Source organism: Pyrus communis, chromosome 3, assembly GCF_963583255.1.
Source record: "Pyrus communis chromosome 3, drPyrComm1.1, whole genome shotgun sequence".
Classification (NCBI taxonomy): Eukaryota; Viridiplantae; Streptophyta; class Magnoliopsida; order Rosales; family Rosaceae; genus Pyrus; species Pyrus communis.
Window position 1 is genome coordinate 26,326,618 of NC_084805.1, and position 112,791 is coordinate 26,439,408.

The 112,791-nt window shown below is 37.0% G+C and overlaps 11 protein-coding genes and 1 pseudogene across 11 annotated transcripts; 3 read left to right on the top strand and 9 right to left on the bottom strand.

Annotated features, from left to right (window-relative positions):
• Positions 1–9,549: 9,549 nt before the first annotated feature.
• LOC137728033 (serine/threonine-protein kinase 12-like) lies at positions 9,550–13,826 on the bottom strand. Its single transcript, XM_068466908.1, has 12 exons — positions 13,247–13,826; positions 13,039–13,113; positions 12,789–12,884; positions 12,471–12,556; positions 12,257–12,377; positions 11,723–11,802; positions 11,456–11,518; positions 11,091–11,200; positions 10,823–10,908; positions 10,493–10,614; positions 10,092–10,203; positions 9,550–9,973 (listed from the first exon to the last, which is right to left on the bottom strand). The coding sequence occupies exons 1-12, from the start codon at positions 13,571–13,573 to the stop codon at positions 9,869–9,871; spliced, it is 1,383 nt and encodes a 460-aa protein (XP_068323009.1). The 5' UTR covers positions 13,574–13,826; the 3' UTR covers positions 9,550–9,868.
• Positions 13,827–14,379: 553 nt separating this feature from the next.
• LOC137729350 (cyclic phosphodiesterase-like) lies at positions 14,380–15,963 on the bottom strand. Its single transcript, XM_068468276.1, has 3 exons — positions 15,566–15,963; positions 15,414–15,468; positions 14,380–14,808 (listed from the first exon to the last, which is right to left on the bottom strand). Exons 1-3 carry the CDS (start codon positions 15,875–15,877, stop codon positions 14,603–14,605), a joined length of 573 nt encoding a protein of 190 aa, XP_068324377.1. The 5' UTR covers positions 15,878–15,963; the 3' UTR covers positions 14,380–14,602.
• Positions 15,964–17,151: 1,188 nt separating this feature from the next.
• On the bottom strand, positions 17,152–18,536 carry LOC137727634 (cyclic phosphodiesterase-like; annotated as a pseudogene).
• Positions 18,537–21,874: 3,338 nt separating this feature from the next.
• Positions 21,875–23,028, bottom strand: LOC137727520 (oil body-associated protein 2B-like). Its single transcript, XM_068466369.1, has 3 exons — positions 22,689–23,028; positions 22,362–22,559; positions 21,875–22,169 (listed from the first exon to the last, which is right to left on the bottom strand). Exons 1-3 carry the CDS (start codon positions 22,978–22,980, stop codon positions 21,913–21,915), a joined length of 747 nt encoding a protein of 248 aa, XP_068322470.1. The 5' UTR covers positions 22,981–23,028; the 3' UTR covers positions 21,875–21,912.
• A 2,529-nt stretch (positions 23,029–25,557) lies between these two features.
• Positions 25,558–29,637, bottom strand: LOC137728521 (protein NRT1/ PTR FAMILY 4.6-like). The gene is made up of 6 exons (XM_068467286.1): positions 29,512–29,637; positions 28,305–28,401; positions 27,861–28,078; positions 27,151–27,594; positions 26,738–26,865; positions 25,558–26,446 (listed from the first exon to the last, which is right to left on the bottom strand). The coding sequence occupies exons 1-6, from the start codon at positions 29,635–29,637 to the stop codon at positions 25,558–25,560; spliced, it is 1,902 nt and encodes a 633-aa protein (XP_068323387.1).
• A 3,189-nt stretch (positions 29,638–32,826) lies between these two features.
• Positions 32,827–37,378, bottom strand: LOC137728795 (MACPF domain-containing protein CAD1-like). Its single transcript, XM_068467561.1, has 6 exons — positions 36,824–37,378; positions 35,412–35,650; positions 34,594–34,789; positions 34,235–34,418; positions 33,874–34,028; positions 32,827–33,729 (listed from the first exon to the last, which is right to left on the bottom strand). Exons 1-6 carry the CDS (start codon positions 37,115–37,117, stop codon positions 33,103–33,105), a joined length of 1,695 nt encoding a protein of 564 aa, XP_068323662.1. The 5' UTR covers positions 37,118–37,378; the 3' UTR covers positions 32,827–33,102.
• Positions 37,379–38,825: 1,447 nt separating this feature from the next.
• Positions 38,826–41,468, top strand: LOC137729722 (pollen-specific leucine-rich repeat extensin-like protein 3). The gene has a single exon (XM_068468732.1). It carries the CDS (start codon positions 38,859–38,861, stop codon positions 41,295–41,297), a length of 2,439 nt encoding a protein of 812 aa, XP_068324833.1. The 5' UTR covers positions 38,826–38,858; the 3' UTR covers positions 41,298–41,468.
• A 10,796-nt stretch (positions 41,469–52,264) lies between these two features.
• Positions 52,265–54,328, top strand: LOC137728522 (pollen-specific leucine-rich repeat extensin-like protein 3). The gene has a single exon (XM_068467287.1). It carries the CDS (start codon positions 52,721–52,723, stop codon positions 54,326–54,328), a length of 1,608 nt encoding a protein of 535 aa, XP_068323388.1. The 5' UTR covers positions 52,265–52,720.
• A 14,046-nt stretch (positions 54,329–68,374) lies between these two features.
• On the bottom strand, positions 68,375–81,157 carry LOC137727424 (probable LRR receptor-like serine/threonine-protein kinase At1g07650). The gene is made up of 23 exons (XM_068466287.1): positions 80,992–81,157; positions 80,494–80,659; positions 80,248–80,319; positions 80,087–80,155; positions 79,934–80,005; positions 79,755–79,826; positions 79,555–79,626; positions 79,384–79,455; positions 79,225–79,296; positions 79,020–79,091; positions 78,856–78,927; positions 78,350–78,418; positions 77,938–77,966; positions 72,532–72,568; positions 72,251–72,316; positions 71,462–71,834; positions 71,051–71,246; positions 70,825–70,962; positions 70,204–70,322; positions 69,858–70,068; positions 69,536–69,773; positions 69,142–69,292; positions 68,375–68,931 (listed from the first exon to the last, which is right to left on the bottom strand). Exons 1-23 carry the CDS (start codon positions 81,110–81,112, stop codon positions 68,599–68,601), a joined length of 2,892 nt encoding a protein of 963 aa, XP_068322388.1. The 5' UTR covers positions 81,113–81,157; the 3' UTR covers positions 68,375–68,598.
• On the top strand, positions 73,321–74,685 carry LOC137727423 (uncharacterized). Its single transcript, XM_068466286.1, has 2 exons — positions 73,321–74,264; positions 74,567–74,685. Exons 1-2 carry the CDS (start codon positions 73,361–73,363, stop codon positions 74,599–74,601), a joined length of 939 nt encoding a protein of 312 aa, XP_068322387.1. The 5' UTR covers positions 73,321–73,360; the 3' UTR covers positions 74,602–74,685.
• Positions 81,158–84,458: 3,301 nt separating the features above from the next.
• Positions 84,459–91,219, bottom strand: LOC137727421 (probable leucine-rich repeat receptor-like serine/threonine-protein kinase At3g14840). The gene is made up of 24 exons (XM_068466284.1): positions 91,042–91,219; positions 90,308–90,485; positions 89,989–90,060; positions 89,821–89,889; positions 89,667–89,738; positions 89,481–89,552; positions 89,298–89,369; positions 89,122–89,193; positions 88,958–89,029; positions 88,780–88,851; positions 88,613–88,684; positions 88,418–88,489; positions 88,095–88,160; positions 87,914–87,979; positions 87,776–87,811; positions 87,630–87,670; positions 87,111–87,487; positions 86,836–87,034; positions 86,418–86,564; positions 86,185–86,303; positions 85,874–86,084; positions 85,551–85,788; positions 85,143–85,293; positions 84,459–84,950 (listed from the first exon to the last, which is right to left on the bottom strand). Exons 1-24 carry the CDS (start codon positions 91,205–91,207, stop codon positions 84,573–84,575), a joined length of 3,090 nt encoding a protein of 1,029 aa, XP_068322385.1. The 5' UTR covers positions 91,208–91,219; the 3' UTR covers positions 84,459–84,572.
• An 8,307-nt stretch (positions 91,220–99,526) lies between these two features.
• On the bottom strand, positions 99,527–108,879 carry LOC137727422 (probable leucine-rich repeat receptor-like serine/threonine-protein kinase At3g14840). The gene is made up of 24 exons (XM_068466285.1): positions 108,568–108,879; positions 105,863–106,040; positions 105,160–105,231; positions 104,976–105,044; positions 104,819–104,890; positions 104,652–104,723; positions 104,501–104,572; positions 104,345–104,416; positions 104,079–104,150; positions 103,867–103,938; positions 103,709–103,780; positions 103,484–103,552; positions 103,295–103,357; positions 103,052–103,117; positions 102,901–102,936; positions 102,753–102,793; positions 102,222–102,598; positions 101,946–102,144; positions 101,555–101,704; positions 101,276–101,394; positions 100,983–101,193; positions 100,663–100,900; positions 100,410–100,560; positions 99,527–100,324 (listed from the first exon to the last, which is right to left on the bottom strand). The coding sequence occupies exons 1-24, from the start codon at positions 108,662–108,664 to the stop codon at positions 99,938–99,940; spliced, it is 3,027 nt and encodes a 1,008-aa protein (XP_068322386.1). The 5' UTR covers positions 108,665–108,879; the 3' UTR covers positions 99,527–99,937.
• Between the last annotated feature and the right edge of the window lie 3,912 nt (positions 108,880–112,791).

The window sequence follows — 112,791 nt, forward strand, 5'->3', positions numbered from 1 at the left end:
AAGGCCTCATGCTAGGTAAAGATGAGAATATACATATAAGGCTTACAGGATCCACTCCCCTGGGCGATGTAGGATGTTACAAACATAATATTTCTAATATATATTAAATCGAAGCTCAGTAACTAAAACATTATATCGTAAAACCAAGTTCATAAGTAGGTATATAGTCATCAATCATACATACCACAAAGAATGTAAAGTCGAATAAGCATGATAATTCATAAAGCGTGAAACCAAATTACTCATAACCATTTCATAAAATGTAGACATAAAATCATGCTTTTCATGTATACATTTCTAATAATAAAAATATGCATTTTTGAAGGGGTCCACTCACAGATACTTCGCCGCCGAAAAGTCGTGCAAACAAGAAAGGACGGAAACGCCATAAATAACTACACCTAAGCACATAAAGGGTCCAATTAATAAAACTCTATCATAATGATTGAATTTCAAGAAACGGATGACATAAACGGATTTAGGACGTCGAAAAACATAACAGGAGACCTCGGGTACCCTCACGCGCCGCCACGGATGGCCAATCGCCAAGTTAGGTTACTAATGTCATCGTGGTCACCACCGTGGATGGCGGTGGAGCATAGTACCTCCGGTGGAGGCGTGTGTGCTCCACGTGCCGGCCCAAGGGGCTGGGTTTTGGGTAACTAGATTGGGCCAATGGGTTTTAGGCTTGGGTTAGGTTTAGGTGGGTTGAGCCTGGGCTAAGCGAATTGGGCTTGGTTACATAGGCCCAAGGTTTGGGCCGGACTAGGGGATTGGGCTGGGTTATGCCTGTCGGGTTTGACCCATCTCCAAGCCGGGTTGGCCGGTTTTGACGAAAAGGAAAATTGGAGCTATCCTAGCTCCGTTCAACCCCAAAACCTAACTAAAACCTATCATGCAAAATACCAAAATGAAGCCCAAGGAACAAGGAAGAGATTCGTACCAATTTCAAGGTGAGTGGTGGCTGGAGTTAGCCGGAAAAAGGTCTGAAACCCACGGGTTCTCGCCGGAATTTGGGAAAAGCCTTTCGAGGTGGTTTCATTACAGTTTCGATGTCCAACACATACCAACACGGTTAGAAATGTACTACAAGGATGAAAAAAGAAACATTTGGAGTGTTTTGAGGCTTACCCAAGTTGGAAAAATTACAAAACCTGTTGAAATTACGTCGGGGAAGTTTGTTCTCGTCGAAGCTTCGAGTTAGAGCCTCTAGGCTCAGTTTTCCTACATAACAGAGCTTGGGTTTAAGCTCGTGAGGTCTAGAGGATGGATGTGGTGGTGGTTGGAGTGTTGATTCGTCAAGGTTTGGTGACTTTCTCTGTGTTACAGAGAAAAAAAGGATGGAAAATTGAGAGAGAGAGGTCCAAGAGGGAGAAAGACGGAAATGGAACAGAGAGAAAGGAAAAGAGGTTGGGTCGGGGGAAGACAAACCAAAACCAATGGGCCCCACCATGCACACAAATTAAGACCAAAAGCAACAATTTAAAATATCTAGCCTAATCCCAATGAAATTACCAAAATATCCATCCGTTCTAAAATCTGTAAAATTATTCGGGACGGGTTGTTACATCGTACACCCAGTTTTGAGCTGAATTCACCTTGTTTGGGCCATAATTGATACGGATCCATCTAGATTCAGCGGTGGAGTGATTTGTGAACCCATGTCTCAACCAAAGCTTGATCTATGGCCAATAAGCCTTCCGTGGCCGAACTTGCAGTGGGTTTCCTTGCCTTGGTTGTTGTATTGCGGATCATTCGAGGTACAATGACGTTGTTGATGGCCTGAAAGAGCTGCCCTGTTTTACGCCATGGAAATGAGTGGTTTCCTTCGTGACTTAGTTGTAACTTGTGTTTGCTTGTGCCACCTAGCGGTTGTATCCTCTCACTTTTGTGATGGATCTATGTGTTTTTTGATCTCAGATCTGTCACCACTGATCTATTATTGTAGCAGATGTGCACCGTTGATTCTTGTGTGGTGTGTTGTCTGTGGCTGTCATGTAGGGGATTTCAATGCTTGCTTATATCGCTTAAGTAAAAAAAAAGGCTAGAGGAGCATGTCGAAAGTATGATAAAGAATGTATCTAACATTCATCTTATAATAAGATAGACTACATTATTGGTATGCACATGAATAAAAATCCCCCTTAAGTTCATGTTGACATGTTTACTTACTTTGAAATCATGAATCAGGAAAAAGAAAGAATGAACGGGTAGTGCCATCAACTAGCCCCCAGTTGACTTGACTTCTGATTTTTGCCTTCTTTCAGGAATTCGATTACGAGTTTTAATGTATCCACATTTTTCTTCTAAATTTCAAATGTGTACTAACACATAAAAAGTTAAAAAAACAGAATAATTTAAATATACATATTTTAATAAACGCAAGAAAGTCAAGGATACTACTCATTCAATGAAAGCAAACATGACAATGTGTGGAAAATGTGTAAAACATGAATTTTAGCCAACTAATCTCCAAGATCAACATAAATTAGGGTTTACTTGATCCCATACAACGACTCCTGGCTTTGTCTTGATTGTTGGTTTCCTCATCTCTCGTTCATTGTTGTTTATGTGATCATTTCACCTTAATCTCGAAACTTCCACTGCCCAAAAATTTCTTTTACCACGAGTCCATACATGAATAACACATCACTGACGCTAGATCGATCCTAGATGCCACATAACAAATTAACACTATATTATATATATATATATATGTATGTATGTATGTATGTATGTATGTATGTGTATGTATAGGTATTGTTCAATGCATATATATGTTCTTGTTGTCCCTTGTACGTATGTTACTGTGCTGACGCCATAAATATTATATGATCAATCTTTAGTGAAACATCACCCTCAATCATTTGCCGTGATTCGATTATTATCTTCTTCTTTCTTTTTCTTTCCTCTGTCAATATATATGTGCATAAGCTTTCTCAAAACGTTCCAATCCACCTTCTTATCTCATTGCTTCATGTTTGAGTTTTCTTAGTTCTAAAACAGAAAGGCCATGGTAATTCTCCATGTTCTCACAGGTCAAAACTCTGTTCACAACAAGAAAATCTCCCCATATCTACAATGAGGACCACATTGAGGGCAACCTATACCATAAAACCCTACTCATACATATCCATCCACGCATGGTAAATCTTGGGTGTGATTTCGGCTTTCTTTATCGGTACGTTGGATGCGATCCTAGTGTGAACAGTACAGTCGAAAACAAATGGAAAAACTAAACCCTAAGAGACTTTGGTAAAAAAACTGGTACGATATATAGCCCTTTGTTGACATTGCGAAAAGGAACACTAGCTGAACATCTTGTAATTCAATTCCCCAATTCAGTTGATAGGACTCCAGGGAATTTTCTAACGGTTCACACATTTTCTTACTATTTGTTGTGTATATACTAGTAATATTTCACGAAAACATGATCAACCCTTTGTAAATCCAGAAACGAGGCAGCTTTGAACTGTTTAGCTAAGAAGGCAAAAGCAAGTAGTTTAGTTCATAGATGATAATTAACCTCTGTACAATACCACTTAACATATATATGTTTATTAACGTACTAATTAAGTTAATTTGCCGTATACATATCTAAACACATTCGAAATATTGATAAGTAAATCCAATTCCAAGTCTAATGAAACTAATTATATTCTCTTCAAAGGCAAGGGGACCACAAAAGCAACAATACATTTGTTTCAAATGATGTTGAGAGGTTCATGTCTTCAATGCAAGACCTAATACCATAAATGCATCATAGATTATTCATAGTCAATTGCAGTTCACCATCGTTTTCATTGCTTTGAAGGGTTCTATTTTTTCGTAGTTATTATTATTATTTTTCAGTAGTTTTTATTAATTTGTGAACTAATTATCATGATTCTAAAAGGTACCAGCCATTAGAGGGGCGGCGGACAGGGCTCTAGCGTCTGGGTGATTTTTTTTTTTTTTTAATTTTAGTTAAATTTATCATATAACATATGAATAAATGTTTACTTATACTTAAAAAAAAAATACATAAGTAATTGTATTGTGATATAAATTGCAAAATTGAGTGAAGTATTAGAACATATTAAAAACATAGGGAACAAGCATATAATAAGTGTTTATCAAGGTATTCAACAAGTCTCTTACGATTTAATGAAAAATAAATAAATGCAAAATGAAATTAAGTTATCTATTCTCTATTTATGTGAGAGTTGCGACCTAGGCAAGTGCTAGACGAGTGAATAGGCAGATCTAGGCACTCTTTCTTAATGTCAACGTTTAGGTATTAATTATCGGGAGAAAAACTAACAAAAAGTCCTAAAAAACTCTAGTTTTAATGAAAATGACAAAATAAAGGTACAAGTGAATAGTACTAGGAGTGACTTTTCAGAGTAAAAATATCCCCTTCGTTAAAAGTGCACAATACCGGAACATTGCTAAGATTCCCTTTGGGATAGCGGCGCTAGAATGAGATTTTTAGAACATTGCTAAGGGTCTTGTACAAGATGGTTATATTTAACTTAGGTGATTCCTCCCCCCACCCCCCACACACCCCCCCCCCCCCCCCCCAAAAAAAAAAAAAAAAAACCAAAAATACATAGTTTTGAATTTTGTTGTTATTTTTTTTTAAATGTTAGTAGTATTCTTCTTTACTTGCAAGTAAAATGTCTTAATTCAAATCTCTTTAACGGTCAGTTCAAAACAAATTGTATGTATTAAAAAAATAAATAAATAAATAAACATAAACATAAAAAAAAGATAATTAATATTTGTCCAATGAATGTCCACCTAATACAGTTGCCTTGGCCCAACTTTAAGTAATGCATTCAGTAACCAATGGGTGACTCTTTCAATAGCTTACCAAGTTTAGTTAAAGGATGTGCCGACGTTTAAGCCTTGCTACAAGGCAGCTAGCAATGATACATGTACAATGTATTATGAACTATAGACTTATCATTGATCTTTTTATGCTTTTTTTCTTAGTTTAGTGTCGCAAGGCTTGTAGAATAATTTTGAAATTATTATCCACCATATTCTTGATAAATTCTATATACACTTGCCTTTATTCACATCGTTGTGAGTCGTGACACATTAAGTTATTAAATTTAATTATTGATGTTCTACAAAACTACCTTATTAGAGGTTAGCTCTCATGTTAGGGATTTGATTTTAGCTTGGCTGCTATGTGATCGTGGTGCCCTGCTTGCGGTGGTGATCTCTGCCTCCATGGCCGGTGGTGTTTACCCAGTAATCGACAACGGTAGCATGCAGCTCCTCATGACAGCGAGTGAGTTCTTGATCTTATGCCCAGGGATTTTGTTTCAGCGAGATTAGTAGGTTGTAAATGGGTCTTTAAGATCAAGAAGAATGTTGATGGTTCAATTGAGAGGTATAAGGCAAGACTGGTGGCTAAAGGGTTTAATTAAGAAGAAGGTATTGACTATGGAGAGACATTTAGCCCAGTTGTTAAACCTACAACAGTGAGATTAGTTCTAGCTTTATCTGCACATTTTAGTTGGGTACTAAGACAATTGGATGTGAAAAATGTCTTTCTACATGGCATCTTGCAAGAAGATGTGTACATGGCACAACCACCTAGATTTGTTGATACCAAACATGGAGACTATTTTTGCCGATTACATAAATCCTTATATGGATTGAAACAGGCACCAAGGGCATGAAATGAGAGATTCACTAGTTTTCTGCCATCTTTGAGGTTCAAATCCACATATGCAAATTCATCTGTTGGCGGTTCTATGGTGATCTTGCTATTATATGTTGATGACATACATGCATGCCCAAGTAGAAATTGCCATGCAGAAGATGAAGCTTTCACATTTAAAAATTTCCAGATTGGGTAGTTTAATTTAATTTTAAAAACCTTGGCCAGCAGGATTATATTGTAATCCTTCTCAGTGAGATTGCAAACATGACAGTAGCCCTGTTCTAACGAAGGTGACATGTAATCAGTATTGATATTTTTGCTTTATGAATCCAGAGTCCAAAGGACAATCATGATTGCATTTTCTTTTGGGTGGTTTGGTATTCTTTCAATTTCCAACTGTGGAAATTTCTAGTACCCACGATGCACACTAAAGAAGGTAAAAAATTACAAACAAGTTTTTCCTTGTCAAATTTTAGGACGTTCCGTTTGATGTTGCGACGTTGTTTAATGTCTTCTAAAATAAAATCCAATTTTACCTTAAAAGAAAATTTGCAGCTAGAATTGTTAGCTTGATATAAATCATTGTTATATTTTTGAAAAGAAACTTAAGTTTTTAGGGTCAAGTACTGTCTAATTGTATGATAATGTTCAACGTGTGTGTGTAAGGTATATAAGGTAATTTAACCAAAAGTCAATAAAAACTTTACTATTAAGCCATATATCAATGACATATTTTTGGTTTGGACTTAATCAATGATATATTTTTATTAATTAGGCATATGTTCAATGATGAATGCCACATAGGCTTTAAGTCATTATAACTAGTTAGAATTTGACTATTCTATCATTCTCTTTCTTTCTCTCTCTATAACTATCATATAAGCTTAAGTTATTATAAATACGGATTTAGATTCTCTCCGGATCAATATTGTGGAGATCCTCCGGGCCGATGGGTCTCATCCATTGATACAAATCCAATAGCCAAAATCTCTTATCTTTCCTATTTTCCCCTCAACTCTTCTCTTTCTTCCTCACTAATTGAAGCTCTCAACCTAGAACCACCAACTCCCAAAATTCCAAATTAAATTCAACCTCACCTTAGAATCAGCCGCAACATCGCCACAACCCACAACCACCAATTGCTCCCTCACCTTAACCTCTCAAAAATCAGCCCCAACACCACCACATCCCTCAATTGCAAATCCCTTAACCTTACAATCTCAGCCGATGTTAACGAAACAACAAAGATAGGGGTTGTGCAAACCAATGTCTTTTCGTTGCAAATATCTTTTTCATAACTATGGAAGAATTATAGAGAGAGAAATCTAAAAGATGAAGAAGAAGAAAGAGAGATGACAAATAAAAAGCTAAAAAATAGTAAGGGATAGCAAAAAAAAAAAATCAGACTTAGAACAGATGAATTGCAATTGAATTTGGGGTTTGTTAACAACGGTGGGGTGTGGGGGCCGTGTCGGGGAGAAAGAGGAGTTGAGGGGGAAGAGAGGCGGAGGAAGAGGCTTTGGCTGTTGGATTTCTATTCTTATGGAACTAATCTTGAAGGGATCTTAATCCTATAAATAGTTACAACATGTATATTTTATCATTCTCTTTCTCTCTCGGCCTTCGTTTACATGAAGGAGTCTACTCAACTAAAAAAAAAAAAAAAGGAACTAGGAAACGGACACATCATTGTTGTGTCCGAATCCAAGTATAAAAAAACAAAACCAAGAAACAGACACTACGTTATAATGTCTGATTCTAAATGTAAAAGATAGAGTTAGGAAACGGACACTACATTATAGTGTCTGAATCTAAATGTAAAAATCAAGAATCTCATGAGGTGTGAAGTGTAGGAGAAGTGTGAGTGATGGAAAAAATAGAACCAGAAAACGGATACTGCAACACAACGTCTGCATCTAAAAGTGAAAAACAAAACAAGAAACGAACACTGCATTGCAGTGTCTGAATCCAAATGTACAAAGGAACATGTAGGAGGCGTGTGAGTGATGGAAAAAACGAAACCAATAAATAGACACTGCAACGCAATGTCTGAATCCAAATGTAAAAACAAAATCAGGATACAGACACTGCATTACCGTGTTTGATCCGTATTGACTTATTCCAAATATAAAACTATGAGAAAGGTGTGTTAGTTAAAGTGGATGCCAGCTGTAGTTGTAGATTTTATAATTTTTGTTTATTTTTTATGCGTTTAAGTATCACAATACATGATTGACCTATTTATAATTAACATAAATATTATTGATCTATTGTTAATATTGTAACTTTTTATTAATTTTTCAGAAAATCACCCATATATATATTTGTGTGTGTGTGTGTGTGTATTTGTAGACTAACACGTTTGTTGCTTTTTTAAACCATTTCCGTGTTGAAAAATTTTATTTGAACTCATCATTTGTTTCTTTAGGCTCATCATAAAAAATCAAATATGAATTATTTTCTTACCCTGTTACGCGATGCATTTAACATAAACAAGTAAAAACTTCTCAGTAGACCCAACGTCTGCAGTAACTATTAAAATAACTAAACACCAACTATATTCAGACGTTTTCATAGCGGAAACCAAGTTCATGTTGATGAATGGATGGCGTTCGAGTTCAAAAGTTGGAGCCTCAAAAGGGGGTATGAATTGATTTTAATTGAGTTTTCCATGATTTACCACTTGTTTGGTTGCATCGTGGTCGCGGATGAATTCGGCCGGCCAGCACCAAAACTATCGGGAGGATTCAGCAGAGGTCTGCACAACTCAACAGGCAGACATCGAAAAATAAGCGGAATTAGTTGGTCTGCTACCGAAGTAGCCTTCACTTTTGTTTTTAGAATTTAAAGGTTTCCAACAAGAACATGGTGTTAGGAATCTAGGTTGCTTGAAAACTAGGTCAAATAAGAAAAGAAAAAAAGCAATTGGACAATTTAGGGCCTCAATTTTTCTTCCAATTTTAACCTTCCAAAAGAGCATGTGGTTCAATATCTTAGTGTTGAGTTTTTACCCTCGCGTCCCGGGTTTGAAGCTTCCTCTCTCCTAAATTATCATTAAAAAAAAAAAAAAAAAAAAAAAAAAAAAACCTTCCAAAAGATCTTGTATGAGTAATTTGGTTGGTCCAACTAGTGAGTTATTTGGAAATACAAATAGGAAATATTTTTGCTCACCACTCTCAAGTGATCGTTGAATGAGTTTAAATTTTGAAATTTGTCTATCCACTACATATATCTCAAAATTTAAACTCATTCAATGATAATAAATGGAGTGGTGAGCATCACAATCACTTGAGAGTAGTGAGCAAAAATACCCCCTATACAAAATATGAGCTCATTTCATTACGTTGGTCAATTGGTCCAACTATCTCTTCTTGCCTAATTGAGCCATAAAATAATTAGGTGCAACGGCTAGTTTGACCCATGATATGAGAATAAGCTCTTCTCAATGGATTTCGCTTACACAAAGTTACATTACCAAAACACAAAATTAAGAGATTTTGTTGTATAAGCTAACCAATTTGTGACCACAATACATGCAATGCCAAAAGAGGCACCAAACTTATGTTGGGGTATCCGGGGAACAAAGCTCCAATCTGCATGTGGCTCGTCCCTCAAACGTCTCTCTTTCACACCATGCAAAATTAGTTATTTAGTCTAGATATTTTCAGTAAGATGAGTTGACCAGGATAATATGCCCACTTCGTCGCATCAAAATTTGATTCTCTCTCTTTATAGATTAGAATAATTTAGAATCTGACGTTGCAAGAATATAAAAACATTCTAGAAAAAATTCCCATCGGTGTAAAGAAATAAGGATGGTAACAACCATTAGTTGATTCGTTGATTCATGTTCACAATGTCTTGAACATAAACAAAGTAAAACTTGGACAAAATCAAATTCAAAACAATATCATTCACCATCCAAAGTTTACTTACAAAGTTACAAGCAACCTTTATCTATCTTACAAATTCAAAAGCTCGGCATGAGCACAAAGTTGACCGTATTACCGGTGTCACGACTCACGAACAAACTGTAGTTTCATGCGAAACATGTTTCAGTCTCAGCCCAGAATATATATCAGGATATCAAGGGGAGAGTGAAAAAAAAATTAGGAAGCAATGTTACAAAAAAATAAATTTTGTCACCAAGCAGGGAATGAGTAACTTCGGTTGGTTGGCTGTCAAGACAAATGAAGAAACAATTCCCATTTATATGCTGCTGGTAGAACGTGATGAACGACTTCTGCCGCTTCGACCAGAATTATCCTTCCTTATCATGGCTTCAAGGTTTTGAAAGCATTTCAACGGTCTAACCTGTACATGTTATATGGAGGGGGGTGAGGGAGACGAAGAGAGAAGGAAATATTCAGCTATGCAAGTAACTAGTCATGCAGGGATGTGTAAGTTAACAAAGCAATAGCAAAGAGGTCACCTTCCAACGCCTTTTATGACCAAGAACGTTATACATAGATTCCAGCCTCAATATTATTTGCCTAAATGCTGGTCTTCTAGCTGGATTCTCGTTCCAGCACTCCTCAATCAACCTGTGAGCAGGCATCACATTAACAAAATTAGCTGAGGTTTTATGACCCCAATACACACAGGTTAAAATATAAGTTCTTCTGAAGAAAAGTGAATTCTGATTTGCATCCCAAAATCACTGGCTAAGAATTTGACAAATAAACGGCAGTTGGTTGCACTCCCAAGAGAAAACACCAAAAGTCGTGACAAAATCCCACAAGCATTCAAGGATTCCCAGGAAAGAAACTCAGAAATTGAAATCACTATAGGATAAGTTGAACAAGGTTGTTCTTAGAACCATATAGCACTTACTCTCTCAGACCATGTCTATAAAGCTTTTCTGGAGCTCTAAAAGGTGGGCGCTCTTTTGCAACATATGCTTTCGGAACTTCATTATCTTGCTTGGCAGCAAATGGTGGGCAGCCTTCTATCATCTACAATACAGCTCTTACAAAGTCACTAATAAACCAAATCAGGTAGTAATAACTTAGGATATCCATGATGCATTTGATATTATGCTCTTCCACAAGAACTTACTACTAAAGACAAACGTTTACTTAGACGAGGGTGTATGCCCTATGATGGCATACAAACAACTTTATAAACACTGTTGGTCCAGATTTAAAAATGAATCATATTTACCTCTTGTAGAATTAGCGCAAAAGAGAATACATCCACTTTGGTATCATATTCTTCATTCTTGAAAACCTCAGGAGCTATGTATCGACCTGTCAATGACAATTAACACGTTCCACTCAAAAACTATATAAGCAAAGGAAAACTATGTACGAACTCAAAAATATAAAATCTTTTTTCAAGGAAACTACATGAACTATGAACATTTTTTTGGCTAGGATCTATGCAACATATTAACCACAATGGTGTGTATTCCCAGAAAAACAATACTCACATGAAGTATCTTGACAAATCAAAGGCCTATCCTCTTTAACTGTCGTCAGCAACTTGCTAACTCCAAAATCCGCAACTTTCAGGTGCCTGGAATCATCCCGCAATATATTCCTGTAATCTTACTCGTGAGCAACATAAAGTTAAAACGCCAAATTTTCCATGCTATTATGGGTAACAATGATTCATCTCTTTGGAATTTCAATGATAATATGAGCATATGCTTCAAGCAAAATGAGGACATGGGGGAGAGGGAGAGCACTTGGCATTTAAATCACTTAAGTGCTCAGCAGAATGGGATTAGATTGTCACGGGTTTAATTCTTGCAAAGTAAAAGAGAAGGCCATTGAAGAAGAACAAGAAACTTACGAAGGCTCAAGATCGCGATGAATTATTGGTTCTGGCTTATTCTCATGCAAATAACTCATTCCTCTGCAAGATATCAAAAGATAAGTAGTGAGGAAATGTCGAAGTACAATACATGATTTTGCTTTCACAACACGAATCAAGCAACCAACTTTTCAACATTGTAGCTTCTAATAATCGAGCATTCATTTAGTATATAGTCTCTCTTCATTTGTTAGTGAAGGAAATACAGAACAAGATAATCAAAACCAATTCAAACTAGTACCACACCTTGCAATATCAAGTGCAAATTTTACAGCTATGGTTGGTTTTAGCGCTCCTCTTCTTTTCAAAAATGCACGAAGGTCTCCCTGCAATAAAAAGACAGAAATAAAGATCTAAAGAAAACTCTAAATTTGCATTTGTTTTAATCTCTAATTTGACTGTTCTCCTCTCCAATTTTTCTCTCCGCGCACCTCGGAGGAGGAATGCGAACTGAACAGAGTAAAAAGTTCTATGAGTACTATTATTCGCACAACTATGCCACTAACACTGTCATGCCTAATTGATTCTGCAATTTTCAATGGAAGCCTAAAACCAAATTTGAGGACTAACATACGCAAAAGAGGATGGCATTCTAACAGTAACAAATTCAACTTCACACTTTAAGATTGGAACCTTAACTTTTACTAGTAAAGATTATGAAATATACTCTTGGTACTATTTCGAAATACAGAACAATAAGAACTCAGGAAATAACCGAAACTTATATAAACCATGGCATTAATATTCCATGTTAAGAAGACCAATGGAATGGGAAATTACCTTAGGCAAATATTCTATTACAATCATCATTGGACTGCTTTGTGTCACTGCACCCAGAAACTGGACTACATTTGGATGTCGTATCCTTTGAAGCAACGCAAGCTCATCCCTGAATGCCTTCCTGAAGAAAGACCAAATTGATTTATAATTCAAAAGACCATAAAGCTAGAAATAATGAAGTGGAAAAACCATGAATAGTTTACGATCAACCCACACTTTATCCTCGTCAACAAGCACTTCCTCCGCAAGCATTTTCACAGCAACCTGTATTCCCCGCCAGGATGCGATACAGTATGTTCCCTGTGAAGCAACGTACGGTTGAACAGAACCAAATAAGGCGAGTAACAATACTGAGTAACAATACTAAAAGAGGCACAACATCCAATTAAACAACTAATCGAAAAATGCTTATGAAACACCCAAATTCATACAAAGATAAGATGGTTCCAACTCCAAGATGGGTAATGGATAACAGGGGAAACAAGAAATGGCAAATCCGTATACCCAAGTTATCGAAAAACAAAAATTTTACCTTAGTAATGTCAACACTGTTGGTAAAGTCCAGTTCTTTGGGATCAATTTCGTACTCTGGGACTTCCCTGGCATGGTTAACGTGCATGGGAGCCATCTGAATGTTACATTCATAAAAATTAGAATATAAAACAAGCATAATATACAAAATTAAAACAAAACCCAAATCATAAAACACATTGAGCTGAATTGGGTTTGTTTAATTTTCCAATATTAAAAGTTCAAATCAGCTAAATTAATCAAAATGGTACCAGAGACTTTGCCCCACGCTTATCCAGAAGCTTGATCACATCGTGGTTCTTATAGTAAATAGCATCTGCAAGAGGCTGTTTAATCAACGTTAGATTATTACAAATCACTAATTAACACACACTAATTCTCCAATTTTCAATTTCACATTGGTAATCGGGGGTTTTTTTTTTTTTTTTTTTTTTTTAATTATATAAAATTTTCACTTACGGTGCTCCCCCATCGGTCTTTGGGGTTAACGTCAGCTCCGCGGTCAAGCAGCAGCGAAACGACGTCGGTGAGCCCCTGACACGCGGCGACATGGAGAGCCGTCCGATCGTCGATGTCCCTGAAATTCACATCCACTCCCGAATCCAGAAGCTCCTTAATCCCATCCAAGTCAGCTTCATTGGCCAAATACATGAGCTTCACTCCGGGATCGATCCCCTCCGGATCATCCTCCAGCCCCTCCCCCACGCGCTCCTCCAGCTCATGCTCCGGCGCCAGCGACGACTGCCTCCCCAGTGGGAATCTCAACGGCGTCGCCTTCAAGTCCATTGCCAGCTTCTCAGACAAGCTGGAATTTTGCTTTGCTGTAGTAGCAGCAGAAGTGCTTTTCTGTGGTGGCAGCAGAAGTGCTTTCTGTACAGCAATTTGCTATACACGCGACGGATTTGTAGGAAAAGTGCTTTTAGTTCTAACGCTTTTCTTTCATCTTTATATTTTCTGGTGGTGGGTTTCACGTGGGGCGAGCGCGTGGAGGGAAACTTCGACGTTACGGCGAAGACGGTGCATGTTAAGAAGGGTTATTTAAAGTGAGCTGGGGTGTTAGATGCGCCTCACCAACGAACTTGTCCATGGGACCATTGGGGTTGGGGTTGGCGGTGCAGTGTGAACTGTCGAGTGTGCCGCTAGGGAATACCAGGGTTTTTTCCCTTTTTCCGGGGGAGATCGTGAGGGAATATTAGGTTATTATATTTGATGTATTTAAATTTTTAACATATTTTATTATTATATTTGATGTACCAAATCGTTTTCCTAGCATATTGAAAAAAATTTCGTTATTACTTATCCACCAGTAACACAGGTTTGAAGATTCGTTTAATAAATATAAAATTACTATTTTACCCTTAATGTTTTGGTAGTTCATTTTTCTTCTACATTAAAACATGATCGTTGTAAAAATATTGAAAGTTTTACTCTTTTTCCTTCTCCCTTCATATATGTAAAATAAAAATAAAACACTCCGTCAACCCCCCTCCCCCCACCCCAACCACCCAAACCCGTCTTGTGACCCCGACTAGTATAAATTTGTCTTGTGACCTGTTGTATAACGCAACCATTCAATTTGAGAGGGATCTAAGTTGAAAGTCTCATAAAAATGGAACATATTAAAACCATAGTGGATTAGTGATCACCAAACCAAGCGTTTACTTAAAAAGCCCCATCCTCTGTGACAGCTTTGAGCCCTTGACAATTGACATTACAACAAAACCTCCAACTTGTTAATGTTCTTGATCAAGAGATGACAGGGACACTGAAACAGAACCTGATTACAAGCTTAATCATAAGCACGCAGTAAGAGAACTAATTCGATTCGAGGGTGCACTCAGCAATCTTCTCCCAGGACTTGAGAGTTATATCTTCGGTGTCGGTTTTGTACAATGCAAGGCGAGTAACGGGGAAGCTCAGGCCGGCAATGCTCTCGTCAAGAGTGTTAGCTTTTTCTTGCGCCTTCTTCTTCTCTTCGTCGGTCAGATCTCCGTAAAGGATGCTCAAATGTGGCATATATGCTGCAGGCCAAATAGAATACCATCCAGGAATCATCAATCCTAAACCAAGAACAATACTTCTGGTTTGATAAAAATAAGGCTTTTTAGCCTGGTTCCCAAGATTGACTCGTCACTTTGGTCCTGAGATTTAAAATCGATAGAACTAGCTTTTGAGTTTGTCCATCGTCAATCATTTTGATCATTTTATGAAAAATCTCTGTTAAATAAGGAGTTATGACAACTTCAACGATCAAAGTGAAGAATTATACCAATATTAGAGACCATTTTGGACTAATACAATATCAGAGACCATTTTGGGCTAATACTTACAAAAATGTAGCTTGCGAAAGATGCCAACTATCTTCTTCTAACAAGTGAAAATTTGATAACTATTTCGTTTTTAGTTTTCACAGAGCCACATTTATGCATCAATCGTTGTCTCGCCAATTGAAAGAGAACACGAACTATTGATTAAAAGCATAAAGATATCAAACTTAATCTTTAGCAAGTTTAATTAACAGAAAAAGAAAAATCAGCAGGAACTTACATCTATTTTCGCCTCCTCTCTCACTTGCTCCCAATCCAAATGAACAAATATAAAAATAAATTAGTGCATTAGAACTTACGGGTTGAGCTTTTGAAACCGAAACGGCCAGAGCAGTGAGCACTAGCTTGCACCACCTGAGAAAATCAAACCCCAGAAACTAATTTTATTAATAACTCGTATTAAATTTCCATTAATCCCAGAAAAAGGGAAGAAATTGGAAAAGTTAAATACCTGAGGGGTCGGATTTATGAGGAGGAAAACACACTGGTAAAAGAAGGTGCCGGTGGCCACGCGATCAACCTTGGCGTCGTAGGCCTTGAGGCCCTCAGAAGCCGATCGGAACTTCGCGAGGGCGTCGTCCAGGGTCAGGCTGATGGCCCCCACCACGGTGATGTGGGGCTCGAACTGTGGACCACCGAACTCAGCACGGAGGCCCTGCATCACCTTCTTCAGCCTGGCGGCCACGTTATCCGGCGGGAGGGCCCACACCGAGTAGACGTTCTTTACTTCCGCTGCAGTAGATGCGGTTAGTGGGTCTGCCATGGAAACTGAGGAGTGGATGAAGAGGAGGAGAGAAGCCCAAGGGTCTTAACACTTGCAAGGATTTTGGGGATGATTTTTTTTTTTTTTTTTTTTTTTTTGGGGTATTGATTTGCTCATTCTAGCAAAATAAATAGAATATTCTGGTCACATATTCGAGGCTTAAATAATGGTTTAGAATAAAGTTTTTGTGATAGACTATGGATTCTGTACCAAAAATATAAAAAAATACTTAAGACTCTTTAGATCAACGGTCTTGGTTAATCTAAACTTTGAGGAGTTAGTCACTTACTATTCGGTTGAATGGTATTCTTTTTTATTTGTAAATAAAAAAGTTTAAGTTTAAATCTCGTAGATGACGAATTCACAATCAATTTATTTTCTACATAATATATCGTTGAACCAAAAACTTAGAGGAGAAAAGCCACGGGACAGAATATATTAACAAGGTTCAAAATCTTCTCACGTAATAAAAGAGAAAACTAACAAAAGTTGCATTGTTTGTTAATACTAGCAGGAATAATATTGTAGTATCTTTACGCTGAGTGATTTTTAAATTGGGGAGTGAGATTTTAGCTCTTCACATTACACTTAAGGTTTTAAAATTGTATCAATTTATGTATTTTGTCTAACGAATATTTGTATCTTTATTAAAATGATGATATGATAAAATTCATTTTGGATTGACATGTAAGTCATATTTGTACCAAATTAACTAAAAATACTTAATAATTTAATGAGATTTTTTTTTTTGTTGAAGAAAAGTACGATATTTCAATCAAATTTTTTTTAGATGTTATCCATTTTATAATTCAATGAAAGTTGTCATTAAAAATAAAAGTAATTATATTATACTGTGCATATATATGTACGTACACTTCTAATTATCTATCGTAAAGCCATGCATGCTCGTCCACGGAACCATGCATGCTCGTTTAAGGCAGGGGTGTGATTTTCTTCATATGTCCACTGCAAAACCCTTGCCATGCAGCTTCCAGTAGTCTGCCTGCGGATTGACCACTCTGGCTCCGCAATATCCACCCTCATAAAAAATAAAAATAAAAACACAAAAACATCAGGGAACGTATTAAAATCACAGTGGATTAATGGTCACCAACCCTAAGCGTTTACTTAGGGAACAAACACAAGCTGGCAAAAATGCCCCAGCGCAAGAGAATTTTTGCCCAAGAAAAAGAGAAAAAGATCGAGACATGAGAGGGACACTAAAGCAGAATCTGATTGCAAAGTTAACTCATATATAAGCAGCAGTAAGAGAACTAGTTCGATTCGAGGGTGCACTCAGCAATCTTCTCTTCGTGATCACCGTTGATTTTGTGTAATGCAAGGCGAGTAACGGGGAAGCTCAGGCTGGCAATGCTCTCATCGAGAGTGTTTGCTTTTTGTTGCGCCTTCTTCTTCTCTTCGTGGTCAGATCACCGTAAGGGATGCTCAAATGTGGCATATAAGCTGCAGGCCAAATAGAATACCATCCAGGAAACCAAGAACAATACTTTTGGTTGATAAAAGTAAGGCATTTTAGCCAAAATAGTCTATGAGATTGGCATGATTTAAAATCGATAGAACTATTTCTGAGTTTGTCCAACATCAATCGTTTTGATCCTCATGTTAAAAATCTTTAAAATCACAAAAATATCATCAAGTTTGTCCAACGTCAATCATTTGCGTTTCAAAAAAAAAAAAAAAAATCCTCAATTTTGGTACGAAAAGACCAAAATGATGGATTTCGGACGAACTCAAGGATCTCGAATTCAAATCTCAGGGAACAAACTGAAGATAGTTATGTCAAACTCAACTATTTTGGCTAATACTTACAAAAATGTAACCTTTTCGAGAGATGCCAACTATCTTCTTCTGACAACATAAATGTTTGATAACCATTTCATTTTTAGTTTTCACAGATAATACTAATACTAAGTAGCCACATTTATGCTTTCAATCGTTGTCTTGCCAATTGAAAGAGAACACCAACTATTGATCAAAAGCATAAAGATTTCAAACTTAATCTTTGGCAACTTTAATTAACAGAAAAAGAAAAATTAGCAGGAACCCACATCTATTTTCTCCTCCTCTCTCACTTGCTCTCAAATCTCAATCCAAATTAACAAATATTAAAATAAATCTGTGTATTTTTTTTTTTTTTTACAAGAAAAATAAATCAGTGCATTAGAACTTACGAGTTGAGCTTTTGAAACCGAAATGCCCAGAGCAGTGAGCACTAGCTTCTACCACCTGAGAAAATAAAATCCCAGAAACAAATTTTATTAACTCGTATTAAATTTCCATTAAACCCAGAAAAAGGGAAGAAATTGGAAAAGTTAAATAAATAAATACCTGAGGGGTCGGATTTATGAGGGGGAACACATTGGTAAAAGAAAGTGCCTGTGGCCACGTGATCAACTTTGGTGTCGTAGGCCTTGAAACCCTCAGAAGCCGATCGGAACTTCGTGAGGGCGTCTTCCAGGGTCAGGCTGATGGGCCTCACCACGGTGATGTGGGTCTCGAACTGGGGACCACCGAACTCGGCACGGAGGCCCTGCATCAGCTTCTTCAGTCTTGGGGTCACGCCATCCGGCGGGAGGGCCACCACCGCGTGGACTTTCTTTACTTCCGCTGCAGTAGATGTGGTTTGTGGGTTTGCCATGGAAACTGAGGAATGCTGGAGTGGATGAAGAGGAAGAGAGAAAACACTTGTTATGATTTTTATTTATTTTTCATTTCATTTTTTTTCGGTGTTGATTGCTTGGATTAATAATGGTTTAGAGTAAAGCGTTTTGATAAACATTGGATTAAAAAAATATAAAGAAAGACTTTGAGGGGTATCCACTTAGTGGAAAGAGATCCTCTCCGGATCTCTTCCATCAAGGCTGGCGGATTAAGTGATTTGGGTCTTTGAAATTTCATCCTACGACCCACCTGTTTTGAACTCTTAAAGGCTATAATAATTTTTGGCCATTGGATGAAATTTCAAAGGCTTGGATCACTTGATCCGGTGGCCTTGGTAGAAGAGATCAGGAGAGAATCTATTTCCCCACTTAGTATCTGTTAATACTAATAGTATTTATCTTCACTTGTAAGTGAGAGGTTTTAATTTTAAATTTCGTGAATGGCGAGTTCGTAGCCAACTTATTTTTCCTACCCTTTAGTGCAAGGGTAATACTAGGGAGACCAACTTTTAATTAAATTCTGTAAACCATATGATTGTTGATAATTAGATTATTAGAAGTGTTGATTAACATGTTTATTTTCTATTGGCGAAACATTATATGATTTATAAATTTAGTCTAAACAATTGGTTTATCTATCATTACATATTAGTGACAGATCGTATGACGAAGTCGTATCAAAAACTTAAGAGGAGGTAAGGTCATCTCCAACTAAATGAGGGCTAGAAGGCTCCCCTTAACCTTATAGCCATCCAAGAAATTATATTTTAATGAACAATGTCAGACCATATTTCATACTATCTCCAACTGAGGGGGCCAAATGGCTATAGGCCAAACATAGCCATGTGACAAAAAATCATCTCTAACCGAGAGGACCAAAGGATCATAGGTCAAACATAATTTATTATTTTAGTTGAATTAATATGATTACTTAAATTAAACTACCTTATTACATAAGGTTTTTGGACATATTAAAAACTACAACAACTTCAATTTAAAGATTCAACTACTTTATTTTAAAAACTACAACTTAAATTTAAAGACTACAACAACTCAAATTTAAAAACACAACTTAAATTTTAAAACTACAACTCAAATATTAAAGACTACAACATCTTCAATTTAAAGACTATAATCATCATCTTCATTTGCCATTGTAGGAGAATAGTCGGATTTAAACGACTTCCGTTGGCCATATAATTTCCCTTTGTTTCCCATCAAAGTATGTCTTACTCATTGGAGTGTAATCTGAAGTGTTCCTTCGCATGTTCCTATCATCCATCTCTCTCTTCTTGTATTTGTTTTGCCCGTTCTTCGTGCCTACGATTCCTTTCTTCCGCGGCAAATGTATTTTGCTCCACCATTAATCGCAATGAGGACGCCATTTCCTTTTGAAAGGTGTAATCATCCTTTGCCTTGCTCTTTTCCTTCAATTTTCGGGCCTTGTTTCGTCCCGTAGCCCTACATATGGAAGCTTCACCTGGAAACGGATTTTCTACCCTTGTTTCTTGAATGGTAAGAGATCCATGTTCATCCCCAACTGCATTTGAGGAAACATTTCCGAACACCGACGTAGGACCAAATCTTTCTTGAGATGGATCTTCAAATAACACTCACCCTTTACAAAGTTCCCAACAACCGTGATGACTAAAGGGTTTCGAGTTGTCCTCCATATACAATTCCTCCGGTTGGCGTACCTATAGATATAATTACAAAAATTAAGGGAAATTAATTTATGAAATTAAACGTAATATAATTAAATATTTAAAATAACTTGTGAAAACACTTACCTCGTCGTAGTAATTGGCTCCGTTTTCAGGTCAACTTCTGGCCTTTAACACTGCTTGATGCCATTTATCAAACTTGGATGAAGATGTTTTTTTACATCTTGAAGAACAACTCTTGTGGTTTCGGGAATTCAGTGGAGTGGTGTCTTCGTAGAACTCATAGTACTTTTTGGACGTACGAGTCCAAACACCTTCACTTGTTTGAGAACTCTCTTTCACACTATCTTCCGATACCCATCTATAAGCCTTGCAAAGAGCTTCATCTTCTTTTCAGGTCCAAGCCCTACCTTTCATTGTAGATGTGGTCATTTGAAAATTATTGAAAAAATTGAAAAAGATTATTGGAAGAGGTAAGAGAATAGAATGTGAAGAATTGAAATAAAATGAAGATAGTATGGAATGGTGAAAATTATGTGAAAAATAGTGTAGGAATGGCTTAGGTATTTATAGGAAAAAAAAAATTAGAAATTTTTGTTTTTTTTTTCTTTCAAATTTGTTTGAATTTTTTCTTTTTTTTCAAATGCAACGGTAACATAACGTCAGCTAGCTGTTGCTTTTGAATTTTGGGCCGACTCGGGGCTGGCTGGCTCCTTTGGGCTAGCCAGTTGGCATGTTTTCCAATTTTTGGCCCGGTGAGGCTCACGAGCCATTTGACCTAATCTTCGGTTAGAGACGATTTCCGTGTTATTTCGAGCTATTTTTAGCCTTGTAACCTTTTGACTGGGTTTGTTGAAGATGGCCTAAGTAAGCCACTAGGCGCTGAGAGTAAGTTGCTGTTGCGATGAGGATGCATGAGCCTACCCCACCCAAAGCGGAAACTAAAGGGCATGAGTAAGGTGGTCCGTGCTGTTGGGCTCAAAATCTAAAGCGGATACTAGGAATATGTTATTAGGGTTAAAAATCTTCCAATGGAATAAAAGAGAGAAGTAATAAATGTTGCATTGTTTGTTCATATTGTATATTTTAAGTCTGGCGTGATTTTCAAATTGAGTCATGAAGTTTGAATTTTTTCACATTTAATTTTTTTCACATTACATCTTGCGGTTTTAAAAACTGAACTAACTTATGCATTTTGTCTAACAAAATATTTGAATCTTAATTAAACTGGCGACATGTTGACATGTTGACATGTGGGCTATATTTGCACCAAATTGACTGAAGCCTCATCAATTTGATGAAAAATTAGATGTTCAAATAGACAAAGATATAAACCGATACAATTACCAAACCTTATGATGCAAGTGAGAAAAATGAAACCTTATGGTATTTGAAAAATCACTTTAAAGTCAAAACTTAGACATACTGTAGTTTTACCCTACTTTCATTTTACCTGCAACAATTATTAGAGGCTACATGATCGAAGAGTGTAGAGGCCGAAACTATTAATGCACAGGAACTTCAATGTATAGATAAGAACAGTACAGGCTACACACAACCCAAAAGAGCCAAACCACAGATCTAGATCCACAGTTTGTACATACAAAAGCCAGGCAGCATACACACATTTTGTTCTTTTATTCATGGCGGTATTCTTCTAGTTATGTATACTAAAACCATGTATGCTCGTCTATGGAAAGGGTGTGATTTTCTTCATTTCGGTTTGCTTAACGTCCACCGCAAAACCCTTGCCATGCAGCTTCCAGTAGTCCGCCTGCGGATTGATCCACTCTGGCTCCGCAATCTCCACCCTCGATGTCTTCAAGGCATCCGTTGATATGTTGTATTTGGCATCCCTCGTTTCCAACAGCTCCGGCTTCACCATGCCTAAATTCATCGGTTGAGGTGACATCATAAGGGCCGGTGCTCCCAGTGGAAGTCGATCACCTAATTGTAACAACCCACAATTTCATCAATAATAAATCAAAGTAACTAATTTAATTTTTAGAAGGAAAAAACATGTACCTAATCAAAGTAACTATTATTTCTATACAAAAAATTATTCTAACTCCAGCTCTTATGAACACAAGTGCTCTAAATTTTAAGCCATGTGCCAAGCGGCGTTATCTTGCGACTTACCTCGGTCAACTTGCCATGTGCACCAGAATTTGCCGTAAGTTTTGGCCAAATTCTGGAGCTCAGGTTGGCCAATCATCTCGGGGATCTGAGGATTGACCCAGAGGCCGGCTTTGATCTCGTAAGCATGTGAATGCCAAAGCTTTTGTTCATCCGGAGGCAGCGACTCAAATATCTTATCAGACACAATATATTCTACACCTACACAAACATGACAAAATTGCAAATTAAGCCTTAGTTAACCCTAATCGACCAAAAATAGAAAAGAAAGAAACCCAAAAACGAATTGGCTTGGTTTTAATTGGATTGTTACTTGTCAATTAATCTTACCGATTAGGCGGCCGTGGGAGTCGTCGGAGTCGTAGACGGCGCACTGGAGGAAGTCCTGGTTAAGGCGAGTGACGTAGTGATGGGTCTCGATCTGACGAGTCATGTCGTGGCTGTAGAGCGCAAAAGTGCACACGTGCTGGCTCATCTGGTTCACCGGCTTGAGGGACTGCATCATCTCGGCGCCCTTGTCCAGGACGTGCTGTCCCATCGTCATCGGCTTCCCCGGAGGCGTTGGCTGATCTCCCGGCCTGGAGGCGGGGTTCGGAGTCGGTGTCTTGTCACTTGAAGCCATCTCAAAACGACGTTGTGTCTTGCTTCTGATCTCAAATATACAGTCTAGTCTGCGTGTATCTCTGGTTATAACTGCTAAATAACCAGAGTTCAGAGGGAGGAGGAATAAATAAGTGGATGGGAACGTACGTGGGTGTTTTGGGAGGCTTCCACGTGGAACTGCATGTTGCATGAGGAGGAGTGAGGTGGCCGAGGCTGGTGAGTTGAGGCTGCCAAATGTGGAAGATTAGATTAAGGGTTAGTTTGGTATTGCTGTGCTTTGAAAAAAAGCTGATTCTGCTGTGCTGTGAGAATAAGCAGCTGTGAAATAAAGCAGCAGAGTGTTTGGTAAATTTTTTTGTAAAAGTGCTTTTGAAAAGAAAAAAAAAGCAGTATTATAGTGTTTGATAAACTTTTATATAAAACAGATGTGAAAAAAAGCCAGTTTTTCAAAGATGGGTTTTGCAGCTTCTTGTTTTTGGTTTTTTTTCATCCAAAACTGTGAAAAAAAACTGAAGCTGAATGTTTACCAAACACAAAAACAGCTCCCAGCTTTTTTTGATACCAGCTTTTTTCAGAATCACCTCAGTACCAAACCAGGCCTAAGAATATTCATACTATGTTTTTGTACCACATTTTCATATCATTTTAGATGAAATTTAATATGAACAGTTACATCATTTGAATTAATCAAATTTTTAAATTTAGTTTATTATTTAATAAACTAATAATTAAAAAAATTAATTAATTAAATGATGATTATGGTATACGATGAGTCTTTCTCATTCTTTTCCTTAAGTTTTGCAATTTTTTCAAATCACAGTGGCTTCTAAGTACTTAGGTTGCTTTGGTGGCTTCTAAATATATTGAGGTGAGCTTAAAGAGTGGAGCAACACTGACATCTGTACAGTTCGTTTGGTACTTATGTTCGGTCAGAATCTTTGATTCGGTTTGTCCGGTCCGGTCTGGTCTGATGCAATCCAAAAGGATAGGTTGTCTTCGGGTTGAGTCGTGCTAGGCTGACCTTAAACAAGCGTGGGACGTATTAAAAATCGCACTATAAGAGCAATTCTACCTCTAAAATATGAATTGGCTCAAAGTACGTTTAATTCATTCAAATAAATTGTAATCAACTCTAAAGAACAATAATTGATCAAATGTATTTATATTTCTAAAAAATAAGCTGAGTAAGAGTCTCGTCAATTCGTATTAAAATATTATTAAATTTTTTTTATAAAATAATAAAAAATATTTTTATTTTTAATTTCGGATAGAATTTTTAACCAATATTTTCACATCATGTGTCATTTTTCAAAAGTATAATTTTTGTGAAAGATGGTTAGGTATATATATATATATATATATATTTTTTTTTTTTTTTGTATTTTAAACAATTTTTATAATTTTTTATTAAGTTAATTAATCTGGACCGTTGGATTTAAAAAATGATTAAATCCAACAGCCCAAAAGTGGATAGGTGGCCCATGGTAAGATTCTAACATTTTTTTTTTTAATGCTAGAACGCATGCCCATACACTTGTGTATCCCACACACCAACGGCAAAAAAAAAAAAAAAAAAAAAAAAAAAAAGAAATTCACATGGCTGACGTCAACCTGGCGTCATGTAGGCCGGCCTCTTGCTCAGTCCATTATGTGCTGGGCTCAAAGCTGGCCTCTACTTTGGGCCAGCCTATTGGATGGGGTGGAGTGGGTTTTTAGGGAGGGGGTGTTGGTCTGAAAAAATAGACTTTGAGCTAGCACATTTGTTAGAAGTGAAAATGCTTTAAGGATACCCATGGAAAGTCACAAACGTTATACGTGCTCTTTGATCTAAAAGGGCACGAATGTACAAATGGCTACGATCCAGGTACATGTAATGGGTCCGTATCGGCCTGGCCTGCGAGACGAGCAATTCTATTCATTTTAGGAGGATAGATGCAAGTAAGGGTACGTAAAATGTCTCTATCATTCACTAGAAATAATATTTGTCTTTGTGCAACTCTAGATAGTTAAGGACTATTCGCACATGAATTTTTTTAATCTTTTGCATCGTCGAATTGTGTATGAATTATCGACAAAGTGTGCATGAATATTCTTCCATATATTTTTTTTTCCTGTCATCTCATTTCCCATGACTGGGTCTTGAGAAACACACACCCAACACTCAATTTGCCTTTTCACTCTTTTTTTTTTTTTTTTTTTTTTTTTTTTGTTAAAAAATATGAAGAGTGAAAAAGCAAAAATAGAAGATTGTAGTAAAAATAGATTTTGAGTTGTGGTATGATGTGGTGTTGAGAATGAAGAAGATGGTTGGGTATTAATGGAATAATAAAAGATTTCCTTTTCTTTTTTTTTCTTTTTTTTTTTTTTTTTCAATTTTTACCTTAGATTAATTATGACCACTGATTTCCCTCCCATTCAAATCAGATGCAACATAATGTACCTTGTGTTATTTTTTTCAATCTTGAGAGTCTCCTTAGTATTTCTGATTGAAGCTGTATTATCCAATTTTCACACGTTACATTAAACCACATGTATATAATAACTGCTATTCTTTCTTCTTTTTTTTCTTTTTTTTTTCCCTTTTTTTTGAATCCTCTCACAACTCGTTAACCTCAATTTCCTTCTTGTTCTTCCTTGAAACTAGCATGGGGCTCCCAGGCCTATACTTGTACCTCTTTGTAACAAACACATAGATGAAGAAGTTGATCAAGCTCATCAATGAAAGCAACCAATAGAAAAGATTCAAATGGTTCAAGTTAATGTTGTTCCCAGCCAACCAGCCTCCACTTTTTGTGTTACCCTTTGTTGCATTGTTCACAATTTTAACCAAAACGGTGCTGAAGAAATACCCTAGTGCCATGGAGCTCCACAAAAAGCAAGTTGAAATTGATTTCAACCCTTTGGGAGCCTCCGAGTAGAAAAACTCAAGAAGCCCCACGTAAGTGAACATGTCGGCGATTCCAAAAATGAAGTACTGAAAAGACAGCCAGAATGTGCTGATTGGCAATGGCTGCAGGACCGGCCTTGCCAACAGCATGTTGTGCTCTCTTGCCACATCTTTTCTTTTAACTTCCATGATTCCAGCCACACCCATGGAAACACATGAAAGAACTAACCCTACCCCTATGCGCTGCAAGTGCGTTATGCCAGAGGGTATACCGGTGAACTTACTTGCAATAGGGACAAAGACACGGTCGTAGACAGGAATTATGATGATGAGGAAGGCCAGGGGGATGATGGGGAGTGAGGCTGGTGGGATTTTGAAATGTTTGGTGATGCTCGTGTCCATGGTGAGAGCTTGTTGGATTGAGAAGGTTTGGAGCTGTGCCAGGCATAGAGTCATTATAATTGTGCAGCAAAATATTGGGACCAAGCCTAGGAGGATTTTTGCATTTTCCACTTGTGTGACTCTGCAAAGTTTCCATGGGTTTGGAGGCTGTTGTTCATCAACTTCCCCTCTTTGGATGGATGCTTTGTCCAATAACCTGAATAGAAATTTAATTATGTGTTAGGCAAGGAACTAATAACAAGAAGTTTTCTTATGACGGGAATAGAAATTCAATTATGTGTTACCAGACAAGTTGGCATGTTTTATTGTGAGACTGAATGAGAATTGTAGATTAGGTTTAAATTTGACTGAATGCTCGGTCCTAATTCAGTTCAACCGATAACATAACATATCAGATATCTAGAAGTTAGTAGTGAAATTGAAGCGTCACAATTGGTGTCCTTTAAAGGGTGAAGATCTTATGTTGTGGTAAAAATTTAAAAGGTACCTGAAAATGGGTCTGTGAGGTAGGAATTCTTGTTCAAGAGAAGCTTCCTTGTCTTTGCTAATCTCATACAATTCTGCGGGGTCTTCCGGAAGGCTAAGATTTCTGTTACGGATGGCTGCAACATACACCTGAAACGGACATGAGCAACAAGTCAGCTAGTTGTGATTAACGTTTGATCTTAACAAAGTATATTTGCAAGCAATCATTAAGAATCTTCCTTTTATAAACACCAATAGGAAAAAGAAATATATACGTAGTGACTTAGTAAGCTTTTTATACCCAAATTTTGTTTTTGATTTCCCCCACCTTAGTATTCGCTTGTATGAAGCCAAAAAAAAAAAAAAAAAAGAAAAACGGAGAAAAGAAAGACAGACTTGGAACTAGTGTTTATAGAGTTGACAAAAGAAACAAACCTGTACAATTTCAACTATGGCACTAGTTCCTCTGATAACTTGTATCCGATACACCGGCAATCCTGCAAGAAAGATAACCACGCCCAAGAACATGGCGATGGTGCAGAGCCCAAATCCCCAATCCCATCCTTTATTGTCTTGAACCCACACAATTAGGGTTACACTGACTACACCACCCAAGCACACAGATAGCAACAGAAAGTTGAAGAAGCTAGACATCTGCCCTGTCTCTCTCGGGTCTGATTCGTCAAATTGATCGGCACCGTGTGATGGTAACGTGGCCTTCAGCCCGGCAGCGGAGGCCGCCATCGTGTAGAGAGCAATAAAAAGAAGGGCGGCATTTCCACCTTCAACTTTCTCACATTTAGCAGTTGGATCAAAGACATTGCAGACTGGTGGCCTGAGTTTAGGGAAGTGAGCTTGCACAGTCATTAGTGCTAGTCCCTGAAATGAAAATTTACAACACGTATATGCATAAAAAAAAACTATTGAATTGCAAATTATACACAAATAGAACTGTTTACAAACTTTGAATTGAAAAATAGAACCGAGGGTCATTGAACAGACAATAATTTGTATCCAACACAATTTAGAGCCATTTTATTGTCTATTTAGCATCCATCCGGTTCTATTTCATTAAAGGTTCATAACTCGTTATATTTGTGCATTTTCTGCGATTTATGTGAGTAATTTGAGTATTTTGTGCATACCACAAACTCGAAGCACCCGGAAATAAGAAGAATTTTGAATCTGCCAAAGAAGGTGTCTGCAAGGATGGCCATGAGAATGGACAGAATAAAGCCAGTTCCCATGTAGTTGGTGAGTTCGTTAGCTGCATCTGCTAGCTCAAAGTGCATGACCTCATTGAAGTAGGTAACCAAGTTCACAGCCAGGGCAAGACTTGCCATGCTCTCAAAAGCCAATGTACCTGCAACATGTAAAAACAACACTCAAAATGGTAAATTAGTCAAGGATTAGATATTATGCATTTATGGTGATCATGTAAGCATATGTAGATTATGCTAGTTAGTTAGGACGGTGTCCCCCCTCTCACGCCAGAATTCTTCTTATCGTACATTAGACGAGTTTGGAATATGGTTTTCTTAGAAGAAAAAGAAAGTTATTATGTATAGGATATGTGTACTAAAGAGTACCTAGTATGAGCACAGCAGTTTTCATTCCTCCATGTTTATATTTCACAGCTGACCTTCCCTTCCAATCAACCTTCCCTTCAACAAGCTCAAGTTTTTCCTACAGGTTAATAAATCAAAGAGAATATAAATAACAAGATCGAATTCGAAAGAAATATAATTAAGATCAAATGTGCTCATTAATTTGTTAAATTTACCATAGCTAGCTACGAGGATGCAGTGATCTCTCTCTCTCTGGTACTAAAGAGGAGATGATGATATGAATTTTAGAAATGGATGAGTGGCGCCTAATGGAAACTGAGGTTTGTATATATAGGAACTTGACACAGATGGACTTGGGGCCTAGTTGCGAAGTCAGAAATTATTGAGGGGAGGGGTGAAATATAAAAGCGTAATTTTTTTTAAAATAATGTAAACAACCAAATCCTTTTAATAGTAGACAATATTAATGTCGTTCATAAGTTATTAATACAAACAAGTTATGATTGTTGTCGTCAATATTTCATCATTTTTATGTCATGAAAACGTCGCATACACATCTCTTTCAATATAAACAACCAAACTATCATTCGATTATTAATCTCTCATTTTGTAATGCAATAGTGTTTGACAATTCATAACGAAAAACACAAAAAATAACTTAGTCAAACGTCACTATTTGTGATACAAATCCAAAGAAAAAAAATAAAAAATGTGATGGGTGTGAGTGCTAGATGAAGACACCTAGCGGCTAATTTATTTGATGTTACTGCATGGTAATCAAGTGTCAAACATGCAATCTCTCTTTACTTGTTTTTCAATGAGTTAATGCAAAATGCTCAATGTATTAATTGGTACATTCACTCCCTCTTGTTTCACACATCTTCATAATCTGTCTATCTTCTCTTTGAATTCACCTCTAAAAGCCAACCTTTCCTCAAAATCCATGATGATGACACAATTAAACGGCGACCCATGGAATTAGAGTCATGTGTGCTCCCATCTCCTAACCAAGATCCGTAAAACTGGTGTCTCCTCTAAAGACATCACCATCTCAGACAACCCCAACATCTCGGCTCGCCTTTACCTCCCATACATCCATCAAAACAAAACCTAGAAGCTCCCCATCTTGGTTTACTTTCATGGTGGAGCCTTCTGTGTGTTGTCTGCCTTTGGACTCTTTCACCCACCGCTGTCTCAATCGTTTGGTATGCCTTTGAAAAGAACTCACCGTTTCATTTAATTTTAATTTTCCGAAGCCCAAATCGATGTCGTTTTTTGCCTTGGTATAATCAGAAAAAATCAAACCCTGCGCGCAGGGGAGCTGCGCAGCAGCATAGAGAACGAGAAGAGCCATCGTCTTTTCCGGTTTCCGGCCGAAGCAAAGGGGCTTAAGACTCGCTTGTTTTCTAGTGAGCGGAAAGGTGGCCGCCTCCCTATGTAGCTTCGCCACTGGGGACTTAGTGGAAGTTGTGTAACAACCATTTGTGATGCCTATAATGCCCTTTAAAATTAGGTATAAAATTACCTTTTTGTAATTAGAAAATAAAATTCAAGTGGAAATTTGACAATTATAAAGTTTAAGGGATAATTGACAAAACTAAAATTCATACCAGTCCTTATAAATTTGAAGAAAAATCGACAAATACCTCCTTTGTATAAGCCGACCTTCTTGAGTAAGATTCCCAAGACATGTCCAGATTGTCCAAGAGGAAACATACATGAATAAGCTCGAATTTACTGCTAAAACATAAAATAAGCTAATTTTTCTTTTTTCTTGGTATCATGAAGTGGACAATGAAATTTTTAGTTCAAATGATGACGTATTTATTCATAATAAAGCAAATTGAATCCTCGTTTTCTTTTATAAAAGGATAATATTAGAAAGACCAAATTTTTTAAACAAAATCACGTGGTTGTAGATAATTGAATTATTAATTAAGTGTTGACTAATGTATTCGTTTTTTATTGGAGACACATCATTTGATTTACAAAATTTAGTCTTCCTAATATTATCCTTTATAAAAGATTGAGTTTTCAATTTTTGCTTGGATTAAAACATGACAGCCCTAACGTAAATGCAACAGAGAAATTTTTTATTGTGATAGGAATACGAGTGGTACACTACATGGTTTTATATAAGTGATGAGAAATTTTATTTTTTAATATATTAACTTTTTAATTCACATATTCCATCATTTATATAGTAACACGTGGTGTACCACCTCATTTGTAGGTCACATTGAAAAATCTCTCAATGCAACACTCCAAAAGCCTAAGCAACTTATGTGCCAGAGTTTTCATTGTTTAAATAATGGGTAGTGTCATGGAAAAAAGAATTATGGCAGTGATTTTTCAGACACCGTTTTTCGCCTTTTTCACTTTATTCCTTTTTGGTTTCTAGACTCTCCTCCAATTTGTTCGATTTATGGACAAGAAAAATATGGAGAGCTGCATAGGAAGAAAATAAGAATGTATAAATTACCGGGTTAGTAATTCCTTGTCAACGAAGAAAGGAAGGTAAAACAAATGAGTAGACGCATATGGAGAAAGTATTCAACAAGGGATTGAGTGCAATCCAAAATATTTGGGGTACGTTCCAGTTCTAATTCTAGAAAAAAATTCACAAAAGAAACATTACAGGAAGAAGTATCTTGCATTTCACCCATGTCCAAAAGCATCTAGACACTTGCTGTTGGAGAATCCTTGTTTTTGGACACTACTATCTGCCTCTTTCTTGCAGCAAATTAATCATCCACATCAAGAGCATCATAGTTTCCACGTAAACATGATTAGTGAAATCTAATTAGAAAACCCTTTAATTAGTGCAAATTGTCAGACTATACAAGTGTGGGACTTAGCATTAAACAGTACTTGCATGTTGTTATTAGAGAATGGTCAAAACAGACAGCTGACAGATACTAGAACAAACATATCTCAATGGTTCACGCTGTATTATAATAAAAGGTTAGATGTTAAACACTGTTTTATACTTTGATTAACGTATGATGGTGAGGATGATTAAGTCATATGTGGGGCTGCATAATCTCATATAACCTCACGCATAGTGACTTTGCCTGCTCCAGTCTCCCCTGAGCTAGAATATTTAATGGCTCTGCGCCAATGATTCCTGCGGCGTAGGTCATATGTCAATTTACGTACGTTGTATGGAAAAAACTCTCGTTAACATCGCCTGCGGTTAAACCCGCAATCAACTTCGACCACCGCGGTTAAACCCGTTTCATGTCCTGAAAGGACCCTTCCACCCATGCATATGACTTACACGGAAAAGCCTGGACATATGTTAGACGGAAAGATCCATTTGGACTGAGATTTAATAACTCGTTTAATCACGAAGACATCATAAAGAAGGTTTTTCGCCACAGGAGTAAATCCACACCACACCAGATGATATCTGCAATTTCGCTCATTTGGTAAGAAATTTCTGATGCAATCTCTCTCGCAACTGTTAGATTCACGTCGACGTCGTATGTTGGAGCAGACAATAATTTTCCCATACGGCATAAAAACTGATATTGAGATTACAAACTCATCCAACATCCAATTGTGTTAATAAGATTGTATTGAAGGACTACTGTTAAGTACAGTTTAGTAGAAGTGACTGATTAATCTCTTTTCTCTTTAAGGTGGATTAATTCTGGTTTGGCATCTTTGATGCTTGTACGGTACTGTAAAAGCAGACAAATTTATAAGTGAAATAAGTAAATGCATGACAGTTTTGTGAGGATTGGTTTGGTATTGCTGTACTTTGAAAAAAAAACTGGTGAAAATAAACAGTTGTGAAATAAAACAGCAGAGTGTTTGGTAAACTTTTATGTAAAATAGATGTGAAAAAAAAGCTGGTTTTCCAAAGCTGGGTTTTGCAGCTTCTTGTTTTTGGCTTTTTTTTACCCAAAACTGTGAAAAAAAGCTGAAGCTGAATGTTTACCAAACACAAAAACAGGTCCCAGCTTTTTTTTATACCAACTTTTATTATAATCACCTCAATACCAAACCAGACCTGAATCAACTACTGTCTCATGATGCAACAACTTGCATATTTCACAAGAAGTTTTCTGAAGTACATACTTTCCATCACTAGGCTGTGGTTAGTGGTTACTATATATTGTCCCATTGCACACAAGCAATCAAAGAACTTCCCTTTCAAGTTTTCTAAAGAGTTATATGAATACTATTTTTTCCAACATGACAGTCACACTACAATATTATACCTTCAATTCATGATATATTAACTCTCTCGTCCAACGATGTCACTGTGACTAAATTAGTAACACCTGCTAGACTAAAAAAATATTTCCAAGTACGGAAACTGTTCATGATGGGATTGAAAAACATATAAATACATGCATGCAAACTTTATAAGCAACCAAAGAACTTTCAAGTTTTCTAAAGAGATACGAATATTAATTTCGCTATGACGGTTACAATGCAATATTATACCCTCAATTTCTAAAGTATTAACTCTCTCGTCCAACGATACATGCATACAAGCTCTCTAGTCAACAATCATACGCAAGGGTTGATGTCACTGAAAATAGTACTTCATATATTACGTAAAAATAGTATATAATTATTCGGAAACATACATTGTCTTCTCAACCGATTCTAGAAGAAAACCCCTCAGACAAATAAGGATGTCACTTGAAGATAGCTAAGAAACAAGAAGAAGAAAATGTACAGAACAGGGGTCCCCTGTGCAAAGAATGCTGGACTATCAAATTTTAGTAAAAAAGCCTACAATTACTGTGGTTTTGGCGTTGGGGGGGGTGGGTGGTGTGGCGCGGGCTCGGAAGGCCGAAGATCAGTAGTTCAGCAAGGAATATTTTACGCGCAATATAATCTTTCCCTTGTCGACTCCAAGCTTAGCCCCGGTGACTAACCAATGACCTGGTATATCTTGCGGTCCCTTTGACATTTCTGTCAAGTCCACTAGTTTTGCTAGTTTGTCCTTTTTATCGTCAGAGCTTCTGTTGTTCAAATGCGATGAAGAAGAACCATCCGTCCTCTGTGCAGAAGACAGGGTGGCTGGGCTGTGATCCCAAACAGACCGCCTGATAGTGCAGCCTGGTACTTTGGAGAAGAGGAGTTTGAGGTGCAATACATTTTTGGCACCAAAATCCCAAACACCAAGCTGAGCCCCTGTGACAATGTGAACACCGGAGAGGTCACCAATAGAAGCCTCCACGTGCTCTATCGGTGCAGTGCTTACATGGGAGAAGTTTTTCCACTTGATTGGTTCAAACCAACGGCTGTCTTGCTCCTCCGGACCTTGCCACTTGGGTGCACCTATTGCCATGTGCGCATCCCAATGGGGTTGAAGAATTTTTGGAAGGGACACTAGATGTTGCAAATGTATAGCCAGTCGGTTCTGTTTGCTGCCTTCTAGATTTAGTCTAAGCCCTGTGACAGGCTTACGGCCTACTGTTACCTGCAGTGTCAAGAAACTTTTTAAGTTAAGGTGAGGTGGAAGTGGAAAACTACGAATTTAAGGAAATGAAAGCATCATTTTTTTCCCACACAATAATTTAATAATAATAGTCATCAAAGAACTAATGAGAACCAACAAAAGTACCTGATCCGGACTGATGTAAAGCTTCGGTCCCATCAAGCTGAACTGAAGTGATGTACACACAGGTTCTTTTCTTTGAAGATTATTATGCTCCGGGGCCCAAACTTGAGCAATTTGAAAATCCAAGAAATACTGCAGATCTTCAATTGGTGGCTTGTCTGGTATAAACAATGACAAACATATAATAAATGTTAAAAACACCTCCGAGACCTGAATAGATGGAGAAGCATGCTTCTAACTATATAACAAAGTTTCGGGTTCTAGACAAACAATTCAAACCAACCATAATTGAAATGATTTATCTGTCATCATATTGAAATAAAAGTCACATATTTAACAAAATGCTTTTTGTATTAGTTCTTACACTCTAAATATAATTCAATCGCGCGACTCAAGTGCTTTATTCCAGGCACTCCTTCAAGCAAAGAGACAATGGGTGTAAATGTCATGTTAATCACATCTGGTGCTAGTTGTACAGTTTCGGCCCACTTGGGATGACTCTGCTCAAGATCATCACCCCCTCTTCTCCTGAATATGACTGTAACATCCTGAAGGAGGACACAAAATTAAGGATATTCACACGCAAATCCATTTCCTCAAGAATTATTTCGAGAATGAGAGAAAAGTTTCGTGAGACTTTTAGATAAAACAGTGATAGCCAGATTGAATTCCTTGGTAAAACCTCACGCAACAAAAAGGAAAAAATACGCCCACGACACAAACCTTATCCTTGTATTTTAAAGGGCCTGGATTTGACTGGCTTTTTGAGTCCACAAACCTATGATCACCAATGTCCTTCACATAATCCTCAATGTCCCCTGCTGACAAAGGAGATAACTGGTGCTGCCTGATATAAACTACATCTCTTCCGCCAATAGTTGCAGACGTGACGATATGGGTACCATAACTCTCAATAAAACTGAAAAATGAACAAGAGGAGAATGAAGAAGAAGAAAATTCTGTATAAAAAATTCTGGTGTTTTACAGACCAACAGATCCAGTAACCTTAACAAAGAAAACACACTGCGGTATGCAACATCAAACAATGCAGTTTGGAGCATTTTGAATTTAAATTTCGATACGAATTGATGGGGCGCCATGTAACTATAAGAACTGCCCAACTTAAGGAAATTTGATTGATTATCCTTCTTGTTAGTGCATATCAAGTTTAGTTTCAATAACAGTTATTAGCATCTTTAAGTACATATCTAGACAATTTTCAATCAAGTATCTCGCCATTAGTTTGTCTTTGAGCATACAAAGGTCTAATAGTTAATCATTCAATTTTTCACCGAGCTCTTTAGTTGTATTTTATAACCCATTAATCAAAGTAGGAAACAGAATATGACAGAAAGTAGTATTAGACTGAGTAATCAGGTACTGCCAAGTTGCCTCCAGAAGATCTATTAGTTTAAGGTATAGACAGGAAATGAGTTGTAGGTATTAGCCTATCAACTTTGTTCATAATTGATTTTTTACTGAGAGGATTATAATTGAAAAAACACAGATTCATGTTTATACTATCATATTTAGTTGCTTACCTTGCTAAGGCTGCAGGATCCCATGAGTACGGAACAGCACGCTTAATTTCCTCATGCAAAACTAAATTATCCTTTTCTAGTTTAACTTTGTACAGGGGAATGAAGTATCCAATCATGGCAAGGGATTTGGTTGTTGCTGCATCAACTTGCCAAGAACCAGTGAAATTGAACATGGCATTGAAGCTTCCAAGGGGAACGCGCCCTGAAATACCCGATTTCTTGTTGAAGTATTCTGCCATCTGAAATTTCAAGCATCAAAGCCATAAGGTCACAAAAAATGTTGTATAACAACAAGGTAAAATGTTTTCTGTAATTAGGTGAAGCAAGTGGAAATCCAAATGCATGCACCAAATCCTGACCAAGTAGCAGGAGATACTGTTCATTCCATAACTGGGACGATATATTCCAAAGAGAAAATGTAATTTAAGAAACTGCAGATCTAAAGTTAGCTAGTGTTAGAATATATATTAACAGCTTGCTCACATCCTAACTGCTCAAGCTTTATGGGGATTGTAGTAACCAAACAAACTTTATGTTTAAGCATGTTCTCAGTAAAATTTTATTCTCTAATGCACCAAATAGTTTTAGCAAACTCTAACAGTGGAACTCAAACAATTACCTAATGCCAGAATTTTTTATTTAGCCATCTATCTGTTGTCTGATATGCAACATTTTCCCAGTTTTCTTCATGTTTTGCGTGGTAAATTGACTAATTACACTGGCTAGTAACCCACTTTACAATCCAGAACCAAAATATAAAACCAACACTGAAATATCCCATACGATTAATTTGCTGCTTGTGAAGGAAAATAAACATTCACTAGAACGTTAGCGTAACGAGCTCATAGTGCACTGTTCCGTAAGAGATGAGTAATCTATTCTCTGCATATCACAAAACAATTCAAGACAACCTAGCCTATAATGCTTACAGAAAATAAGGCTTCATCATACCTACGAGAATATATCATATATGGAGAAAAACAACTCAAAAGCCCGGAAGAAGTGAAAGACAATATCATTTCGAACTTTCAAACCACGCAACACAAGAGCAATTGAATGACAAACAAAATTGAATAACTTTAAGCAACCAATGTACGGTCATTCAATTTAACCAACTCCCACAAATCCAACAGAGCACAAAAACATGAATTACGATATCGGAACCAACGATTTCGCAAACAAATCAATCCCAGAACCATAAAAACCCAGCAAAGCAACATTATCCAACTTAAAATAAACCAAGATTATAACTTTCTGTACTCAGCCAAAACAATCCATGAAAATTCAAATCCAGCAGGTCCAATACTGAACTGAAGCTTCTGAAAACATTAATACAACAAAATAATCACAGAATCCAAATCCAAACTCACAAAATACAAAAACCCATCAACCAAAATTGGATGAAAAATCACCTCATGGAAGCTGCAGGCATGAACTTTGTCAATGGTCCTCTTCCCCGGCGCGCGCTCGACGTCGATCTTTCCCCCGATCCTCCCCCGATCTTTCCCCCGATCAGAAAAAACAAGATCTTTCCCCCGATCCTCCTCCAGAATCACGAGTCTCGATCCGGGTGCCCCTTTGCAGTAGAGAAGCCTGATATCGGAAGTGACGTCAAAGCCGCGACCCAAAGCTTGGATTGAGTTGGAGAGGGTGGTGGTAAGCGCGGCGGAGCTGGAAGTTCTTTCCTCCGCCGCAGAGGATTCCATAGAGAGAGAAGCAGCTTTGTCTTTCGTTGGCGATGAGAACGAAGAGAAGAAGAAATCGATGGCGTTGTTGGTGTTTTCTAGCTTGTTGGGGGAATCATTTGAAATACAAAAGTGCTTTTTGTTTTGGGGTTTTCCGCTGGCTGGCTGGCTGGCCGGCCTTTTAGGCTAAAAGAAGAGTTGGTGGGGATTGGCCTTCTTCTTCTTCCTCTTTGTACCAAAGAGCCGAAGGAAGGAGGGCAGCTCTTGCTGTTGACTGTAATAATGGGCTCAAAACGCGTATAATGTGGTTTAAGTACAAAAACAAATTGGTATATCGTATGGAACCGCACAAACTAAAGAGGATTCTCAGTTGACTGGTCTTCCTTGTAAAAGGCTTTTAAGTCAAACCTCTACCCAAAAGTCAGATCAAACCAAAGATCCTGCTGCTGCTAAATTTTTCAATTTAACCGTCACTCTGTGTTGTTAATTCTAATGTCATTTAGATAAGTAATAATATATTCACGTCTATTATAACTCGTAAATGATTAAGATTTAATGGTGCAACGGGCAAATTTTGCGTTAGTACATTCTAATGTTTTTCGAGATGAAAATTTTCTTTAACCTTCAAATTGTAACTTTGAATTCCCTCAAAAAGAAAAATTGTAACTTTGAACAAATATTAGTTTACAAGTCATACTTGGGTACTTATGTAGTTATCTCATTGACAAAAAAAATCTACCGATCTCAAATTTCGCAACTATTAAAAATGCTTTCAGATAATCATAAGCATTTTGCAACTATTAAAAATGCTTCAAATAATATTTCAGTGTGTAAAAAATTAGAAACAAAATAAAAGGATACATCTTCCAAATGAATTTAGGAATACAACTATTTAACCATACCAAAAGGTATTTAAAACAAACAAAGAGTTGTCTCCTTTATTTTTCCTTTATTTGGTGGATTGAGCATAGAATTTGAAACAGAGAATTTTGGGAAGGGCCATCAAGTTGGACCTAAATATTATTGTGTTCATTTTTAGAGTTGTTGGGTGGCCGGCCCTCAAGCCATGTGGTCGAAAGCACTGATCTTTGGCTAAACTCTAGCAGTAGACTCGGATCACAGCCATATTAGCTCAAGATTTTAGTCAACGTAAAAGTTTTGAAGTCGTTTTTTAGGAGAGATTCTTACAATATCTGAGTTACATCTTATCTTTCTATCTCATGAATAATATGTTTGACAAAAAATTGATCGGTATTACATCTTATCTCTCATCTCACTCTCATTGTATAACTATTACATTAATGAAATTATATTTTTCATCTCTCATTCTCATCCATTACATTACCTATATGACCGAAATTTCTTATTTCTCTATCTTATTCTTTACGTGACTCATATGGTATACGGTAATAAAAAAAAAACGTAAACGTAATTTTTTACCCAACCAAAGAAAAAAGAACGAATGAAAATGAGACCTAGTCATTGTCGGTCAATCGTTTAGCCATCAGATGCAATTTAGGCAAAAGTTTCCAACAACTCATCATGTCCATTACCAAACAGAAACCCTAATTTTAGACATCATTCCAAAAAGCATCAGCAAATTGCTGGAACGAACCAAACATGCAGAGAAATTTTTGCACAGCCTCTCATAGAAACCTAACCAAAGTGCCCTCCATCTCAATATAACACTGCCTCCTCCCCCTCTCTCCCCCATCTCTTAATAAGCAGCCTTGGGCAAAACCAAGGAGGCAGTGGAAAAATCATGCAGGCCTATGGCTGCTTTCTAGTTAGCTTTTTCCTTTTCTCTTATTTTTCCTCTTTTTCCTCCGCCCTAACCGATGCCGAAGTGTCATTTATTGCACATCGCCAGCTCGTCAGTCTCCCAGAGGGCGGCGACATTCCTGACAACTATGAATTTGAGGTTAAGCTTGATCTGAAGTTTCCAAATACCAGGCTTCGACGCGCATACATTGGGCTTCAAGCTTTGAAAAAGGCCGTGTACTCGGACCCTTTGAAAACAACCCAAAACTGGGTTGGCGAGAATGTATGTGCTTACACTGGAGTTTTCTGCGCCCCGGCTCTTGATGATCCGGAAATTGAGGTGGTGGCAGGCATTGATCTCAACCACGCAGACATCGCCGGACACCTTCCTGCGGAATTAGGGTTGTTGACGGACATGGCCTTGTTCCACATCAACTCCAACAGGTTTTGTGGAATCATCCCCAAGAGCTTTAGAAGGCTAACTCTTCTCCACGAGTTTGATGTTAGCAACAACCGCTTCGTGGGATCATTCCCCGACGTTGTCCTGGAAATTCCCAACCTCAAGTACCTCGACCTCAGGTTCAACAATTTCGAAGGGAAGTTGCCTCCTGAGCTTTTCAACAAGGAACTGGATGCTTTGTTCTTGAATGACAACAGATTCACATCCACCATTCCTGAAAATCTCGGCAACTCCCCCATCTCGGTTCTTGTCGTTGCTAACAACCATCTTGAAGGCTGCATCCCCAATAGCATTGGAAAAATGGTGAACACCTTAAATGAGGTTGTATTATCCAACAACAAGTTTACCGGATGTCTGCCTCCTGAAATCGGACAACTTGCAAACGTGACGGTTTTCGATATTAGTTCAAACACATTCAGTGGGATTATGTCGAAAACTTTAAAGGGCTTGGAAAAGGTGGAGGAGTTGGATATCTCACACAACATGCTAACTGGGTTTGTTCCTGAGAGTATATGTATGTTGCCAAACTTAGGGAACTTCACGTTCTCGTACAACTACTTCAATGGAGAGACCCAAAAATGCGTGCCAGGTTCTTTGAAAGATGTTGTGTTTAATGACGCGAGCAATTGTTTACTGGACAGGCCAAAACAAAAGTCGGTTAAAGAATGTTATGCGGTGGTGAGCAAGCCAGTGGATTGCGATAAGGCAAAGTGTGGCGGTGGACATGGGCCTTCGAAACCTTCTCAGCCTCCAGTTGAGAAGCCAAAGACACCAAAGCCTTCACCTGAACTGGTTCCAACAACTCCTACACCCAAACCGCAACCACCCAAAGAAGAGACACCCAAGGAACAACCTTCAAAGGAGGAGCCACCAAAGGTGCAAGCGCCCAAAGAGGAGCCACCAAAAGTGAAACCTCCCAAAGAGGAGCCACCAATAAAGGTACAACCTCCCAAGGATGAGCCATCAACGGTGCAACCTCCCAAAGAGGAGTTACCAAAGGAGCAACCTCCAAAAGATGAGCCACCCAAAGAACAACCTCCAAAGGATGAACCACCCAAGACACAACCGCCTAAAGAAGAAGCACCCGCTCCAGAGTCGGTGGTTCCAATTTTCCCTCCACCAATTGTTCAAACCCCTCCACCAGAACCCTTTGGGCAAAGTCCTGTCATTCAAATCCACCCTCAACCACCACTAGTTCATTCCCCTCCACTAGTTGTAGTCTCGCCACCACCTCTAGTTCACTCTCCTCCACCATCACGAGTCTATTCACCCCCACCACCAGTTCATTCTCCCCCACCACCAGTTCATTCTCCTCCACCACCACCAGTCCACTCACCTCCACCGCCAGTGCACTCGCCTCCACCACCAGTGCACTCGCCTCCACCACCAGTCTATTCTCCTCCACCACCAGTGCACTCACCCCCACCACCCGTTCACTCCCCTCCACTACCAGTGCACTCACCCCCACCACCAGTCCATTCTCCTCCACCACCAGTACACTTACCCCCACCACCCGTCCACTCCCCTCCACCACCAGTGCACTCACCCCCACCACCCGTTCACTCCCCTTCACTACCAGTGCACTCACCCCCACCACCAGTCCATTCTCCTCCACCACCGCCCGTTCACTCCCCTCCACCACCAGTGCACTCACCCCCACCACCAGTCTACTTTCCTCCACCACCAGTGCACTCACCCCCACCACCAGTTCACTCCCCTCCACCACCTGTCCACTCGCCTCCACCACCAGTCCACTCGCCCCCACCACCAGTCCATTCTCCTCCGCCACCAGTGCACTCACCCCCACCACCAGCACCGATTCACTCACCGCCACCTCTTGTCCAATCACCACCACCAGCTTCTCCATCTTTGTCACCTCCTCCTCCCATTTTCTCACCACCCCCTCCAGACTTCGTCTTGCCACCGACCTTCGGGTTCCAATACTCATCTCCACCTCCGCCAATGTTCCCAGGCTACTAAGCGCACTACGATATCAAACTCGTTGCTCGGCCCTGCATGAAACTTTGTTTATAAATATTTACAACCTCACAAAAATACACCCACTTTTGTTAGTTGACCATAGCTCGTAATTCATGACATCAAAGTGTAAATCTTTTCATATGCTATTCAATGCAATAAAAGGACGTTATCGGCAAATTTCATATCCATTTTTTTTTTCTTTTGTTTAATTTGAAGAATTTGCTTGATGTGTGTGAATGCATACTACAACAAAAGATCAAGCACCACTACATCTAATTCTAGGGTAATTCTAGAGAGATCATAGTCTTCCTTGCATTTTCCATAATTCTATTATATTACCTTATAATATTGATTAGTTTTCTAGACCGTCGTAAAATGAATGTTAGCTCACATTTTTTTGGAAAAATGTGATTGAGTTTCTTCAAGATCTTTTATCTTCGTGTTAAAAGAAAAAATTATAATAGCTACGATTTAACTCTTAATTAGTGGTTTTTAAGTTGGGAAACAAAATACAATAAAATACTAACTGTCGGGGCCTACAATTGATTTTTGACAGCTATAATGGATTTTTGGCGGCCAAAACATCTCTTTAATATCTTACATGAATTTATAGAAGTTTTATAGTGCGGTGTTAATGCCAGAAAATAGGTTTTATGATGGTGTTTATGAACCTTTTGCAAAAACAATTGAAACATGATGAGTTACACCTCACAATCCTTGTAAGGCATGATTTGATATATGTCAATTTTTGTAAAGTATTTATTAGGAGTAGTTCAATTTTGTGTTGGGTGATGCACTCCGCACATCATTTTTTTTTTAAATCTTTCACTCACATTTTGTAATTTTTGTCTTTTGATCATTTTTAATTCATTTGATCCGACGATCAAATTAAGACAAGTATGGCAAGGTAAAAAAGGTGTGTATATAACATCAAGACAGCTTCTGAGATTTTGGGAACCCTGTGCGAAATTTATGAAATGGCCCTTCCTTAAGATAGTTACAAAAAAAAATAGAACAATGTATTAATGTTAGAAAACAATCACTTAAATCAAAACGAAATTTATCACTCATTGATTGCAAGTTTACAAATGTCATTAATTATAAGTAATAAAACTACAAACATAACCTTCATTAAATAATAAAAAAACAGTTCAATCTTAATCAACCAAACATGGAAAAAAAAACTTCAAAACTCAAACTTTAAAGTTTCACTTGAATATATAACATTATCATATTATAAAGGGGCGTTTAGAATTAAATGCCTCGTTGTTCTATTTGTTAGATTAAACATCTATTCCTTTTAGAATTTTTATTAAACATTTTCCTACATTATTTTCGGTGCCAAATATTATAAGTAGCATTTTTTTAATGCAAAATTACACAATTTGCCATATATATAATGTACCAATTAGCTAATAGGTATCCAAATCTCCTAGAATCTAGTAGACGTATGTTTTAAAAATCTAAAACATATCAAATTTGATTTATTTATGCTTCTAACGTGATATATACTTATGTTCTTATTTCACGACCATTCTACAATCTTTTCGTGTCATTTCTTTTCCATTAGTTGATACTCTTCCGTCATCCTTTGTGAGTCATGTTCATTCCCTTTCTATTTTCATTTTATGCAAACCTCTTGATTTGAGTATTCATACCATGGTATGTTTGGAAAATAGATTCTAGTGGTAGATGATATGGGGTATGTTTCCATTTAGTATTGGTAGGTTTCTAGCCGATATGTTGGTACATTTTAAGTTGGCATAGGTACATTTTATATCTACATCGGCATGTTTCAATTTGGTATGGGTACATTTTTAGACGATATGTTAGTATGTTTCAAGTTGGCATGGGTACATATCCTATTAGCATTGGTACGTTTCAATTTGGCATCGATACATTTCAAGTCATATCAGTACATTTCAACATGGCATGAGTACAATTAAAATTAAAATTAATATATTTAAAATTGGTTTCAATTTAAAATTCACATTCATATATCTCATACCGGATGACATTAATCTCATTCCAACTAACCCCTTTTGTCAACAACTTTTATACAAATTATATTGTAGTACAATATTTTAATTAAAAGCACTTGTTTTCTATTGCATACTACACAACTATGCAATCACACTAGAACTCAACAAGATAAATGTAGCGTCCATGGTGTTTTGATCATGTTGGATTGGCTATCTCCATTTTTTTTGTTGCTGTAAGTTTTTTTTTGTGATCAATGAAATTTTATTATAGAAAAATAAATGTTAAAAATTCAAAAATTAAGAGATAATATTGATGATTTAATAGTTAATATCTATTCATTATCCAACATAGGGGCATAAATTCTGACACGCCAAAAAACCTCTATTAACTAACAAGATTAAGTAGGAAATCAACATATAACATTTTTCATTTAGAAAAAAACTAATTAAAATAAATTTAAAAATGCCTAGGTGGGACATTCTAATTTTCTCTATAATAAAATTGAAAAAAATATTGTTTGTAGGGTGGTATTATTGACACTCAAATTATCTCATTGTACTCCAAATTTTAATATTTAGGAAGGAAAAAAAAAATATTCTTATAAAGGGTGCACAATGAGATTTTAAAGTGCTAAAAAAAACAAAATTTCAAATATAGAACATTATTACATAATATTAGATGCCAAAAATTTTGGGATCCCTTCAAATTTGGGGCCCTACCCGACTACACATTTCGCTCTCCCCAACGCCCCCTCTAGATAACACCACCCTATTGTGTTATTGTTGAAATATGCCTTAACCCACCCATGGGCTTTGTTCCTAGGCTCAAGAGACACCTAAGGATGGTGGTAGTTGACGGAAAACCTTTCAGAATTGGTGGATCGACGACACTGCACCCATTGGTGCGGGTTTCACTAAATCAAATCCAATTTCCATCAATTTTAGGTTGTAATTGGTAGAGGGAAGGTTGTGGCGTGTTTCTCAGGTGTTTGTTTGACATGGTTCGCCGTAAAATCGACGAAAAACCATCGGAGGGGGTGAAGGGAACCGAGTAGGGTTGCATAGAGAAACCGGGTAAAGGGTGATCTGGTACTCCTTCTTTTTCTTCCTTCCCTCCTTTCTTCTCTTCTAATTGGTTCCCTCCCTTCCCTCTCTCCTCCCCATTGGCCACCCTTCCCCCTCATTTCTTTCCTTTCCCTTCTTCTGATTGGGCAGTTTTTCCCCCTCTAGTTATAGCCTTCCATTTGCCTTAAAAGTGACGGGAAGGCTCCCAAATTTTATGGAGCCTTCTAGCAAATGGAACAAAGTTACCATTTTACCCCTAACCTTTGCTCGTTTATATTTTATTCGTTATAGCTCCAAATTACGTTTCGTTTGTGCTCACGTGCTCGTATCGATGAGTACTATCCAAATATGTAAAGAAAAGTAGGAAAATATATGCAAATAAAATACGTCCTAAAAAATTCTGTTTAGTCCATTTATGGCGTTTTCGTCCTTTTATTGAAATAAATTTATGCTCCGCAAATATAAACACATCAATAATAATAATACAAAATACGTAATTTTAAATAGTGAAATCCGGGGACGGGATTTCACACGAATTCTTCTGATCTGGGCTCCAACAAGAAAGAGGACGAGCTAGGCTCCGATGAGGAGAGGGATAGCAATTCCGATCTAGGCTCCGATGATAAAATGTTGGTTCATTGCCGTTGAAAATATTTAATTTCTGGGATTTTATTTTGGTTGGTGAATTGATGAGTGGGTTCGCATGGAGGGTGGGATTTGATGAGATGGGGAAGACGGAGAAGACTAGGAATAGACGTGGCTTTTTGTTATTCCTTATTTTATTATTATTTTTTAACTTTTGTCTGTGTTATGATGTTTTATTTATTTGTTTATTTTCTGTTTTTCTTCCTTTTCTACATTTTAACAACAATTATTTTGTGAAATTATTTAAAAAAATTAGGGAAATTTTATTTAAACCTATGTAACATCTTTCTACACTCAACTTACTTTTTGCATCCATTTGATTTTTAACTAAACTATCAATATCTCTTTAAACCCAAATTTACTACCTAAAATACTCTTACAAACCTAATCCAATATGCAAATTTACCTTTACCCCCATTTGACTCTTAACTCTATTAATGATATTGTGCATCCATCCAATGATTTTAGCTTTTGAAAAGGTATCAGGCAAGGGAAGAGGATCCTCTCCGGATCCACTTTGTGGGGATCCTAGGGATCCCACATCCTAGCCGTTCATCGTTTATCGTGCAGTCAGTTTTCGTTAGGTATTATTTGTGTTTAAGTTTAAATAAAAAAGTCAAATGATTTTTTACAGCACGATACACGATGAGTAACTAAAATGTGAGAATCCTTAGGATCCAATTCCTCAGGTTTAGCAGGTGGATTTGTTAGCTATTTAATTCTTTATCCGAAGTGATTGTGGACGACTCATTTCTTAAATTAGTGTCTTCAAGCATTGATTAGTTACAAGAAAAATGTAAATCATATTGGAGGGCATGTGGACACAGGACAACAACAACCATACACGTACTAGCAACAGCAGCAGAAATCGTATTGGAGGGTGTTTTGGGGTGCAGACAGACTCCGGGAGAGTGTCCAATTTGTTGTTGCAGAAAGTTTAACAAAGGCTACTATGCGGGATTGATGAAAAAAAAATTGAAACTCAAATACTCATCTTCTAAATTCTAAAATAAGTTAAATTAAATGAATAAAATATCCATAAATCGAGTCATACCTTAATTTGATTATTTACAACTTCAAAATCACCATCTATTAATAAAAAAAGGCTTTATATATTACCACCCCACAAAATGTTGGATACACCCCACATAAAAATTTAATATTAAATAACTTATTTATCCTACTATGCAATGACAATTTTGACCTTATTAGGTTAAAAAAAATTATATACACCCCAAATCACTTTTTACGTATTATTTATCTTCAACTATCAAAACCCCTATGACCCTCTATTGTTGAACAAAACCCTAACCAATGAAACTACAAACATGTTGATTGAGAAAAAATTATTTTTGACGAATGAAACACGAAATCGATGTTTTAGAAGCTTCACATGAGGTAAGACTTCATATTATTTATTGTTTTAGTGATTTTGTCGACATCGATAATTATTTAATTTTGCTTTTGATGTGTTATTCAAGCTTCTATGTTCGTATTCATCTTTTACGGATCACAAGGATTACATAAAGAATTAAACACCTAAAATTACCACCAAATATTAAAAACAAACGACATGGGTTTTAATGATGGAATTGAAAACAACCCACACATGCTTTAAATATCATGCGGTATCTTTTGTCAAAATTTTAATAGGCATTATTTGTCCAAATTAAAATGTGGGGTGTATGGAAAATATGGGGTGCATATAGAAAAATGAAAGGTGTATATTAAGAATGTGGGGTGTGAGGGTATTATGGAGAAGTAAGTGGGATGTATTAAGATAATTTTTAATTGAAAAACCAAATGTGGGGTGTATTAAGTATGTGAGGTTTATTCAACAATTTGTGGGGTGTTAATATAATAAGCCTAAAAAGAAAAGCTTGTTTTTCTCTATAAGAGCTATTAGGGTTTTAGCCGAAATGAATGTAGGATAAACAAAGAGTGATGCTAGGGTTTAATTATAGTATGTGAGTTTATTGATAAATTTGAGTTTTATTTTTAATTTTATTTGGTACTTAATAGTAATTATGCAATATATGGTAAAATAGACAATTAACATTTAAAATTTAAGTTGGGTATAGAAAGAAATTATATGGGTTTAAATTTCCCAAAAATTATTATTGTCCGACGTGTTATTTGATGCACTAATTAATCTGATAGAATACCAAACGCCCGACTAATTTAGGCAGTACTATCTAACGACTATTTATTTTATCCGACTGAAATAGTCAGTATAGTCTAAGCTGCCAAACGAGGCCATCTACCTCTATCAAAGGTTCTTTTTGCTAGGATTTTGTGGTTGCCCTATAACGTAAGTGCAACATCCCACATCGCCCAGGGGAGTGGATCATGTAAGCCTTATATGTATATTCACATCTCTACCTAGCACGAGGCCTTTTGGGATCTCACTAGCTTCGAAGTTCATTGGAACTTTGAAGTTAAGCGAGTTCGCGCGAGAGCAATCTCAAGATGGATGACCCACTGAGAAGTTCTCATGTGAGTTCCCAAAAACAAAACCGTGGTTGGGGCCCAAAGTGGACAATATCGTGCTACAGTAGAGTCGAGCCCGAGATGTGATGGGAGCTCGGAACGGGCTGTGACAGTAAGTATGTCATACATGCCGTATTTTAACACTAAAATGAAGGTATCATATATGCTTCCATCGTTTTTTTCAACCTTCGTGATATTATTATGGTTTTATAGGTATACACAACATATGAGTTTTTTTTTAAAAACTATTTTATTAAAAAAAAAAAAAAAGTACTTTCGTAGATAATTGTAAGTTTGAATATGTATAAATATTTAAAAATGTAAACTTATGTTGCTGATGACACACCTCGATCAAGATCAAGGCATGCTGGCCGTCATGTGGAAGTGACGTAACCATGTGCACAGTGCAGAAGCTAATAAAATAATAATAAAAGTATGAATAAATAAAAAACCAGCTTTACACAAAGTAAGAACATACATGTGCAAGCGTAAGTGTGAAAAACAAAGTTCAGAGCTCGAAGACCTAATGCAGTCCGGGAGAAATAACCCTACAAAAACACACCCAAAGGTGGTCCTACACTGGTGATAATCTGTCAGATATGTCGGGGAAATCCTCTGGGGAGCCACCAAAAGTGCTAGCCAACTAGAACCTGGAGGGGCGCAAAACAAAAAATGTGAGTGGGTAAAAACAAAGTTTTTCAAAAACCATTTCATAAACAAGGTTCTAACCCCTCGCCGTAAAACCTGTGTACTTCCCAGAAAAATAGAATATACATATATATAAGTCATGCTCAAAAATATGTCATGCCAAATGCCTCGAATAAATGCAAGTGCTCAGGAAAATGTGAAAATCAATGCCATGAATCTGTCAGCCGGAGTCACCTAACGTGACTTGTATGGCTAAATCTAGAGCTCAAATCTCCATCTCACTAACTGTACCTGCACACGAGTCGGAACCACCTAAAGTGGTCTGTACGACAAGACTGGGTGTACAATAAGTACGCTCAAGTGCTACGATCACGTGAAGGCTGGGCGAATAATCGCGGGTCACCTACGAGTTGGAACCACCTAAAGTGGTCTGTACGACAGGACTGTGTACCTAACTTGGATCCAAGATAAGCGTGTGGTGCGGGAGGTGAACATCACGTGAAGGACTGTGCCCAACTCTGGGCAGGAGCACTAACACCAGGGTTGCAGGTTATGAGCTTTCTATGCATCTCAAATCACTACTGAACATAAACATAAATCATAACTCACCTGGTACTTACCTATGCGTCCGCAACACCAACACATATATAAATATGCAACAATAATGCATAAATAACTGGGCAAACAATATACGTGGCATATAAACATATAAACATTTCATTTCACTTTCTGGGAAAAGCATAAGTATATAGGTATATACGGAAAACCAAAAGCCCACTCACTGGTATGTAGAAGGGTCGTAACCCCCTTGCCTCGAGTGACCGCGCTCGTCCTCGGGATAGGTCTCACCTATATGCAAAACAACTATAAAAACGTTAAATTTAAAGCACATAACCAACATTATGAAATAACTTCTCATACAATACTCAAATGGGGTGTATGAATACACCAACGTGATCTACTCAACCTTAGGAACATCCCCATATTTTTAGAAAAAATTTCCACCGCCGCACTCGCCGGCCAAGGCACGGCCACACGCGCCGCTCACGCGCAAGCACGTGCCTGGCACACTGACGGCGTCAGTTAACGCCGTCAGGAATATTCCATTAAATCTGACAGATTCCGTTAACGCCGTTAGGAATATTCCGTCATCTTCTCCGGCGAAGCTCCAGCGCCGTCGTCGGCGCAGGAAAATCGGGAAAACTTTAAAACCTTGTATCTCACTCGTTTTTCAACCAAAATTTCACAAAATTGGTACCAAAATGAAGCTTACAACAAGAGGAACAAATCCATACCACTTTCAAGCACTAAAACACACGGAATCTCGCCGGGAAAACACCACCAACTCCGACCAACCTTGTAACTCACGATCCCGACGTCCAAAACCTTCAAACGAAACACCCCGAGCCTCCTAAGGACCTCACCAAGCTTCCTACAAGCTTGAAATTCCCAAAAACACAAGAATTAACGTGTGCATGAATAATGACCAAATCGGGGTATCCCGAGTTCGACGTGAAAACGAAGGTATCCTTATCTGAAATGGGTATGGTTGAATTCCCAAGGACCTCACGAGCACGAATATGTAATTTGTTTCCTCGATCTGTGAAAGTTTGGATGATTTTGGTTGTGTCTGTACATGTGGGGATAGAAATGGGAAAGAGAGAGAGAGAGAGAAATGGACATGGTACGAAATAGGGAAAAGGGTGAAGGGATGTGGGAAGGTGTGTGTGGTCCAGAACCAGCCAAACAAAACCCAAAACAACCACACAACGAAACCAACATGCTAGGGGCAAAATCGTCATTTCACCCCTACGGTTCGAAAATCTGGAACGGACTGTCATAGCTGATGCATTAGTTAAGGAATTTAAATATATTCTTTGTTACCTCAAAGAGTGAAATAGGCACAAAAAAATTGAAATTGGACAAGAAAATATAATTGAACTCTTAAAATTTAGCCTATGATTTTGGACCATCTAAAAACTCATTTTCGTAAAATATGTGATAATTCTATTTCTGCAAGATCTTCCCATTAAGAAAATTAATATAAATTATTTGGAAGCGGTCTTACAATTTATTGAATCTCATAAGTTATTTTTTTGTTGTAATTTAAGTTGGAAAACTCAAAAATTAAGTAAACTAGCAAGGCCTAAAATACATTTCGGAAGCCAAAACGGTTTTTTGGTTGCCGAAACATCCTTGGAATGCCCAGTAAGAATTATAACGGAGCTTACAGTGCAACAAAAATGGCACGGAAATTGATTATACTGTAGAACTTTGCAGAACCATTAAAACTTGGGAGTTTTAATGAAACACTTCTGATACTGTTCATTTTTAACGAAAAACCGTTTTTTTATCTTTTCTTGGTACTATTTACTACACCTTTATTTGTCATTTTTCATAAAAACTAAAGTTTTTTGAAACTTTTCGTCAATTTTCCTTTAAAACTTAAGGTTATAGCTCACAATATTTGTTAAAAATACAATTGTTGAGTACTTGAGTTTTAGCATCGTTTTTGCACGCACATCACAAAAAATGTTAGGTAACGGGCCTACCATTTGGTGACTCTTATAAGTGATTTTTATAACATTTTATGATCAATGCCGGTTCTGAGGGGGTGCAATAGATGCCACCGCATAAGGCTTCCAAATCGGAAGGGCCCCAGATTTTTCAAATTTGCATGCATTTATGTATATATAGTAGTATGTGTAGAATATTACAAACTTGAGTCTTAGTGCAAGTGGTATTATTGCTTCATTATAGCGGCCTAGGAAATGGGTTCAAAACTCATCTTCATCATATTTTTAGTTTATTTTTATTAAATGCATAAGCTTCTACAAAATAATATGAAAATTTCACACAACAACTACCCTCTAAATAGTTAAGAAAAAACAATACGTCACTTTTCTACTTGTTGATTTGTTAAATTGGTTTGTACTTTTAGAATTTATAGAAGTTCAATTGAAAACTCAAATTATTTTTTTGAACAAAAAAAAATAAAATTCTTAGTGTTTTTTAAGGTCTCCAATTAGCTTTCGAACAGGGCCCTGTTACGATGGAGAAATGGAAAAATCTATAATAAAATAGTGGGATTTGGAGCACATAAGTTTCCGACATCAATTAAAAATTTTCAACGGCCAATGTGTAATGTTCTGCATAGGTTACGAAGTTTTTATGCGGCGAAACTGACACAAAAATAGAATTTTCTAGAATTTAATAAAACCGAGTAAAATGATAGCCTACAATCTTTGTGAGCGATGCTTTATTGAGTTTTCATAAGATCGTTTGCCAAAAATGTTAAAAAAAAAAAAAAATTATAGGCCACTTGGAAACGGTTCTCCAATATAAATGTGGAATAAATAATGATGTTAAAAAAAATAAACAAAGTAACTTTATATTGACGTGTCAGTATTCCTCCATCATTTATTGATTAACACATATAATGACATTTAGCTCAAAGTGTAGAGCGAAAAAAAGCACTGAATCATTTTGTAAAGAAAAAGAGAACCAAGAATATGAATGCCGTCGAAGCTGTTTTTGGTATTTGTTGTTCTCGACAGGTACGAATTGCAATGCATTTTTTGCTTATGTTCTCTGCATAGTACTAAGTTAATAACCAGTTCATGACATTCTGTTGATTTACATAAAAAGCATGGCCAAAAGTTCAGTGATAATTTGGATGAAAATATTTTGTTTTAAAAAAATGTTTGTCCGGGGCTTGTAACTCCAGCTACTAAAAGTATTTACCTTTATAATCGAAACAGAGTCGACTTTAAAAGTGTGCAATATGTGCGACCGTATAGGACCCCAACTTTTTAGGGCCTTGAATTTTAATAACCTTTTGTGACAGTAGTACATGTTCTTAAGACGCGGGAATATTGAATACAGTAGTGCTTAGCTGAGTTGTCAAGCTTCCATTATTTTCGAATCCCTGCCTTCATGTTTGTTATTTTTGTTTTTGTTTTCCAATTGTGGTATTAGAGCGTGTTTACATAAGAAGAGTGGAATGAGAGAAATGAGAATTGCACTCATTCCAAGTTATTCAAGTGTTTAATAACACTTGGGGTTTAGGGTTGTTTCTCTCTGCCTCAATGGGCAACGACCAATATGAAAGAAGAAGAAGGAGAAAAGAGATGGGAAAGCTGAAAAGAGTTGGGGGATGGGTGCAGCGCGGACTTCATGAGAAAGAAAAAAGAATTGGGGGATGGGGAAGACAATCAGAAGGGAAGAAGAAGAAGAATCAAAAGTGAAGAGTCAGAAGAAGATGGGAAAAAGAGATGTGGGAAATATGAAAAGAGTTGAGGCATGGGGTGCGGGCTTTACCAGAAAGAAAAAGGAATTGGAGGATGGGGAAGAAGAACATCACAGGTGAGGATTAGTTTAGGTCTAGTTGTGGTGCGATGGATTAGTTAATTCAGTCCAACAAAAAAACTATACATACAATGCCTAATTTTAAAAAGCCAGAAAGGCAATTACTCAAGTTTGCGAATCCAACAGAGAAATTATTGCACAGCCTCTCAAACAAACAAACCAAACTGACCCCCCCCACTCAATATATTCTCCCTCATTCACCCTTTTCTCTTCATCAGCCAAAATATGAAGGCTGTCTACTTTCTGCTTTCCTTTCTTCTCTTCTCTTCTTTCTCATCATTCTCTTCCGCTCTAACTGATGCCGAAGTGTCCTCCATTACTCGCCGCCAGCTCTTACATTTTCACAAAAGCGATGACCTACGCGATGAAAAAGAATATGAGGTTGAGTTGAACGTAACTTTCCCTCACACCAGGCTTAGATGTGCATACATTGCACTCCAAGCTTGGAAAAAGGCAATTTACTCAGACCCTCTTAAAACAACTGAGAATTGGGTTGGTGGTGATGTTTGTGCTTATACCGGAGTGTTTTGTGCCCCGGCACTTGATGACCCCAAAATAGAGGTTGTGGCCGGCATTGATATCAACCATGCAGACATTGCAGGATACCTTCCGGTCGAATTAGGCCTGCTGAGTGACATTGCATTGTTCCACATCAACACTAACAAGTTTTGTGGTGTCATTCCCGAGGGCTTTGCTAGGTTAAATCTTCTCCACGAGCTTGATGTTAGCAACAACCAATTCGTGGGATCGTTCCCTGAAGTTGTTCTCAAAATTCCCAACCTCAAGTACCTAGACCTCAGGTTTAATGACTTTGAGGGAAAATTGCCTCCTGAGCTTTTCAACAAGGAATTGGATGCTTTGTTCTTAAACAACAACAGGTTCACATCCACCATTCCTGACACACTTGGAAACTCCCCCGTCTCGGTTCTTGTGGTCTCCAACAATCGTCTAGAAGGTTGCATTCCTCACACCATAGGAAAGATGGTGAACACCTTGAATGAGGTCATCTTCTCTAACAACAAGTTTGGTGGGTGTTTGCCTAATGAAATCGGATACCTCTCAAATGTGACGGTGTTTGATGTTAGCTCAAACACATTCAGCGGGATCATGTCAAAAAAATTCGAAGGCCTTCAAAAGTTGGAGGAGTTGAACATTGCACATAACATGCTAACCGGGTTTGTTCCTGAGTGTTTATGCAACTTGCCTAGCTTGGGAAATTTCACATTTTCCTACAACTACTTCAATGGTGAGGCCAAAGAATGTGTGCCGGTTTCTCAGAAGGACGTTGTGTTTGAAGACACAAGCAATTGCTTGCCGGATAGGCCTAAACAGAAGTCAGCAAAAGAATGTCAAGCTGTAGTGAGCAAGCCAGTGGATTGTAGTAAGGCAAAGTGTGGAGGTAGACCAGGACCTTCAAAACCTTCCCTTCCTACGCCAAAACTGCAACCACCTATTCACTCTCCACCACCACATGTACAAATGCCACCATTCCCTGCACCTTCAGGTCAAAGTCCAGTTGTTCCAATTCACCCTAAGTCACCACTGGTTCATTCGCCGCCACCACCACCACCAGTCCATTCTCCTCCACCACCTGTAGCAACACCACCATCACCCGCATCTATAGGGCAAAGTCCCGTTGTTCCAATTCAACCTAAATCACCCCTACCACTAAGGAAAACTCCACCACCATTAGTCAACTCACCCCCACCACCAATTCACTCTCCCCCACCACCAGTGCATTCACCCCCACCACCGGTCCACTTGTTGGATAGTGGCCAACATTGCTTTCGGCTACACAACAATCCAAACAACTTTGGCTATAAAAAATTATAAACAAAAGAAGGTGGGAAACACCTTCCTTGTTTTAAGGAGAAAAAAAGGGAAAGGTGTTTGTTGCTTTTGGAAAAGTTGTGATGAGTGCTCATTATTTCGGTTTGAAGAAGAGAGAGATGAGAGCTTATTTCGGTAGAGAAGAAAGAAGAGAGAAGAAAGAGCTTTTCTTCAGAGAGCAAGGGAGAGTTGCAGAGAAAAAGGGAGAGTTGCAGAGAGCCTAAAACAGAAGAAGAAAGTTGTTGCTTCAATTGGTTAGTAATCATCCACCAAAGTAGTTGTTGTTGTAATAGCTTTGAGCTATATGTATAGAGAAGAAATTATTCATTATATTTCTTTCTCTATTTGTTTCTTTGGTGTGTGAGAGCTATTGGGTGTATTGGGTTTTTGGGTTGTGAGATTGCCAACAAAAGTTGTTGCTTCAATTGGTTAGTAATCATCCACCAAAGTAGTTGTTGTTGTAATAGCTTTGAGCTATATGTATAGAGAAGAAATTATTCATTATATTTCTTTCTCTATTTGTTTCTTTGGTGTGTGAGAGCTATTAGGTGTATTGGGTTTTTGGGTTGTGAGATTGCCAACACTTTGTAAACTCCCATTTGGTTGATAGTGGATTATTGGGTGAGCTCCTACTGCTCCGAGGACGTACTCCAGTTACACTGACTGTGGAGGAACCTCGTTAAAATCTTTGTGTCTTTTATATTTTGTTCTTGCATTTCCATTTGATATATTCCTTGTGGGCTAGCTTGAGTTGGTTCCAAAAGATTTTGGTGCTATCCTAGCACAACAATTGGTATCAGAGCACTGGTTGCTCTTGGGTACTGTCTAGTTGCCAAAGATGTCAGACGGGCAAGATGAGAATCCTTTTGGAAGCAGCTCCGGGTTTGCAAGAACTACGGTGCAAAATGCAAAGTTCGAAGTGGAAAAGTTTGATGGCACAAACAACTTCGGGATGTGGCAATGTGAGGTTAAAGATGTGTTGGCTCAACAAGATCTTCTTGCCGCCTTGGGAGAGAAGCCTGAAGCTATGTCGAAACTGGAATGGGAGAAATTAAATTTGTGGGCTTGCTCTTCAATTCGGTTGTGCCTTGCAAAAACTCAGAAGTATTTTGTGATGCGGGAGACTTTGGCAAGTGTGTTGTGGCAAAAATTGGAAGACAAGTATATGACGAAGAGTGCAGAGAACCGGCTACACTTGAAGAAAAAGCTCTACCGCTTCCAATACAAAGAAGGTACAAAAATGATTAGACACCTTGATACTTTTAATAAGTTGATTGCCGACTTGTTAAATTTAGATGAGGATATTAAGGATGAAGATAAGGCCTTAATATTGTTGAATTCCTTGCCGGACTCTTATGAGCATTTTGTTACCACTATTATGCATGGTAAAGAAACTGTGAAATTTGAAGATGTGTCAAATGCCTTGATGAATTATGAAATGAGGCATAGAGATAAAAATCATGATAGTACCTCTGAAGCTTTATTTGTTAGAGGTAGATCATCGGAGAGGAGATCCTCTTCTAGCAGAAAAAAATCACAGTCTCGACCTAGAGGAAACTCTAAAGGTAGAAAACATTTGGAAAGGGATGAATGTGCCTTTTGTCGTAATAAGGGCCACTGGAAGAAAGATTGTCCTAGATTGAAGACCAAAGGCAAAGAAAGTTCTGAAGCTAATGTTGCTGAGGTTGAAACAGATTTTTCTGATTTTGCTTTAACCACTTCCTCATCATTTGATTGTGCTACTAAGTGGGTTTTGGATACGGGTTGTACTCATCATATGACTCCTCACAAGGATTGGTTTTCAAGCTTGAAAAAGTTTGATGGCGGTGTTGTGTTCATGGGAGATGACAATCCTTGCACAACAAAAGGGATTGGTACAGTTCGTTTGAAGTTGCATGATGGCATGGTTAAAGAGTTGACAGGTGTTCGGTATGTACCGAATTTGAAGAAAAATCTTATTTCTTTGGGAACTTTAGAAGCCAAGGGCTTCAGGTTTCATTCAGATGGGCAGACATTGAAAGTGACTTATGGTGCACTTGTTGTGATGAAAGCTCCTCGATGTGGCCATTTGTATTTATTGCAAGGAAGCACTGTGACAGGTGAAGCGTCTGTAGTCTCAGAAAATATGGGCACATCCGATTCTGATACTACTAGACTGTGGCATATGAGGTTAGGCCATGCTGGTGAGAAAGCTCTACAAGGGCTTGTGAAACAAGGTTTTCTAAAAGGTGCCACGACTTGTAAGCTTGATTTCTGCGAGCATTGTGTCTTGGGGAAGCAAACTAGAGTGAAGTTTGGTACTGCCGTACATCAGACGAAGGGCATTCTTGATTGTGTGCATTCAGATGTTTGGGGTCCTACAAAGACTCCCTCTTTGAGTGGTAGACATTGGTTCGTGACCTTTGTTGATGATTATTCAAGAAGGTCTTGGGTCTACACTATGAAGCACAAGAGTGAGGTGTTGAGCATTTTCTTGGGTTGGAAGAAAATGGTTGAGAACCAGACTGGGAGAAAGATTAAGATTTTGAGATCGGATAATGGTGGTGAATACACATCCGACCCTTTCTTTAAAGTTTGCAAAGAGGAAGGGATTGTGAGACATTTTAGTGTCCGGGGAACTCCACAACAAAATGGAGTTGCAGAAAGATTGAATCGAACCTTGCTTGAGAAGGTTAGATGCATGTTGTCTCAGTCGGGTTTAAGCAAGTCGTTTTGGGCAGAGGCAGTTACTTATGCATGTCACATCATCAACCGATTACCCTCAGCTGCTATTCAGGGTAAGACGCCAATGGAGGTATGGACTGGAAAACCTTCTACTGATTATGATTATATTCGTATTTTTGGTTCACCTGCTTATTTTCATGTAACTGAAAATAAACTTGATCCTAGAGCCAAAAAGGCTATCTTTCTTGGTTTTAGTAGTGGTGTCAAAGGTTACAGGTTATGGTGCCCGGAGATGAAAAAACTTGTAATCAGCAGAGATGTGACATTTGATGAAGAAAATATGTTTAGAGACTCTGAGAAGAATGTGAAAGATGTCCAACAGGTGGAGCTTGAGAAAGTTGCCTCTAGTACTTCAAATCCTATTTCCGCTGATGTCGAAGCCACTACAAGTGAAGAAGTGGGAGACCATGAGGATGTTGAAGAAGTTGAACTTGAAGATTCTATTCAAGTTGAAGAGCAAGTTTCACCTCAAGAGTCTATTACCAAGAACAGAGGAAAGAGAAATATTACCAAGCCAGCTCGGTATAGTGACTATGTTGCTTTTGCTCTTCCTATTATTACTGATGAGATTCCATCCAATTTTGAGGAAGCCATTGAGAGTGAAGAAAAGGAGAAGTGGTGTAATGCCATGGGCGACGAGATGAATTCTCTCATGAAAAACAAGACTTGGGAGTTAGCTAAATTGCCTAAGGGTAAGAAAGCTATTGGTTGCAAATGGGTGTATGCCATGAAGGAAGATGTTGCTGAGAATAGCAATGTCAGATTCAAAGCAAGATTAGTTGCTAAAGGGTATGCACAAAAGGAGGGCATTGACTACAATGAAATCTTTTCTCCAGTTGTGAAGCACTCCTCAATTCGCATTATGTTAGCTCTTGTTGCACAATATGATCTTGAACTTGTGCAACTTGATGTGAAGACGGCTTTCCTACATGGTGATTTGAATGAAGAGATTTATATGTGTCAACCGGATGGGTATAAAGTGAAAGGGAAGGAGAATTTGTTTTGCAAGTTGAAGAAATCACTTTATGGCTTGAAGCAATCTCCAAGACAATGGTATTTGAGATTTGATAAATTTATGAGAGGTCAAAATTATTATAGAAGTCAATATGATCATTGTGTGTACTTCAAGAAGTTGCAAGATGGGTCTTTCATTTATTTATTGATATATGTTGATGATATGTTGATTGCCTCAAAGAATGTCGAAGAGATTGAGAAATTGAAGAAGCAAATGAAGAATGAGTTCGAGATGAAGGATCTTGGTGAAGCAAAGAAGATCCTTGGCATGGAGATCACTAGAGACAGAGAGAAAGGTTTGGTATGCTTGAATCAAAGACAATACCTTGAGAAGTTGATTCGGAAGTTTGGAGTTCATGATTCAACCAAACCGGTTAGTACCCCTTTGGCTCCTCATTTTAAATTAAGTTCTCTACAGTGTCCTAAAACTGATAAAGAGAAGCTGAAAATGAAAGATATACCATATGCAAATTTGGTTGGTAGTTTGATGTATGCAATGGTATGCTCTAGACCGGATATTGCTCATGCAGTTGGCATGGTGAGTCGATATATGCATAATCCTGGTAAAGAGCATTGGAATGCAGCTAAGTGGATATTGAGGTATCTCCATGGTACTCGAGATGTTGGTTTATGCTTTGAGAGAGATGACTCTGGTATTGGTCATTTTGCTGTTGGTTATGTTGATTCAGATTATGCAGGTGATCTGGATGGAAGGAAGTCTACTACAGGCTATGTATTTACTATGGCTAAAGGGCCAGTTTGTTGGAGGTCCATTTTGCAGTCGTCTGTTGCCTTGTCTACTACAGAGGCTGAATATATGGCAGTTGCTGAAGCTATAAAGGAAGCCATTTGGATACATGGGCTGATTAGAGATTTGGGGGTTGATCAGAAGCAGGTGGAGGTGCATTGTGATAGTCAGAGTGCCATTTATTTGGCTAAGTATCAGGTTCATCATGCGAGGACCAAGCACATAGATGTGCGTTATCACTTTGTTCGTGAAGTTGTTGGTGAAGGAGAAATCATTCTCCAGAAGATTCCAACTAAAGACAACCCCGCTGATATGTTGACTAAGGTTGTTGGTGTAGCCAAGTTTGTTCATTGCTTGAACTTGGCTCACATTTTGCCTATATAAAGAAGGCGTTGAGCAGTAGGAGTTTTGGAGCATTTGGCTCGGCATGAGTTGTTCTCTTGCTAGTGATTGGGAATGTTGTGTATCAATTGTGTTGGTTGTCTTGTCATGGCGTTTTTCGGAATTTGGCCAAGGTGGAGATTGTTGGATAGTGGCCAACATTGCTTTCGGCTACACAACAATCCAAACAACTTTGGCTATAAAAAATTATAAACAAAAGAAGGTGGGAAACACCTTCCTTGTTTTAAGGAGAAAAAAAGGGAAAGGTGTTTGTTGCTTTTGGAAAAGTTGTGATGAGTGCTCATTATTTCGGTTTGAAGAGGAGAGAGATGAGAGCTTATTTCAGTAGAGAAGAAAGAAGAGAGAAGAAAGAGCTTTTCTTCAGAGAGCAAGGGAGAGTTGCAGAGAAAAAGGGAGAGTTGCAGAGAGCCTAAAACAGAAGAAGAAAGTTGTTGCTTCAATTGGTTAGTAATCATCCACCAAAGTAGTTGTTGTTGTAATAGCTTTGAGCTATATGTATAGAGAAGAAATTATTCATTATATTTCTTTCTCTATTTGTTTCTTTGGTGTGTGAGAGCTATTGGGTGTATTGGGTTTTTGGGTTGTGAGATTGCCAACACTTTGTAAACTCCCATTTGGTTGATAGTGGATTATTGGGTGAGCTCCTACTGCTCCGAGGACGTACTCCAGTTACACTGACTGTGGAGGAACCTCGTTAAAATCTTTGTGTCTTTTATATTTTGTTCTTGCATTTCCATTTGATATATTCCTTGTGGGCTAGCTTGAGTTGGTTCCAAAAGATTTTGGTGCTATCCTAGCACAACACCACTCACCCCCACCACTAGTCCATTCTCCGCCACCACCAGTTCACTCACCCCCACCACTAGTCCAGTTACCTCCACCACCAATCCATTCTCCTCCACCCCAAGTTTACTCTCCTCCACCACCAGTCCACTCTCCACCTCCCCCTGTACAGTCACCTTCACCACCAGTCCACTCTCTTCCACCACTTGTGCACTCACCCCCACCACCAGTCCACTCACTGCCGTCGCCAATCCATTCTCCACCCCCACCAATCCACTCTCCACCTCCCCCTGTACAGTCATCTTCACCACCAGTCCACTCTCTTCCACCACCTATGCACTCACCCCCACCACCAGTCCACTCACCACCGTCACCAATCCACTCTCCACCACCTGTGCACTCTCCGCCACCACCATTCCACTCTCCACCACCACCTGTGCACTCTCTGCCATCGCCAGTCCACTCTCCACCCCCACCTGTGCACTCACCCCCACTAACAGTCCACTCACCTCCACCATCTGTTAACTCACCACCACCGCCTTCTCCTTGTCCTTCTCCTTCACCTCCTCCCTCCGTTTTCTCACCGCCTCCTCCAGAGCTCAGCTTTGTCCTGCCACCTACCTTCGGCTTCCAATACTCATCTCCACCTCCACCAATGTTCCCAGGATACTAAGCACTCTACATTGCGACTCTTATTTTTATAAATTTTACAGTCTCAGAGAAATACACTTACCACTTTTAGTTAATTATAGCCTGTACTTCATGACATCAAAGTGTATGTAAATCTTCTGCATATGCTTGCTTGTTTCAATAAAAAACATTCTTGGCAAACTGTACATTTATTTTTAGTTTGCCTTATTTCTTTCATTTAATTCTTTTCGACGTGGATGAATGAAATTGTCAATCAGATCCAATCACAAATTTTAATATAATTAAAGTTACAAATATTAGAATGTAAACGCCAGGAACTGTAACTCGCCAATGTTTGGGATTTGTTATAATTTTCATAGCTGCACATAAACATAATGGATTAGAAGAACTTAACACTCGTTAAAAAATGACCATCTGTCTGACGCACTTATGAGTATGAATATGATGATTTGACAATCAAGAATCAAAATTTACCGGATACAAATCTTGGACAGACGAGTGGGAAGAGGGAATTGCCGTTGGATCAGATAAATAAATTAAGCTTTCTGTCTCGCACGCACTCCGACTGTTGGACTCGTCTCTAAAGGACGCAAACCTCATTTCATCACCGTAAATACATGGATTTATGTTCAGTTCATGAACTATAGCTCGACCTTCAAGCATGCTCACTACTGCAGACATTGTAGGTCTTAATGCCAGTGCTGGGTTAGTGCATAGTATAGCGACCTTAATCATTCTCATTGCCTGTTCCTTGTTAAAGTCAGAGCCCAACTTTGGATCGACCAGCTCCATCAGATTTCTTCCAGTCTGTTGTAAAACAAAAGCCTGCAATATACAAAAGACCCTGGAGATGAACAAAAAAATGAAAAAAACTTCCACAAGAAATGTCTTGATTGTTGTTTTACATTGCTGCATGGGTCGCTGAAATTCCAGTCCTTTTTATTCAGTTGCGCAGCTATTTCTCGAAGTGCTTCCACTGCCATTACAAACACCAAATTTCCATACACCAAAACAAAAATAAAAACTTATGAAAAGGTTAAAAGTTTTTTGACAATCAAAAATGTTTTTGACTTGCAGAAGCACTAACAAAAATTTTGACGTGTTTCTAATAAGAAAAATAGATACAATCTCAAAAACACTTATGAGTAAAAGTGTTATATACAAAAGCAATCCTAACAAGTTTTAAAGTAGTAGAAAACGGAAATTTTACCCATGAGAAATTTTAAAATCCTAATAAATTCTGAAATGATAGAATTTAAAATGATGATGCGGTAGGATCTGTTTGTGATTTAATACTTAGAAAGCACTTTTTTTTTAAATGTTTGCGACTATTTGAGCGTGGCTCAATACTACGTATTACATGGATGAGTTGTTAGATTTGATTTTCATAACTATAGATCTTTTATTTTCAATCTTAGACATTCATTTTTCCTATCATTAATTGTATGGCTGCTGAAGAAAATTGTTTTTTTCATAAGTGGTTTTGCTTTTACTAGAAGATTTTTGAGAGTTGTATTGAACGAGGTTGCTCACCACCCTTAGCTGGTGGTTATGCTCACCATCCTACTCATTATCATTAAATGAGTTTAAATTTTGAGTTTTGTATCTATTCACTACTCAAAATTTGAAATTTAAACTCATTCGAACGTGATAAATAGAGTGGTGAACATCACTTGAAATTGGTGAGCAAATATATATATTTCCCCTAATGGTATAGAAATTGTGAAGTTTATTATTTGGCTAAAGTGTAATAGAATTTAAAGAGAAATTTAATAACTCAAGTCCTGCAATGTTGTGATGGGATTTTTCGAGATTCTACTAGTTATTTTCTTGGTGGTTTCTTCTTAAGCTTGGGGCATCATACTTCTTTCTATGTAGAACTTCATGTTGTCATCCTAGCTATGGAGTTAGCTCATGCACGGAATTGGCAAAATTTATCGCTTGAAAGTGACTCTTCTAGTATGATATCTTGCTTTCCTTCTGATCTTTGTCTCCTCCTTGGTCTCTTCGAACTCATTGGAAAAATTTTGTTTCCTGGTTGCAGCACATAATCCCCCCTCCCGTCGGGCCCCCTTTCTTGTATTTTCTTATTTGAGAGAGATAAGATTTATGTGTTTTTCTCTTCTTTTTTTTTTTTGTATCTTTTTTTTTTCAAGAAGGATAAGGTTTATACCCTACCTTTATTTTTGTATTTTATTTTGCTTGCTTTATAAGAATAAGGTTTATATTCCTCTGACTAGATATAATTTTTTTTCTTCATATGAATACAATTTCTTCATACGGCCGAGGTTCTCCAACAACAAAAAAAAAACGAAATTTAATTCCATCTTTTAAGCGACACCAATATATAAATGAGTGATCGTGGGATGGGGTCCAATTGAGGCGGCGTTGATGGTGGGACAGTGGCTGCAACGTTGGTAGCGGTGGCGAGGGGGTTTAAACTCGTGAGGTAGTACTGGTACTTGATTAATTGTTTGTTTCTTCTTTGAAATTTTCACTCTTGAATTTTATGACCTCAAAATTATTTTTTTCATGCAAAATTTCTAGACCTTTTTGTTTGGGAATCCAAACAAGGATTTGGTGCATGTTGATCTAACTTTTGTTCCAAATTTATTTCAACATAAATGATTTTAGAGATTTTGAAATCAATTACATATTTTGAAAAATGTAAAAATTGAAATTAATTACTAAACAAGTTCTAAAAAATAAAACATGGGGATGTTTTGATATAGACGCTTTGTTTTTTAATTTCGTTGATTAAATATTTGTTCATTTTAAGAATTTGATTAAATATTTTTTCCACAATTTTACTAAAGGTACGATTGACTATCTATAATATTGGTACACTTGATTTTATGGTAATTTGAATTTCTGGTACATTTTGTTTCTTGGTATTATTTAGAATCTAAATGTACAAAAAGTTGACGTTTATTTTCAAATGTACCACAAGTTTTAAAATTTTAACAAATTAATGAAGTTTCCTATGAAAGTATTAATGACGTTTTTTTAATGAAGGAAGAGACTAATTAAATATAATAACAGAAATAAAAATTTACTCTTTTTTTAATGATAATGAGAAATTAGTTAAATTAATATTTTTAATAAAGTCACAATTTTAAAATTCACTAAATTGTAAAAAAATTAGTTGTTAGCTGGTGGATATATATTAAATAAATAAAAAATGTTGAGTTGGCAATTGATCAGAGATCTTAATTAAATTTTGTAAAGAAACAGATATTTAGTCTAAATAAGTTAGAAAATATAGGGGATTTTAGTTACTCCAAAAAAATATTCACTTTGCAAAAAAAGATGAAAATAAAAACAAGAAAAATAAAGACTTTGACAATTAAAAAAAAAAAAAAACGAAAAATGAAGACTAAATGATTATCAAACATCTCGTAAAATTAGCTACTTAAGAAAAATTGCTTACCTTCATCATCTGCAAGAGTCCCCACCTGTGCTTGGGACTTGATTGGTTCAGTGCACATAAGCACTGTGAGTACAACAACATAGCTGAAGAGGATGATTGGCAGCTTTGAAATAATATTACGACTTTCCGTCATGTTTCCTCACCACGCACTTTACAGTTTACATTCGATGAGCTCTGCTGGCTATATATGTCGGCAGAGCCCTTATAATATCAACCTTGACCTTAACTTTTCTTTTATTAATTAAGTAATCTTTAGTTAATCGTACGTGCTTATTAGAAAAATACAAGTTGTTTGCTGTAAACTAATTGGCAAGCAGATAAAGATATAGGAATTTCTACGTTACCATCTTACATTATTATCAGCTGTTGGTTTTGATTCTTGTGAACTAATTGACAAGCAGAACTGGATTAGTCCAAGTTTGAATAAGACCATTATTATTATTCACGCACGCGTCATTCAAACTTCAAAATTAGACGTCTTCTATGCATGTCCAATTAGAATTGATATATACAGGGAATGAGGACAATTTTCTCTAAAACTGCCTATTATAATTATCTCGTACCAAGTAAAGTCAAGTTATATCGAATGTTTGATGTGTACGGCCAATGCGGTGGCTCGTCGCCGGGCTATGTTTGCATTTTAGTTTAGTTGGAATCTCTATTCATCATCCGTGAGAGAATTATTAAAGGTTTAAGGTAACGACAGCCAGTAATAAGTTATATGACCCGTGCAGAAGAAATTTTCTAACTCCTCAATACTCTTTGAATGATCGATTTAAGGTAATGACAGCCAATAATAGGTTTAGTTGGAATGTCTCTTCATCATGCATGACAAATTTATGATTGGAAATTCTAACTCTTCACTACTCTTTGAGTTCCCTAGTCTATTTCGTGGATCTTGAATGAACTCTTGAATAGACATTATTATGGTTGGTTGTTTTTTTTTTTCTTTCTTTGAAATAGAAAAGAAATGTTTGTTTTAGTGATTTCAAATTGGAAGCATTGGCCAAAAGGTTGGTTCTGTGCGAGAAGTGGAGGGATGGGGGGCTTTATATAAGAATGTTAGCGAAAAGGTTAACTAAACTAAATGCAACCTCTTCTCTATCATTCTTATATAAAGCCCTCCATCCCTCCACTTCTTGCACAAAGCCAACCCTTTGGCCAAGGCTTCCAATTTGAAATCACTAAAACAAACATTTCTTTCCTATTTCAAAGAAAGAAAGAAAAAACAACCAACCATTCTCTGCAAATAATGTCTATTCAAGAGTTCATTCAAGATCCTTAAAATGGACTAGGGAACTCATTCAAAAGTTCATTCAAGATCCTTAAAATAGACTAGGGAACTCAAAGACTATTGAGTAGTTAGAATTTCCAATAATAAATCTGTCATGCAGAGATTCCAACTAAACTTATTATTGGTTGTCATTACTTTAAATATGTCATTCAAAGAGTATTAAGGAGTTAGAACATTTCTTCTGCATGGGTCATATAGCTTAATATTGGTTTTCATTACCTTAAACCTTTAATAATTCTCTCATGCATGATGAAGAGAGATTTCAACTAAACTAATGCAACTTCTTCACTAACCTTCTTATTTAAATCCCCATCCCTTCACTTCTTGCACAGAACCAACCCCTTGGCCAACGCTTCCAATTTGAAATCACTAAACCAACCATTTCTCTCCTATCTCAAAGATAAGAAAAAAAAACAACCAACCATTGTTTACGAATACTGTTTATCCAAGAGTTCATTCAAGATGCACAAAATAGACTAGCTAGGGAACTAAAAGAGTATTGAGGAGTTAGAATTTCCCTAAACCCTATATATGCTATGAAATAATGGTTTGTATTATTTATTTGTATGCTACATCATAACTTTTATGTGCTATCAAACAACGGTTTGTAAGTCGAACACTTTCTTGTAATTCTTCTTATATTCTACGTATAATGGTTTAGATAATGAGGTATGTATTGATTATTATACACGCTTTGTAATTTGGGTTTGGATATTTTCCCCATAGGTATGAGGGTTAGAAGAAGTCGGAGAATGATCTGTCATCTCTTTTGTAGCAATCCATGTCTCCGCAGCAAGCCTTCTTCCCACGTACCTATATGGAGAGAGTGTTCACAGTCACATGTCAATATTTTAAGAGGCGAGACTTTGATTTGAACGCCCTGATCAAACTACTATTCCTCCTATCAAAGTGTAAGACACCTCTCGTTTAATATCACAATTTGTGAAAGTATTTTACGATTACGAAGCCACTGACCTTACAAATTGTGTATTCTCGATGTTTCTCAATATCTCTCTCAATTCGAAAATTCAGGATTTGAATTCATGTCCTTTAATTGAATCCTCCTACATTGAATTGATTTATCCTAAAGATTTCATTTCATTTGGAATTTAGTTATTCACCATGTAAGAGGATCGCCGCTAAGTATCCATGACTAAATGGTTAAAGCGCCAAACTCATAATTGTCCCACGTATCTATATTGTCATTGTGCATTTTATGGAACCTTTTCTTAGCAAAGCCTTTTCTTTTCTTTCTAAGTTGAAAGTATTACAGTTGTGGAAATCGTTTAGAGAAAATAGTGTTGTTATCCAAAAAGAACAGAGAAAAACGTACAGCAAGTCTGCAATACAACGATTTATGTCCCACCACCTCCTCTGAATTCTACCTGTTTGGTCATGTTTTCACATTTTAGGTGATGGAGCATCCTCAAACCGTTTAATTAAGTAAGGTGGTGCAGGCAAATAATTCCTTCCAAGAGTCTGTTGTTACCAAGGCCGACCCCTCAAAGAGAATTCGGCAGTGGAGGGATCTTCAAGAGTACATAAATGTGATGTACAATAGCAAGCTGCTAATGGTTAGTGAATGTGTATTTCAAGTTCTCTGTTAAGTATTTTAATGTTTAGTTCTAGAGTGACGCAAATGACAACAAAATATTCTCCTGAGTTTATTAACAAGTAAGCTTGCTAGAAACCCTTGTTGCATGAAAGCCTTAGCGGCCCTCATTTATAATTTTAGTGGAGAAGACTTCTTATCAATTTGTTGGACATGAAACAAATGCCTGCAATATGAGAAAAAAGCTTCCATGTCAGTGTCCATTTAGAAGAGATAGCAACAAGGTTTTCTAGCAAGCTGACTTGTTAGTTTTAATAATTTATGCAAGTAGCCAACTCCCAAATAATGGTTCAAACAAGCAAACATATTAGCCGAAAACCTACGCTAAAATTTTAAATGAGGGTTGATAAGGGTTTCTAGCAAGTTGACTCGTTGATGAACTCGAGAAAATATTTTGCTGTTATTTGGGAGAGTTTTGCCGGAAATAATGGATGAGTACATTGGTGTGCAAGTTTTGAAGTTATAGGGTGTAGAGATAAAAACACCAATGTTTATTTTTATTTATTTTCTTATTCTTTTATTAAAAAGGGTTATTTCAAACAAACTTGTTCGAGAGAGAGAAAGAAAAAAAAAGTGATGAAATTATTTTGCATGTATCTATTAGGCACATTTTGTTAAAATTATATATATGCATACAAATAATTTATCTATATTTTTATGTAAAATAATATATGATTAATTAATTTTGAATCAATTGGCTAAAAACATTTATTTATTTTGTAGGTAAATTACTTTTCATGTGATATTACATATATACTAGCCACATTTTGTTATTATTATATAGAGTGTGCAATCAATCGACATTCTTTTATTTTGTAGGTAAATTATTTTGCATGCAGGTAATTTACCTATGTTATATTTTAAATATTGATAATTTTGAATAAAATAAATTTTTTTTTTCTATATTTGTAGTATATACTAATTTACATGTTAGCACCATGTGAAAACAACTATATAAGGAACATTGGTATCATGTAAATTTTTGTTATTAAATGCATGGGAATCATGACATTTAAATTTTTTTCCAAATCCCCATAAGGTATTTGAAGACATTTAATTGAATGAAATAATGTAAAATAAATGTAGATAATAAGTGAGAGACCCAAAGTAAGGGTTATTAGGGGTAATTTAGACATCCAAAAATACAAATTTTTGCCAAGTCAAACTTAATTATGGATATTGTTTAGTTGGAGCCTAATCATCGGGTTTTTGTTAGAGAAATTTATCATGATGAGTTTTAGTTAAAGAAATTGAATTTCAAGGGGTGTACACAAGCCTCAGATTATCATGCTTCGCTTGCTGGTTGTATTCTACCTTAATTCAGCATGAATTTCTGTCGTTTTCCATAAATAAATAAAAAAAAAATGATGTTCAGGCACCATCATGCGATCTACTACCACCATTATGTTATACACGTTATATGCAGAAGCTATGATCAATAAAAACCATAAAGTAGTTGATGTTACCCTCTTCATACTGTACAAGCTTGTATAGCAGTAGTCTCTAGTGAAGTTGCGCTTTTATTTTGGTACGAGTACCTGCTTTCAGTGGCAGAGTACCCGGCTATACTGTTCTTAATTTTACCGTAGAGAATCAGTATCAACTCGTAGATATCCTAGACAAACGATGAGGTAGAGGCGGTCCATTTTGCATCGGATGAATAAGGTAAGCTTCGCGCGCTCTGTTCAGTATAAGTATCAGAGTCCTCCGAGAAGGCCAACCTCAACTCATCACCATAAATACTGGGGTTTATCTTCACCTCCTGAACAAGAGTTTGGCCTTCAAGCATGCTCACTACTGCGGACATAGAAGGTCTTAGTGCTGGTGATGGATTGGCGCATAGTAGAGCTACCTTTATCATTCTCATTGCCTCTTCCTTATTGAACTCAGACCCCAACTTTCGATCCACCAGCTTCATCAGATGTCCATTTTGTTGCAAGACAAGGGCCTGCGGCATTGAGAAAAAATGCAGAAGGAATGACGAATAATTGTAAACATTTCAAGAACAAAATGAAAAGCCACGTTTCTTAATTCTTCATTCTATTTTACAAATCAGGTGGAGCCAAACAATTTGCTTATGTTGGAAAATCAGTTCTACGGAAAGCACCCTGGTTTCCTATATACTTCATGTACTAAACGAATGCGACAAAGATCTTACCCAATCAAGAAGGCATACAAAATTCTCATTTGGACGATATTTGATGTTGTTTTTTCCAGATACGAGTTCCAATGCGACGACCCCAAAACTGTAAACATCTGCTTTGTCACTCAAATAGCCCCATAACGCGTACTCTGGAGCCATGTATCCTCTGCACATTAACAACTTCTGTTAGCATCCATGAAGATGCCATTTAACGAATTTTATGTACATTCATTATATTAAGTTCAGTGATGTTTTGAAATACACTTTTGCAATTAATACATCTCTTACAAATAAAAGTTTTTCTTTAAAAAGAAGATTGAATAATAAAAAAAAGCTGTCTAAACTAAGAGAGTAAAGAAAGCAAAATAGAAACCACAATGATTGATAGAGCAAAACGAAGGTTACTCACATAGTTCCAGCAACTCTGGTGCTAATATGGGTCTTCTCCTCTTCGTCCAGCTTAGCTAAACCAAAGTCGGATATCTTAGGGTTAAGGTCCCGGTCAAGTAGTATATTGTTTGTTTTGATGTCTCTATGAACAATTTTTAGAGTCGACTCCTCATGCAGGAAAGCCAGACCTCTTGCAATGCCAAGACATATTTTCTGCCTTTTATTCCAGTCCAATTTCTTTAGGCCTTCGTCCGGGCCTGAAATTAACAGAGAACTTAAGAATATTTATGAAACTAATTATAAGATACGGAAGTATTGCACTTCCAGATTGTCCAACTTACCAAACAAAACATGGGCAAGGCTATTGTTCTCCATATATTCGTATACCAAAAATAACTGATTTCCTTCAATGCAGCATCCATACAATTTCACAAGATTTGGGTGTTGTAAGGCAGAAATCATGCCTATTTCATTCACAAACTCACGATTTCCTTGCTTTGATTTTGAAGAAAGTTGCTTAACTGCAATAAAAGTGCCATCTAGTAACTCGCCCTGCAGTTTGAAATATAACACATTTGAGGAATATAGGTCAACCATAATAGTCTCTTAAGTGTGATACACCATGGCATTCAAAACAAAAGAAAAGTTCTGACAAATATAGGGAAACAAAAAGGAGTCATGGAATACCTTGTAAACAGCTCCAAAGCCACCTTCCCCAAGCTTGTTGGCAGTATCGAAGTTGTTAGTTGCAGCTTTAAGTTGCTTGAATTTAAAGAAACCAGTTTGCAGATCTAATCCCATGAGATCTGTTCATGTTGAAAGGTTAACATATTGAAATATTTACTCACTGAGAATCGAGAGGGCAAGTGAACAACTAGAGGTAGGACAAAAGTTGAATTTGCACTTATAACAGGTTTACAACAAGGGCCGGCATTAAACCCCTCTGAGTTTTAGCATATTGATGAACTGTCAAATTCCATCAGATTCGTGCGTGCATGATTTGATGATGAAATTATTTCAGAACTGGGATTAAATTTAAGTTAGAATTGTAAATGGAAACATTAGAGGCTAATGATTTGAGGGAATTAAATGTAAATTTAGTAATTCTAGGAATAAGATTTCCGATCCTCTGCAGTGTTCAACCATGCAGCTGACTTTCGTTGATAAATTAAATCTTTAATGATTCAGCATACTGATAGGTGTGACCAGTGTACAATCCCTTTTGAAAATTCTTATTGTAGCAAGTAGAAATATGAATAGCTTTCAACTTTTCTAAATAAAAAATGACCTATACGGTTTTGTCTGTACCTTGTTCCCTGGTTGTCCTGCTTCCGAAACAGCCTTTCCACCAAAGAATGCCCAAAATCAAGAAAATGAGGAATAATGGTGAAACAACTCCAATGACAATGAATTTCTTCCTTTTGCTATCATCAGGCGGGTCGAAATCTAGAATAAGTGACAAGGACAGTGACAATAAGAGAACAATAAATTTCTACAGGATTGTATAAAGAGAAACTTATACGTTACTACTTACCAGACTGCACTGAGATAGCTGATATCAAAGAACCATAGATTCCTCTTTTTGGAACATTTGTTGTCCCTTTCCCCGCCCACTGAAATCGGATTTCTAAAGTCTTAACACTAACAGCTGCTTTAAATACCTTAATCACTTCCTTATCAACCCCTTGTGCTTCCTTTTCAATATCAAAATCCTCCAAAACCAGTTGTTCCTGCATTAAATAATTTACTCAGTCAAGTAGAAAAATAATAAAGAGGGGGAGCGGTTAAGAAAAATTGTAAAAAAGGTATGAGGAGTTGTGGATCTTTGTGTGTGAAAACTGAAAAGACAAGGAAGAGTCAAAACTATCCAAATGGAAAAAACCAAAATGATAAAAAAAATGTTTAACTATTTTTCCAGAGCCAAAAAAGCACTGCGAATGACTACCTGGATATAAACGTTAAAAACACGTCTTCCGACACCATAATAAGACCTGTTGTCTCTGAGAACTATTTCTGCAAAGTGTAGTTTCACAGTGTAATTTCCATTTGCTAAGCAACGAGCATAATACGTGAGAGAAAGAGGAGACAGTCGTGCAGTTTTGTACAATTCAGAGTTGTTCATTCTGAGTATTGAAATATTATTTGCTATGTAGTCACTGTCAGAGCTCCAAACATCTGCAAAATCACCAGTACTACTAAATCCCCAATTTGCTGAGTTCTGAAAAAACTTTGCTGCACCTCCTGAGGCCTCATCTTCCTCATACTTGATGTTTCCAATGGTGGTTTGGTTTCCACCACAATTTATATGCAACGAGTACCGATCTGTACAGAGAAGATCACAAAGAAAATATAAGCTTTAAGAACTGAAAACAATGCTTTGTAACATTTTCACTTCATATGAACACAAATTTACTCCTCGATCTGGATTTAATTCTACAACAAACTTAACTACCTTTTGAACATGGAAGGAGGCAATTGCTAAGTATCCTACAATATGAAAAATAAACATTAGCTTCTTAACTTAATTAGAAGAAATGAAAAGTCTTCGCATGAAGCTCAAGAAGTTAGAAGCATACGCATTGTTCCGACTGTAAAAACTTCTGAACAAATTGCTGATGCAAAACAGATTATAAAATGTTAGATTCATCTATTTAGAAAGTCAAAAAAAGTAATGCAAGTTTATGATCTCAAGGACATTAACATAAAGAAGAAAGGGAAAAACAGTTATGCTTACAAGGTCTCTCGACAAGAATTTGGGACAGAATTCTGAGAAAAATTATTGTAAGAAAGATCTATATTGCTGCACAAAACACAAAGTTCTCTGTTAACTTGGAATTTCAGTAAAATCAATATCAGAATATTTTGGTAAAACTTGTAAATAATATAATTACTTGTTAAATTCAATAGTCTGCATATCATCGGAGTAATGAAAAAGATAAAGCAGAAGCAGAACATTTAAGATTCAGGATGACGAAGTAGAAAAAATATGTAAGATTCTGGTCTGAAGAAACATACTAGCGACTGTCTCTGTTTTTTATCCACTCCGGAAGTGTTAGACAAATAAGGAATATGATTGGAGTCCTTGTGTAATTGTATATAATATTATTATTGGAAGAATAAGCCGTCCTACAGCCGTCAAGCCGTCCTACAGCCGTCAAGCCGTCCTACAGCCGTCAAGCCGTCCTACCTTGTCCTACCTACACACTAGCCGTCCTACAGCCGTCAAGCCGTCCTACAGCCGTCCTATAGCCGTCAAGTCGTCCTACAGCCGTCAAGCCGTCCTACAGTCGTCAAGCCGTCCTACCTTGTCCTCTATAGCCGTCCTACCTACACACTAGGACGGCTACCTTGTCCAACCTACACACTTGTATCATGTATATATATCCTTGTAATCTTGTAGAGAAACACAATGAGAAAAAATTAAGCATTCTCTTCCATTTGCATTCTCTTCCATAAGCATTCTCTTCCATTTGCATTCTCTTCCATTTTTCCACATTCATGTATCAATAACAAATATAATTTTTAGCCTACATACCTTTTTCTACATGGTATCCAGAGCAGGTTTATAACCCTAGCCCTAATTTTTTTTTCGGCAGCTTTCTCTGCCGTTCCCATGGCTGACTCTTCTTCTTTCGATGGTGTTTTTTCCCTTCATCATTCCGACCACCCGAATCTTGTCCTTGTATCCAAGAAGTTGAATGGTGATAACTACACATCCTGGGCCCGTGGCATGCAGCTTTCCTTGAGTGCCAAGAATAAACTTGGTTTCATCACTGGCAATATCCAAGAACCTTCATCCTCCGACGACCCTAATGCTCACGCGGCTTGGCGTCGTTGCAATGACATGATTCTCTCTTGGCTTCTGCATTCCTTGGAACCTGACCTTCAAGAATCTGTGCTTTTTTCCACCTCTGTCCAAGCTGTATGGGATGATCTTCGCGAACGCTTCTCTCAGAGTAATGCTCCACGCATCTTCCAACTCAACCGGGAACTTGCTACAATTTCTCAAGGTTCTTCTTCTATCTCCGCCTATTTTACTCGCCTGAAAGCTCTCTGGGATGAGCTTGCTTCTTATAATGATGGCTGCACGTGCTCTTGCAACGCCAAGCATGACCGTCAACAACTCATGCAATTTTTAATGGGCCTCAACGAATCATTTGCTGCTGTTCGTGACCAGATTCTTTTAATGAATCCCCTTCCCACTGTTCGTCAGGCCTGTTCCTCGGTGTCTCAAGCTGAAAAACAACGCTCCCTGGGCGTCCTCCGCTCTGTCGATCAACCTGCTGCCATGGCTGTTCGTGGCCCGTCCCGTCCCTCCTCTGCTCGTCCTCCCCTCCACTGCACCTACTGCAATTTTGATTATCATACCCGAGACACCTGCCATAAACTTCATGGCTATCCCGTTGGCCATCCCCTCCATGGCCAACCGTGGCGACCACCGCGCCGTGCCACTGCTTCCAGTTCTTCCCGCAGCCATGCACCTTCCAGTCCTCCCCGGCAGCCACGGTTTTCTGCTTCCCGGCCCCATAATTTCACCCAGGCCCATCACGTGCAAGGCACCCAGGCCCCCGCCTCCTCTTCTACTCCAGCGACCCACCAAGTGCACGGGGCCCAGCCCACTTTGCATGACTTGCAGCTTGCCATGCCTGACCTCTCTGCCGAGCAGCACTCCCGTGTTCTAGCTGCTCTACGTGACACCACCACCCCTCCTCAGGCCAATGCCGTGCTCACTACTGATTTTGCCCAAGGTTTGTTACCTGTCACCTCTCGTCATGGTCAATGGATTCTTGACAGTGGTGCTACGGATCATATTACTTCTTCCGCTTCATGTTTGGTTAATCGTTCTCCTTCACATTTGCCGCCTGTTTCTTTGCCTAGTGGTGCTTCCGCTCCCATTACTTTTACCGGCACTCTTCCTTTAAATTCATCAGTTACTTTGAAGGATGTTTTATGTGTCCCTAATTTCCGAGTGGACCTTTTATCGGTTGGTAAACTTACAGATGGATTATCGTGTTCCATAACCTTCTTTCCTTCTTGGTGTGTTTTGCAGGACTTGGTTTCGAAGGCGATGATTGGTGTGGGTAAGCGACGTGGCGATCTGTATTACCTTGTGGCCCTTACCTCTTCTCTCCCCACCCGTCAACCTCTCTGCAACATCATTACCATCCCCTCCTCCCTCTGGCATAGGCGTCTAGGTCACCCCTCCTCCACTCGTTTGCAAGCTTTAGCATCTAGCTCTCTTAATTGTACTTTTGATTCTAGTCATATTTGTGATGTTTGTCCGTTGGCAAAACAAACTCGTCAACCTTTTCTTTTGAGTTCAATTTCATCAACTTTCCCTTTTGCTTTAATTCATTGTGATATTTGGGGCCCGAATCGTCAATCTTCTCTTTCTGGTGCTCATTATTTCTTAACCATTGTGGATGATTTTTCTCGCTTTACGTGGGTCTTCCTCATGAAACATAAATCTGACACTCAACAATTAATTAAGGATTTTTTTGCTTATGTCACTACCCAATTCCGCACTACCATCCAATGCATTCGTACTGACAATGGTGGTGAATTTTTATCTCTTCGTAGTTTTTTCTCTGATCATGGGGTGCTTTTACAAACTTCTTGTGTTTATACCCCCCAACAAAATGGCGTTGTTGAAAGAAAACATCGTCATCTTCTTGAAACCGCTCGCGCCCTTCGTTTTCAATCTCATCTTCCTATCAAGTTTTGGGGGGAATGTGTTCTCACCGCTACTTATCTCATCAATCGTCTCCCTACCCGTCTTCTCCATCATAAATCCCCATTTGAGGTTCTCTTTTCGAAAACCCCATCTTATGACCACTTCCGCGTCTTTGGTTGTCTGGCATATGCCACCTCTGTCACTCCCACCACCAAATTTTCCCCTCGGGCTCATCGTTGCATTTTTCTCGGTTATCCTCATGGACAAAAGGCCTATACCCTTTACGATCTCGACAATCACCGCATTTTCACTAGTCGAGACGTCATCTTTCACGAAACTACTTTCCCTTATGCCGTTTTTCACCCTCCTATCCCTTCCTTTTCGCCTACCTTACCCATCCCACCCCCTCTGGACTTTACATATAACCCACCCCTTCCTACCCCAACGCCTCACCCTCCTCCACCTTCCTCCCCTTCCACGCCTCCCACAGATTCCCTTGCTGCCCCATTACCCGTTCCTCCCCTTCCCCGCACCTCTTCCCGTGCCCATAAACCTCCATCCTATTTAAAAGACTACGTTTGCTCGCAGGTGATTCTGCCATCCCACCCATCTTCGACTTCGCAACCCGGTTCTACACAAGGTACGCGATATCCACTTTGTAATTTTCTCTCTTATCACCGTTACTCTCCCAGGCATTTTTCTTACATTAACTCTGTCAGTCGGACTGTGGAGCCTTCCTCCTTTGCCGAGGCTGCCACTGACCCCAATTGGCAACGTGCTATGACTGAGGAGCTTCAAGCTTTACATGCTAATGGTACTTGGACTTTAACTTCCTTGCCCCCTGGCAAAATTCCCATTGGTTGTAAGTGGGTGTACAAACTCAAGCACAATTCCGACGGCTCTATTGACCGCTACAAAGCTCGTTTGGTTGCTAAAGGCTTCACTCAGGCTGAAGGTATTGATTATCATGACACTTTTTCTCCTACTGCTAAGATGATTACGGTGCGTTGTCTTCTTGCTCTTGCTGCTAGTCAGTCTTGGTCTCTTCATCAGCTTGATGTTAATAATGCTTTCTTACATGGTGACTTACATGAAGAAATCTATATGTCTCCTCCTCCTGGTCTTCGGCGACAGGGGGAGAATCTTGTGTGTCGCCTTCACAAGTCACTTTATGGTCTTAAGCAGGCTTCTCGCCAATGGTTTGCCAAATTCACTAGTGCCATCATTTCTGCCGGTTTTCAACAATCCAAAGCTGACTATTCATTGTTCACTAAAAAGTCTGGTATTTCTTTCACAGCTTTGCTCATTTATGTGGATGATATTGTGATTACAGGCAATGATGCTAGTGCCATTAATTCTCTGAAGTCTTTTCTCCGTGATCATTTTCGGATAAAAGACCTTGGTGATTTAAAATATTTTTTGGGTATTGAGGTTTCTCGTTCCAAACAAGGGATTTATATTTCTCAACGCAAGTATGCATTAGAGATTCTCAAGGACTATGGTTTTTTGGGAGCACGACCCATTGCTTTTCCTATGGATGACACAAAATTATCTGATAAAGGAGAACTTCTCAAGGATCCTGAAAAGTATCGACGATTAGTAGGTCGGTTAATATATCTCACTATCACTCGGCCGGATATCACCTATTCTGTGCATGTTCTAAGCCGTTTTATGCACGAGCCAAGGATATCTCATATGGATGCTGCGCTTCGTATTGTTCGTTATTTGAAGGCTACTCCAGGTCAAGGTTTATTATTTCGTTCTGACAACCAGACCAAGTTAACTGCGTTTTGTGATTCTGATTGGGCAGGTTGCCCTATCACTCGCCGTTCGACCACTGGGTATTGTGTATTCTTGGGCGGTTCTTTGATTTCTTGGCGGACAAAACGACAGAAAACCGTTTCGCTCTCTTCAGCAGAGGCAGAATATAGGGCCATGGCAGGTGCTTGTTGCGAGATAGTTTGGCTTCGTTTTTTGTTGAAGGATTTGAACATTCCTTTGGATGGTCCTTCCATTTTATTTTGTGATAATCAAGCAGCGTTACATATAGCTGCCAATCCTGTTTTTCATGAACGAACTCGTCACATTGAGATGGATTGTCACTTTATACGAGATAAAATTGTAGATGGCACAATAGAGACCAAGCATGTGGGTACGGCACAACAGTTGGCAGACTTGTTTACCAAACCTCTTGGGAAAGAAAAGTTTTCGGGTATGTTACGCAAGTTGGGAGTTCTTGACATCCACTCTCCAACTTGAGGGGGAGTGTTAGACAAATAAGGAATATGATTGGAGTCCTTGTGTAATTGTATATAATATTATTATTGGAAGAATAAGCCGTCCTACAGCCGTCAAGCCGTCCTACAGCCGTCAAGCCGTCCTACCTTGTCCTACCTACACACTAGCCGTCCTACAGCCGTCAAGCCGTCCTACAGCCGTCCTATAGCCGTCAAGTCGTCCTACAGCCGTCAAGCCGTCCTACAGTCGTCAAGCCGTCCTACCTTGTCCTCTATAGCCGTCCTACCTACACACTAGGACGGCTACCTTGTCCTACCTACACACTTGTATCATGTATATATATCCTTGTAATCTTGTAGAGAAACACAATGAGAAAAAATTAAGCATTCTCTTCCATTTGCATTCTCTTCCATAAGCATTCTCTTCCATTTGCATTCTCTTCCATTTTTCCACATTCATGTATCAATAACAAATATAATTTTTAGCCTACATACCTTTTTCTACAGGAAGACCAGTAAGCAAGTTACTTGTCAGATATCTGATCAGTGAGCAATATAGAACAGATGTCAATGAACGTTTATGTGTAAAAATACTGTTTCAAAATACAAAGAAAGACGGGAAACTTAAAAGTGTTTATTAGGCCTTTCCCTTGGTACAACTATGATTCCTAGCGAGAGTTCGGTTAAAGATAACTTTAAAAGTGCACTCGTTCTCATCTTTCTTTATCTTTTTTCAGGTAAATGAGAACCAGAACTGCACTCGTTCTCATTTGATCAGGATGTGCATTATTCGAAATTAAGCTCCATGATAACATCAAAACGACAACTTTAAAAGTTAAATCATGACATATGTAGGAGCCAAGGGAAAGGCCTCCATGCATCATTATGTGTGCTAGCTACCCTTATGAATTACAGCCCTTACATTGTGGCCAATTGCATAATATTTGCAAGATTTGGAATGCTCCCTTCCAATCTGTTGAAGCTAAGATCTCTGCAAATAAATATGTAAACAAATAATGAGACGTCATGGAATGGAGGTGATACTGTGAACACGGAAGCAAGTTTTTGAAATGGAAATTAAGTAAATCTTAAAAACATAAATTAATCAACCAGCACGAAGACTGTCAGTGTGAAAAATAAACAGATCACTGTCCGTACACCACATTCAAAGTTGGGTTAGGAACAAACTTAGAATGTGATGCTTGACTGAAAGGTACATGTTTTAAAGCTTGTTACGTGTAAGGCCAAGCAAAAGTTTTAAGTCCATAAATCTGAAACATGACCTAATTTTCGTATGAAATATGTTCAGAATGTTATCGGTTTGTTATACAACATTAGTAATAATCCAGAACTATTGTGTAAAACTAATTATTAAGAGCTGCATGTCGTGAAAAAAAATGAAGAATGAATACAAGATAGAAGAATTACAAAACAGTCAGACTTGTCATGGTAGAGATATATTCAGGGATTTCTCCTGTTATATTGCAGCTCCTTAACATCCTGCAATTTGAGCAACCGGTATTAGGAAAGTAGTTTTCAACTGCATGTGTTATGCTAATAGAAAAATATATAAAACGTAGCATATGGCTCACAATTTATTCATGCCCGTCATGTTTGATAAGTTTGGAAAAGCTGAACTCTCACCGCTTAAGTCGCTAATCCTTCTGCAAAAGGTTAAGCATGACAACTTGTTGGAATACAAGTATCTCCATAAATCCATTTTTCTCTTTAAATTAGAAAAGGGACTCAAGGAGATCATGCAAATTAAGATATCTGAGAGCTTAAAAGGGGACTCACAGGTCTGTCAGATTATTCAATGCAGAGAGACTAGATGGAAGGGGCCCTTCAAGACCACTCGCTTCGATCTCTCTGTAAACAACGTAGTTGATGGATTTAGGATTACACGTGAAAATATTTCAGTTGAGAATTTAAAGTGCACTAGAAAAGATCTCTTACAAGGTCTGTAGGTCTTTCCAACTTTGAAAGTAGTCAGGTATTCTTCCAGTGAAGTTGTTACTGCCAATCACACTGTAAATAATGCCACAAAAAGCAGAAAGATTAAATGACATAAATCTTAAGTATTTCATGGAACGAACCTAAATTATTTAAGGTAGTCATATCACTTACAGTTTTCTTAATTTGGTCATATTTGTGAGGGCCAAAGGCAGCTCACCAGTGAGATTGTTAGCACGAAGATAGCTGTAGTTACCCATGGCAAAGCAAGACCAATCCGTTGTCAATTGACATATTTACTAGCTTATGAAAATCCAAGAAAATTAAAATATAAACATATAGAGTTACAAAGGAAGATAAAATAGCAAACTGACAGAATCTCCATGTTAACCAAATTGCCCAACTCCGGGGGAACAGTTCCAGAAAATAAGTTGCCCTCCAGGCCCCTGAAAAAAAAGCCTTATCAAGTTCATATCCAAATCATACAAATTGGTGCACCAAACTAACTATTCTGAATGAGGTGACAGAAGTGAAAGAAACATTCAATGCATACAGAGCTTGGAGAGTAGTCATGCTTCCCAAATAGCTAGGAATAGGTCCGGATAAGTTGTTCACACTGAGAACCCTGCACTGGGCATGACATTAGTTCAATAAATGGCACGCGAGTTTATCATCAACCTCAAACAAAAGTCTAGAAGTCGCTTACAGAAATTCCAACTTCGTAGAATTCCATTCGCGTGGTATTGAACCGCTAAGGTCATTCTGGCCCAAATTACTAGGATCAAGAAAAAAAAGTGCTATTAGACAGAAGCTTAATAGATTTGTGATGGGAGAAACTAAAACAAAACAGTGGAAATATCTTCATACACTTGCTTAATGTAAGGCAGCTTCGACAGTGCTGGCGGAAGTACACCATCAAGGTCTTGTCCCATCAGAAACCTGCGTGATAAGGATCCACAACTTATAGGTTATGACTGATGTGCTAAAAATCACGATCTCTTACAACTTGATAGACAAAAACCTTTATACACTTGCAGTTGTAGCATTGGCCAACAACCATCACAAGCAATTTAGAGCAAAAATTATAAACTACGGCTTGTAAAACGTGCATACATGCTTTCGATATGGCATACATTGCCAGAGAAAGAGCAGTTGCAGACGAGAGTGTTGTTGTACTGATCCGCATGCGGGATTGAAATAGTCGGAATATTGCTACAAGGATCACTAAAATTCCAATCCTTTTTATTCAATTGCACAGCTATTTCACGAAGTGCTTCCACTGCCACACCCAAATACACAGAAACACAATCTCAAAATCACTTTTCACAAAAGCAAGTAATGGATAAGATAATGTTTCTTCCTTTCTAGTAAGTCTAATAAAATTGGCCACAGAAAACTGAACTTCATAAAAATTTCATGCATGAGCTCTGTTCTTTGTCAATTTGCTGTCAAAATTTGTCTAAAAAGCTTATAAATTTAAGTTATTTCCACCATAAATATACAATTTTCAACATTTTTCAGATGAACAATCCCATTCCAGCAACTAAAATTTCAATCACTTCACACGTATTAAGCATCAAAACTAAAGATTTCAAAAGTGAGAGCCTATACCTTCATCATCTGCAAGAGTGCCCACCTGTTCCTGGGATTTGATTGGCTCAATGCAGATAAGCACTGTGAGTAGAACAACACAGCAGAAGAACAACTTTGAAAGATTTTGACTTGCTGCCATTTTTATTCACATCCCATGGAGCTCTGCTGCCTCTGCCCGCAGGCTCTTATATAAGTTATAATTATTGATCGTGAAATGGAATAAATAATAATGCGGCTGTCTCCATCAAATATCATTTAAAGTGATATAAAAATATGGTACAAAAATATGGTACGAATCTCATTACTTTAATTCAAATAATATAATTGTCCATATCAAATATCATTTATAGTGACAGAAAAATATAATACAAAACATTATATAAATAACATTACTCGGCCGACGATCCTTTAATTTTTGTAAGTTAAAAAACTTCTGTGTAACATGGACCCATCCCGTAGTATCATTTGTTCAAAAAAGAAATAGACGTCTGAATTAAATTTAGAGAAATGCTTAAGAGAATTTATTTAAAGTTGGAATCTTTCTGTATTTTTTTGTTACTTTATAATTTAATATAAATTTCATACTAATATTATAGAATTATGTGAAAAATATAAGATGATAGAATGCTATAAAGAGCTTTACATTTGAAAAGAATTCTTAACCAAATTATTATTTTATGTATTTTCTTCTTATTAACTTGGGTAGGTTCATGAATAATTAGAACTACTTTACTCATTGACTAGTCTTTTTTTCAAGATTACTTTACTCATTTATTAGTCTTTTTATTTGTCAATATTGATTTGTCTTTAGTGTATTAAAATATAAAGTTGGAATTTTAACATCTGTTGATGGACTTACAATATGTTTAGACAAGAGAAATAAATTTGGAATTTGGATAAAAGTCAAAATTTATAAATTGACATGTACCAATTTCATTATTTGGATTCATAAACATAGAAATTTAGAATTTCTACATGGAAAAAAACTTAGAATTTGGAACCTCTAATTCCTAAGTTTAAATTCTATGTAAATAGATTTCATTTCTCAATTTCTATAATTCAGAGTTTAAAAATAATAAATTCTATATTCAATTCTATTGTTCTATTAGGTTAATCAAATAAGAAAATTCACAAATTCTAAAAAATAAAATCTCATTATTTCAATTTTCATCATTTTAAAATTTCTTAATAATTTTAAACTTCTTTGTCCCACCATAATATTGAGATATAGATCGACTTTTAGCTTTTGGACTTTCTGAAGAGACGTACACAAGTGAACACAGTTGACGGATCGCAGACAACTCATAGGTGTCAGACAAAGACGTGTTGAATGGGGCTCTAGAAAGACTAGAATATAAAATATAAAAAAAGGTGGATTATCTGGGATCAGGATCCTCTCCTAATCTACAGATGAAGATTCTCATGACCAATAGACGTAGACCGTTAGATGAAAATCCAACAATTATAATTATTATAACTTTAAAAGATCTCTTGTTGGTAACCGTTGAATTTTCATCCAACGGCCCACATCCCTTGGTCATGAGGATCCTCATCCTTAGATCATACTTTCTTCATATCCTCCTGTGAGGTGTGATCACGGTTAAACCACGTTAACATTTTATATTAATTTTTTTATAGAAATAATAAAACAAAAAGTAATAATAATATAAAATATTGACGTGACTTAACCGTGACCACACAAACAGGAGAATATGGGAAAAGTATGGAAATGGAAAGGCAGACAATCCACCTACAAAATAGAATTGCCTATTGCGGTAGTATTTTTCTTTACCTGTAAATTAGAGGTTTTGAGTTTGATTCTTATTAAAGATGAATTTCAACCATATTATAGCTAGCATATGGTGAAGCTCAACTTATCTCTTTTATTTTTAATGTAAATAATTAAAAATATATACATATTATGTTAAAAATAGAATTCAAAAGTGAAAAATCATGTTCAGGCACACGTGATGGGGTCCATACATGCATGGTTTTTTATTGGATAATAAATTAAAGTAGTCAAAGAACTTGGATGGTTTTTTACTGGATAATATATTAAAGTACTCAAAGAAATGGTTTTATGACTATGATGTGCCCATGGTTTAACATGGGGAGTGTCTGGCTTAGATCGGTTATCGTAGTAGGAAATGTTTTTGTAAGAAGCGCTTTTGTTAACAAGCGCTTATGTGTATAAACTTATAAATACACTAATATTTTTCAAGGTTTTAAAAAACGTTAGGCGTTAGTCGGGCGGCGGATTAGCGTCTAGCGTTTAGGTAGTTAGACGGGATCTAGGTGAACGCCTAGGCGAATTTAGGTAAATTTCTTATATATCTTGTAAATAAGTGCATATTGACACATAAAAAATTATACTTATATGAAATTTATGAATAAGATAATAAAATAATGATAAAATACAAAAAAAAAAATCTAACAAGCCCAAATTTAAAAACACGTTAAACATATATGTTGTATAACTTAAGACATTTTAAATGATTATATCTATTTTTTTAAAAGTAAACGTAGGGGTTGGGTGGTTCATAATAAAACTACTAGTGGATTGGGTTGGGTGGTTCCTTTATTTTAATTAAATTTATCATTAAAAAATATGAATAATTACATTCTTATAATTAAAAAGGGAAATGTTATTGGTATTCCAAAAATTTCATTCTACACTCCTCACAAGTGTATTTTTCTTTCTAATTATAGAAAATTTAGAGTATAGAATGAGAATTTTAAAGTGCTAATAACAATTCCTATAAAAATAACAAATATATTAAAAACTTATTGTAAGTCTTCTTACTCTAATAAAAAATTAGAAATGAAAAAGCCCATTATCATTTGCATTACTAGATTCGTACTGGACGTTTTTGATTGGGTCAAAATGTCCATTAATTTTCAAGCACATTAAACGTTGGATTAGGGGAATATGCTGGCATCCACTTGAATTAAATATAATATAACGTCGTAAGGCTAGTTTATTTTTATCCTTTCATTGTCTTCTCATTCGCTGCTCTGACCTTCTATCTTCTCCAGTACTTCTCGGTGGTCACCGAACGTCATGCTTTTCATTGCGGCTACTATTATTTTTTCAGATAAAATCAACTGCCTAGGCAGATCTATCAGCCGCCCAACCCCACCTACTCCGCCTAGTCCATCTAGATTCTCCTCTAGGAACTGTCGGATGGGTTTGTTGACTTCAATGATTTGGGCTTAATTGGATCGGCAACCTGCCGCCCACCACCTAGGCGGTCGCCTAGATCAATTTTTAGAACACTGATATTTTTACTGAAAATTTATGTACTCAATGAAAAATTACTTAAAGTGCATTTAGAAAAGTCATCTAACATATATTTCTACGTAAAAACGGCTTGACGGCTTGAAAATATTTATTTTCTGTTGAGTGTAGTTAGAGCATTTAGCAAGAGATCTTTTGACAAATACGCATAAAAGAACCGTTTACAAATATTAAACCACAATTTAGCGCACTTTAATTGTCTGTTTAATTAAAATCCGTAACCAAATTTAAATGTTCATATCTTCCTATGATTCTTGTATGAATCTTCCATCTATACAAAAGCAAGAGTTGGCCTCATTTATTAAGAACCGGAACTAACTTTGTAGAGATCCGAAGACGTAGTGGTATAAGAAGAACCAATCCATGTTGAATCAGAAGAACGAAGGTGGCTCTGAGTTCCACTTGAGCTCTCCTGTGCAATCTGATCAAACTGGTTTCTCACGGCCGTTAGTCTCATTTCGTCGCCGTATATACTCGGATCCATGATCAATTCATGCACAGCAGTCTCCCCTTCAAGCATTCTCACAACTGCAGACATTGTGGGCCTCAACGCGGGTGCCGGATTGGTGCATAGAAGCGCCACTTTCACCATTCGAATCGCCTCTTCCTTGCTGAATTGGGACCCCAACCTAGGATCCACCAGGTCCATTAAATTTCCTTTTTGTTGCAAGACAAGGGCCTGAAAGAAACAGATGCAGGTTTAGCTAGTTGAGCAAGGTAATGTGCCCGTCCACTTATCTAAAAACGTTCTAATTGTATATACAGAAGCAATTCAAATGAAGATCGATCTTACGGTGTAGCTCACTAAACATCTCTTTGATTTGTTTCAGTTTTCATGAAAAATAAAATAAAAAATGAAGTTCCATCTTACCCAATCCACAAGGCATACAAAATTCTGATTTGGTCTGTACTTCATGTTGTTCTTTCCAGCAACAATCTCCAGCGCAACGACGCCGAAGCTGTAGACATCTGCTTTGTCGGTTAAGTAACCCCATAGTGCATATTCCGGCGCCATGTATCCTCTACAAAACAAATGTTGTTTTTCTCATACTGATGGTTCCTCGAGTACAAGGCATTTCATCTCAAACATACCCAATAGAAAACCGTAAAGATAAAATCTGTTCATGAATCATTACTTCACGTTCAAGTTTTCAACAGAATCACGATGTTCAACATTTTGGGGGCTAAATAACTTTGGAGGAAAAATGAGAAGAAATAAAATTAGATCCGATATGAAGCTAAGTTATGAAAGGAAAAAAACATAGACGCAACAGCTTACATAGTTCCAGCCACTCTAGTGCTAATGTGGGTGTTCTCCTCTTCATCGAGCTTGGCCAAACCAAAGTCGGAGATCTTAGGGTTAAGGTCTCGGTCTAATAGGATATTTGTCGCTTTGATGTCTCTATGCACAATCTTTAGCGTTGATTCCTCATGCAAAAAGGACAAACCTCTTGCTATGCCTATGCATATTTTCTGCCTTGTAGGCCAATCCATATTTAATGGACCATCCTCTGGACCTGCAACAAACATGGATTCCCAGGTCATTTTAGTACTTCTTGATACACCATTCCTTTGTTCTATTGATAGATTCAATAAGCTTACCGAACAACGTATGTGCGAGGCTATTGTTTTCCATGTATTCATACACTAACAGTAACTGATTTGATTCGATACAACATCCATATAATCTGACAAGATTTGGATGATGTAAACCAGAGATCATGCCTATTTCATTGACAAACTCACGATTTCCTTGCTTTGATTTTGAAGATAGTTGCTTAACCGCGATTATAGTTCCATCCAACAATGTACCCTGCATTAAAAATTAACATAATCCAGGCAAGTAACAAAAATAATTAACTGAAGACTTCTATAAAAAGTGGAACTGTATGTGGGATGGAATTGTACGGTACCTTGTAGACTGACCCAAAACCACCTTCCCCAATTTTGTTTTTAGGATCGAAGTTGTTAGTGGCAGCTTTGATTTGTCTAAAGGTGAAAAAACCAGTTTGCAGATCCAGTCCTCTCAAAGCTGTGCAAAGAACGAAGGTTAGGATATCGGTAATATCTTGCGGATTTACAATAGTTCTTCTGAAATAATGAGACCAATGTACTACTCAAAACTTTTACAGTAGCTTAGTAGTACCTTTTTCCCTTGACGTCCTGCTATCGAAACAGTCATTCCACCAAAGAATGCCTAAAATCAAGAAAATGAGGCCCAAAACTGAACCTCCAACTGATGCTCCAACAATAATACCTACTTTTCTTTTGCTTTCCTGAGGAGGCTTGAATTCTACAAAATTTAAAAGTAAATGAAAAACACGTCATGAACGATATAAGCTTTCATCTATGATATACAGCTATATATACAGATTACAGAGAGTATTATCAAATCCGGAACAATATCTTTTAGGACCTATATTAAAAGACCAAAATTAGCTAGAAGCCTAGAAAATTTGATAAGGAAAGGATAAATTGGTATCAGCATGTGATTCAGCAAACAAACTTTAGCATGTTTCTGTGCACATATAAGAGAGAGCTAAAGTTTGCAATTTAGAAGATACCAGAGTCTATGGAGATAGCTGATATAAGAGGACCATAAGTTCCTCTCTTTGGGGAAGCTGTTGTCCCTTTCCCAGACCACTTAAACCGGATCAATAAAGTTTTATCCTTAACCTGAACTGCTTTAAGTTCCTTCATGACTACCCTATCAACCCCTTGTGCTTCCTCTTCGATGTCAAAATCCTTCCACACTAGTTTCTCCTGTAATAAACTTGATCGATCAGCAAACTCAAATTCAGAGCATATAGAGTGCAGAAAATAAGGCGTGATTAACTACCTGAATATACACATCAAATATCCGTCTTCCAAGACTATAGAAAGATCTGTTGTCTCTGATTATTATCTCCGAAAAGTTAAGTCTCACAGTATAATTTCCAATTGCGAAGCAGCGTGCATAATAAGTGAGAGAAAGAGGCGATAGGCGTGCATTTGTGTACAACTCAGAGTTGTCCATTCCAAGTATCGATATGTTGTTTGCAATGTAGTCATTAGAGGTGGGGTTAGCATCCCAGAAATGTCCGGTGGTACTGATTCCCCACATTGGTCTCACCGGAACGAACTTTGCTGGACCTCCCAAGTCTGTATCCGCTTCAAAGTCAATTCCTCCAACAGTGGTTGCCGCTCCACCACAATTTATGTGTAATGAATATCGATCTATCCATTAACAACCGAGAATCAAAATCATATGAATTCGATACTAAAGCAAATATTTGAATAGATAAATGAAAATAAAATATTCGGGTAACGAAAGTTCATATCTTGTAATCATATTTTGAATCTAAGAGAATATTGTTACCTTTCGGACATGGATAGCTATTCAGACACTCTCCAAATAATCTGGAAGTAGTGAAATTCAATTTATGTAAAGCAATTAGGTTTCACAGAACGAAAAGGGAAAGGTAAATTATTCATCGTTGAAGACTAAGTAAGTTAAAAGCTTACGAGTTGTCTCGTGCTGTAAAGCTTTTGAACAAGTTCCTGATACATGCAAAATCAATTTGGTTCAAACGAAAATTAGAGGCGAGTGAAGAGCACGAACTGTACTGAGTATATCAACTTCAAAGAAAATTTTCCTCTTACAGGGTCTCTCTACACGAAGCAGGCTCAGAACTCTCTGAAAAATTATTGTAAGAAACATCTATCTGGCTGCACAAAAGTACAATATACTAGAAATGTAAGTTTTAACGTATCATAAAATTGTTAAACGCTTACAGGATGAATTAATGACAGAAAATCCTAAACAAGAGGATCGAAAACATACTAATGACTATCTCTGCTCTTGATCCAGTCCGGAATAGAACCGTTGAGCAAGTTACTTGTGAGATACCTATTCAGAAAGAAATTACATAGTCATACTCAAAGTATATCATTACTGTTTCAAAAGGCCGGTTGCATGGACGAAAACATTGACTACATACACACAAATAACTAAGAAATTTGTGTCGTTCTACATCAAAATCTCTGCTTCCATTAGAGATGTCATTTGATGTAGGTAATTATAAAAATAAAATAAAAAATATTCAGGGGAGTCCCCTGTGAATAATGATGTATGCTCACGACCTGGATGAAGTTTACGTTTCTTACAAGTACTGCAAATTTGTCAGAGTTCCAAAATTATCAGGAATGTTCCCTTCCAGCCTGTTGAAGCTCAGATCTCTACAAGAAAATAACTAAAATTATGTTTTACGAATCATAAATGAGCAAGAAAATTATCAATTTATTTTGTTGTACACTTGAACAAGAAAAATCGAAATTATAAATGAAGAAAGGTAGTATTACAATATTTTCAGTGTTGTCATGGCTGATATATAATCAGGGATACTGCCGGATAAGTTGCAGCTCCTCAACATTCTGCAACACGACTATTTATTAGCACAAGCTAAGTGTAGATTAGTCTAAAAGTATTAGCAACATAAAATTATAATTACAACACTTTCATGACTTACAAACTTGTCATGTTTGTCATACTACTCAAGGGCGGAAATTCTGAGCCCCCTCCATCTATATCACTGATCCTTCTGCATTAAAAAGAGGTATGTTCGATAGGGAGTTCTGATAAACTTGTAAAGCCAGAATTAAGTTTTTTTAGCATTTATGCAACTTAGGATCGAATGAAGAACTCACAGTTCTGCTAAATTACTCAAGACAGAAATGCTAGAAGGAATGGGCCCTTGGAGACCACTAGCTTGGATCTCTCTGTCAACAACACAAGTCGAAGGGGATGGATGTTACACCAGAAAATATATATCCTAACAATTTAGAAAATTGAATGGGAAAATATTGCTCACAGTTTCTGAAGTTGCTTCCAGCTTTGAATAAAATTCGGTATTCTTCCAGTGAAGTTATTCATGCTAATCCTACTGCATAAACAGAATCGTTGAATAGAATAAATCGGAATATTTCTCAAAAGAAAAAGGTTATAAAGTAGTTATAAGAAACAAATGGTAAGGGTACAAACGCTTACAGTTCTGTTAACTTAGTCAGATTAGTCAGAGCCACCGGCAGCTCTCCTGTGAGATTGTTTGCATTCAGAATGCTGCAGATACCAATTCTAATTTATCGACTGGTACTTCCTTATTCAATTTACATAAAAATTAAAAATTAAGTAAGAGCGAACAGAAGGTGAAAGAAAGAAGAATGTGCTTACAGATTATTCAAGTTAACCAATTTCCCAAGCTCAGGAGGAACAGTTCCAGAAAACTGATTATTCTCTAAGCTCCTGAAAACATATTCTCCTTCTTCAGCCATTACAATACGCTAAACTGAGCACAAACTTAAAATTGATGTTTACAAATAACATAAGGTCATAACGAGAGATCAAGACCGAGCATACATATATATTAGGGTGGTAATGTTTCCTAAGTAGCCAGGGATTGGTCCCGTTAAGTTGTTCACGGTAACGGACCTGCATTGTACTCATTTTGTTAGCTCTATTAATATAAGCTATAAACCACTAACCATGAACATAAAGTTGAGAAATCATTTACAGAATTTCCAACTTTGTAGAAGCCCATTCACGCGGTATAGAACCGCTGAGGTAGTTCCGGGTGAAATCACTGTACACAAGAGAAAAGATATTAGTAACTGCACCAATATTTGAGGAAACGATGTAAAACACCTTTTCAGCGAATATACAGCTGAAAATGTTTCCTTACACGTTTTTTAGGTAGTGTAATTTTGCAACAGATGGTGGAACTGCACCAGCAAGATCTTGTCCTTTAAGAAAACTGTATCACGAAAATGTAAAAGGGGAAATTATGTTTAGCAACTGAAAATGCAGTCTTAGAATCCTTCAACGAAAAAAAAAAGATCAAAAAACTACAGGCCGGCGTACATAATGTTACAAAACAAAATCAAATTTAATGCCTGCATTATTATACTCGACTATCCTAAAAAGTAAACGCTACAGCAGATAATTAAATCGACTAAAAACGAACAAAGAATATATACAAATAAGGTTCTGAGTTGACATACATGCTGACAACATGGCAATAACCATCAGGGTAGGAGCAGTTGCAGATGACAGTGTTATTGTAGCGAGGCAAGTTATCAGATTTTGGGGTAGCCCAATTTGTGTCGTTGCTGCACGGGTCTATGCTGAAGTTCCAGTCTTGTTTTCCAAGTTGTGTAGCTATTTCTTTTAGTGCTTCCACTGTGCCCACAAATCAAAGGTAATTAATAATTCTATTCTTCGTCTCTTGTTTGTGTTTTTTTATTCAAGAATCCCAGTACTTTCAGAGGAAAAAGAAACCGAGAGAATTCATATAAAGTTTTTACAGAAAACATGTTTAAGAAAGATTAAAATTTTCTTCTAAAATTCTCAATAAAAGAGACCAACTTTGGGACTGAGCACTCTAATCTCTACTATTTAACAAAGTGAAAAATCCAGACTTTCATAACATAAAAAAATATTTTTTTTAAGAAAAAAGTGAGGTTTCAAATGATAGGTTTTTGGTATCACCAACTTGAACAAGTAAAAAGAATACCGACTTGAATAAGAACAAAAAGGAAAAATGATTTCCAAACTACCGTTTTCTCCTTCTGCACTCCTTTTTTTTTCCTATCCCATGATTTTCTTTTGATTTGTCCAATCTTACAGGAGTGCATGAGCAGAAAAAGGAGTGCGGAAATTATATCCCTACCAAAATATACTAACTTGAACAAGATTCAGAGAAAGAACAAGAAAAAGAAGAAGAGTGGCAAATTACCTTCAGTAGGAGCAAGACGTACAGATTGCGATTGAGCTTCAACTTTGAGTGTTAATATGCAGCAAAAGCAGATGACCAGTATGACCACAATATCAAATCCAGCCATCTTTTTCTTCGCCTTCAGCATTGCATGATTTAATGCAGTTATAACTCTAATCTGCGTCATCCAGCTCTCACAACCTCTTTAATTAGTGAAGGGGAGGGAGGTCCACTGATAGTTCCCCTTTAAATTATTGTCGAGGTGTTTTGCTTTTCTTTGACTAAATATTAAAAATCAGCAGCCGACCACACAGTCTTTCGCTTTCAATCTTGGATCGATCTTGGTATATAAAATTTTAAGAATATGGACCACAATTTGATTAGTAGCCAGTTTATTTGAAATGTGTATTTTATTGAGAATAATATTTCTCTTCTCTTTTCATTAATCTGAAAGATAATTTTACACAAGTATATATAGTTACACTTTGGGGTAAAAAGTAAAATAATATTCTATACAATAACTATCTAACTAAATTGGTAACTGTCAAGAGTTCCTATTACAATGAGTTACTATATTATCCTTATCACACCCCCTTAAGCTGAACGAAGAACAGTGAAGAGAGAGCTTGGATCGAAGTTGGAGAAATCGTTGCCGAGGCAGGGACTTAGTGTGTATGTTTGCAAGTTGATCTTAGCTGCAAACAAACTGAACTCGGAGTAATTATGCTAAAACCAACTCACGAATTTAGTGATAATCGATTTCTACATGCTTAGTGCGAGCATGAAAAACAGGATTGGATGCTAAGGCAATAGCAGAGACATTATCACACCAAATATAAGGAATGGCAGGCAATTTGAAACCAATATCAGTAAATAATTGGCAAATCCAAGTAATTTATGCTGCAATATGAGCTAGAGAGCGATACTCAGCCTCTGTGGATGATCGAGCAACTGTGTGTTGCTTCTTTGCTCTCCAACTAATGATGGATGGACCAAGAAAGATACAAAACCCCTCTGTTGATCTTCTATCCCAAGGGCAACCAGCCCAGTTAGCGACAAAGAATGCCTTAAGTGTCAAGGAAGATGAGGATTTGGGGAACCATAAACCAAGTCCAATTGTGCCTTTCAAGTATCGTAAAATCCATTTCACTGCCTGAAAGTGTTGTTCTCGTGGTGAATGCATGAACTAGCACATACCAAATTAACAGCAAGGGATAAATCAGTCCAAGTTAAGTATTGGAGAGCTCTAACAATGGATCTATATTCTGCAGGATTAGATAGTAAGGGCCCAGAAAGATCAAGCTTGGCAAAACCAAGTGGTGTGATGTAGGGCTTAGCTCCATCCATATTTGATCTTTTAAGCAAGTCCATAATGTACTTGGATTGATGAATGAAGATACCTGACGAAGATCGTTGAACTTCGAGCCCAAGAAAGTAATGGAGATCACCCAAATCCTTGACTGGAAACTGAGCACTGAGCTTGGAAATAACAGTTGCAGTGAGAAGAAGAGGGGCCAGTAACAATTATATCATTGACATACACCAGAACCAAAACTAGAACATGCTGATGAAGAATGAATAAACTGTGATCAGATTGCGATGCTTGAAATTCCAGTGAGATTAGAGCAGATCAAACCTTCTCAAACCGAGCTCTATGAGCTTGTTTAAGACCATAGAGAGATTTCTTTAAGTGACAAACATAATTGGGATGATTTTGGTCAATGAATCCAGAAAGCTGAGACATATACATTTTCTTTTAAGAAACCATGGAGCAAAGCATTACTAACATCCAAATGATGTAAGAACCAATTGGACTAAACTACTAATGTGAGTAAGATTCTAATGGTCATAGGTTTTGCCACTGGACAGAAAGTATCACTGAAGTTGATACATTCCTGTTGATTGTAACCCTTAGCCACTAAACGGGCTTTATAGCGATCCACAGAGCCATTTGATTTGCGTTTAATTCTGAAAACTCACTTACACCCAACTAAGCTGTGGGAGGGAGAAAGAGGAACAAGAGTCCAGGTTCCTGTATTCTGCAAAGCATTGAATTCATCTTGCATAGCTGCCTTCCAATGAGGATACTTAGATCCTTGGAGATAGGTAAAAGAAACATATTCACTGTCTAAATGTGATGGTAAAGGGTGTTTGGTAACTGTATAAGCTTTAGGTTTAAGGATGCCTGACTTGGACCTAGTTTGCATAGGGTGAATAGAAGGAATAGGTGGATGGGGAGAAGTAAGTGAAGGTATAGGCTGAGAAGTGGAAAGAGGTGCATTTGATGCAAGGTGGGGATGTGTGGGTGTAGGTATGGTAGATGCAGGGACCTAAGATTCAGGTGGAATAGCATGACAAGGTGAGGATAGGGTAGGATATAGATGGGGAAAAATGAGGGAGGAGGGAGATAAGGCAGTATGAGAAGTAGTTGGGGAAGTAGGGGAAGAGGTAAGTGTGTGAAAAGGAAAAGAATTCTCATCAAAATGCACATGTCTAGAGATGTATACCATATTTATGATAGAATCTAAGCATCTATACCCTTTATGAATCAAATTGTAACCAAGGAATACACATGGTTTACTTTTGGCATCTAATTTGGATGTGATATAAGGTTTTTAACTAAGGATAGCAACTGCAACCAAAAACTCTGAGCAGATTATAATCTGGAAGCTTTCGAAAAAACTATTCCCATAGAGATGGTTTGGAACTGGGTGGCAACCTATTGATGAGGTAAGTTGCAGTGAGAAAAGCTTCAACCCAAAACTAATGGGGCACCTTAGAAGCTATCAATAATGTCCTGGCAGTTTCGACAATATGCCGGTGCTTCCTTTCAACACAACCGTTTTGCTGTGGTGTGTGAGGACAACTGAGATTTTGTTGAATGCCACAAAAAGCAAGATTTTTTTTGAAAATTAGAGCTAAGAAATTCACCCTCTGAGTCTGTTCTTAAAGTGCCGATCTTGAAACCAGATACATTTTCAACGTAAGCATTGGACAAATGTAACAAACACATCTTATTTATGCTTGAGAGGATACAACTAAGTATATTTGGTGAAATCATCAACAAAGAGAACATAGAACTTGTAACCACTAACAGATAACAATGGTGCTAGTCCCCAAACATCAACATGAACAAGTTCTAGTGGTCTAGATATAATACTAACAGAGTCATGAAATGGCAATTTTGCACACTTGCCTAAGATACAATTTGAACAAAACAGCTTATTAACAGAAGTAGTAATAGGCAGGGAAGACTTAGAGATAACAGATCTAAAAGTCTTGAACGTTGGATGTCCTAAGCGTTGATGCCAAATATGAGGTGAAGTCCTTATTGTAGTAGTTGCAAGATATCTTCTAGAATGATAAGGAGATGTATAGAAAGGATAAAGACCTTGGCGAATAGGACCTCTAAAAAGCATCTTCCCCGTAGTAAGATTCTTGACATTGAAGTCAAAAGGATTCAGAGTCAAAGAACACCAATTGTCCAGAGAAAACATATTGGCAGAGAGCATATCATGTTTCAATTGAAGAACATGCAAAACATTCTTTAATTGAAAAATAGCAGAAGGAGTTCGAATTAAAGAAGAGCCAGAGTGGAAAATTGGCTAACCTTGGCCATCTCCAATGTAAACTTTGTCGGGTTCATGATATGGTTATGGATTCTGCAAATTATGAATGTTATTGGTCATGTATGAGCTTGCTCCAAAGTCAACGAGCCATGAAGGAGAGGAATTGACTGGAGGATTAGCATACATGGCAAGCTTAGCTGGAGGAACACGACCTTGAAAATTATGATTCATACGATTGCTGCAATCAATGGCTTAATGGCTTGAATCTTTGCAGATTTGACAGGGAGCATGCTTTGAATTGTTGTGATAGTGATTTCCTTCACGATTTCCACCACGATTCTAAGAATTGTTGTAGTAATTAAATCGATTTTGATTGTTGTTGTTGTAATTTTGCTGAATGTTGTTAGGTCGCTGATAACTACCTCGATTAGAATTGGGGAACTGTTGAGGGTGAACACTGTAAGCTTGATGTTGAGGTGGAAAAAGCGGTGTAGGGAGCAAATGAGCATTGGTTGATGATGCTTGAACATTGAACGCTTGAAAATGTTCAGTAAATGAGCCTTGAGTATGCTGCTTTCTTGCAAGCGTCATTTCTTTGTTGAGCAAGAAACCATGAAGATCATCAACAGTTGTATTAGCGAGACGGAATTGCATAGAATCAACAAAGTAATCATAATCATCAGGAAGTCCATTGAGAATTATTAGAAGAAGATCATAATCGTTAACTGGTGCGCCAGCAGTAACGAGAGCATATGTAACTTCCTTGATACGCTAGAGGTACTCAGAGATAGAGGAATTTCCTTTGGTCATAGATTGAAGATTTGACCTAAGTTGATGAATGTGAGATCACGAGACACCGCCAAATCGCCGTTCAAGATTCTGCCATAATTCCCGAGCAGATTGAACACCAACGGTGAAAGGAATCAAATCCTCAGAGAGCGTAGAGTTGATCCAGATGATGATATTCTGATCTTTCTCATACCATAACTCAAAGGCAGGATTAGGAGTAGAGGTCAAATTTCCTGAAGAATCAGTGAGAAATTGAGGCGGTGCTGGTTCAGATCCGTTAACAATTTCAACGAGCTTGTAGCAGCAGAAGATCGGATCAAAGAGAGACTTCTAGACGAGATAATTGTGACGTTTCAGCTTTGTCTGGACCATGCTACTGATATTTTGGATCGTGATGGATACGATCACCGAAGATGAAGAATTGGAAAAGTTAGCCGCCATTGATGCGCAAGATCAGAGAGAAAAATAGCGGAAGAGATCTGTTTGGTTGCTGAGAAAATGAAGAAAGCGTAAGGAGAAAGTTAAAGGATCGAAGTCGGTAGACTTTTGGCGGATGATACCATATTGAGAATAATATTTCTCTTCTTTTTTCATTAATCTGAAAGATAATTTTACACAAGTATATATAGTTACACTTTGGGGTAAAAAGTAAAAGAATATTCCCTACAGTAACTATCTAACTAAATTGGTAACTGTCAAGAGTTACTGTTACAGTGAGTTACTATATTATCCTTATCATATTTAATGTGTGTTTTACTGTTTTTACTACCCTTCAACATTGTTATTACCTTGAGGCCTGGTTTGAGAGAGCAATTCACTTAACATGGTTATATCGATATTATGGCATTTCCTGTCAAGAAATAAAAATCCTTCTCCCCGTTTGATTCTTAGGAAGAAATGAAGGTGTTGTTGGTATCCTATCATTTATTATGCTAAATTTATTTTCCTTTTGGGACAAATTTACATGTCAACTTCAGTTGGTCTGTCGTTGGATTTCTGTGGGAACTGCATCAGCTCTATTCAGGCTAGGCTGCGCTCTGAGAAATACATAATAGTCGCTGATGACTGCTGGTCTGTTTCATATATATGGAAATAAGATGTGAGACCCACCAACTTCACATGAGGGACGCAAACAATTTGTGAGATCCATTGCCAAGAAAAGTAAACCTAATCAAAGCCATCAACGTCAACATGGGGAGGCAGACAATTTGCTAACAAATTTAAGTTTTACATATTCAAGAGGTTTCAGTTATATGAAAAAGAACTTACGTACAATTGTGACGTTAAAGATATATCTCAAACTAATTACTCGATGTCATATGAGTAAATTAATTATGTCATCAATCTAGATATTTCAAAAGGGAGAATACCTAATTAAATTAGTGTTTCCTAATAAAACAACTATAAATAATATATATAGGAAGTTGAAACTAGAAGAGTGTCAATCTGGGATAATATAATTGAATGAGTACTACGAGTATTTGACCACACAAAAAAAAAAGTAGTATTACGAGTATTAATCTCAAATGGAAATGTTTAGAAGGACAAAATATATCACAAAAATGGGTTAAAAACAACAAATACAGAAAAGAAACTTATGAGGGCTAAGCACTATGCAGCTTGACACCTAACATGATAGGTTTGAGATACTTTCATTTTAACGATTTAGACACAAGTATAAATTTCTCTCGTTCTTTCTAAGTATACATATAGGGATATTTATTATATTTCGGCTCTTACATTAATATCGATTCCCATCAAATGTGTACGTACTAATAAAGTTACTATATCTGTTTAATATTTTGACTTAAAATAATCATGGACGAGCTAGAGAGGTCTATTGTGCTTCAAAAATATCTTATCTCATGAAAGATTACTGAGAAAATGACCTGGTCAATTAATTCACAAGAACAAGCCTTAATATAATGTATGTTATTCATTGGGCGCACATGGTGACTGGTGCAATTAAATATGCACTTCCAAATTCCAACACGCAACGTTTTCAATAAATATGAAAAGGAGATGTGATATTCCCACATCTTATTTTACTTTTCATATATTTTTTTAATTTTTGGCCTTCTAATCAGATGAATTGAAGAAAATTAATTGATAAAAGTTAACAAGGGGTGTGTAAGAAGTAAAATGGGATGTGTGGATAGCACACCCCTATGAAAAGAGTTCAAAGTTTTCAATATTAGGAGAGAATTGTTATTTTCATTCTAAAAATCTCATTTGCCACTCCGAACTTTCTATTATTAGAAAGAAAAATACACTTGTGAGGGAGTATAGAATGAGATTTTTGGAGTGCTAATAACAATTTCCTATCAAGAAGGGAAAGGCTTAGGAGACTCTCAATATTAGACTTTCTATAAACTCTCTAGCACCTTATATTTTTAGCACAAAATTTTATAATATTAATATAAAAATTATATTAAAAATATAAAATGACAAAAAAAACTGTTTAAAATCCTACTTTTGAAAAAATCTCTTTAATATTCCCCTGTTAAGAATAGCAAATTGCTAAAAGCAAGTCTAGCAAGAGGCGGTAGGCACTTGGCATTCTCATTCCATCATCAATTTCTTATTGAGATCCACTTAAAAATAAATAAATAAATAAATGGAACATGACTGATGGGTATTAAAGTTCAAAGGGGTAAAGTGAAAAAAAGACGTCTGATGGAATAATGGAGAAGAAACCCTTTACTGTTTGTGAGTTCTCCGTGTTAGTTTAATGTGCAATTTCTATATTTATATTTTCTAAGGAGTGGATCCCAACTAGAATTGATGATGGGAAGTACATTTGTTCACCGTCGTAATTATATGCTCATTATTTATTTAATCATCTGTTATGTGTTTTTGTATTTAATTTTAATTAATTTTTATATTAAAGGTTACTTTTTTAATTTTGAAATAAGTGAAATAACATATGATAAATAATTTGATATATGGTAAACATACAATATAATTATAGTAACGCGCAAAAATGCTCATGTTGTTGTGGGATGAGAATGCCACCTCCTGCTTTGCTAGGAGTTTTGCTAGACGTGCTTTGCTAGCGAGTATTCTCTTAGGAATAAAGGATGAAGTAAAGTGGAACAAAGTGTTGGAAATTTTGAGTAGAAATTTTATTGTTCTACATTGGGCTTTCTCAAAAGGTTTCCTTATTTTATAAGGCTTTGTCCCTTATAGATAGTGATTGGAGTGATGGACTATGGAGGATGAAATTGGGCTTACCCTTGAGGTTGGGTTTTGGGGTGTACTAATTAATTAATAATTAATATATATATAATTATTTTTAATTAATTTCAAATTTAATTAAATTATTTTTTATGAAAAGACTCATCCTTTCAACTGAAGTCTGAGAGCGTATGAACATATCTGAGAAACAGATGGAGCAACACATCCTTTGCGTTGAACAGTAACCTCCCAAACAGACATATGCTCACTATAAATACATACATCTGCATATCATTCAATGCATTGAAAATCATCAATCCTTATATACCAAGCATACTGAGAGTACCACAAACAAATTCGTCAGAAGTCTAGTTTTCCCGTGCTGGAATTCTAACTTAGATCGTTGAATCCTGATGAAGCAGACGTCCATAGAACTACAAGCACTGAGTAGGGACGAAATTTCTGTTTCAAGGTCATTGCGGTACGCAAGCCTCGATCTTCTTTTTCTCTGCTTAAATAATATTTCATCTTGTTTATTCTTTGTAATATATTTATTCGCATTTATTATTAGCATACATAAGTTTATCATAGATTGTTGACATATCTCCAACACAAAGTCTCTGTTGAAAGTTTCCAAACACTCTACAATAATGATCAGTATATGGTATTGATTATCAGTGATCATATACTCTATGGTAATGTGTTTTTATTATTTTATGAGAAATGGTAAAGGGATTCTCTTAAAAGTAGAACTCTTTATGAACTCCCAAACACCTCATAATTTAACGTTAATTTTCGTGTCAACATTATAAAACATTGGGCAAAAAACATAAGGTGATAGAGAGTTCATGAAGAATCATACTGAGAGAGACTCTTTAATATTTCTCTTATTTTATATGTTTATCTAATATGAATATTGTGTGTGTTTTTATGCATACGATTACCAACCGGGATTTAAATTTGAAATCACGTTGGCATTAGAAGAGAACTATTTATAAATTAAGAGCTAGTTGACTTGTTACAAATTCGAGACATTACACAAGCGACCGTGATAAATAATTGAGCCAGAATGACCAACTTTCAATATTCAACCTTTCCTCCCTGCCGTAATTCCTTAGAATTAAAATCATGTGAAGTGGAAACATTGATAGCTTGATCTTGACAATTATATACGTAAAGATTGAAGGACTGACTTTGAATCACTTAAAAATTACTGTCTTTTTTCTTTCTCCACTTGCTCAGCTTTGTCACATAAAGCTTCTACTTCGCGAATATATCAAACCGTTAGGAGGTAGCTGAAGCTTTGATATTGCAAAGTGATAGTACTACTTATCATTACTCAATAGCATTTGCATAGTTGAGAGCATAACAGGTTTACATATCTAAGAAAATGTGCTACTACTATGACCAATTTTATAGAGATCTGAGGACGTAGTAGCAGAAGAATGAATCAATGTTGCATCTGATGAACCAACAAGGCTAGGAGTTTCACTTGTACTCTGCTGTGCAATCGGATCAAATGGTTTTCTCAAGGATGCTAACCTCAGTTCATCGCTGTACATACTTGGGTTCATGACCGATTCACAAACTGGGGTTCGTCCTTCGAGCATGCTCACTACTTCAGACATTGTAGGCCTGAGTGCTGGTGCTGGATTGATGCATAAGAGAGCTACCTTAACCATTGTAATCACCTCTTCCTCATCGAAATCGGACCCCAACCTTGGGTCCACTAGCTCTATTAAGTTCCCCTTTTGTTGTAATACAAGAGCCTGAAATAAGCAGATAAAAGAGGACTAGGCGAGATTAGATCCTCAACCTTGACATGTACTCACGGTCTTAGAATGAAGATCTTACCCAATCCAGAAGGCATACGAAGTTCTCATTTCGTCGATATTTCATGTTGTTCTTTCCAGCAACAATTTCCAATGCAACCACACCAAAGCTGTAAACATCTGCTTTATATGTCAAATAACCCCATAGTGCATATTCCGGAGCCATGTATCCTCTGCACAGTAAATTCAGTTTCAATTAAAGACTTAGATGCAACAGAAGTTTGCAGCGACATTGCAATAAATAAGAATATAGAATATAGTAGCAGCACGCTTACATGGTTCCAGCAACTCTGGTGCTAATGTGGGTGTTCTCTTCTTCGTCAAGTTTGGCCAAACCAAAGTCGGAGATCTTTGCGTTGAGGTCTTGGTCTAGCAGTATATTTGTAGTTTTAATGTCTCTATGTACAACCTTCAGTGCCGACTCCTCATGCAAAAAAGCCAGACCTCTCGCTATATCTATGCATATTTTCTCCCTCGTAGGCCAATCCAGCCTTAATGGACCTTCCTCTGGGCCTGAAGCAAACATGAATTTCCAGGTCATTTTAATTCACCATTCCTGTGAAGTTTTGTTACTCAACTTGGTAATTAAACTTACCGAACAAAGTATGTGCCAGGCTATTATTTTCCATATATTCATATACCAACAATAATTGGTTTGATTCAATACAACATCCAAACAATCTAACAAGATTTGGATGACGCAAGGCAGATATCATGCCTATTTCATTCACAAACTCCCGGTTTCCTTGCTTTGATTTTGATGATAGTTGTTTAACCGCGATTATAGTACCATCCACCAATACACCCTGCATTTTACGTAAAAGCCAAATAGTTAACTGACGACATACAAAAATAGAGGAAAATACGCGGGTTGGAATTGTACGGCACCTTGTAGACAGACCCAAAACCGCCTTCTCCAATTTTGTTTTTTGGATCGAAGTTATTAGTGGCAGCTTTAATTTGCCTGAAGGTGAAAAAACCAGTTTGCAGATCCAGCCCTCTTAGAGCTGTCCAAAGAACAACGTCAAAATATTGGTAATATCTTATGCACTTACAATACTTCTTTTGAACTTAATTAGAGCCTGAGAGTGTATTCCCTAGCAACATGGAATTTGAAAGAATGAGACCAAGGTACTGCATGAAGCTTTCACAGTAGCTTAGTAGTACCTTTTTCCCTTGATGTCTTGCTATCAGGACAACATCTCCACCAAAGAATGCCTAAAGTCAAGAAAATGAGGCACACAACCGAAGCTCCAACTGCAGTTCCAACCACAATAGGCATCTTGCTTTTGCTACTGCTGAGAGGAGGCTTGAAGTCTACATAATTTGAAAAAAGAAATGAAAAACAAAATCACGAGCGACATATAAAGGCTTCTTCTATCTATGATCTACAGCCATATATACATAGGGCACATCAATCCAAAGTAAACAAACTTTACATTTGATTACTTTTTCGACTCTAATTTAAACAAAGCTTTGGGTTGAGAGAGAGAGAGAGAGAGAGAGAGAGAGAGAGAGAGAGAGTGTGTGTGTTAAAAGTTCCAACTTTAGAAGATACCAGAGTCTACAGAGATAGCTGATATAAGAGGACCATATGTTCCTCTCTTTGGGGAAGTTGTTGTCCCTTTCCCTGACCAATGAAACTGGATCAGTAAAGTTTTATCCTTAACCTGAACTGCTTTAAGTTCCTTAATGACTACCCTGTCAACCCCATGTGCTTCCTTTTCTATGTCAAAATCCTTCCACACTAGTTTCTCCTGTAACAAACTTTATCAATCAGAGAATTCATCTTCAGTAGCATATAGAGCGCACAAAATAAGGTGTGATTAACTACCTGAATGTAGACATCAAATATCCGTCTTCCAAAACTGTAATATGATTTATTGCCTCTGATTATTATCTCTGCAAAGTGGAGTTTCACGGTATAATTTCCATTTCCCAGGCAGCGTGCATAATATGTGAGAGAAAGAGGCGATAGGCGTGCGCTCGTGTACAACTCCGAGTTTTTCATTTCAAGTATGGACATATTATTTGCTATGTAGGCATAAACCGTGGGTTCAACATCCCAAAACAATCCAGTGGAGCTGATTCCCCAGTTAGGTCTCACCGGAACAAATTTTGCATCACCCCCCAGGTCTCGATCATCTTCGAATATAATTCCTCCAACGGTGGTTTTACTTCCTCCACAGTTAATATGTAATGAGTAGTCCTCTTCAAAGATAATCAATATATATCAGTTATAATCAGATTATAGAAAAATACCCTTTCCCATCATTTCTTTGATGAAAACTGTAATTATCCCAGTTGGGTAACTAGAAAGTATAACTTACAATCATATTTTAAATCTAATAGATATGTTGTTTACCTTTTGGACACGAAACAGTTTCGAGGCACCCTCCAGATAATCTACATTAGTGTAGTAAAAATTAGCTTATGTAAATCTGAAGTCCACATAATGAAAAGGAAAAGAAAATCTCTTCACTGTTGAAGACTAATCAAGTTGGAAGTCTTACGAGTTGTTCCGTCCAGAAAAGCTTTTGAACAAGTTCCTGATATATACATGTGAAATCATCAGTTAGGTCCAAAAAAAAATTAGAGGTGACTCAGGTGAGTGAAAATAGTGAAATGTGCTGAGCATGTTAACTAAAAGAAAACTGTTCTCACAACTGTTCTCTACAAGTAGTTGGCTCGGAGGTCTGAGAAAAATTATTGTAAGAAAGATCTGTCTCGCTGCACACATACAGTAACTTTGTAAGCCATTTTATCGGCCTTATGGGCGCAAACAGTACGCCCAAAGCGTGTGTTCCCCTTACGTGTAGAACATTATAATGAATTTGAAGAATATATTGCCGCCGGATTCAATGGAAAACAAACTCAAGCAATCCGATAATATGATAGGGAACATACGTTCTAGTATTTGTCAAGATCCAGGCTGGAATAGACCCAGTGAAAGAGTTGCTTGTGAGATATCTATTCCAAAAACAATTACATGGTCACATTTAGTTATACTATATACTTACTGTTCCAGACGGGTGGTTACACGGACGAAATATTGACTATCTAAACAAATAACTAAGAAATTTTGTTGTTTCTTACATCCACTGCAAGTTTGACAGAGCTGTCATATTTGGAATATTTCCTTCCAATCTATTGAAACTGAGATCTCTGCAAGAAAATAACTAAAACTATGTTACATGAACCCAAAGCTTATTACTAATTGGATGCTTAACTGAAGAGAATGAACTCGTTAGCCAACTCGTGAACAAGAAGATATCAATTGAACAAGTAAAAAATATGAAAAATGAAGAACAGTAGTATCACAATATTTTCAAGTCTGTCATTGCTGCCATATAAGCAGGGATAGGTCCATATAAGTGACAGCTCCTCAACATTCTGCAACATAACCATAGATTAGCAAAAGTGCACTAAGTATTGATTAGTATAAAATTACAAGAAAATACAGTACTTTCACGACTTACAAACGTTGCATATATATCATACGACTCAAGGGTGGAAATTTTGAATCACCACTTTTTAGGTCACTGATCCTTCTGCATACATCACACCGTGAATCATTTTTAAGAAAAGGAAAGGAAAAAAAAGTCACCAGTGAGAGAGTTATGATAATTTTTTAAAGGCAGATCAAGGTTCTTTAGTGATGATGGAACTCAGAATTACATTCAGAACTCACAGTTCTATTAAATTACTTAAGACGGAAATGCTCGATGGAATTGGACCTTGGAAGCCACTAGCTTGGATCTCTCTGTCAACAACGGAATTCAAAACGAATAAGATGGTACACTAGAAAAGATATATGTCTTAAAAATTTTGAAGATGGAAAAGGAAAATCACTTAACAATTGTGAACAACAGAAGTCGAAACGGATAGACGTTACACCAGAAATTATATACCCTAACAATTTCGAATATGTAATAGGAAAATATTGTTTTTGCTCACAGTTTCCGAAGATGCTTCCAGCTTTGAAAAAAATCAGGTATTTTTCCAGTGAAGCTGTTACTGCTAATTCTACTGCATAAATGCAATTAGGGAATATAATAATCCGAAGATTTCTAACAGATTTACAACAAGAAAGAAAAAGGTACAAATACGTACAGTTCTGTTAACTCAGTCAGCTTAGTGAGAGACAAAGGCAGCTCTCCCGTGAGATAGTTTTCATTCAGAATGCTACATATAGACACCAATTTCAATTTATCAGTACTGGTATTTCTTATTCAAGTTATCTAGAAATTGCATAAAAGCTTACAGATTGTTCAAGTTAACCAGTCTCCCAAGCTCATGAGGAACAGTTCCAGACAACATGTTATTCTGTAAGTTCCTGAAAACATAATTCTCCTTCATCAGTCATCACAGTACACTAAACAGAGTTACAATTAATATGAGGTCGTAATGAGAGATCAAACCAGAGCATACATATATTTTAGGCTGGTAATGTATCCCAAGTAACCAGGGATCGGTCCCGATAAGTTGTTCACATTAATGGACCTGCATTAATGTATTCATTTTGTTAATCATAATTCAATTAGAAACGGCTAACCTTGAACATATATGAAGTTGACAGGTCACTTACAGAACTTCCAACTTCGTAGAAGCCCATTCACGCGGTATGGTACCGCTGAGGTAGTTCTGGGAGAAATCACTGTAAACAAGAGTAAAGATATTAGTAATCTTACGCCAACATTTGAGAAAATGATGTAAAAACACCTTTTTCAGACAATACATTTCAAAATATACGGCTGAAAATGTTTCCTTACACTTTCTTTAGGTAGGGTAACTTTGCAATTGATGGTGGAACTACACCAGCAAGATCTTGCCCCATGAGAAAACTGTATCACAAAAATGTCAAGAGCTCACAACCTTTAAACACTGAAGCAAAAGGAATCCTAATATTTTATATCTATCCTAATGAACAATGAGGGAAATTATATATAGCAACCGAAAATTCAGTCTTCGAATCCGTAATGTTATTACAAATACCTGCAGGCGTACATAAGGTTATCACAAAACAAAATCAAATTTTATGCCTGCATTATAGTGGTGAGCTGGTTCAGATCCGGTGACACTGCAGATGTACGGGACGAGCGCGCCCCTCTTTGTGGTTGTGGAGATAAGCCAACGGTGATTTCCTTCTCGGTTTAGTTGTGTTTTGTGTATATATGTGCCGCCTAGCAGTTTGTGTGGCCTCACTTCTTAGCGATAGCTTTTGTGTTCCTTTTTGGATATGCCACCACTGATCTATCGTGGAAATCTATACCGATAGTTTTTGTGTGTTTATTTGTTCACCGTGTTGCCATATAGGGGATTAATTAAGCGTGCTTGCGCGCTTATTCTCTCCAAATTAAAGATTTGGGTAACTGATAAAGTTATACCTGGTTATGGCACCCTTGTAATTATGTTGTAATATTTTTTTCAATGAATTAGCACTATGGCTTCTGTTCAAAAGAAAAGTTGGCATACATGTTGACAACATGGCAAAAACCATCAGGCGTGGAGCAGTTGCAGATGACAGTGTTGTTGTAGAGAGGCAAGTTATCAGATTTTGGTGTAGCCCAATTTGTGTCATTGATGCATGGGTCTATGCTGAAGTTCCAGTCTTTTTTCCCAATTTGTTTAGCTATCTCCTTTAGTGTTTCCACTGCGCCCACAAATAAAATCCATTAGAAATTCTATTTTACTAAAATGAAACACAGAGTTTATTCAAGAACCAAGGGAATTCATATAGATTTTTTTTGTAGAAAAGTACACAAGGGGAAATCATATAAATTTTTTTTTTATAGAAAAAGTACACGTTTAAGAAAATATAATTTTTTTTAAATGGTATGTAGTTGAGCAATAGCAAAATTCTCAATCAATGAGACCAACTTTGGCACTGAGCATTATGATCTCTTCTATTCAACAACGTAAAATATCCAGACTTCCATATAAAAAATAAAAAAATATAATTCAAGAAAAAGTGAGGCTCCAAATGATAGATTTTTGGTATTACCAACTTGAATATTAAAAAAATGCCAACTTGAACAATTAATAAAAGGGATACTTTGGATGCGGTCCCTAATTCTGGGATACTTTGGATGCGAACCCTAATTCTTAACATTCTTTAATTAAAATCTTAATAGTATTCAAAGTTTGATCAAGATCCCTAGACTTTGTACACCTCATTATATTACTATTAATAATTATATTTTTATAGTTTTGACATTAATTGTTTGATATTTTATGAGATTTATTGTGACATCCCACATCGTCCAAGGGAGTGATCTTTTTATGTATATTCTCATCCCTACCTAGCACGAGGCTTTTTGGGAGCTCATTGGCTTCGGGTTCCGTTGGAACTCCGAAGTTAAGCGAGAAGGGGGCTAGAGCAATCCCATGATGGGTGATCCACTGGGAAGTTGCTCGTGAATTCCCAAAAGGCATCGTGCTAGGTAGGGATGGGAATGTACATATAAGGATCACTCCCTTGGGCGATGTCGGATGTCACATTTATAATCCTATAAATTTAAAATCTCTCATTATAATACTATTAAAAACGGTTATAATAAAAAAATTCAAACATTTTGATTGAATAAATGGATAAAAACTATGTAAAAATAAGAAATAATAAATGGCAAAAGAATGTATCTATAGTGTTAAAAAAATTGGTACATTTTACAAAAAAATTGGTACATTTCACATATAACAAAGTGATACATTAATAAAGAAGAATGGGTACATTATAAATAAATTAGGGTACATATAAAAGATTAAAAATTATGAGTACAAATGAATTTTTAAAAATATAGGCGCTAAAAGAAATTAATACATGGGTACAAAATAAAACTAAAAAGAAAATACTACAAATTAAAAAAAAAATGTTGCAAATTAAAAATGGGTACAAACTAAAAATATAAATATATGATACAAAGTTTAGGCATAAAACATAAATATACCATATGTAATTTTTCTATCATTGATTAAATATACAATGTCACGTGACGGTATACACATGGGTACCAACACAAATAAAACTTTAAAAAAAAATGGGCACAAAAAGAAACTAATATATGGGTACAAATAAAAAATGAAAAGAAAATTGGTACAAATTAAAAAATATTTGCAAATTAAAAATATGTCACATCCCGGCCCGGGACGGATCACTTCTTGGACTCGCTCCATCATCGAAGCACGATATTGTCCACTTTGGGCTTACCATTCCCTCACGGTTTTGTTTTTGGGAACTCACAAGCAACTTCCCAGTGGGTCACCCATCATGGGATTGCTCTAGCCCCCTTCTCGCTTAACTTCAGAGTTCCTACGGAACCCGAAGCCAGTGAGCTCCTAAAAGGCCTCGCGCTAGTAGAGATGGGAATATACATATAAGGATCACTCCTCTGGGCGATGTGGGATGTCACAAAATAGGTACAAACTAAAAATAAAAATATATGATAAAACATATAGTCATAAATATAAATATACTAATTGTAATATTTTTAACACTAAAGGAATATATTTAAAAATAAAAATATTTTATTATTCAAATAATTAATGATGTTATTAATACCCAAGGACCTTGATCAAAAATTCAAAATGAATAGGATTTTAATCAATGGAATAACAAAAAAAAAGAATGTGAACCTAGTTTTCCCTTAATAAAATTACCAACTTGAACAATAACAAAAAGGGAAATGGTTTTCGAGCTCTTATTGTCTGTCCTTAATTATTTTTTTATTTATTTAATCTAACAACTTATAGAAACAAGAGAATTGACCTAGGATTGCTCTTACACTGGTGTAGTCTCTACCCGAACAGTTTTGAGAAAGACTAAAATCTTCTACAAATTCTCTAATCAAAGAGGAAAACTATTGCACTGAGCTTCATCAATGATACAGTATTTTCAGTTTTTCTAATACAATAAACAAAATAGTAAATTAGAAAGAAAAAAACACTTACCACTACATATAAAATATAAAATAAAATGATTCAAGAGCTCAACTAAAGATTAAACCCCTTCATGAAAATCAACTGGCAATATGAGAAAGTAACTCAACTCTTCGTAAACACGTGCAAAACCTCCTAATTCCCCGACGTGGATTTCACTTGGTCAATAGAATGACTTGTACATAAAATGCCCTTGAATAAATTAAGAAGTGAAAAAGAAAAGAAGAATAAGAGTGACTTGCTACCTTCTTTAGGATCAGATTGAGACTGTGCTTCAATTTTGACTGTTGATGATGAGGAGAAGCAAAGGATCAACGTGAGCATGATGAGAAATCTTGCCATTTCCTTCTAGCTAGCATTACATTTGATATGAGCCCCCAACCCAACCCACCTGACTTTATAGCAAATATCATCCAGTTATTCCTCTGATCAATTTCAATCTTGTCAATTAATAAAGGGTCCCTCCTCCCGGCCCTTTGATTAGAAGTTAGAACGTACAAATACAATTTACGTCATTGACTTGCAAGTCGTTCTAGGTTAGTCACCCAGTTCTTCACATTATTGTCCAAGGTGTTTTCTTTATCCTTTTTCAAAAGACTTATTTTTAGCTATGCCTTTGGAACTCTATTTTGATCTCAGTTTGCCCTCTATAACTTAAAAGTCACTACTTTATTTTCTGAAATTCAAAATTCGTTTTACTTTGACTTGTGGACTCCCTTTTTTGTCTAAAACTTATAAATCGTCTCTTAAAGCATTTGTGGAACCAAACACCTAATAAGATTATACTACATGTACCATAGATTTGATTATAAATTTCCATTATCAACAATCAGAGAATATTAAGTTTAAAAGAAATTGAAGAGATAAAAAAATAAATAAAAAAATAAATTGATGGGGAGGTAGGAGAAAAAGGTGTGATGGTGGCTAAGACAGAGCTCATAAAAAAACATGGAAACAGAGAAGAAAAGGAAGAGAAGAAGGAAAAGCAGAATAAAGGAAAAGAGAATGAGGACTGCCACCAACCCAAAAGCCAAATGGTAGGGCCGGCGGCTGAGAGGGGTTTTCATTTGGAGCTTTTTCATAGAGAAGCGAGAAGAGAGAATGAGAGGTCCAAACCTAGCTTAACCTTCATCATAATATGTGACATTGATGATAATTAATAAACTAGTTTGATAAGAGTATTTTTAAGAGAAGTTCTAAATTTTTGTTAAACTAGCAAGTGAACAATATCACAAAACTATTTTAGTTACTCCGTTGAACTTTTCTTTTCCAAAAACGCACTCTATTTTAATAAATTTTGAATATTTTATTATTAACGTTTCAAATTCAACCAACTCATTTTCTAAAACATCCTTTCTTTTCTTTTCTTTTCTTTTTTTCCCTTGCTTAAATGTCCACCTTGAGTTTTATTATTTATTTTAATATTAACAAGTGAACAATTTCTCTACCAAATTTAAAAAGGGATTGCTCAATGTTCATGCAGACAAGACAGACTAACGTACTTGATAAATAAAAAATATAAAAAAAAAAAAAAAAAGGGACATGCTAACGTACTGCATGGGATCATTTGCATTCTTTTTCCAAATTGTGGGACAAAATTATTACTTCACATTAAAATATTATTTTTTTGAATAATACAATATTATTATAATTTTAATTACGGATAATAATAAAAAGTTGGTAAAAAATATTTGAAAATATTGAAATGTGGAAGAACACGTGGTTAGGCATTTAAAAAATATATATAATTTTTTAATTAGTTTTTTATAATCTTTAATTATTTAATCAATTAAGTTGTGACTGATGTCATCATGACGTTAGCCTTGCGTTACATAAACAGAGAAGGTCAACAACATACTTGGTTTGAGTCAGTTGAACATTTGAGGGAGCATGATGTACCTAAATGCCAAGAGAATATTTAAGAGGACCAAGATCCTTAAGCTCAAACTTGAAATCAAAAGTAAGATAAATTTCTGAATAGCAACAGGAAGATTACTAGTAAGAACAATAGTATCCACAAATAGTAACATAAATATAACATACTGACACCGATTTAATATTAATGAAGAAGGATCAGTCTGATTTTGCCAAAATTCGTGATGCAATATATAAGAGCTAAATCGTAGAAATCAAGCCCGAAGTGCCTATTTGAAACCATAGATAGTCATATGAAGTCTACAAACATGAGAGGGAAATGAGGGATCAACAAAACTTGGGTTGAGTCATGTAGACATCCATTTTCAAGAACCCGTGTAAGGAGGAGGGATCATCATGAGAGGGAAAGGGGGGATTAGCAAAACGTAGGGGTTGAGTCACGTAGACATCCTCTTTTAAGAACTCGTGTAAGAGGACATTTTTTAATCAAGATGACAAAGAAACCACCCTTGAAAAATAGCAAGGCTGCGAACCAACCGAATAGTTGTGGGTGTTAAAGTCCCACATCAGTGGGTTCAAAGAAATCCAATGGGTTTAAATAGGATTACTCTACGTTGATTAATACAGAGATTTTTTATGGTAAAACCTCACACCTAACAGATTAAGCAGGTGATAAAATTAAAGACAATATAGGTGTCGTTAGAATGGAACAAGCCCGACAATTCAAAAATCTAACATGGCATCAAAGCCATGGTTTGGGCCCATGCAAGCTCCCTTAAATGAGGTTACATGGGAGGGCATGACTTCCTAAAAAGGTCATCGCGGCCCGCCGTTTCGAAGAATGAACAGCTCGAGCGTAGACGCAGCCACGCAAGTTCAGTAGAAGATGAGGAAACCATGGCAGTGAGAGCCAAGAAAAGCGCGTAGCTAACAGTACCAGAAACAGTATCATCGGACTGTTGTTTGGGGCACTGAATTCCACACGAGTAACCATAGCATGGTGATTAGTAGCATTGAGTGACTGTGTTGTAACATGAGGAGAAGCACCGGTGGGATCAGGATGTAACAGGACCGTGTCTGGGCAGCATATGAGGAGCACGCGGGCCCAGGTCAGCTGGCAGGTGACCCCCTTTACACACAATGACTGGAAAGTTCAAAACCATGTACTCTGAATTAAAAGTGTCGGCAAGTATATTAACTTCTTTGACTGGAAAGTCAAAAACCATAGAGAAAAGAAAATAAAAAGCTTTAACGAAAAATTTACAGTACTGTTTATATTAACAAAAGGAAATTATTATTAGCATTCTAAAAATCTCATTCCACTAACACTTTTCTTACAAAAAATCATATTTTTACACTAAAAAAGCAATCATGATACTATTTACTTTATCTTTTATTTTATCTTTATCGTTATCTCAAAGTTTTCAAAACTTATACATTAGTTTCCTAAGAAAATAAGTAGACTCCGCGTAACAAACCTTATCTTTTGAAAAGCCATCAAAAGGAATGTCAAATCAATGTTGCGTCTACATTCAAGTATTCATATTACACTTGCATGGTCGCTTTGGTCCAATTCATGCATGCATAGCAGCTTAGCCTTGAGAATGAGTTTGACGTTGATAGAAAGATGAATCTTACCTAGATTTATAAGAAATTGGGTTACTCCTCATATTCTCAATTGGTTTTATGGTGAAACCTCAAGTTTACTCCCATATTATCAATTGGTTTTATATTGGAACCTCAACTTCTTCATGGTATTAGAGCAAGTTATCCCACGTGTGAAGCCAAACGGTCATATGTGCTCCACGTCATCCCGTTGTGTTGTCCACGTATTAGGCTCGAAAATCCACTACACGTGAGGGACATTTGAGAATGAGTCTCACATTGATAAAAAGAGGAACCTTGCATGAGCTTATAAGAGGTTGAATTACTTCTCATATTACCAATTGGTATTATGGTGAAACCTCAACTTCTTCACTTAGGAAGCGTTTGGTTTACACAAAAATGAGTTTGGGGACGAAAATTTTAGACTTCGGAAACAGTTGTCTAGCTCGTAAGAAAATAATTAAAGAGAAAAATGAAACCCTTCATCCAGTTCAAGTTTCATTTTCCCTCTTTAGACCTAAACCCTAAGCTCAAATAATTTTCCCAAATGAAACCCTTCAGGCTTCATCCACTTTCACGTTGTGCGTGGCTTTCTTCTTCTTTTTTTTTTTTTTTTTCATTTTTTTCCTTAAAAATCAGTAAGCGATCATGACTAGTGCGCTGTAACTTGCAACTGTGACAAAATGCCAGTTGGTAAATTGTGTGTGAGCATTCAGGTACATAATATGAAAACTAAGAAGTTGTAATAAAATAATTAGTTACTAGCATTATGGTTTAGCACTGTTGACTTGCAAGTCGTTTGTACGTGAAAGATTTTGTGACACATAAATAGCGAAACCAATATTTAATTTGTCTGGTTTAACTAAAACCCTCATCATGAATAATGGTAGACTCTAAACTTTATAAGAAGTTAAACTATTTGTAGAGAGAACATATGTACGAGAATATAAATACATGTTTACCCCTTGAAATATTATTATAAATGGTAA

What these genes read in the sequence shown, in the direction of transcription:
- LOC137727423 (XM_068466286.1), top strand. Translation starts at nt 73,361, where the DNA reads ATGATTCTCTCTTGGCTTCTGCATTCCTTGGAACCTGACCTTCAAGAA. An exon ending in CACTACTGATTTTGCCCAAG is followed by an intron (nt 74,265 to 74,566) that starts GTTTGTTACCTG and finishes TGTGTTTTGCAG; the next exon opens with GACTTGGTTTCGAAGGCGAT.
- LOC137727520 (XM_068466369.1), bottom strand. Translation starts at nt 22,980, where the DNA reads ATGGCTTCAAGTGACAAGACACCGACTCCGAACCCCGCCTCCAGGCCG. An exon ending in CTCCCACGGCCGCCTAATCG is followed by an intron (nt 22,560 to 22,688) that starts GTAAGATTAATT and finishes ATGTTTGTGTAG; the next exon opens with GTGTAGAATATATTGTGTCT. An exon ending in CACATGGCAAGTTGACCGAG is followed by an intron (nt 22,170 to 22,361) that starts GTAAGTCGCAAG and finishes TGTTACAATTAG; the next exon opens with GTGATCGACTTCCACTGGGA.
- LOC137727421 (XM_068466284.1), bottom strand. Translation starts at nt 91,207, where the DNA reads ATGACGCAGATTAGAGTTATAACTGCATTAAATCATGCAATGCTGAAG. An exon ending in TTGAGTAATTTAGCAGAACT is followed by an intron (nt 88,852 to 88,957) that starts GTGAGTTCTTCA and finishes TTTTTAATGCAG; the next exon opens with AAGGATCAGTGATATAGATG. An exon ending in ATGACAAACATGACAAGTTT is followed by an intron (nt 88,685 to 88,779) that starts GTAAGTCATGAA and finishes GTCGTGTTGCAG; the next exon opens with AATGTTGAGGAGCTGCAACT.
- LOC137728795 (XM_068467561.1), bottom strand. Translation starts at nt 37,117, where the DNA reads ATGGAATCCTCTGCGGCGGAGGAAAGAACTTCCAGCTCCGCCGCGCTT. An exon ending in GATCCTGCAGCCTTAGCAAG is followed by an intron (nt 34,790 to 35,411) that starts GTAAGCAACTAA and finishes TTCATTTTTCAG; the next exon opens with TTTTATTGAGAGTTATGGTA. An exon ending in GATTGAATTATATTTAGAGT is followed by an intron (nt 34,029 to 34,234) that starts GTAAGAACTAAT and finishes TGTTTATACCAG; the next exon opens with ACAAGCCACCAATTGAAGAT.
- LOC137728522 (XM_068467287.1), top strand. Translation starts at nt 52,721, where the DNA reads ATGAAGGCTGTCTACTTTCTGCTTTCCTTTCTTCTCTTCTCTTCTTTC.
- LOC137728033 (XM_068466908.1), bottom strand. Translation starts at nt 13,573, where the DNA reads ATGGACTTGAAGGCGACGCCGTTGAGATTCCCACTGGGGAGGCAGTCG. An exon ending in ACAGTGTTGACATTACTAAG is followed by an intron (nt 12,557 to 12,788) that starts GTAAAATTTTTG and finishes GTTGCTTCACAG; the next exon opens with GGAACATACTGTATCGCATC. An exon ending in TAATAGAATATTTGCCTAAG is followed by an intron (nt 11,803 to 12,256) that starts GTAATTTCCCAT and finishes TTTTTATTGCAG; the next exon opens with GGAGACCTTCGTGCATTTTT.
- LOC137729350 (XM_068468276.1), bottom strand. Translation starts at nt 15,877, where the DNA reads ATGGCAGACCCACTAACCGCATCTACTGCAGCGGAAGTAAAGAACGTC. An exon ending in TCATAAATCCGACCCCTCAG is followed by an intron (nt 15,469 to 15,565) that starts GTATTTAACTTT and finishes TGATTTTCTCAG; the next exon opens with GTGGTGCAAGCTAGTGCTCA. An exon ending in CGGTTTCAAAAGCTCAACCC is followed by an intron (nt 14,809 to 15,413) that starts GTAAGTTCTAAT and finishes TTTGGCCTGCAG; the next exon opens with CATATATGCCACATTTGAGC.
- LOC137727422 (XM_068466285.1), bottom strand. Translation starts at nt 108,664, where the DNA reads ATGGCAAGATTTCTCATCATGCTCACGTTGATCCTTTGCTTCTCCTCA. An exon ending in CTGGTTAACTTGAACAATCT is followed by an intron (nt 104,573 to 104,651) that starts GTAAGCTTTTAT and finishes GTCTATATGTAG; the next exon opens with CATTCTGAATGAAAACTATC. An exon ending in TATTTGATGTCTACATTCAG is followed by an intron (nt 102,145 to 102,221) that starts GTAGTTAATCAC and finishes AGTTTGTTACAG; the next exon opens with GAGAAACTAGTGTGGAAGGA.
- LOC137727424 (XM_068466287.1), bottom strand. Translation starts at nt 81,112, where the DNA reads ATGGCAGCAAGTCAAAATCTTTCAAAGTTGTTCTTCTGCTGTGTTGTT. An exon ending in CACTCTTGCAGATGATGAAG is followed by an intron (nt 80,660 to 80,991) that starts GTATAGGCTCTC and finishes TGGGTGTGGCAG; the next exon opens with TGGAAGCACTTCGTGAAATA. An exon ending in TTGGTTAACATGGAGATTCT is followed by an intron (nt 79,627 to 79,754) that starts GTCAGTTTGCTA and finishes GGGTAACTACAG; the next exon opens with CTATCTTCGTGCTAACAATC.
- LOC137728521 (XM_068467286.1), bottom strand. Translation starts at nt 29,637, where the DNA reads ATGGCTCTTCTCGTTCTCTATGCTGCTGCGCAGCTCCCCTGCGCGCAG. An exon ending in CCGGGTGCTTCGAGTTTGTG is followed by an intron (nt 27,595 to 27,860) that starts GTATGCACAAAA and finishes TTTTCATTTCAG; the next exon opens with GGACTAGCACTAATGACTGT. An exon ending in CCTCACAGACCCATTTTCAG is followed by an intron (nt 26,447 to 26,737) that starts GTACCTTTTAAA and finishes ATTTCTATTCAG; the next exon opens with GTTATTGGACAAAGCATCCA.
- LOC137729722 (XM_068468732.1), top strand. Translation starts at nt 38,859, where the DNA reads ATGCAGGCCTATGGCTGCTTTCTAGTTAGCTTTTTCCTTTTCTCTTAT.